Source organism: Mesocricetus auratus, unplaced genomic scaffold (genome assembly GCF_017639785.1).
Source record: "Mesocricetus auratus isolate SY011 unplaced genomic scaffold, BCM_Maur_2.0 Super-Scaffold_100007, whole genome shotgun sequence".
NCBI classification, from domain to species: domain Eukaryota; kingdom Metazoa; phylum Chordata; class Mammalia; order Rodentia; family Cricetidae; genus Mesocricetus; species Mesocricetus auratus.
This window is the reverse complement of record NW_024429191.1, coordinates 63,057,290-63,180,946: the sequence shown is the minus strand read 5'-3', so window position 1 is coordinate 63,180,946 and position 123,657 is coordinate 63,057,290. Positions and strand designations below refer to the sequence as shown.

At 46.5% G+C, this 123,657-nt stretch overlaps 3 protein-coding genes across 9 annotated transcripts; all 3 read left to right on the top strand.

Annotated features, from left to right (window-relative positions):
* The first annotated feature begins 2,585 nt into the window (after positions 1 to 2,585).
* On the top strand, positions 2,586 to 41,207 carry Ggnbp2 (gametogenetin binding protein 2). 6 transcript variants are annotated; one of them, XM_021231091.2, is made up of 15 exons: positions 2,586 to 2,766; positions 3,296 to 3,485; positions 13,377 to 13,457; positions 15,082 to 15,335; positions 17,834 to 17,932; positions 22,171 to 22,296; positions 22,384 to 22,497; positions 28,920 to 29,129; positions 30,334 to 30,508; positions 33,942 to 34,136; positions 35,902 to 36,049; positions 37,496 to 37,621; positions 37,707 to 37,855; positions 38,917 to 39,165; positions 40,365 to 41,207. In XM_021231091.2, exons 2-15 carry the CDS (start codon positions 3,393 to 3,395, stop codon positions 40,566 to 40,568), a joined length of 2,223 nt encoding a protein of 740 aa, XP_021086750.1. In that variant the 5' UTR covers positions 2,586 to 2,766; positions 3,296 to 3,392; the 3' UTR covers positions 40,569 to 41,207. The 6 variants fall into 6 exon arrangements, with proteins under 6 accessions (XP_021086750.1, XP_021086751.1, XP_040605315.1 ...); XM_021231092.2 differs by having other exon boundaries at positions 2,587 to 2,736; XM_040749381.1 differs by lacking the exon at positions 2,586 to 2,766 and having other exon boundaries at positions 3,170 to 3,485.
* Positions 41,208 to 44,867: 3,660 nt separating this feature from the next.
* Dhrs11 (dehydrogenase/reductase 11) lies at positions 44,868 to 53,395 on the top strand. Of its 2 annotated transcripts, none has more exons than XM_040749373.1 (7): positions 44,868 to 45,281; positions 48,825 to 49,034; positions 50,982 to 51,076; positions 51,696 to 51,777; positions 52,362 to 52,454; positions 52,636 to 52,701; positions 52,813 to 53,395. In XM_040749373.1, the coding sequence occupies exons 1-7, from the start codon at positions 44,925 to 44,927 to the stop codon at positions 52,852 to 52,854; spliced, it is 945 nt and encodes a 314-aa protein (XP_040605307.1). In that variant the 5' UTR covers positions 44,868 to 44,924; the 3' UTR covers positions 52,855 to 53,395. The 2 variants fall into 2 exon arrangements, with proteins under 2 accessions (XP_040605307.1, XP_005076977.2); XM_005076920.4 differs by having other exon boundaries at positions 44,869 to 45,281; positions 51,648 to 51,777.
* A 1,088-nt stretch (positions 53,396 to 54,483) lies between these two features.
* Mrm1 (mitochondrial rRNA methyltransferase 1) lies at positions 54,484 to 58,280 on the top strand. Its single transcript, XM_005077062.4, has 5 exons — positions 54,484 to 55,182; positions 55,331 to 55,424; positions 57,411 to 57,543; positions 57,642 to 57,761; positions 57,894 to 58,280. Exons 1-5 carry the CDS (start codon positions 54,659 to 54,661, stop codon positions 57,974 to 57,976), a joined length of 954 nt encoding a protein of 317 aa, XP_005077119.2. The 5' UTR covers positions 54,484 to 54,658; the 3' UTR covers positions 57,977 to 58,280.
* The last annotated feature ends 65,377 nt before the right edge of the window (positions 58,281 to 123,657 follow it).

Genomic DNA, 123,657 nt, shown 5'->3' with positions numbered 1-123,657 from the left:
GATTGTAGACTCTAATTTTTGTGTTGCTGGGGATTGAACCAGAACTTCAAATTCACTAGGTGAGCATTGTACTGAGCCACACACCTAACTCTGAGAATGTATTTTTTAATGTAAATTTACTAATTGTTGTTTTATTTCAACTTCTTGATGGCTAATTTTGTGTTAAGATGACTTTGTATTTGATGACTGCAATCACATCACATTATATTTTCAATTAAAAAGTAAGACTTTTGAAATTTAACCAATAAGATTATACTATGTAAATTAAGCCTGACTAGCAAAGTTGATTTTTCTGCTGTGTCACAGTACCAGTACCCCACAGTTTATCTGTTAGAGCAGCCAGAAGAAGGCAGAGTAGCTCAATTACTACATTCATTTAGAGAAAGTAGCTATCCTACTACCTAATGAACAAGTTGTCTCATTTGGTCTGTTGCTTTTTGTTAATATCTTTTTTTCTTCTTCTTAAGATGGGGATCACAGCCAGGTGGTGGTGGTGCACTCCTTTAATCCCAGCAGAGGATTCTGGGGTGGACCACCACACCTGGCACTTTATTTTGTTCTTTTATTTTTATGGTCTTTATTTACTTATTTTTGTGGTACTGGAGACCAAACCTTGGGCTTTGAGCCTTCCAAGTGTTCTACCACTATACCCTCAGTCCTTCATACTTTTCTAGTCTATGTTTGTATCTTTGACAGTTACAGGTATTAACTAAAAAGGTCAAATAAATAGTTTTTCCATCTTCTAATTTCCAAGGTCCTAAAGGAAGGCTAATGAATTCATGAAGTCAGAATTAGTTGGCAAAACTCCCTGTGATTTGATCTTTTTCAGAATAGAAAGATCACTTAACAATGGTTTACTGAGCTCCAAGGTGTCAGGTAGAGATGCTAGGAATACAAAGTCCCTGACTTTAAGGAGCTTATATTTATTTTTTAAAAATCTAATATATTTGTTTACTTTATTATTATTTTGAGTTAGGCTCTGTGCAATCTGAGCCTGCCTTGAATTTATGATGGGTAAACTCCCTGCCTTGTCTTCTCAAGGGCTGGAATTGTAGATTTGTGCTATTTTTAATTGCTAAACAGAATTTCCTACTGTCAGATTATGAAAAGGAAAATCCAACTTACAGATTCTCAGACATACTAATTTAAATAAATTCTGCCACTGATTTTACTGCTGTATCAAACAATATAATGAAATTATAATTATAGTGAAAACAGAAGGTATTCTACTGCCATTTCTTCATAGCTTGGTTCTTTGCTAGTACCTGGTGTGTATTTAGTAGTGAAAATTAAAGTTAAAAGCTATATATGTATTGCCTCAATATGTTACCAAGCATAACCTAAAATTAAAGTGATCTAAAGCAGGTACATGGATTATAGTAGTTGTAGACATGAAACACAAGGTTCTCTAAAAGTGTCAGTATTTTTACAGTGTACCTTAACCTGTCAGGTGCATGCAAACCACGTATGCTGACTGGATTTAAGCTAAGGATCACACTGTTCTGCTTTTAGTATGGCCCAAAGACATATTTACTAGATAATCACACCTTTGGGAACACACAGTGGTTCTTCCAGTTTGTTATGTCACCTACCCTAACAGTGACCACATAATGTCGTAAGTCAACATGGCTAAAGATATACTATGGGTTATTTTTTTGTTGTGACTTTCAAAGACTTCATGTGATGATCAAAACACTTTTTAAAGGTCAGTAACAACAGCTTTAGCCTATTTTACCACAAAATATTTGATCTTTCCTTAAGATCAGGCAGTTGTACCAGCAGCGAATGGATTTATCGTTAAAACAGTCTTCGGGCTTTACGACGGACCTCCTCAGATTAGGACCTAAGAACGTGGCAGCGGGCAGAGTGCAGAGGAATTGTCTTTACAGCAGCTCTGGTTCTCGGAAGATGGTCAGGCGGAAGGGCCTTTGGCCACTACCAGTACTTTGCCCAAGGGAGTCCCTAAGTTAATATTAACTCAAGAAGTTCCTCTTGTCGGAACGTACACAGACTACTGTTCAATTTTTTCTCAAATAACAAATTCTGCACGTATCCATCTGGGAGATCTTGATGCAGTCCCCGTAAGGCGATCGGCTCCGGGTCAATCAGGGTAGCAGCAGAGCTTGTTCTCCAATCTTCCAGTGGTGGAAGTCCTACTGCCAAATCCTGGAAACCATGGCCAGATGTCTTTCCACTGTCCGTTCTCATTGACCTCGACAGCCTCAGCTCCTCACCACTGACCCAAGTCCTACCTGGGCCTGGACTCATGCTGTCCACCCAGACGAGGCGCTTTTCACCCCTCCGCCCTCGGGAGAGCAGATCCTAGTTCGGCACGGACAGAGACCCAGGCTACCCCTGCTCAGCCCCCCTACTGGCTCTATTTCACGCTTATTTCGGTAAATCCGGGGCTCCGGGTGGGTGAGCCCACGGGATTGCACAGGGAGCTGCCCCCGCACCACACGCAGATTTCGAAAGTCGGGACCCGAGAGAGGCGGCCGCGGTCTCGCGAGAAGAGGCAGGCCCCGCCCGGAGTTCGCGGCCCCTCCCGGCCCCACCCTCCCCACGTCCCCCGCCCTCCCTCCCACACTCCCCGTGGCGCGAGCGGCTGACTGAGCCTGGAGAGGAAACGGCATCCGCAGCCGCGCTCCCGCCCAGGCCGGCCCTGACGCGGGCCTCGTCAGCCGGTAACGGGGAGCAGAGGTGGGGGTCAGGGAGGCGTCCACGAAGTCAGTGAAGGTCAGAACCAAGAGCCCTCCTCCGACCTGGGTGAGGACCGGGTCTGAGCTTGCCCGTACCCCCGAACTCTGCAGAGCCGAGGCGGGGTCGACCCCTCCCAGGGGCGGGGTGGCGCCGGGCAACTGCAGCCCAGGGTCCCGCCTGGGCGGGGCGCTCGGAGCGGGGAGAAGGGGGTCAGCGGCGGGGTGCGGGCATGGGCTGTGGAGCCGAGGCGGAGATGAGCTCCTGGAGCCCCGACTCCCAAGCTGGGCGGGGATGTCCCGGGGCCAGCAGGTCCTTTCCGCCTCTCCTTTGGACCCTGACTGGAGGCCAGCGGGCGGGCGGGCGGGCGGGCGGGAGGGCGGACGGGGGGTGGGTGGGTGGGTGGGGGAGGGCAGGCGGCGCGAGGGGGCGGGTCCCGGTGCTGCGGGGCACTGATTGGCTGAGCGCGTGTGGAATCGGGTGATGGGAAACGCAGCGCGGCTCTCCCGTCCTCTTGCTCCGCGCCCCCCCTTTCCCCCCGTGGCGAATGTGCTGAGAGGTGGCGGGTGCTTACGCTCGCGGGGTTTGGCTGTTGCAGGCAGGAGCTGGGAGGAGGCGGCAGCGGCAGGAGCGGCGGCAGCGGCAGCGGCAGCTGGGAGGAGGTGGTGACGGTGGCAACGGCAGCGTCGGGGACGATGGCGCGACTGGTGGCAGTGTGCAGGGACGGGGAGGAGGAGTTCCCCTTCGAGAGGAGGCAGATTCCCCTCTACATAGACGACACCCTCACGGTGAGCGGGCCGGGCCGGGTTGGGCCCGCTGCTCTCCTGGCAGCTGTTTCCCCTCCTCCCCCTCCCCCAGGCCGAGCGCTGCGCACTGGAGAAAGAGTGTGTTGCAACTCCTAGGCGAGGCCGCCTTCTTGCCGACAGGCCCCACCAACCTGCCTTTGCAGCGAGCCCCTCGGTTCTCTTGGCGGACCCCAAGCCCAGCGCCCCGAACGCACTTTGAGGTTCTTCCTTCCCCCCCCATAACCCTGGGCCTTTACCCCTTCCTTTGAGACGCTGCTTTGCGTAAGCACGCGCCTGAGAAAGGAAGGGTTGAGGGAGCTGGGGCGTTTCAGGGCCTACCCCCTACAGAAACCACTTACCCTCCGGGAGGCTTAATTATCTGGAAATGTCGCAGCTGCATTGCTACCTGTGTATTTTGTATTTTAACACTATAGCTGTCACTACATAAACGTAATTACTGAGGGCAGAGTGACATGCTCTTGCACGGTGAAGATTCCACTAAAATGATTTGACTTCCTTATACGTCTCGCATTGCCTAGTATATTATAATTCTGGAAATGATTGTGTTAAGCCATGACTCTTCAAAATGGGCCTTCTTGGCAATGTTTAGTTTACAAGTAGCCGTTTTTAGGAGACCAAATTACTGAGTGTGTAAAAGTAGTGTGAAAAGCCGACTGCTCATTGTGAGGGTAAAGGCACAACGTGGGAGAGTCGTCGTTTTAGGATTTGGGGTTGGTATACCATTGCGGACCCTCTGCCCTGTGTTGCAGTGCTGTTCCCTTTAGAAGGAAATGGCAGAAATTTGAGTTGAGTTTTGAGCAGGAAATGAGTGCAATTGCTTGCCAGGCTTTAAGAAATGAAATGAACCCTTTCCGAACAAGTTTTGAAACCTGAATTTTATGTTAACGCTCTTGGATTATACACTCACCGGTTGTGATCTGATGTATATGTCTCTTCATCTTCTAACCTTTTGGCTTTTTTGCCATTCGATGGCAGATCCCTTATCTCCCTGAAAAAAAATTTTTTTGCTGGTATCTAGGAGGTTTTAACATTTTATATAAAATGCAAGTCATTGTAGAGATGCCAGTCTGTGTCTTTCTTCTTGCCAGTCTCAATTAAGAGCTGCAGTACTTTTAAAGGGTTAGCTGAGCTATTGACCGATTCACTTCCGTAGAACTTTGCAAGTGAAAGCATGTTTTTCTTTCTTTTTTTTAAATGAGACATGGTAGAATTTGATTTGACTAGAATTTATGTTGATTTAGAAATTACCTGTATGTATTGGTTGTGGTTTCTTATTTTCTTGCATTTATAATTGACTTGTATTTAAAATAGTTTTTAAAAATGCCCAAACTAGAGCACTGACCAATTAAATGATTTCTTTCTAAATGTGACAACGTTTGATCGTAGTTCATTTATTATTATCTTCTGTTCCCCTTCAGCGAACAACCTTCCAAAACACAGTTTGATATCAACCTTTTGTGTTCAAGTGCATTGTTTTCTTAATCCTGAGGTTTGGATATTACTTTTGAATACATAGCATGAAAATAGGGAACACCAATGTAAATTTTGTGTATTACAAATTTTAAGACAACTTAATGTTGGCCTAAGTACCTTTAATATAAATGCAGCACATTAGTCAATACATACTTTGTAAAGCATTTTAAAGTGAACAGTATGTGTTACATTCTTAACAATGATGTGAATTTCCAAGTTCACAGATAAACTTACATGGTGGTTTAGTGTCACCTGCATTTGCCTTGTACTGGGTGTCTGAATTTTGCGTTTATTGTATTATAGACTTGTTGCAAAAACAAAATTTAAGCTATTTAAATAACTCAAAATAATAGGATATAACTTTTCCTTGCTTAGGAATGGAGTTTTACCATTAAGAATTGCATTTGATTAGTTTGTCTTGGAAACTTGGGCACATCATTGACTGCTGTTAATGAATGAATTGTTAGTGAAAATTCACTTAAAGCTATGCCATATTTAGGGACTCAAGCTTTTTTCCAAGATCATTCTTCTCAATCCCGGTTAAAGAGAGAATGCAGAACAAAACACCTGTTGGGAGGGAATGGGAAGAAGAGGCAGAGGTGTGTGTTGTGTATTGGTCCGTTGATATTGGATGGCAGTGTGTGCCTGAAGTTAGCTTGGTTTGATCTTTGTTCTTAGGCACCCAAAAGGGGAACCTTGTGATCTTTGAGTAAATGGTTTTAGAAATTTTGTTTGCAGATAGATGTTAGTCTAGTTACAATGTTTACAGTTTACACAGCTTTATCGTTTCAGCAGAGATAGTAAAATTTTTAGACTTAGTTAAAACTGGTGATTTTTACTTAGGTTAATAAAGTGAAATTAAGATATTTGTATGTGAAGAAGCCTTTTTGTTTTTTCTTTTTCAAGACAGGGTTTCTTGACAGCCCTCGCTGTCCTGGAACTTGTTCTATAGACCAGAAAAACTCTGCCTGCCTCTGCCTCCTGAGTGCTGGTATTAAAGTCATGCTTCACCACAGCCCATCTTAGAAGCTTCTTGTTACATGTTGTATTCACATTTACAGGGTCCTTATGGTAATTTCAGTGGTTTTGAACACTCGAATACATTACTATACAGGTATAGTTTAGATAAGTCCTAAGTAAATAAGTAAGTTTATCAGTTGCTATACTGTTGAGGAAAATGTCAGGTTGTATAGCCATAGTACTATAGAAGTATAAAATAACAAAATGCAGATTTTAATTTTAGATATATCTTTGAGGAATTAGTTTCTTTCAGCAAGATTAAAAATTGTGTGTGTTGGTGGCTCACAACCATCTACAATTCAATCCGGTGTCCTCTTCTGGCATATAGGCAGAACACTGTATATGTAATAAATAAATAACTCTTTAAAAAAATTGTGTGTGTGTGTGTGTGTGTGTGTGGGAGAGAGAGAGATAGAGAGAGAGAGACAGAGAGAGGAAGAGGAGAGAGAGCGCGTGCGTGCCTGAGCCTGACTGTTTTTATGTGCACCATGTGTGGGCAGGACCCTGAGGAGGTCAGAAGAGGCATTGAATCTCCCAGGAACTATAGTCCTCACTGCTGAGCCATCTCTCCTTCCTTACTCACAAGATTAAAGAAAAAAAAAAGAATAAATAGAATTACAATATGTAGTTCTCCCTCATCAAATCTTAATACTCACAAAACAAAACAAATTACTCTAACTTTATGCCTTAGAGAGAAGCAGAGTTCATTTTAGTTATCACTACACAAAATTGAGCTACATTGTCTGAAACATTTTATACTCTGCTTTAAAAAAATATACATGTATACATTTATTCATTGTGTGTAGGTATATAGGTCATAGTACATATGTGGAAGTCAGAGGACAGTGTATGGGAGTCAGTTCTTTTTCCACTATGGGAAGACAGGTTGTCAGACTTGACAGCAAGCACCGTTACCCACTAAGCCATTTTGATGACCCTCTCATCTTTTTTAAGATGGGGTCTTGATGATCTCAAATTCCTGGGCTTGAATGATCCTATCTCAGCCTCTCAAATGCTAGGACTGAAGATGTGTACCACTGCTTTTGTCATTTTAAAATGTTTTTAATGGTTGTATAAGTTGTATGATACTCTGTAATATCCTCTCATGAAGTTTGGCTTCTAATTTTTGTTATGAATAATACTGTAGAAATATGGACAATGCATTGAACCATTCATTTTCCTCCATTGGGCTTTTGGAAATGTACTTACTGAAGGATTAGAAAATTTTACAAGTTTCTTGATTCATGTTGTTGAACTTTTATTGCAACATTTCTAGAAGACAGCCCTTTTAATTCAAATTGATCCAAATGGACTATAAACTGGGGTGACAAAAATGGCTTAGTGGCCAGGTGTTAGTGGCACACGCCTTTAATCCCAGCACTTGGGAGGCAGAGGCAGGTGGATCTCTGTGAGTACGAGGCCAGCCTGATCTACAGAGGGAGTGCCAGGACAGCCTCCAAAGCAATACAGAGAAACCCTGTCTTGTAAAACCAAAAAAAAAAAAAAAAAAAAGGCTTAGTGGGTAAAGGTTGTTGCTGCCAAGTGTGATGTGGATTCTGTCCTTGGGACACACATGATAGAAGGGAATAACTGACTCCTGTAAATTGCCCTCTGACCTCTAAGCAGGCATCTCTGGCATGCATATGACCCCCCCCACACACACAAAATAATAAATGGACTAGAAATTGATAGCAGGTTTTAACTGTCTGACCCTAAAAGGAATAAAATGATGATGCTGGGGAATTAGGAGTTTAGCATATGCTATAAGTTAGTATTTCGTGTTTTCTTTTAGCTCTTTAATATTTAACTTTCCTAGAAGTGATGCATGTTAAAATTAGTTTTGTGAATAATGACACAGAAGAGTAAAATCAAGGTGATGCTAATTTTGATAAATACAAACTTAATTTTGTTGGTTAGAGCTCATGAGAATGGTCTGAAACTAATTTTTTTTTTGTGGTCAGGTAAAACTGGGACAGATGCTTAAGAGTGAAAGTCAGTAATGGATGCAATAAACTTTACAAAGCAGTAATTGCTGTGCAATGACTTGTTCTATTTTTGGATGGCTCTGGATAGGCATTCTCATCATGCAGCTGAACACTAATGATTCCTCTGTGAAACCACACCTCAAGTACTTTACAGGGCTGTCTTCCTTTAGGTAACCTAGAATCTAAGATTAAGTCAAGGAAGTGGTTTGAAATAATGGAGACAATAGTGCTAGTGGCCTCTTTGCTTTCCCCTTTTCTTACTGTTCTCTTAAAACAATGACATATACTAGTTGACTAAAAAACAATACAATAAAAAGCCGTTATCTTAAATGTTTGAAAGGCAAGGATGAGGTAGTTATTTGGGGCAGAGTCTGTGGTTAAAACGGACATTCAACTGGACAGTAGCGGTGTACACCTTTAGTCCTAGCACTTGGGAGGCAGAGGCAGGCATAGATCTGTGAGTTCAAGACCAGCTTGGTCTACAGAGTGAGTTCCAGGACAGGCTCCAAAGCTATCCTGTCTTGAACCACCCCCCCAAACAAACAAACAAACCCAAAAAACAGATGTTCAAGAGAAAACAGAAAGCATCCAGTTCAGGAAGAACTCTGTAATGGATTTGATTTTGACACTCATGCTGTTTGGTGAGAATGTATTTGTTCTTTTTGTTTCCCTTTGTATGGGTAGCATATGTGTGTATGTTTTACTGGTGTTTGAACCTAGTGTCTCCCATATGCTATGCAAATGTTCTACTACTGGAGTGAGCATCCCCATCCCTTTAAAAAAGTTTTTATTTTTATGAGTGTGGTTGTTTGCCTACATGTATGTCTGTGTACCATGTGTATGGCCAGTGCTCTTGTCAGCCAGAAGAGGGTGTCTGATCCTTTAGAACTGGAGTTACAGATATTTGTGAGCCACTGTATGGATGTTGGGAATCAAACTGGGTTCTCTGGAAAGAGTAGCTCCTAACTACTGAGCCATCTTTCAATTGCCATCCCCCCACACCTGTAAATTTTAAGATGTGGTTTCAATAAGATGGCCAGGCTGTCCCTAAATCTTTTTTTAAAGAAACTGTGTGTATTTATTTGTATGTGTGTCTATGTGTACGAGCATGTGTATCCCACCCCATTCCCATATGTGTGGAGGTCAGAGGACAACTTGGAGTTGTTCTAGGATTGAACTTGGGTCTTCAGGCTTGGCAGCAAGTGCTTTATTTAACCTGTTGTGCCATCTTGGTCTTGCTGGCCTTGGCTGAACTTCTGATCCTTTTTCTTTAGCCTCTTAAGCCTCTGAATAATTGTGATTTTTAAAAGATCTGCTATCTGTGAGTTCGAGGCCAGCCTGGTCTACAAAGTGAGTTCCAGGACAGCCTCCAAAGCTACAGAGAAACCCTGTCTCGAAAAAAACAAAAAAACAAAAAAACAAAAAAAGCCAAACAAACAAAAAAAAGAATTAAAAGATCTGCTAATGGGTCTTAATGTTAAGTTCTCTGACTTCCACCTAGTTTTATTTTCTTAGTTGTGCTCTGGAGCCTAAACCCAGAACTGTTCATATTAGACAAGTGCTGCACTGCAGACTGTAAGTCTAGCTTGATAGTTAAGTTCTTTAGTCTTTAAATCCTGTAAGGTGATTCTGAAAAACATGAGTTAATTGAACTGTTTTCAGTGTTGAGGGTCAATCCTCGGGCTTTGTTCATGGTAGGCAAGAGCCATCCCTAGCCTATTAACTGGTTTTAGTTTTAGTTTTCAGGACCAGGGTTTCTTAGTGACGATGGTCATGAAGTAGGGGCATAATGTAGGTTTTTCTATGTAGCCCAGGCTGATTTTCTTGCCTCAGCCTTGTGTGTGATGAGATTTATAAGCATGTGCCATCATGTCTATTTTGGATCAAGGTTTCGTTTGTTTTCTGACCTCAAACTCACAGAGATCCACCTGCTTCTGCCTTCCAAGTGCTGGGATTAAAGATGTGCATCACCACCACCTTCTTGGACCAAGGTTTCTGATACCAGAATTATTTCTTCTTTAAAATTTGAAAAAGTTTGGCTACAGTAAATACAGTGGATAACATTATTAGATATCTTGCTCATTAAATAACGTGATTCTAAACAGATTATTTAGGGATATAGCATTCAGTTGTACTTAGTAGTGTTAGTAAAGGTGATATCCGTGCTTATCACACCTAGTAAGTGTTGAAGCTGCAGTAAGTATTGTTACCAACATGAATTGGGGATAGTAAAGAGACAACTAAAAAGATAAAATAGAAATAAGATATTGCGATGGAGAAGCCTGAAAATTGGGTAAGTGAGCCTTGAAACAGTGAGATTTGGGCATTTTATATATGTTTATGGAAGAAGAAACTTTGCAAACAATAAAACCTGTTGAAATGGAAGAATGGAAGCATGTCTTGCGAGGTGATACAATTGTAAATTTGGAAGCAGGAACACTGACTTCCCCTTGATAATAAGTAATATATGTGCATTATAATATACTTGGAAAAGAAAATCACATAGTGGCTAATGACTGTAATCTCAGCTCTTGTGAGGTAGAGGAAGAAGGAACAGGAGTTCAAGGCCAGTTTTGGTTGCATGAGACCCTATGTTAACTGAAACAAATACATAAAAAATATAAATTTGGAAAAGATATCAACATGTAGGGAAATGTCATTTGTTATACAGCAACTTTTTTTTCTGGAAGATAAGCCATATATATGCAAAATTGTCTATGCAGTTTTAAATCTGTGAAACCGAAATCCTTTAGATGGTCAGTCTATAATATCCATTTCTCTTGTTTCACATAACAGTATTCTTTTATCATATTCAGAAAAAATAAAACTTGTGTTTTCTTATGTCTATTGAGACCTCCATGTATTGTTAGAGCAAGCATGTTTTCAATTGTTCTTAATGTGAAGAGAAGAAAATAATAGTCCCTTCTGTTAAGAAGCAGATCCTCATGGCATTTGTTGGAAGAGAGGATTTTTTTAGACAGTGTCTTAAGTAGTCTGTCTCCATTAATCTGAAGATGGCCTTGAACTTCTGATTTTCCTGCCCTGAATTCTAGGATTATAGGCATGTGCCTATATCCTCATGGGGATGTATGCCATTCTGGGGATTCAACCCAGGGCTCTGTACATGTTAGGCAAGCACAAATCTACACCCCCAGACTGGGAAGGATCTTTTTAAGGCAACATTCAAGGACGTGGAATTTGCTATTTTTGTTTTTGCCTCAAATGGGTTCTCTGTCTTGACTTGACAATATCTTGACTACACTTTTTGGGTATATAGGAATCCGAGGCCCTTGTTATCTGGAAATAGTTTGTCCTTGTATATTATGTTTGATAAATTTTTTTTTACATTGTTTCAGTAAAGACAGGCATGGAGCCGACAGTGGTGGCGCACGCCTTTAATCCTAGCACTGGGGAGGCAGAGGCAGTCAGATCTCTGTGAGTTTGAGACCAGCCTAGTCTACAAGAGCTAGTTCCAGGACAACCTCCAAAGCCACAGACAAACCCTGTCTGGAAAAAAAAAAACAGGAAAAAAAAAAGCCACAAAAAAACAGGCTCGCCGGGCGTTGGTGGCGCACGCCTTTAATCCCAGCACTTGGGAGGCAGAGGCAGGCGGATCTCTGAGTTCGAGGCCAGCCTGGTCTACAAAGTGAGTTCCAGGACAGCCTCCAAAGCCACAGAGAAACCCTGTCTCGAAAAACCAAAAAAAAAAAAAAAAAAAAAAAAAAAACAGGCTCATATGTATCTGTACACCACGTGTGCTGGGTGCCCTCAGAGGTTAGAAGACGATGTTGGATTGCCTGGAATTGGAGTTATAAACAGTTGTGAACCATCATGTAGGTGCTGAAATGGAATTCAAGTCCTTTGTGAGAACAGGTTCCCTTAACTGCCTAGCCATCTCTCTAGTCCTGTGCATGTATTACTGTTTTTCAAGGCATACATTTTCAAATCTGTGAAATTGTGATACTTCCTACATCTTTCAGCTAAGCTCTTTCCTTGGTCATATATAACTTCATGAATTAAGAAAATTATGTGTACATATGTGTGTGTACGCACGTGCGTGTGCTTGTGTGTACACATGAGTGTGGTGCCAGTGGAATAAGGCATTGGATCACCTTGAAGCAGTAGTTTTAGGCATTTGAGTTGCTTGATGTTGGTGCTGGGAATGTAAAGGTCTCCTGGAAGAGCAGTTTGTGCTCCTAACCACTGAGCCATTTCTCTAGCCCTCTCTCTACTTAATGGATTTTTGATTGTTTTGTTTTGTTTTGATTTTTGAAACAGGGTTTCTCTGTGGCTTTGGAGGCTGTCCTGGAACTAGCCCTTGTAGACCAGGCTGGTCTCGAACTCGCAGAGATCCCGCCTGCCTCTGCCTCCTGAATGCAGGGATTAAAGGCGTGCGCCACCAATGCCAGGCCTTAATGATTTAAAAATGGTGTAATATCATAGATCAGTGAATTTACTAATTCCCATCATCACACACTGAAGCCTCCTAAATTCTTCTGGTAGTGGGTTTTTATGACTGAATAAATTCCTCAGTGCATCCTTTTTCATTGTATGTAGCACGCACCTTAACTAAATGCTCGATACTGTGTTCTAAGTTACATAATAAATTTTGTTTTTGTGGAGTCGAATCCAGAGCCTTTAGTAGGTTCTATTAGTACTAGCTAGGTTAGCACTCTACTACTGAGCTATATCCCAGCTCAAAATAAGTATTTGGTATTTTTCCCCAAAATTTTTCCATTTATTTATGAGGGTGGGAGATGGGGCATATATGCCACAGTGAACATAATAGAGGTTCAAGGACAATCTGTAGATTATTCTTTCTTTTCCTTTCACCCTTTCTCTTCCAGGGCTCAAACTCAGGTGTGGTGACAAGCACCTTTACCCACCAGAGCCAGGTGTTAGTAAATATTAGAAGTTATTACTTACTCTTATTTTACAATTAAGGAAATAGACAGGTTAAGTAACTTGTTCAGAGTCTTGACATAGATACTAAGTGACAAAGCCTGGATTCCACCTGTGTGTTTGACTTTAGTGCCTTTGTTCCTAATGGTTAAATTGTGTTTAGCTTTAGAAATTTGTATACTTCAGGCCAGGAAGGTAGCTCAGTGGGTATAGGTATTGCCCACCAAGATTGGAAAATTGAATTTGATCCCCAAGGTCCATTTGGTAGAATTAAAGAGCTGACTCCTGCTTACCTATGGGGGGGAAGGGGGGAGAGAGTGTGTGTTCATACACTAAACTCAAAAATATGAAAATTTATACATTGATTATTAGATTTCCTTTTTCAGTAGACAGTCTAGTTTTATAGATGTTTCTGTCTAATAGTTTACAAAGTATGCCATAGACTGTGTCTAAAGGATGGAATGAGTGATTTCTGTTCTGTTTGCCTTTTAAGATGGTGATGGAATTTCCTGACAATGTTTTAAATCTCGATGGACATCAGAATAATGGTGCACAACTAAAGCAGTTTATTCAGGTAAAGTTTTTTTTTGTTGTTTTTTTTGTTTTGTTTTGTTTTGTTTCGAGACAGGGTTTCTCTGTGGCTTTGGAGACTGTCCTGGAACTTGCTCGGTAGACCAGGCTGGTCTCGAACTCACAGTGATCCGCCTGCCTCTGCCTCCCAAGTGCTGGGATTAAAGGCGTGCGCCACCAATGCCCAGGTAAAGTTTTAAAATCACAGTTTTTAGTCATGTATGTTTTAAACCATTTAACTGTTTAGCTATAACTTCTGGCTTATTATTTTTGTGCGTATGTTTTTGAGACCAGATCTCATTGTTTAGTGGAGCTTTCTATGTAGAATAGACTGGACTTGAATTCACAGATACCTGCTTGCTTCTGCCCCATGAGTGCTGGGACTAAAGGCTTGTCCCACCACACAGTAACTTCTCCCTAGGTATTAATAGTGCACTGAAGTTGATTTCATTTTTTACTTTTGTAAATACAGTTATCTGATTTTTAGATTAATCATGTGAAAGAATTGGGTTTCATTCACATTTTATAGGTTCAAAAAGTCTTTGATTTTAACAGGTCATCTTTCCTTTTTTTTTTTTTTTTGGTTTCTCAAGACAGGGTTTCTCTGTATTGTTTTGGAGGCTGTCCGGGAACTCAATCTGTACACCAGGCTGGCCTCGAACTCACAGAGATCCACCTGCCTCTGCCTCTGAGTGCTGGGATTAAAGGCGTGTGCCACCAATGCCTGGCTTCTGGTTTTCATTATTAAGAACTTGTTGGGACCAGGGATGTCTCTTGATGCCAGAATGTTTACCCAACATGTATAAAGGCTCTGGGTTTGATCCTTAGTACCACCCACACACATTTTTTTAAAGTTAATCCTATAATACGAATTTTCTGATTTTTATTTGTTTCTTTAGAAATAAGATACTTTTCAAATACTCAATAATATATAACTAACATGAGCAGTGGTAGTGTGTGCCTTTAATCCCAGCACATGGGAGGCAGAGACAGGCAGATCTCCAAGTTAGCTGCCAGTCTGATCTACAAATCAAATTCTAGGACAGCTAGAGCTGTTACACAGAGAAACCTTGTCTCAGCAATATATATATATATATATATATATGTGTGTGTGTGTGTGTGTGTGTGTGTGTGTGTGTGTGTACATATATATATAATTAAAATAATAGGAATTAGGTTTTTAGATTACTGAAGAACTCATGTTTTTTGTTGTTTTGTTTGTTTTTTGAGGCAGGGTTTCTTTGTAGTTTTGGAGCCAAGAACTCTATTTTTAAAGTACACTTTGAATGAAAGAAAGATTAATAGTGAAAATGAATAAATATTTGAATATTATATTCTTTTCTTATCTGCTTTTCTGGGAGTGTTAATTGTAACATAACTGATAACTCCTTTAAGTAGAAATTACTTATCAGTGTTTTGCCCATTTCTCTACTGCTGTGGTTCACATTCATTTTTCTTCCTTGTCATAACTAGCAGATTACATTCATGTACACTAAGCATAGTTACTCATTTTAGGCTCCTACATAGGTAAGGTAGGCCTCATTTTTTTTCCAGTGATAGAAGACAAACAGTAATGAAAAAGTAATTTTATATTTCAAGGAGTAGTCATTTTTCTTTTTCCCTTTCAGCGACATAGTATGCTTAAGCAACAAGATCTAAGTATTGCCATGGTGGTAACATCACGTGAAGTCTTGAGTGCACTTTCTCAGCTTGTCCCATGCGTTGGTTGTCGTCGCAGTGTGGAACGCCTTTTTTCTCAGCTTGTCGAGTCTGGAAATCCTGCCCTTGAACCCCTGACAGTAGGGCCCAAGGGAGTACTATCTCTGACTCGAAGTTGCATGACTGATGCAAAGAAGCTTTATACATTATTTTATGTACATGGGTAAGTATAGTTAATTAAGAAACAGCTTGTTAATAAAATAGTTAATTTTAAACAACTTGATAACAATGGGGCTTCCCCCCTAAATTTGGCTAGGGCAAAGATTGAATTCAACAGTTTTATTGAGCAGCTTCTAGTTTCTCATGTGGAGGTAAACAGCAAGTAGTTGGTTGAGTATAAGTTACAAAGAAAACAGTAAGATGGGCAACACTAAGAGAGTGTGAGTGGATTAAATTAATATGAAGAGTATGATCTGGGATGGTGAGTAAAGTAAGCAGAGGAGTCCTATATCTGTCTGGATAAAGGTATAAAAGGAGCAGCAAGCATAAAGGGTCAGAGGTTAGAATTGTCTTTATGTCTCAGGAACACCAAGGAGACCATGTTGGCTGGAGCCAGATGAGTAAAGAGAACAGTAATAAAAGGTGAGATCAGAAGAGTAATAAAGGTTCAGTCATGATAGTGCCTTATAGGTCTCGCTGAGGTGGTTACTCCACATAGACGGGAAGCTTTGCAGAGTTTTAAGCAGATGAGCAACACAGTCTGACTTGAAATTTGACCTACAGTGACCTTCGTATTGAAAATAAAGTGAAGAGAGTACAAGGTAGGTATAAAAATGGAGAAAGAGGTGACTTGGATTGTGGTAAAGACACAAAGAAATGATAGGATCCTGAAATATTTTGAGGACTGAGTCAACAGGATTTTTGTATAGATTGATAGGGGAAGGATGACTTCAGTAATAACTCTTAGATTTATGGTATAAAGTATAGGCAGACCAAGATACTTCTTGTTAAGACTAATGGCTTAGTGGGATCCCTAGGACCCACATGATATAAGGAGAGAACCAACTCCCAAAAGCTGCCCTCTGACTTCCACATGTGACTGAATTCACCTCCGTGTGTGCATGCGTACATACATATATAAATGTAATTAAAACAGTTTTTAAAATTTTTTTTAAGTATAACATGATTTCCTTTTACTGACATGGGCAAGACTAGGCAGCAGTTTTTTTTTTTTTTAAAGATTTATTTATTATGAACACAACGCCCTGCCCCCATGTACGTCTACACACCAGCAGAGGGCACCAGATCTCATTACAGATGGTTGTGAGCCACCATGTGGTTGCTGGGAATTGAACTCATGACCTCTGGAAGAGCAGTCAGTGCTCTTAACCTCTGAGCCATCTCTCCAGCCCTAGGCAGCAGTTTTTTAGAGTTCATTTGTTATGTGTTAGAGATTTCAATTGGATATCCACATTATTTACTTGTGTCCTTTACTGGGTTTCAGTGGAAAGGGGATTGGAAAACCATATCCAGAGGGTCTTCTATTTGGAGGTGGTGGAAGAGACTCTTGATTTATTTTTGAAGTTTAGCAGCTTGATCCCAGGATCTCATGCTCATTACTCAAGTGCTCTACCTCTGAACTGTAGCTCTAGCAGGACTTTGGATTTTAAGTGCTTGAAAAAAAGCTTTAGAGGGTTTTTGAACAGAGAAATAACATAATCTGATAATACGATTTAAAAGGGTTACCCTTGGTGCTAAGAGAAGTCTAGAATGTAAAAGGCAACGGTGGCAGTATGGAACCATTTGGGAGATTGTAGTTGAGTAACTAGAGATTGGTGGGTTTGACAAGGGAGATGAGTGATAGAGTTGTAGATATATGTATATATAAAAGTTACAGTAGGGGGCTGGAGAGATGGCTCAGAGGGTAAGAGCACTGACTGTTCTTCCAGAGGTCCTGAGTTCAATTCCCAGCAACCACATGATGGCTCACAACCACCTTGAATGAGATCTGGTGCCCTCTGCTGGCATGCAAGCAGAAGATTGTATACATAATAAATAAATAAAATTAAAAAAAAAGTTACAGTAGTTGTTGACAGGCTTTGCTAATTGGTTGGATGTAGTATGTGTGCAGTAATATTATACATTACATATACATATTCTGTATATACACATTCACTGTGTTTGTTTTATTTATTTGTGTGTGCTCACATGCAAAACTCATGTGTGGAGGTTAGTGGACAGCTTCAGGGAGTCAGTTCTCCTACCATGTTTAGTCCCAAATCATCAGGCTTGGCAGCAGGTTCCTTTACCAATGAGCCACTGTGCCAGCCCAACATTGTATATTCATACAAAATTTCTGTGGTTGACCTCTCAAAGGTGTAATATGTATTTATATAACATTTGAGCAAAGGAGAATGGGTGAAAGTCATGTAAGCAGTCTGTGAAATGTCAGAGTGTCAGACACATGGTAGGTACCAGGGTAAGAGTTGTAGTCTAGGGAAAGGGCACTGAGTAAAGTAGGTTTCTTCCAGCTGGACTGGCTAGAAATGGAGAGGGGGAAAATTAGTAGAGACTGCTTTGCATAGGAGTTTACTGAAGGCATGTTCAGGATAGGTGATACCTCTGTAATACTGTTAAATATACTTCTCACAAAAAGGCAACTAACAGATTTTAAATTTAGAAAGAGAAATGACCAACCTTTAATGGTTTATTTTTTACTAGGTCCAAACTAAATGATATGATAGATGCTATTCCAAAAAGTAAGAAGAACAAGAGATGTCAGTTGCACTCCTTAGATACACACAAACCTAAACCTTTGGGGTAAGTACAAGTGAATACCAAAATGCTTCACTGATGTTGAGTATATAAATGTTGGTCATATCTAGCAAAAAGGATAACACATTGCCACTTGGGTTAATTGAGTTACATTCTGACACGTCAAAATAAAAATGTTTTTGGTTTCTAGTGCTCTTTCTGCATTGAAACTGTAAGGTCACTGACTTGTTTAAGGTTTTTCCTTTTAAATTATGTTTCACAAGATAAAATTTTTGAGAAATTTATGCCACTAATGTTAAAGTTTTCAAAGTTGTAATATTGTTTGATCTGTAACCATCATGTTTATTTTTGTCTTATAGGTTTCTCTAATTTATTAAAGATTTTTAAAAAGCCTCAATCAGTTATGATGGTGTATATTTGTGTAATAATTTTCAGTTTTCTTGGTTGGATGTACAATGCTAGTTTGCCCCTATTTCCTGGCACAGTGCCACAGTTGTTTGTTGGTTTGCCCCTAATAATTACTTGGGGAGAATAGAGTCAGCATTATTTTAAAGGGAGATATAAAGAAATTTTTGCTTGGTGGAGAATAAAGTGATATAAAACTTTTGTTAACTGTTAAGTATCTCAAAGTCATTGGAATCATTTTATAGACGATTTCCTTTCTAACATAAAGACTCAGATACACCCAGGTCTTCCTATGCCTGAGTGGTTCTGGTGTAGCCTTTAGTCCTACCATTTGAGAGGCAGAGGCTGGTGGATCTCTGTGAATTTGAGGCTAGCCTGGTCTACGTGGCAAGGTCTAGCCTAGCTATGGCTTCATAATAAAAGCCTATCTCTCAGATAAACAAACAAAAAAATTTTGAAAGCTGTTAAATACAGAGAAGTAGAAAGACCACTAAGTAGAGACTTATTATTTGAGATAGCATCTCATTATGTTGTCTAAGCTAGTCAGGTTCAAGTGATGCACCATCCTCAGCCTCCTTAGCACAAATGGAGACTTCAGGGACTCCTTCCATCCTGTGTACCTTACTCAGATTTAGTACTTAGCAAACTTTGAAACATGTGTTTCATTCATCTATCTGCCTTTTTCTTTGCCAAAATATTTTAAAGTTCAAGGCATCCTGGTATTCTTCATTCACATGCATCTCTGAAACAGATGAACATTTTCATGCCCACGATGGGCATTAACTATATTAACAGAGTTAACTATGATAATCTCATACCAGTTGGTATTCAGATTTCCTTGTTGTACATAAAAATATCTTTTTGCATTGATTTTTAGGTAGGATCTAAACAAGAGCAATATATTCCATAGTATCTAAATACAGGGTACTATGAAATTGACAAAGGTCTGTATAGCCAATAGTAGTTCCTGAGTAAGTTATTTTGCATACTTGTGGGATTTTGTTGTTGTTTGGAGACAGGGTCTACCCTGGCTGGCCTTAAACTTTCTGTATAGTTTGTATAGTGGAAGATTACCTTGCACTTCTGATCCTCTTAGTACCTTCCTAGTATTGAGATAGCAGGCATGTACTGACTACTGCACTTCACATAAATACTTGTTTTTATCTGTATTGTTTGAGTACTCCTCTCTAAATGCTTGTTTCAGTCTTAACTTTCCCATCAGAAAATGAGCTAAGCTGAGTGGTAGTGGTGTATGCCTTTAATCCCAGCACTCGGGAGGCAGAGGCAGATGGATCTCGGAATTTGAGGCCAGCCTGGTCTACAGAGTGAGTTCTATGACAGTCAGGCCTGTTGACAGAGAAGCCCTGTCTCAAAAAACCGAAAAAGAAAAAGAGCTGAACAATATGACATAGTAAAAAGGTCTGCCTTCTAGTTTTGTTTTCTTGTCTTCCTCTTTGGTTTTGTTGTTGTTTCTTCTTTTTTGTGGTTCTGAGGATTGAACTTAGGGACTCACATGTGCTAGTCAGATATTCTACCGTTGAGTTACACTTTAGCCTCTTTATGCACGTACTTTATTGAGGACTAATAAAAAACAGATAGCCTAGCATCTTACACACCTATTCTCAGTGCTGTTTTCCTGTGAAGACCAGTTCTTCCTGTTTGGCTGCAACTTCTGTTCTTGTTCTGCAGTGACTGGCTTTGTCAGATGTCTACTTTTTTTTTTTTTTTTTTTTTGGTTTTTCAAGACAGGGTTTCTCTGTATTGTTTTAGAGCCTGTCCTAGAACTTGCTTGGTAGACCAAGCTGGTCTTGAATTCACAGAGATCCGCTTGCTTCTGCCTCCCGAGTGCTGGGATTAAAGGCGTGCGCCACCAACACCCAGCAGGTGTCTACTTCTAATGGACAAGTAGTACATCTTGTAGCTTACAAATAAAAAAATAAATCTCCACAATTTTCATGTTCCCTTTCAGGTACAGTTTCTCTACATGGAAAGTCAGATTTTTTTGAAGATTGTTTATTGAATGTGAAATTAATATAAATGGAGCTAGTTGATCTTAAATTGGGTGATTTAACTAAGGTACTTTGGTTATTCCCTGATGTATATAGATGGTAGTCAGTAATTATAGTCTGTTTAGTCAGGATGCCTGGAGTAGGTAGAGTACCTTGAAAGAGTACCTTGTTTGGAAGCCCTCATTTTCTGTTCTTTTCTGTTTCCTAGCCTTAGGTTGTTGTTTTTAACCAACCTTTTTTCCAAGGAAAGAATACTCATGGATTTCAGCTTAATAAAGAGCAGTGATTTGGTCATCTTTACTGAGAGTGTTCTTTTAACTATCCAAGTAAATCCTAGTTGTTTTCTGTCTGTAAGTTTGGTATCTGAAAGTAAGATCCAGCCCAAATTTGTAGGCCAGTAGAGTGAATAAGGGTAATATGAGAACATGGTATGTAGAATCATGTAGAGAGAAAGTAGAGCAAGAGCAGAGAATGCTAGGAGATTCTGGTTAATGATGCAAAAGAAGCCATCAATCAGAAAATTGAGTGGGTATGGCCTGGTATGGCCAGAGGGGTAAGAGGAAACTGAGGAAGGGTGTTTCAAGTTGGTTTGGTTAGCTATATTGAATGTTCCTGAGTCACTGTGGACCCCATTGTGGACACTGGTTTTACAGCACTGATGATGAGCAGGACTGGTGGTTGAGTGGAAGCAGTGTCTTGGTTGGAGTGATAGAAAATGAATACAAGTTAGTAGTGGGTTAAGCCACACGGGGAGTACATGAGTAGAAGAAGGAAGTAACTTTGAAAGATTGTTCTTCAGAAAGCATGTCTTGAATAACCTGAGGCATAAGACCTGGATCTGATTTCAGTGGTAGGTCACTTAAACTATCAAAGAGGAATATGAGGATTTAGAGAGAGGATTTAACATATAAGATAGATCAGGAGTTGACATTTTGTTGTCAGAGAGATAGACCTTGGTTTGGCTCTTCCCCCTTAGTAGAGTTAAAGTCCTGAATTGTATAATGACACGATGTTAAGCTGGGAGTTGAGAAATACTTATTTAGCTCTGAAAAGACTTGGGTTTTTCCATCTTAAGCAAGTATGATGTTGAATTTCTAGAACTGTAATGAGACCTGCAGAAGATCAGGCAGGATCCAGTTGTTCAGAATTAGCAAAAAAATCTAGAAGACTGTCCTTACTGTTATATAGACAGACTTTTCTGTAGGAATGTACATCTGCCACACAGCAAAATGCACGACCCACACCACACTGAAACTAGTTGGGGAAGAGGGTCTGGGAAGTTCTCAGTAAGTTTAAAGAAATATGTGTATAGTACTTCCTACTAAGGCTGTATAGAGTGTGCATCTTAGCATGCTATTTTCATTAAGTGTAAACTTACGTATTTTTGTTAGACTAATATATGACTTTCATAGATACTTGGAAATGTGAAGGTAGATAAGTTTTGTTGCCATCAGCTAGCTGTAAATAAGAGTGCCTTAATAATCATTTAATGATCACATTAGAGAATTTTCAATTGGTTGAAGATTGATCCATGTTTAGTAGGTGAAACTTTTAAAATGCCATGTGGCTTTAGAACACTTCAAGTATATATGCTTGTAAAGTACTCAATATACCAGTTTCTGTTTCTATAACTGTAAATAATGTTAAATTGTATCAAGTAAACTTGATAGTCAAGTGTTTGATATAAACATGTGAAACATTAAATAACAATGTATTAAGATTAAATATATAGTCTATTATTTAAATTTGAAGCTTTATCTTACTAATATTTTAATATGTTAAAGAATTCATGATTTTAACATAGACCTTAGAAATTATTTCTTCAGGTTATCTCAGTGTCACTAAGCTTTGTACCATACTGTACTGCAGTGAAGGGAGCAGTAGCAGTGTCAGTTCAGAGAAGTTAAGTACAGATAAGAGAAGTAGTGAAGACCACAGGAAGGACAGCAAGTGTAGGATCATTTTCCATTATGGACCTTTCCAGGGAACAGCCAGGTAAAACCAAGCAATCCTTTATTCTGCCTTTTTAAACCTTTTACCTCATGTATGCCTCCTTTACACTAATACTTACTCTTTTTACAGAGGATGTTGGATGGATGTATGGGAACTAATGTCCCAGGAATGCAGGGATGAAGTAGTTTTAATTGACTCCAGTTGTCTTTTAGAAACACTAGAAACATATCTGCGAAAGCACAGGTAAGTGCAAAGGTCATTATGATGTAGTGGGGAGGGTATCTTAGGTGCCAGTCATTCAAAGTAGCCTATCACTGGCTTCCTTTAATAGTATTGCAATATTCTTCCTGTTAACATCTGGTACTAAGAGTCAGGGTAGGCAATTTCGCTTTGAATGTTAGCCTTCTTGGCTGTTTCCTTTTTTTTTTTTAGATTTGTTTAATATATATACAGTGTTCTGTTTGCATGTATGCCTGCATGCTAGAAGAGGACACCAGATTTCATTACAGATGGTTGTGACCACCATGTGGTTGCTGGGAATTGAACTCAGGTACTCTGGAAGAGCAGTCAATGCTCTTAACCTTTGAGCCATCTCTCCAGCTTGGCTGTTAATTCTTTATAAAGGTTTATTTATGTTTAAAGGTTTATTATAATACAGTCTTTCTGTGTAGCTCTGGCTGTCCTAGAGTGCTGGGATTACAGTCATGCACTGCCATACCCAGTGTTTGCTTTTAAGTGTACATATGTGTGAAGTGTTTAGGGCCGTTGTGGGCTGCTGCCTGACCTAGTTGTAAGAGTAATGCTTGTTCTTAACCATCAAAACCACTTCCTGCTTCTCTTGTCTTTTTTTTTTAATGTAATTATTATTGCTTGTTCTAGATCAGTCTTTTATGAATTACAGTTGATTGAATCTCTTGAGGGTATAGTTAATCACTTTAGAAAGGATAATATTCAGCTGGGCGGTGGTGGCGCATACCTTTAATCTCAGCACTTAGGAGGCAGAGGCAGGTGGATCTCTGAGTTCGAGGCCAGTCTGGTCTACAGAGCGAGTTCCTGGACAGCCTCCAAAGCTACAGAGAAACCCAGTCTCGAAAAACCAAAAAAAAAAAAAAAAAATCCTCAGTTTTATGTTAAAATCATTTAAAAATTAAATTAGCAGCTTTTGGACTTCGAGTTGTGACTCAGTTGGTAAAGTACTTGCCCAGCATGTGTGAGCTCTGGGTTTGATTTCCCAGCCCAGCATAAACTAGGCATGGTTGAACAAGAGTATAATCCCAGTGCTTGGGAGGTAGAGGCAAGATGGTCATGAATTCATGGCAGCCTGAGATACAAGAGATCCTGCTTCCGCCTAAACTTTTTATTTCCTGATTTGAAATACTTCTTTTATAATCATTTGTCAGAAATTTTAGATAGTGTTAGAATGTATTTTTTCATGTAACCTAAAGTTATTCTTTTTAGAGTACTATTACAAAAGAATTTTCTAAGTGCCATTAGCATTTGCAATCTCTTAGGAAAGGAGAGAAACTGGTAAAGGAACCATCTAGTGATGTCATTGTTACTAGGGTGGGTTCTGTTGAAACACATTTGCTACGTTTTTCTTTAGAACAGGTAATCACTTTGGGTTCACTTTATAAAACAAAATTATAAAAAACATGTTAACAAAATTGGTGTTTAAATGGCAACAAACTAATGAACTGCATACTCAGTTCCTTTCTTTTTGGTAAACTTTGTCTTTTTTTTTTTTTTGGTTATAAAAGACAGTATATCAATTACTTAGATTTGGGAGAGGGAACTAAATAGGTACAAAATGTCTCTTCTATCTCTTTAAGTATGAATCTGTTTACCCAGAAGGTATATAATAAACTAATGTTCTGAAGTTTCTTGTTTTGTTTTATTTTAATAAGAAGATAGTCTATTTTAGAAATATCCTAAGAGTGAGAAGGAAAACTGATTAGAAGAACAATTTTATGTGTAAAAAAAGAGATAGTTGAGGTTGCATAGAACTTGTTCTATTCATTAAAAATCTATGATAATTTTTCTGCTTTGCGTGTATATACTAATACTTGTGCATGGATGCACATGCCACAGCTCCTGTGTGGTGGTCAGAAGACATCTTGCACTTACTTTTTTCCATCTACCTTTATATGGGTTCTGGGGTTTGAACTCAGGTTACTAGGACTGCAGGGCAAGCAGGTTTTTTATTTTATGTGTGTTTGTATGTTCTTGAATGTATGTTTGTGCACCACATGTGTTGGTGCTTGTGGAAGCCAGAAGAGGGCATTGGATTCCCTGGAATTCCCTGGAGTTACAGACAGCCTATAGTCACCTGATATGGGTGCTGAGAACCAAACCAGGGTCCCCTGTAAGAGCAACAAGTGTTCTTAACTCCTGAGCCACCTTTCCAAATATAATTATAGGATTAATACAGGGTTTATGATGGGATTAGATGAAATTGTGAGGACTGACAGCATAGTAAAATTTACCTAGGATGATATTTGACAGTGTAATAATTGTCAGAGTGTTTGCAGAGCCTTAAAACTGCTCGGCTCTTAAGTTTTCCTTTCAGTTTTTGAGGTGTGTGTAATCTGTTTTGGTTGATTTCTAAATGGCATTATTATATACTGTCTCCCCTCCTTCTTTCCTGTTTCTCCCTCCTGTTTCTGTCTCTTGTCTGTTCTTACCAGCAAGCCTGACAACCCAGAACCTTCACAGGAAGGAGAGACCTGACTCCCAAGATTTTTTTTTTCTGACCTCTGTGTATGTGCTGTGACACTCGCCCAGCCATCTTGCAGCCCCCGCCCCCCTCGTGTTGCTCAGGCTGGTATCAAACTCCTGGGCCCAAGTGTTCCTCCTGTTTCAGTCTCTCAACTAGTGAGGGCTGTAATCACGTACCACCATATACCTAGAGTTGAATAATGTCCAGATATATGTAGAACACACTTTTCCTTTATTCATCCATTGATAAACATATAGATTATTTCCATATCTTGCAGTCGTGGGCCTGCAAAACATGCATAATTTATTCCTAGAGGTGGGATTTCTCAGTCATATGGTGGTTTTATTTTTTTAATTTTTATGTGTACTGGTGTAGTGTAGGCAGGCACATACCACAGAGTGTATGCAGAGGTCAGAGGATAACTTCTAGAAGTGAGTTCTCTTCTACTATGTAGGTCCCAAAAGTTAAACTCAGGTCTCCAGGCTTGGCAGCAAGCACATTAATCCACTGAGCCATCTCAGCTGCCTCTGTAGTTTTTATTTTGATGATTCTCCATACTGGCTTTCATAGTGTTCTGTCTTTTTGGTTTTTCGAGACAGGGTTTCTCTGTGGCTTTGGAGGCTGTCCTGGAACTCACTTGGTAGTCCAGGCTGGTCTCGAACTCACAGGGATCCGCCTGCCTCTGCCTCCCGAGTGCTGGGATTAAAGGCGTGCGCCACCAACGCCCGGCTCGTGTTCTGTCTTTTTTAAATGGCTTTTTGTTTGTTTTGAAACAGGCTCTCACTGTGTATCTTTAACTGACCTGGAACTCACTGTCACAAAGATCCACCTACCTCTGCCTCCTGAGTGTTTAGGATTAAAGGCATGCACCACCATAGTTTTGTTTTTTTTTTTCTTGTTTTTTTTTTTTTATGTTCCTACCCACAGCATGCAGCAGTAATTTCTTTACATTCCTACTACAACTGGTTTTTCATCTAGGTGTTTGCTTCACTTTTGGTTTATTAATAGTGACTATCTTAGTAAGAATGAGGGCACTAGTTGTGGTTTTGACTTTGCATTGGTGATGCTGAGGATCTCCTCACATGCTTACTGGTCATGTGTATATCATCTCTGAAGAAATGTAACCCAGGGGCCATTTGAGCTTCCACAGACCTCATTTTTTTTTAAAGATGTATTTATTTATTATGCAGTGTTCTGCCTGCATGTATCCCTGCAGGCCAGAAGAGGGCGCCAGATCTCATTACAGATGGTTGTGAGCCACCATGTGGTTGCTCAGGACCTTCGGAGGAACAGGCAGTGCTCTTACTGAGTCATCTCTCCATCCCCCAGACCTCATATTTTAAATTGAGTTTCTTTTGGGTCTGGCATGGTGCTAGCTCATGTCTATAATCCTAGCCTCTGGGATACAGAAGCAGGTAGATCTCTGTTCTGCATTTTTGACCCTATCTTGCTCTCTAAACAGTGAGTCCCAGGCTAGTCAGGGCTACATAGTGATATCCCTTCTTAATGTTGGGGAGCAGGGGTAATTCTGTTTTGTTTGTTTGGTTTTCAAGATCTGTTCTCACTATGTAGCTCTGGTTGTTCTAGAATTCACAGAGATCCTCCTGCCTTTCCTCCCCAAGTGCTGGGACTAAAGGTGTGTGCCACTATGTCTGGCTAAGAGGTGGGATTCTTTTGAGAATTCTTTTAGAACATTGTATCCTGTTTGGCCTAACTTGAGTTGTAGACTAGACTGGCCTTGGACTTGGAGTAATCCTGCTTCTGACTCCTGAGTGCTAGGATTATAGGCATGCACCACTATGCCTGGTTTAAAAAACATATTTGTCTATATATGTATCTGTCTTTAGCTATATATATGTGTGTGTGTGTGTGTGTGTGTGTGTGTGTGTGTGTGTGTATTATCAATACAACATCTCTGTGTAGGTTATGCTTGGCTTCTTGTGTGTTGTGATTGAAGGTGTAAATCACCATGTTTAGCTAATAGGAATTCTTTATAGTCTGGATATTAATCTTTATTCACATATTTTCCCTGATTCTGTGGTTGCTTGCCCACTGTTTATTCTTTTTCTTTCTTTGATTTTTAGAGACAGGTTTTCTCTGTGTAGCTCTGGCTGACCTGGTACTCATTCTGTACACCTGCTTCTGTCTTGACAGTGCTGGGGACAAAGATGTGTGCCACAACTTCCTGGCTTTCTCTTTTTTTCTTAGTATTTATTTTAGTAGTGTGTGTGTGCATTATGTTTATGCAGGAACCTCATGGAGGTTAGAAGAGGCATCAGATAGATCCCTTGGAATTGATGTCAGAGACAGTTGTGAGCTACTGTGTGGGTACTGGGAACTGAATCCCAGTCCTCTGTAGGAGCAGCAAGTACTTTTCAATTGCTGAGCCATCTCTCCAGCTTTCCTTTGCTACTTTGAAGTCTTTTTATGATTTATTTTAATTTTATGTACATATCCTTAGAGAAACACAATTTTCTTCTATTGGGCCAGAAAGACCTGAAGCAGTAAAAATAATACATGATAGTTGCAAGAATAAATAAATAGTAAGAAGTGTAAGATAGAAATAGGAGACAGGCAGGTTGGTGTGTGCCTATAGTCACTGTTATTTCCACCTTCTGGAGAGGCAGAGGCAGGAAGATTTTACAAGCCCAGTAATTCAAGAATAACCTAAGCCATGTAATGAGCCTTTTCCATGCCCTTCAGCTCTGGAGTTACACATGCATGCTGCCACACCCATCATTTTATGTGGGTACTGCAGATCCAGACTTGAGTCCTCATAGTTAACAAAGCAAGCACTTTACTCACTGATTAATTTCCTAGATCCTCGTTGCTCTCTTTTTAAGATTTATTTTGTTTTTAGTTATGTGTATGTGTTTGGGTATATGCACATGAATGCAGGTGCTCACAGAGGCCAGGAGAGAACATTAGGTCTCCTAGAGCTAGAGCTATAGGCATTTGTAAGCTACCCAAGATGGGTGCTGGATCGGAATTCAGGTCCTCTGAAAGATTAGGAAGCACTCTGAACCCTAGAACCATCTTTTATGTTGTTAAAATGTTTCCACTCTATTCTATGCTATAATTGAAACAATAATAATAATGATAATAATTCAGGCAATTTAAACCAGGGGAGAGGTCACTGAAATGAAAGTATCTACAAAAGACAGTGAAGGTGAGCTATAATAGTTGGCTCCATATTTAATAGAGGGAACCAGGAAGAAGTTGGAATTAACTGAGGTTGAGCCTAGGTGACTCAGAATGATGATGTCCTTAACTGAGATCAGAGAGGACATAGGAAGAGAATAGCATTTCCTTGGAACACAGTTTAGGGAATTGTCTACTAGGAGTCTCTAATGTCTCACTACTTTACATTATGGATGTAGCCCTCAGGCAAGAAGAATAGAATCTTGAACAAAGATCTTGGTCATGAATCATCTTTATAAACTGTTGACTGAAGCCATGGATGTGTGCACATGGGTACAGGTGATTACAGAATTCATTTGATAAGTGAATTTAATTAAGTCAGAGAGTCAAAATTTTCTTGTTCCATCACAGTGGCTCTCTTTTGAGAGAGCCTGTCCTGTTTCTTTCTTGCTTTGGGATTCAAAACTAGAGAAACCAGATTCTGTGGATCATAGTGGTGTATACATGTTCTTTGAACACTCAGAAGTCTTGAAGTTGGAGGATCACATGTATTTATGAAATAAGCATATTTCTTACTCATAGCCCATGTCTTTCTCTAAATTTAAAACCATTCCTAGTTGGCAAAGCTGCATTCCATTTAATCCTTAAATTTGCATTTAACATGTATGTTTTTATTTTGTTTTCTTTTTATTGTTTTTGAGACTTTATAGCTCTGGCTGGCCTTGAACACAAAAGATCCACCTGCCTCTGCCTCTGGAGTCATACCCCATTCTTCATTTTGAAGTTTGTTTTCTTTTTTTTTAAATAGGTTTTGTACTGATTGCAAAAATAAAGTTCTCCGAGCATACAATATCCTCATTGGTGAACTTGACTGCAGCAAAGAGAAGGGCTACTGTGCTGCACTTTATGAAGGCTTGCGGTGCTGTCCACATGAGCGACACATACATGTTTGCTGTGAAACAGACTTCATTGCACATCTCTTGGGTCGTGCTGAGCCAGAGTTCGCAGGAGGGTATGAGTATGTAGTTTGCTAGAATGGGCTATCTAGCGCTTTGCTTCATTTTATTACTCAAAGTTTATTTCTGTCACCTCTGCCTCACTATGTAAGATATATATACACACACACACAAATTAAGTATACTGTAAAGATTATGTATGCTTTCTTAATTGGATGAAACTTTGTGAAAAGTATTGTGGTGTTTGGTTTAATCCTCTGATCCTTATTTCTGGAGAAGAGATAGGCTTTCATTATAGGTTACCATTTTTACTTGAAATTGATTGAAATGCATATTTTTTGGGGTTTTTTTTTTTTTTTTTTTTTTTTGAGGCAGGGTTTCTCTATGGCTTTGGAGACTGTCCTGGAACTAGCTTTTATAGACCAGGCTAGTCTCGAACTTATAGAGATCTGCCTGCCTCTGCCTCCTGAGTGCTGGGATAAAAGGCGAGTGCCACCAACGCCTGGCAAAATGCATTTTTTTTTAATGCATCCTGCTTTATCGTGTTTAGATTTTATTCATAATGATGGTTTTTGCATAGAAGTTAGGTTTTGCAGCAGGGGGCTAAGAAATGCTTTATTGAATGTAATTCATGGACTGTGTATATTATGCGATTATTATCAATGATAGAAGAGCCTAAATTAATATCTCTGGTTTTATAAGGAGAATGAAATTAGAATTAAGTTATTCATAGACTATACCAAACCCATTTTCCCTTTGGGTTTTATGTCAACTCTCTTTGTATGCTAGTTTCAGAAACTCAATATAGTGCTGTGAATCCTTCTGGTAGACTGGCACTAGAAGGCCTTACCTATGAATGAATCACTTTAAATTGCATTTTTCCCCCATTCTGTAACTGGAGTTGAAAGGAGCATACCATGTCTCCTATGCATGTCTCCTATGAAGTACACACTTCTGTAACTTCTTTAGGCCCAAGACCCATTTCCTTAGAGCCTGTTCCTGAAATATCTTACTTTTACCAATATTAGAATTCAGTTGTATGTATACTTTTCATTGGTTAAAATCCTGTGTGTGTGTGTGTGTGAAAGAGAGAGAGAGAGAGAGAGAGAGAGAGAGAGAGAGAGAGAGAGAGAGAGAGAGAGAGAGGGTGAATGAATGATGAATGGTATAATTGTCAGATAGACTGGCTGTGTTTAAAATCTGAATTTTCAGGTTTTACTGTTTGAGTTAAGGTATTAGGAATTAATGTTGGATTGTCCTGAATAGGCGAAGAGAAAGGCATGCTAAGACAATAGATATTGCTCAAGAAGAAGTTCTGACCTGCTTGGGGATTCATCTTTATGAACGATTGCATCGGATCTGGCAAAAACTGCGGGCAGAAGAGCAGACATGGCAGATGCTCTTCTATCTTGGTGTTGATGCTTTACGTAAGAGCTTTGAGGTAAGAGCAGTTATGAGTCATGGACTTAATCTTTTTTTTTTTTTCCCATGTGTTGAATAGTCTGATCACAGAATATGCTGCATTTCAGCTATTAAAACATCCTCACCATTTCCAAATCACTTGTTTCTATTTGCTATTAACTGATTATAGATTCACAGGAAGATACACAAGTAATGCTGAGGGACTCTGCAGCTTCACTGTGTTTCCTCCCATAGAGGTGTCATGGACTTTAAGGGTTTTTGTTGTTGTTGTGTTTTGTTTTTTGAGTCAGGGTTTCTCTGTGTAGACCTAGCTGCCCTGGAACTAGCTCTGTAGACCAGGCTGGTCTTGAACTCGGAGATCCACTTGTCTCCACCTCCCAAGTACTAGGATTAAAGGTAGGTGCCATCACTACCTTTTTTTTTTTTTTTTTTTTAAAGAGGGTCTTTTCTGTGTGGTATTGCCCTGACCTCAAACCTGCAGTGATGCTCCTGCCTCTGCTCTTTGAGTGCTACAATTCTAGGCGTGAAATGCCATGCCTGGTTAAAAGGTTGGACTAGAACCACGGTGTCTCAGAAAGCTGCAGTTCACTTATACATATGGCTTTGTCTGAGGGGAGGGGGATTTAGAAGTTAGTGGGGTTTTCTTCCCTTTTTAGTCTGTTATTCCTGGCAGTGTTGGTTTTCAGTGGAAAACCAAGGTTAAAAAGATGTTGCTAAGGAGCAGGGGAACTGGCTCAGAAGGTAAAGACAATTTCTGGCAAGATTGACAACAACCTGAGTTTGATATCTGGGGCTTATATGATAAAAGGAGGGTATCACTTTCCATAAATTGAGAATTATAAATTCAAGGCTGGTCTCAGTTCCATAGTGAGACTCTGCCTAGGGGAAAACTAAAAATGCTGCTGCTCTAAAGTAGAAAACTTGCACAAGTCTCAGTTTGTCTGATGATGAATAAATATCAAGCAAATATAACATACATAACATGACAATAAAAAACTACTTTTTAGGGCAGTGGTTCTCAACCTTCCTAATGTTGTAACCCTTTAATACAGTTCCTTATGTTGTATGTGACCCCTAACCATACAATTCTTTTAGTTGCTACTTCATAACTGTAGTTTTGCTGTTAGGAATTGTAATGCAAATACCTGTTTTTTTGGTTTTTTCGAGACAGGGTTTCTCTGTGGCTTTGGAGGCTGTCCTGGAACTCCCTTGGTAGTCCAGGCTGGCCTCGAACTCACAGAGATCCGCCTGCCTCTGCCTCCCGAGTGCTGGGATTAAAGGCGTGCGCCACCAACGCCTGGCTGCAAATACCTGTTTTTGAATGATCTTGGGTGGCTCCCGTGAAAGGGTTGTTTGAACCCCAGGTTGAGAACTGCTGTCTTAAGGGCGCATGGCATGACTCAATGCTAGAATGTTTGCCTAGTGTTCAGGAGCACCTGGGTTCAATACCCATCACAAAACAAAAGGGGGGTACCTTAAAAGAACATTGGAGGCTTGTATTTGTAATGCTGTTACATGTACTGCCTGTGATTTGGTCATCTTTTTTCAGTTATATTCATAGAATGTATGTATTTGGTTAATTACTATTTTGTTTTATTAGATATATAAAGCCATGGTTGTAACCCTTTAACTGAAAATAGGATGAAACTGTTTATAGAAGTTCATCCATAAACTCTTAAATATTCTCAAGAGTCTAAGAAAATTTATACTGACTTGGTAAACAGATGCTTTTAATGTTTGTATCATTGAGATCAGATACTCTCGTTAGGTTATATAGTCTTTTAATTAAGAATAAATAGGAATGCCGGGCGTTGGTGGCGCACACCTTTAATCCCAGCACTCGGGAGGCAGAGGCAGGCGGATCTCTGTGAGTTTGAGGCCAGCCTGGTCTACAGAGTGAGTTCCAGGACAGCCTTCAAAACAATACAGAGAAACCCTGTCTCAAAAAAAAACCAAAAAAAAAAAAAAAAAGAATAAATAGGAAAGTTGGGTATGATGGTGCACACCTTGAATCTCAGCACTGTAAGTTTGAGAATAGCCTGGTCTGCATAGCAAGTTCCTTGATTTCAAGGATTATATGGACTGTTTCCAAATAATGATAATAAAAAAATAAATAGGTATATAATAAATGGGGGTGTTAAGAGCACTTGCTGCTCTTCCAAAGGACCTGATTCAATTCTTGGTATCTACATGGATACTAGGCTCACAAATGAAGGCTCACAACCTTCTGTAACTCCAGTGCCCCAGGGGATCTGATTATGGGACCAGGCATGCATGATACATAGACATACATGCAGACAAAATACCCATATTCATATGGTTTAAAAGAAAATGAATGAATGGGGCTAGAGAGATGGTAAGGCGGTTAAAAGAGCTTATTATTTCAGAGAACCCAGGTTCAGTTTTAGTACCCATGTGATGACTCACAGTTATCTGTAACTTCAATTCCAGAAGATATGATTCTTCTGGCCTCTGGGGGTTATGTGAGCCCCAGATAATACACTTAAAAGATGAGGGATGTGTCTTAGTGTTCTTGGGTTCAATCCTCAGTAATAAAGGCAATAAGTGTGTGTGTGCAGTATGAGTAAGTAAAACTAGAATATTGGGCCGGGCGTTGGTGGTGCACGCCTTTAATCCCAGCACTCGGGAGGCAGAGGCAGGCGGATCTCTGTGAGTTCGAGGCCAGCCTGGTCTACAAAGCGAGTCCCAGGACAACCTCCAAAACAATACAGAGAAACCCTGTCTCGAAAAAAACAAACAGACAAAAAAACCAAACAAACAAACAAACAAAAAACTAGAATATTGCTGAATTGAATAACAATGTGGTTTTTTTCTTATAGGTACTAGTTATGCACTATTAACTTCTTGAGTCTATTTTTAAGACATTATCATTTAAAATACTGAAAAATGTGGAAGTTTCTCAGTTCTTTTTTTTTTTTAAGATGTATTTATTATGTATACAGTGTTCTGTCTGCATGTATCCCTGCAGGCCAGAAAAGGGCACCAGATCTCATTACAGATGGTTGTGAACCACCATGTGGTTGCTGGGAATTGAACTCAGGACTTCTGGAAGAGCAGCCATTGCTCTTAACCTCTGAGCCATCTCTCCAGCCCTGGAAGTCCCTCAGTTTGATCTTCAGCACTGCAACAACAACAAAAAAAATTGATATTGAAATTTGTTTTTGCTGGACATGTGGTTCATGTGTAAAATTCCAGCACTTAAAGACTGTTGCAAAAGTGCTGCATGTTTGAGGCCAACTTGAGCTGTAGAGTGAGAATGCCTCAGAAAACAAACAAAACTTTATAAGATATTTATGGAGACTGTCTGATGAAATTACTGCATAAAATATTAGTTGTGTGTGTGATATTTAAATTTTTAAAGTGAGAATTCCCTTGGAAAAATAAAAGAAATTATGACCAATGTTCACATTCAACTTTGTTTTTTACAATAGATGACTGTGGAAAAAGTACAGGGTATTAGCCGCTTGGAACAACTTTGTGAGGAATTTTCAGAGGAAGAACGAGTTAGAGAACTCAAGCAAGAAAAGAAACGCCAAAAACGGAAGAACAGACGAAAAAATAAGTGTGTGTGTGATATTCCTACTTCCTTACACACAACAGATGAAAAGACAGTAAGCCAAGAGAAGGTGTGTGTGCTGCTTTGGGTAGAAAGAAGACTGTAGATTTGGGAGTTTTACTCTGCTTTTCTAGATATTAGTGCCTGTAATGTGTGTATTGCCTTTCCACCCATAATTACGTATAAGTGACAATATTTAATGTATGCGTTTATTTTATAAAGGCAGTGTTGGATGGTTATCTTTCTATAGTAAAGTGAAAATACGGAATATTATCTTTGCAAATGATCTACACCAGTTCTCAACTTTAGAATCCCCTATTGTTTAAAGTACATGGACTTTTTGTGGGTTATACCTAATCTGTATTTACTGTAACAAATACTAAACTGGAGAAATCATAGACCATTCAAATCATAAGCCTACTCTATACTAATTAGATAAGATTTTTAAAATATCATGTCAACATAAGTGAGACCTCATCTCAGAAACAAGTAAGTTTTCAACATTCTGGCTATTGTTTTAAAATATAAGGGATTCTTTTCCTTTCAATTATGGATGAAGAATAGTTTCTTTCATTTATTTATTTATTTATTTATTGGTTTTACGAGATAAGGTTTCTCTGTATTGTTTTAGAGGCTGTCGGTCCAGCCTGGCCTCGAACTCACAGAGCTCCGCCTGCCTCTGCCTCCCTAGTGCTGGCATTAAAGGCATACGCCACCACCGCCTGGCCTTTTTCTCTTTTTAACAGTCAAATTGACTGCTCAATTTTGAGGAAGTGCCTGCTAAATACTCAAGTTTGAATATACATAGTTTGTCTCAACCATTCTTTGAAGTGAAATTAGTTCTTAATTCAACTTGCAGCTCAAATAGTTGCCAAAGGTAGATTTCCTTGAAAGAGTTCTTGCGCCTTGGGTATGTGACAGAAGATTTCTGCTTAATGTTTAACAAGTGAAGGACAATACATTTCAGTTGTGCTGCTCTTGACTTCTAAGGCACTTTGCTGTTAAATTAGTATTGTCTTTCACTAGCAGTGAAGAGGAGCATAGCATTGTAGTGTCTCCTTTGGGGTAAGCAGACACAGAGCATTGATAACCCAATTTGCGTGATACTATTAACTTTTTTTTTTTCTTGGATTTATTTATTTGCTTTGTTGTCTCCCCCCTTTGATACTCTTGTTTTTTGATGGTTTATAGTGAAATAGCTTAGTACTTCTTTTCCTTTCCTTTTTTTTTTTTATTTCTGAGACAGGGTTTCTTTGTATAGCCCTAGCTGTCCTGGAACTCGATGTTATGCCTGAAGGTGTGTGTCACCACTGCCTAACTTTTTATTTTAATAATATATTTATTTTGAGATAGGATCTCACTCAGCTTTAATCCCAGCACTTGAGAGGCAGAGGCAGAAGGAACTCTCAGGCCATCCTCATCTATACAGCGAGTTCTAGAGCAGCTAGGGCTACAAAGAGAAACTTTCTCAAAAACTTGGAGCAGTCCTCCTGTCTCAAATGCTGGGATTATAGACATAATAAGCCTCTGGTTATTCACAGTGATTTCTTCTTCTTCTTTTTTTTTTTTTGGTTTTTTTTTTGAGACAGGGTTTCTCTGTATTGTTTTGGAGGCTGTCCTGGAACTCACTCTGTAGACCAGGCTGGCCTCGAACTCACAGAAATCTGCCTGCCTCTGCCTCCCAAGTGCTGGGATTAAAGGCGTACGCCACCAACGCCCGCCTAGTCTTCATTTTTTAACCTCATAACTGCTATTTAATTAATTAGAAGTTAAAAGTGTGGCCATTATGGAAATAAATCTTTTTAATGTCTTTAATTTAATGTCCATCCTCAAAGGAAACAGACTTCATTGAAAATAGCTGCAAAGCCTGTGGCAGCACTGAAGATGGTAATAGTTGTGTAGAAGTAATTGTTACCAACGAAAACACATCGTGTACCTGTCCTAGCGGTGGCAATCTTTTGGGGTCCCCTAAAATAAAGAAAGGTGAGTAATTCTTTTTTTAAAAATAGCTCTTGCTAGACCCTGTATGGATCTGAGCTGGGTCTTCACATATACATACATTATGTTTGTGTAGTTTTGTAGCTTGGTGTTCTTGTGAGACCCCTAACAGTAGGAGTGAAGAGTGTCTCTGACTCTTATGCCTTTGCTTGGGCCACTTTTCCATCTACTGGGTAGCCTCGACCAGCCTTGAAAGGAGGGTGTGTTCCTAGTCTTACTGTAATTTGTTATGTCATATTCTCTTGATATTCCTGGAAGCCTGCCTTTTTGGGGGAAGGGAGGAAGCAGAGGAGGAGTGGATCCTAGGGGTGGTAGGGTGGGGCTGGGAGTGGAGGTAGGGGAAACTGCTGTCAGGATGTAATGTATGTAAATAGTAAAAAATTTAAAATAATTCAAAAGGAAAAAATAAATAAAAGCATGGTGGCACATGCTTTTAATCCCAGCACTCAGGAGGCCATGCCTCAAGAACTTTTTTTTTAGTGATTTATTTTTATTTTATAAGTACATTGATGTTTTGCTGCGTATATGTCTGTGTGAGGGTATTAGATCCTCTGGAACTGGAGTTACAGATTGTTGTAAACTGCTGCGTGGATCCTGGGAATAGAACCTAGGTCGCCCTCTGGAAGGGCAGCCATTGCTCCTAACCACTGGGCCATCTTTACAGCACTTTCCAGCTGTCTATTTCTTTTGAGTATAAGTGCTTTTAGGAGAACTTTGGAATTAGAATTTGGTTTTGTTTTGTTTTTGGAGACAGGGTTTCATAGTAGTCCTCATTGTCCTAGAACTCACTATATAACTCACTATATAGACCATGCTAGCCTTGGAAGTCAGAGATCCACCTGTCTTTGCCTCCCAAGTGCTGGGATTAAATGTATGCACTGCCATCACTTTGGTGGAATTAGAATTTTAAATTTGCTTTATCACCTCAAAAAATTACATAATTTAGTCAGATACTTAATATTTTTTTCTTACAAGAAACAAAATGTGGGGGCTGGAGAGATGGCTTAGTGGTTTAAGAGCACTGGCTGTTCTTCCAGAGGTCCTGAGTTCAATGCCCAGCAACCACATGGTGGTTCACAACCATCTATAATTTGATCTGTTGCCCTCTTCTGGCATGTAGGCAGAATACTGTATACATAGTGAATATATCTTTAAAAACAAAACAAAGTGTGTAAAATATTAATCATATTTTCTATAAGCAATAAAATTTGATATTTTTCTCTGGACCCTGAATTAATTTTTTTTTTCTTTTTGGTTTTTCAAGACAGGGTTTCTCTGTATTGTTTTGGAGGCTGTTCTGGGACCCTCTGTAGACCAGGCTAGTCTCGAACTCACAGAGATCCGCCTGCCTCTGCTTCCCGAGTGCTGGGATTAAAGGCATGGGACACCAACACCTGGCTTAATATTTATTTCCATCTGCTATATTTTCAGGCGTATCTCCACACTGTAATGGTAGTGATTGTGGATATTCATCTAGTATGGAAGGAAGTGAAACAGGTTCTCGAGAAGGTTCAGATGTTGCCTGCACCGAGGGAATTTGTAACCATGATGAACATGGTATGTTCCAGTTAAGCTTCCTAGTTAGTATCTACTATATGGCTGATATATCACTATAAATAGGAAGGGTTATTAATTTTTGCAGGTGAAGATTCCTGTGTTCATCACTGTGAAGATAAAGAAGATGATGGTGATAGTTGTGTTGAATGTTGGGCAAATTCTGAAGAAAATAATACAAAAGGCAAAAATAAAAAGAAGAAAAAGAAAAGCAAGATGCTGAAATGCGATGAACATGTAAGTGTGGTGATTTGCAATCAATTATTTTTATAGTTGAACACAGCCTATCTTCCTTGAATTGGTGCTGGTGGTGATGGCTCAGGCCTTATTTAATCCCAGTACTTGGAAGACAGAGGCAGGCAGATGTCTGAGTTCCAGGACAGCCTGGGCTACCCAGAGAAACCCTGTCTCCAAAAACAAAGTATTTCATATAATTTCATTGTTCATTCATTTTGTTGGTGTGGATAGGGGGGAGAAGTGTTTATTTGTTCAGAAGTCCAAGTGAGTCATAAATCCAATGCTTTTTACTTTGTAATTTAAAACATTTACTTTTGATTTATCTACTTTACATGTATGATTGTTTTAGCTTCATGTATGTCTGTGCACCACATGCCTGCAGAGGATCAAAGAGGATGAAGGGTTCCTTGGGAATTGGAGTTAGGATAACTGTGTGTCACCATGTGGGTGCTGGGAATCAAACTTGGATCCTCTGTAGGTACTCTAAGCTGCTGAGCCATCTCTCTAGAATCTATCATTTTGATTAGTTGTACATTTTTTTGTTTTTTTTTTTTTTTTTTTTTTTTTTGAGATAGGGTTTCTCTGTATTGTTTTGGAGGCTGTCCTGGAACTCTCTATAGATCAGGCTGGCCTTGAACTCACAGAGATCCTCCTGCCTCTGCCTCCCGAGTGCTGGGATTAAAGGTGTGCACCACTAACACCCCGCTTGATTAGTTATACAATCTTAAAAAACTAAATTTATTAGTTTTTCCGTTTGCAAAAATGAGGATAATAGCCTGTTTTAGGTTTTATGAAGATGAAGTAAGATTATACAACAGGTTAGCATATCATCTGGAATGGGATAAGTGTCTTATAGATCAGCTGTTAGTATTACTTCTCAAGACTTAAAACTTACTGAAGATTCTTTTGTTTTGTTTTGTTGTTGACTGTCTTTTCTGAATAGCGTAGGCTATCCTGGAACTAAGTCACTAGCCACCTGGAAATTTTGTTTTTCTTTGAATAATTGGTATTGTTTTTGCCCTACTTTTTTTCCCTTGGGAAATCTCTTGCCCTGGTTTCAGATCCAAAAGCTTGGAAGCTGTATTACAGATCCAGGTAATCGAGAGACCTCAGGAAGCACCATGCACACAGTGTTTCACCGTGACAAGACCAAAGATGCACATCCTGAGAGTTGTTGCAGTACCGAGAAGGGTGGGCAGCCATTGCCTTGGTTTGAGCATAGGAAAAATGTACCACAGTTCACAGAACCTACAGAAATGCCATTTGGTCCTGACTCTGGAAAAGGTGCCAAGAGCTTAGTTGAACTTCTTGTAAGTAGTTCACAATATCTTACAGTGAATTTGGGGAGATATTTGAAGGTTTCAGGTAGGGACCAGAGAGAGGTTAAGAAATGAAAGGTATTCATTCCATTATTCTTTGGTGACTTCATTTCTGTTCTTCCACTCATGGCTTTTGTAACTGTTCTGGAGCACATTGTCTTGTTCCTGTTTGTCTCAAAGTAAGACCAGTTGGGAGAGTAAGAAGTGGCATCATGTCTAGGAATCAACCTCTTTGAGTTACTGTAAGCAAATTTTGCCCAAGTAGCAGTATAGTACCCACCATTCTAAGAATATTGAATGAGTATAATCTCAGTACCCCAGAGAAAGAGACAGAAGGATCAGGAGTTTGACTCATGGTCAGCCACATAGAGAGGTTGAAAGCTATCTAGGATGAGATCCTGTTTTAAGTCCTCCATTATCCTCTGCACCCCCCCCCCAAAAAAACCCTCTTAGAATAATGAAAAAGAACCTGAACTAAAACTTGCATTCCAAGTTAATTCCTCAGGGGCATATAGGAAAAAAGTATGATTGACCTTGGGGGAGCTGTAAAATTGATATCACCTCCTAAGACTTCAGTTGAACTATACTGGATGTCAGCGTTCCAGTGTGTATAGTGTCTGTTGGTGCATGGAAAGAAAAGAAAGAGAAGATTGCTATCCCTTCCATTATTTAAGTCCTGGTGGAACTGTCATTTGGAATATTAAGGATTTTATTGTTGCTTGCATATGTTGTAAAATTTAGTGGTGATTCTATATAACATACTTTTTAAGTAAAATAAGTTATCTTTTACTTAATCTGCAGAGATTCTTATCTCTACAGATTTCTTGAGATAAAAGTTTCAACATAGGACCAGATCTAGAGATGTCTGGTTATTTAGATATGGTTAAATTAGTTGCATCCATCTCTGTCTGGTTGTTTTTAAACCAGAAGATATCGTGATAGTCAGGTAGGCTCATAGGTGTATAGAGGGTAATTGTAGATAGAGTGTTTCAAATCAAGCTGAGTTAGATTTTTATCCTCAGTAGTTTCTAAGATGGGATGCCATGGTGCTTATTCTGTAAGCATTCCAAGTAGAGATCATGTGACTGGGTTTGAAACTAAAATCTAGCCTGCTTTAATTTGTAGTTGCCCTACCAAGCACAGCATTTTGCATTCTTTGTCATGATCTTAACTGCTGCTTTAATTTGCAGGATGAGTCTGAATGTACTTCAGATGAGGAAATCTTTATCTCACAAGATGAAATACAGTCATTTATGGCTAATAACCAGTCTTTCTACAGCAATAGAGAACAATACCGACAGCATCTGAAGGAGAAATTTAATAAATACTGCCGCTTAAATGACCACAAGAGGCCCATTTGTAGTGGCTGGTTGACAACGGCTGGAGCAAATTAAATAAATAAAATAGCTCTGTCTTTCAATGAAACACTCAAGATGACTACTGCGCCTTCTCTTTTTAAAACTCTTAATTTAGTGACTTCTGGCAAAGTTTTATCTTAAATCAATGTGATTCCTTGTTTGGGGAGATGGTGGAGGTAACCTCATTCATTTGTTCTTTCTTCAGGCTTGTGTCTTTAGTTGCGTGGCTGCACAGGCCTGCTTATGATTTAAGCCATCTCTTCACTAAACGTTTCTCTTCCTGTGAGACTTACTAAAGCAACTTAGTGGCAAAAGTAATGTTGTACTTACACCTCTGTACAGAAATGACAGTGAGCTGGATATATGGTTTACAGTAGACATCCACTTGCAAAGTGTCTGGACGCAATGTTAAAGGCAACGTGCAAAATTTAAAATAAAGAGTATTTATTAATACGCATAGTAGAATGTGGTGTACATGTTTCTACTCAGTGTTGTGGCACTTCAGTGATTGCCACTCGTGAACTTTGTACTTGGCCATCATTGATGGAGAGAGCATGAAGAGCAAATGAAGATAGAGATGCAGACTGTTGAAGACAATTCTTCTTTTGATGAGACTTGACAACTGCATGAAGCAGTTTCTAGTCTTGTTCTTAAAGAATAAATGACTTTAAATAATGACTAGCATCTTCCTTTCTCATGAGACTTGAATTGCTATACTAGACATTCCCAAAGAGGTAACAAACACCTTAAATTCAGAGGTTCATATTGACCAAAAAGAATGAAAACAATATGTTGGTAATTACTCAGCCTGTAAGGCTGGGACCATGGGGGCTGGAGAGATGGCTCAGTGGTTAAGAGCACTGACTGCTCTTCCCAGAGGACCTGGTTCAATTCCTAGTACTCATGGCAGCTGTGTGTAATTCCAGTTCCAGGGGACTTGACACCCATGAAAAAACACCAGTGCACATAAAATAAAAATAAATTTAGTGATAATTAAAAAAGAAAGACTGGGACCAGGGAAGGATGCATGTGGTTTGTGTAAGTGCGTACTCAGCTTTGTCTTCCACCATGAACTCAGTATGGCTCTTCAGTTTACTACCATCATAAGCTGAGTACTGAGGGAAAAAGATTCCCAAGAATAGTGTTTTGCTGCCATTTGTTAGGTCAAATTAGTGATGGGAAGATAACAGTAAGAACGTAAGTTCCAGTGGGGAGGTGGTGGTGCACACTTTAAATCCCAGCGTTTGGGGGGAAGAGGTAGGCAAATCTCTAAGTCCAAGGCCAGCCTCATCTACAGAGCCAAGTTCCCAGATAGGCAGGGTTACACTGAGAAACCCGGTATTGAAAAATGGGGGAAAAGAAAAACCCATAGAAACCTGAGTTCTCTCCAGAACATGCACACAGAGGAGAGGCTGGGTAAGGGATGAGACTGGGTAATGGGTAAAAAGAAATGGACTAAGTTCATTATATACTGTTGATGAAACTGTCAAAGAATAAAAAGTAAACGGGGAGGGGGGTGTGGGTGTAAATTGGATTGAAAAAAAAAAAAGGTGAAAAAGCCCAGTGCTGGGCATCAGAGACAGATCCCTGAGACTTAATGGCTTGCTGACCTACTGGGCTTGTGCTCCAGGCCAAAGAGAGACACTGTCTCAAAGAAGGTGCTTGCCACCAGGCCTCACAACTTGAGTCTGATTCCTGGGACCCACGTGGAGAGAACTGACCACAAGTTGTCCCCTCTGTTCACATGTGGTATGCATGTCCCCCACCAGTGACTATGTAACTGTACTATTGGTTTTGAGACTTTTAACATGTAGACCAGGTGGGTCTTGAACTCCGAGATCTGCCTGCCTCTGTCTCCCAGGTTCTGGGATTAAAAGCATGTGCCACCACACCTATCATAAATATACTTTTTTTTTTTTTTTTTGGTTTTTTGAAACAGGGTTTCTCTGTGACTTTGGAGGCTGTCCTGGAACTAGCTCTTGTAGACCAGGCTAGTCTTGAACTCACAGAGATCCGCTTGCCTCCCGAGTGCTGGGATTAAAGGCATGCACCATCTCCACCCGGCCATAAATGTACTTCTTAAAAAGAAAGGTGGACAGTGTTAACTGAGGAACCATATCAATTTTGTCTGGCCTATACATATGCATGCCTTGCATTTGCATACGAATGCAGTTGGCACATAACAAACATGGGGGGGGGTCTTAAACATTAGGTTGAATAGCACCACAAATGCATAGTTAGAGCTTTGTTGATAATACTTTGTGACCCCTACAGAAAAGTGGTAGGACATCATGTCTTGAGTAGTGGGGCTAGACTGAATTGTTAGAGCTTCCTACCATTTAATTAGAGTTCAAGTGTAACAGTGATGCTTAGGTCCAGTTTTCAACATTGGCATCCTTTGTTTGGGCCTCCCTATGCAGCTCAGACTGGCCTTGAACTGGAGACAAATTACCTCAGCCTCCTCCATGGTGTATCCCAAGGAATTGATGGTGTTTCTTTGGTCAACCTGAGTTGTCTTTTAAACTGGTTGTATGTCACTGAACAACATAACCAAACAACTCTGGGAAAATACTGTTAGCTAGGCAGTTTTTCTTAACTAGATATTCACTCTGCCAACTGACTACACCCTGGCTACATGAAATTCCCAAAAGCAATAGTTTTGTTTTAGTTATTGCCCCTGTGGCCATCTAAAGGATAGCCAAGTGGGTGCTTGTTGAATGAAATTTTAAAGATTTTGTTCTTGTTTTTTGAGACAGGGAGGGTTTCTCTGTGTAACAGCTTTGGCTGCCCTGGAACTTGCTCTGTAGACCAGGCTGTCCTTGAACTCACAGAGATCTGCCTGGCTCTGACTCCCGAGTGTTCATTTTAAAGACATAGGCCACCACCACTCAGCAATTTTTTTAATTTTTTAAAATCTTTTATGTGCATTGGTATTTTCTCTTCCAAGTATGTTTGTGTGAAGATGTCCCTGGGAGCTGGAGTTACAGTATGAGCTGCCATGTGAATTCTGAGAGTTGAACCAGTGCTTTTCTGAGCTTTCCAGCCCCTATTGATTTTTTTTTCAATCAGGTTCTCACTAACCCAGAATGTGATTTACAAACATGCCTTAGCCTCCTGGTGCTGGAATCAAAGGAGTGCAAAGGCATGGCATGAGCGATTGGTAGGCAGGAGCTCTACTTCTGAACTATATGTCCAACTCCAGCAACCATATGTATGAAGAAGGTAGCCACCAGTTTTTTCCTGTGTTTTTCAAGATAGGGTTTCTCTATGTGTAGCCCTGGCTGTCCTGGAACTTCCTCTGTAGATAGGGCTGGTCTTTAACTCAAGAGGTCTACCTGCCTCTGCCTCCTGGTGCAGGGATTAAAGTCAGAAAGGTGAGCACCACCATCACAACAGACAGTTTTAAACCCGGAATGGCCAGAGAATAAAGTGAACCCTACTCTGAACAAAAGTGACAACCCAATAATGGAGAATGAAGTAAAGATGGCAGGGCACATTCCTGTCCTTGGATTAGGCTCCAAGTCACACCATCACACCTCTTTATGTGCCAGTATAATTGTTTTACTTTTTGTGAAAAGGTCTGTTCCAGCTGGCCTTGAACTGATTCATCTGCCCCTACCTCGCACAGTGCTATTACTGGCTTGTGCCACCAGGCCTTGTGGTGGAGCTGGTGCTCAACGTGTGTGAGGCTGTGTTGAGTAGCCTGCACGAGAAAAAAACCAAAACAACCCCCCATTCCTGTTTTATAAGGTATATTGTGCACGTTGTTTAAGACGTGCAAATATGCCTGCTACATAGTGTTCAAATTGTCAGCTCTTGCCAGCGATCACTAAAATACATCGTATAACATTTGCGCCCATATGGGACTGAGGGGGTTGCTGTCAAGGGCAGTTGGAGACTATGGGGCCATTTAGGAGTAGAACCCAACAATACTTGGGTATTTTAACCATTTACTTCTTGGCTAGCAAGGCCAAAGGATCGGGTATTGTGCATAAGATCCCTTCTTCCTCAGGTCACCTGGTCTTACTGGCGGAGAACTTGAGCTTTTCTGGACTGAATCCTTGTTATCAGTCACCTGTGGTTTGGGAGGGCACAGGAGTAACCTTTAGGTCCCTCTTCCTGGCCTCAGGCCTCTGGAGGTGAGGCTGACTGAGCAAAGGAGGCCTTGAGTGCGTGCATCCTCTTCCTCTTCCACCACAAAAGGAGGTGCTCACCAAGAAAGCAAGACCACAGGCTGCCGGGCCCCATCTCGCGCCGGTGGGCCCCCACCCGCAACGCTGCGGTTTCCGTCGGCCACGGGAGGGACGGGCTCGCGCGGGGGCGTGGCCGGAAGGGGCGGCCCCGCGGCCGCTCGGGGACAGGGCGGCCAGGCCGCGGCGGTCCTCGGGCTCTATGTGGCCCAGTGCCGAGGTCCCGAGGGCGGAGCCCCGGCCGGAGGCCGGCCCGCTTGGGGGTGGGTCTAGACGCAGCTCCGAGGTTTGCAGGTTGTGTACACCCGCCCCGTCAGTGACCAGAGAACGGCCGAACCTCGGTGACCCCGGACGAAGCTCCCAGATCTCAGTGCCTGGCTCGCCGAACGAGGTGGGCGGACGGCTCGGGACCATGGCCAGAGCCGGCATGGAGCGGTGGCGCGACCGGCTGGCACTGGTGACCGGAGCCTCGGGGGGCATAGGCGCGGCCGTGGCCCGGGCATTAGTCCAGCAGGGACTGAAGGTGGTGGGTTGTGCCCGCACCGTTGGCAACATCGAGGTAAGGCCCGGCTGAGCAGCGGGGACGCTCTGGGGGACGTCGTTTCCACGGGGTAGGGCTCCGAGGTGGGGGAGGGGGGAGTAGCCAGAGCCAGGCTGTGACCCTGTTCTCACCAGACTGCTACCCCAGGGCCATTTGCAACGGCCTCGAGGGCAGGGGTGATTGGTGTCTAGTAGCGGGAGGACCTACTTTGTCCCTTAGTCCTGTTTTTATAAAGAGCCGTTCGCTCCTGGTAGCCAGTGCTGCAGTGTACCAAATCCCTGACCTCTGGCATTCGCTTCCCTTACCTCTGCGGTCATCTGCCCCTACACCGGCAGGTGGAAAGGGGAAGCCAGAGAGAGGTCAGGGCCTAGCTAGGCAGCCAGGGAGAAGGAAAGAAAGTTGGCTAGCCTTAGTGGCTAGGTTAGTTTCCTCTTGTCCCCAGACCTCACCCAGCCACACCAGGTAAAGTGCTAGCCAACCAATGAGCAAGAGGCTAGAGGTCTTGAGTGTTTGACCTGGGGGGGGGGGATTGGGGAGGAGCTCTCCTTTCAGTCACATCTGAAGCTCCACTCATATGCTATGAGCCTAAGTGGTGACTGGAATATTTACTTACAAATTCTTTTTTTTTTTTTTTCGGATTCACTTTCCTAGGTGGAACTAAATAGGTCAAATAGGGCATTGGATATGTAAATCTTAATGGATCTAGAACTCCTGGTTTTTCTCTTAACATGCTTCTGGGTGTTCCCAGACTTATGAGTAGCATCGACTCTGAAAAGATGAGGAGATAGCCATTTGGGGGAAGACGAGAGAAAGTCCCATTATTTGCCCTGGCAGGACCACCATCAAGTGTGTGGGCTAGCCCTTCCCTGCTGGGCTCTGCCCTCACCTTGGCTCAAAGTCCGCTGGTAGAAAAGGGGTAAGGAGGCTTTGGGTGGAGGCGAAGGGAGAAGGTGTGCAGGAAGGACTGTCCGCTCCCCAGCTACTGGCTAAAGGTACACTTTATAGCCTCCCAGATAATCCCAAGGTCACCTGGCTCCACCAGCGCCCCACTTTGCCACTCCCTTTCCCTGGAAACATATAGGGCCCAACCCCGACTTTGAAGCCTAGGAGATTATGGCCAGGGATTGGACAACTGGATTCCCCTAGGCTTTTTTTTTTTTTTTTTTTTTTTTTTTTTTTGGTTTTTACCAGACAGGGTTTCTCTGTACTGTTTCGGAGGCTATCAGTCCAGCCCGGCCTCAAACTCACAGAGATCCACCTGCCTCTGCCTCCCGAGTGCTGGGATTAAAGGCGTGCGCCACCACCGCCCGGCTCTCCCCTAGGCTTTTTAAAAAATGTATGTGCATTGGTGTTTTGTCTATGTGAGGGTGTCAGACCCCCCGGAACTGGAGTTACAGTGAGCTGCCATGTGGGTGCTGGGAATTGAACCCTGGTCCTCTGGAAGAGCAGCCAGGGCTTTTAGCTGCTGAGCCATCTCTCCACACCTCTGTTTTTAGCTTTGATCCCCTAATTCTGAAACACTCTTGCCTCCTCTCCCACTTCTCTACCCTAAGCTATCCAGGAAAGGGAGGCCCAGAGTCCCAAGGGAATTTCCAGGCAGATTATTTAACCTGGGGATGGCTCCATGTCATTAAAGGAGACCATCTTTGCTGTGTGGGACTGTCCTGATGTCCTCATTTCAGGTCATTTTGGAGAGTAGATGGAGATGGCAGAGGTGAAGCGGGGAGAGGCAGTGACTTGGAGAACATTTTACACACACACACACACCACAAAGACACATACATACACACACATACATATACACACACATACACACACATACATACACACACATACACACATACACATACCACATACACACACATACATATACACACACACATACACATACATACACACACATACACATACATACACACATACACACATATACATACATACACACACATACACACACACACCACACACACATACACACACCACACACACATACACACACACACATACACACATACACATACCACATACACCACACATACATACACACACACACCATACACATACATACACACACACACCATACACATACATACACACACATACACACACATACATATACACACATACATACACACACCACACACACACACATACACACACACATACACACATACACATACCACATACACCACACATACATACACACACACACCACACACATACATACACACACCACACACACACACATACCACATACACACACCACACATACATACACACACACAGCTTTTCTGTTGGGGACTTTGAATCTAGAGGGGGGATGCCTGGGTTTCTTGCTCACTATCTGTTTTATTGATTAACTTGATATTAAAACTAAGTTTGGGTTCTGGCATTCTGCTGGGAGAAATCCTGTTCCCTGAGGTGGTTATGAATAGTAAAATCAGGTGGAAGGGGGCTAAGAGTCCCAGAGGGATACAACTTTTGAACTCACAGAAAGTTAAAGCAGGAAGAACCTGACAGAGCACCTGGGAGGCAGAGGCAGGGGGATCTCTGTGATTTCGAGGCCAGCCTGGTCTACAGAGCGAGTTCCAGGACAGCCAGGGCTACACAGAGAACCCCTGTCTCAAACTAACAAAACCAAACAAGCAAAAAGGAAGGAAAGAATTTATTTGGTCACCTGATCAAGCCTTTTATTCCTAGCTTCACTTGGAAGGAGGAAGGGGCTCCAGGCCAGGGCAGTTGGCCAAATTGGCCTTCCTCTAGGGCAGCCTGCACACCCCTCCTCCCCCTTACACAGCCACAAGGCTCAAGTGCCCAGTCACTCACTGGCCTCCTACAGCCTGCTTTCTTCCAACTTCTAAATGTCAGCTCCTGCCACACTCAGCAGCTCTGCTTTTCCGAGGCTCTGCAGTGTGCTGACAGACTTGGATATGCACAGGAAGTATCTAGTGGCAGGTGACCGACTAAGTAGGAAAACTTGGTTAGGGGAGCCAGGGTTAGAGAGCTTGATCACTTGTAGGAAGAGGGACTTGATTGAGTTCCCCCAAAGGCGTGTATAGGACTCGCCTTTAAGTTCTGTGTGCCTTTGTGAGGGGAAGGTGGCAGTTCAGACTGAGCCCTTCTGGGAGGGACTGGCTGACACTGAAGACAGCACAAATGGTGCTCTGGGGCGACCAGCTCAGGGCCTCTTGGCCCTAATGGAAGATATATATAGAGATCTATTTCCAGGCGTTGGGGAGAGCAGAAGACACACCTCCCTCCATTCCCAGGACCCGTCCCCTTCTCTCTCCTTAGCAATGAAGACTTTAGTGTATGTGTGACATTCCTCCTTGATCTGTTCTGCTGTTCCTCTCCTTCTCTCAGGGAGTGTCCCCAACCCCTTAGACTTTGACCAAACAGATCAAGCTTTGGGGATGGGCAGACCCAGCCTCTCTCCTACGGTCAAAAGGCAGCGGCCATTATAGAGTTCTGAGTAGTGACACGGGAGGGAAGGCTGAGCCTGGGTGACGAGGCGTGGGAGTGAGCAGCTCACCCCAGTTAGACCCCTGTTGGGTTTCATAGGAGCTGGCTGCTGAATGTAAGAGTGCAGGCTACCCCGGGACTTTGATCCCCTACAGATGCGACCTGTCAAATGAGGAGGACATCCTCTCCATGTTCTCGGCTGTCCGCTCTCAGCACAGTGGCGTGGATATCTGCATCAACAATGCGGGCATGGCCCGGCCCGACACCCTGCTCTCAGGCAGCACCAGCGGTTGGAAGGACATGTTCAATGTAAGGGTTCCAGAACTGGGCAGGGGGCTGGGTGATAAGAGTGGGCACCAGGGCCTATTAAGGCAGAGGGCTCCTGGGGACAGGACTCCAATAAGAAGCATCAGTTTCCCACTGGGGCATTTTGATTTTCCACCCACTGCTTGTAGCACAAGGATAGTGAGTGGATAAACACCTTTTTAGCCCCTGATAAGTCTTAAACTCTAGACTGGTTGTCATGGGAAAAAGATTGTGGGGGAGAGAACTGTAGTTTGTTGAATGTTCCTGCCTGTTCTGGGTACCTGGGATCATGGTCTTAGGGGAAGAAAGGTGACAGAGTAAGAGGTCATGTTTACACCTGGCCCTGTGTGACTCAGGCAAGTTGATGACAGCCTCGGAGCTACCATCAGTATCACAACCTCCACTGTCCCTAAGTATGGTCTACAGAGCCGGGGAGAACACATGGCCTTGTAAAGGGGTGGCCCTTGCTCAAATCCACTGCAGGATGGGGACTCTGCATTACACTTTAGAGAATGTACAGGCCAGGGACTGGTGAGATGGCTCAGTGAGGGAAGATGCTTACCATTAAGATGCAGGATCCGTATGGTGAGAGAAGAGAGTCAACTCCTATAAATTGTCCTCTGACCTCCACGTTAGCACTGTGGCACACACACACACACACACACACACACACACACACACACACACACACACACACACTAGGTAAATAAATAATGTAATAAGAGAACGTACAGGCTAAACACAGCTGAGGACCTGTGTTTCCAACTTCTGAGCAGCATGGTGGGGTGACATTAGGGTATGAAAGTATTTGAGAGACTGAAAGCAATGCCACATCCCTGCCTACATCTGGTATCAGTAGCTTAGTACTAATAGGTACTTGGAAGTGAAACAGTGAACAATGAGATTGAAGGCTTGTCCTTAGTTTTCTGCATCAGGATCATAGCCCTCCTGTGCAGAGGCACATGTCTGAACCTGGACCTCAGCTTGCCCATCTGTAAAATGAGGGACTCCTAAGTCCCCAAGGCCCCCTTGTCTTGAATATTACCTAAATTTATTAGGCCCATCCTAGGCCCTCCCTAGACCTGGGAAGCTTCTACCATGCTTCTAAGGGATTCATTTGTCCTCCATATCCCCCAAATCCCACCCTGTTAAGAGGACCAGAAACAGGCCGAGTCCTTTCTGCATCCTAATACCCAAGTGTTGCTGCTGCCACAAGTACTGAGGCAGGGTTCCACTGAGGGCACTCTGTCCCGATGCCGGGTGACACTTGATAAAGCAAATCAGCTAATTTGCCAGCTGTCCCTCTCTGGATAAGAGAGGCAGGAGGGCCTGATGACAGCTTTATCGCTGCTGGCTTCTCTGGCAAGGCTAATGGGTGGAGTGGACAGCAGACAGATGCCCCATAGCAGATAGCTCCTCAGGTCTGTGGAGGGTGGGGACTTCATAGAGGTCACCTCTGCCGGGAGTGGCAAGTGACCCCACCCACTGAAGATTCCCCACTCCTGGGCTTGGTGCTAGGGTACAGGTTAAAGGCCTGTGAGTCTCCTCCACACGTGATTGGTGGGGATTACCAGGGAGCAAGCAGGGTGACCGAGGAGGGCAGGGAGAGAGGGAATGGGTTCTGTGTGTGAGGAAAGATTGAGGCCATTTCAGGAAGGTTTTCGATCTGTTTAGGAGGGAACAGGTTCAGACACTGTCCCTGAAGAGGGTGGCTGGTTTCCTGAGGCAGAGATGGCTGGCAGAGTGTCCTGGGTTTGGGTGGGAAGTTCATTCCTCCAGGGACTCAGCCAGGAAGAGCAGCCTCTGCTGTCGTGTGGGGGTGGCAGCTGTGAGGAGTGGGATCCCTCCACAGGGAAGGCAGGCGCTCCCTCCCCCTGGTGGTCTGCAGCTCCATCACCTGTGCAGTTGGGGCCAAGCTGGAGACACTCCATTGCCTTCCCTGGCCCACAGGTGAATGTCCTGGCCCTCAGCATCTGCACTCGGGAAGCTTATCAGTCCATGAAGGAGCGGAATGTGGACGACGGCCATATCATTAACATCAACAGGTGAGGCCAGGTGGCCAGGCTGCTGCAGCCCACTTATCCACTAGACGGCAGCTCTCTGTAGCGAGATAGGTATTTATATCCTGACAAAGGGAAGAGCCTGCTTCTGGTCATCTAGAGTGGACAGCTTAGCCCTGGCCCTCCTTAGCCAATGCCTGGAACTCTCCAGGGACTGAGTGCCATTGTGCCTCTTCCTCAGACCCAGGGATAAATCCTTGTGGTCCAAAGAGACCGCACAGGCTCTAGCATAGGCGAGCCCATTGTCTGCTGGGGGCATGGTCTAGACAACCTCAGAAGTCTCCCAGTAGACCCCCATCAGTGGGCACACAAACAACACCGTGAGGTTCCTGTCAGCCTGTCTGACTGCAGTCGGCAGAGGGACAGCTTCAAGGCAAAACAGGTTTCAGGAGCTGTGTAGACAGAAGACTGCAGGGATAGCCGTCAGAGGTGCCCCCACCCCTGCAAGGCTTCCCCGTCAGCCTCTGGGTAACGAGGCCGGCCAGCATGATAGGAGCACTGCCAGTGTCTGTGGAACTTTACTCTCTCATCTCTCCCCTTCCCTTCTTCCACCCAGCATGTGTGGCCACCGAGTCCCACCCCAGTCTGTCATCCATTTCTATAGTGCGACCAAGTATGCCGTCACTGCATTGACAGAGGGACTAAGGCAAGAGCTTCTGGAGGCCCAGACCCATATCCGGGCCACGGTGAGGCTGTGGTCTAGCCCTGGTGGGAATGGCGTGGGCCCAGCCCTCCCGCCTGCACAGGCCCAGGAAGGCCTGCTGAGAGCCCCAGGGTTCAACTGAGGGCTCCTGGGCGCTGCTCCTTACAAGGACAGTCACCTCACTTCACTCACTCCAGAGCCAGTGAGTGGGAGGGGACCGACCTGAAGGGAACATGGAGTGAGACAAAAGGAAATCACACACAATGACTGGAGACCAGCACTCTGGCTCTTTGCTGGAAGACCATGTGACTTGGGGTAAATCACTGAGCATCCCTAGACCTCAGTCTTCACATCTGGGAAATGGCATGATGCTTACCTGGTGTGCAGCTTTAAGCAGCACTGCCTTGTGAAGCATTAACCAAACATGTAGGAACGGCTCCATATGCAGTACAAGCGTTGTGAGGGGTGCTAGTTGCAGCTGTCAGTGGTGACTTTGGAAGGAGGACAGTTGAGGACATGAGGCAGATGTCATTGTGAATAGAGAGCCCTGTGACTTCTATCCTTTCTCCTCAACCTCCTCAAGGCCTGGTAAAGCTCAGGCTGAGCAGGCCCTCTCTGTTGGCCCAGTGTATCTCTCCAGGCTTGGTGGAGACACGGTTTGCCTTCAAACTCCATGACAAGGACCCCGAGAAAGCCGCAGCCACCTATGAGGACATAAGGGTGAGGCCTTCTCCTGGACCTGTAAAGCCACTCAGTCCTTAAGTCCCCAGACTGTCCCTCTGCCTGGCTTGTCACTCCTGGAGGGCTGGGGTGGGAATGTAGATGTTACAGAGTCCCTCTGAGGGGAAGGAACATGGGTCACTCCTGCCCTCGTCTCAACCCTTTGCTCTGGTGCTCTCAGTGTCTCAAACCCGAGGATGTGGCTGAGGCTGTCATCTATGTGCTCAGCACACCCCCACATGTTCAGGTGAGTCTGGGCTTAGATGTTCACCGGCTGGGAGAAACATAGGGGTGCCCACAAGTGGGCAGCTGGGAGTCGTTAAGTGGGTGGCCGCCTCAAACCTTCTGCCTTCCACAGGTTGGAGACATCCAGATGAGGCCCACAGAGCAGGTGACCTAGTGTTCTGTGGGGAGCTCCTACCTTCCCCACCCTTCATGGCTGGCCTCCTGCCTCGGGATTTTAGGTGTTGATTTTTGGACCCTGGATCTATTACTTTCCTTATCCACTCCACTAGGAATAGAAAATTTGTCAAATTATTTCCATTATACATATGAAAAAAATGGGCTGGGGAGAGAAGGCATGGTCATGACTGTTTTATCTGCTGACTGATTCTGAGTCCCCCTCTTGGGGCTCCTTAGCCTTTCCTCTCCTCAAACTCTTCCTTTTGATCTACGCAAGGGGAAATGGTCAAAAGGGGCACTGTTTATCTTCTTGCACCTACCCCCTGCCCCTCGGGGTTGGGGTAGTAGACACAGAACCTCGTCTTTTACCTGTATAATTACCCAGGGCTCCAGGCTCCCTTCCAGTCCCCCACCTTTCCAGCCCAATTTTGGCTCTTCTCCTGGGGTCACCGCTGCACTCGGACATGGCTACAGAATACCAGGGCCTGTCTCCCAGCTTACATTTCACTGTAACAATTAAAGAGAAAGATTGCAACCTACTCTGGCTTCCAAAGTGTCTTCCTTTTTTTTCTCCTTCTTGGTGATCAGTGTGGTTGTGTCTCAGAATTTCTTCCAGGTAAGTGGGAAGGTGGTATATTTGGAACATCACTTCTGGATTGGGAGCAGGAGATGGTTGGTGCCAGGGCCAGCCAAGGATACACATGTCTCAAAACAAAACAAAAACAAACCCATAAGTTAATAGATAAGTAACTAAGTAAACAAGAGGGCTGGGAGATGATTTAGCATCTTCTGGAGGACCTGAGTTTGATTCCCAGAACCCATCTGGTGACTCCTGTCCCAGGGAATCTGCATTCTCTTCTGGTCTCCTGGGGCACCAGGCACACGTGTGGTGCACAGCCGTACACACAGACAGTACACCTACACGCATAAACACTGAAAGAATTTTGAAAAGTAAAATGGATCCACACATAGTGGTGCATACCTTTAATACCAACACTTGAGAAGCTGAAGCAGGGGGATCACCAAGAGTTTGTAGCCAGCCTGATCTACATAACAAGTTTTAGGTCATGCATGGGGACTACTTAGTGATTCGTTGCCTTTTAAAAAAAAGTAAAAAAAAAAAAAAAAAAAAAGCAAAAAGACAGGCGGAAAAGAATTAGTAGGGGCAGTGAGCAAAGGAATCTCAGCGTTACCATAGGCCAAGAGCATCAGTTTCTTGTCAACAGAGACCCCATAGGCCTTTGCTGCAGTGGTCCAGAGATGGGAAATATCATTGGGGTTCTGCTGGCTGGTGCTACAGGTCTGACAGGATAAGCTTCTGGGGAAAATTCCCGGATATGATGATGTGCCTGAATGTGGGGAGGAAGGCACCAAGACTGACTTGATTGAACAGGATGGCCAAACCGTAGTCTTCAATTGGTTTTTGCAGAGTAAGTGAACGCAGCTAGCCCAGCCTCCTGACACCTCCCCTCACCAGAAGCAAACCGAGGTAGGGTCTTCTCAGCATCAGCATAGCCTCTAAGCTCGCCCGCCATTCCTGTAGGGGGTGCTGTGGAGACATAGCTGTGGCCAAGCACGCCTGTGCGTCATCGGACAGGGGGCCGGGCCTCCGGAATCCGGAAGCTGGGGACTCACGTGGGAGTCTGGGAGGCGACTGTCTTGGCTTGGGTGTCAAGTTGTGGACAATCTTTGAGTGGGGAACTCGGGACTGTTTGTCCTATGTGAGGGGACGAGGTGTGGGAGGGAGGTCAACGAATCCTCTGTATCCGTCTGTTAGTGGAGTCCCGGGCGCAGTTGGAGCTATGCGACTGCTCTGGACCGTCGGGTGCTTCGGTCGCCTGACTGCCCGTCATTTCTCCCCGGTGGCGCGGCCTGGCGGGGAGGAACTGAGCCGCCTGCTGCTGGATGATCTGCCGCCGACCCAGCGGCTGGAACGTCTGTTCGGCCTGTTCCCGTGCCTCTTGGCCTTGCGGGCCTCCCGCCGGCGCGTGGCCCGGCTCCTGCTCCAGGCCGGTAAGGCTGGACTGCAGGGGGAGCGGGCCGAGCTGCTCCGGGTGGCCGAGGCGCGGGGCATCCCTGTCCTGAGGCCCAGGCGGCAGAAACTAGACGCCTTGTGCGGCCACCATGTGCACCAGGGCGTCTGCATGGATGTGAGCCCGCTGCGGCCCCGGCTCTGTGATGAGGCGGCAGAGGCGAACCCAGGCGACGACCCTCAGCAGCTGTGGCTCGTCCTTGAGGGGCTCCAGGATCCCCGGAATCTTGGGGCTGTGCTGCGCTCCGCTCACTTCCTCGGAGTAGACAGAGTCATCATCAGCCGGAGAAACAGGCACGGATGTTTCTTAGTTGCGTTTGCGCCCAACCTGGAGGCGGAGCCAAGTTCCTAAGCACCTTGGGGCGGGGGGAGCCCGAGGGTGTGGAGGGCGCGGGGCTTGAGATTGCCGGTGTTTAACGCAGATCGTGGGGAACCTTTGCAGCTGCCCGCTTACTCCAGTAGTCAGCAAGGCCAGCGCTGGGGCTGTGGAGGTGATGGACGTGTTCGCCACTTCTGACCTGGCCGGTTTTTTGAAGGTAATGCGGGAAGAGAGGGGAAGGAGAGGTGATGAGTCTAATTCAGGCTCTTAAAGCCACTTCCAGCTAGAAGTGAATGGGCGGAGGGCGGCGGAGGGGGAGGTCCGTGGTGGCCTCCTACCCTGCGGTCTCCTAAATCCTACTGGAAAGGACCCCGGGGTCTTTAAAATCACAAATGGAGCATCGTCTGAAGTTAGGGATTTTCTCGCCTCATTTCCTTTACTGCACGCCTTGGCCATCTATATCACCAAGTCACTGTCTGACACCTTTGGGTCTTCAGCGATGCTCTGCGGAGCTGGTGGACAGGAGCGGTGGGTACTTGGACTAGAAGCTCAACTTGAGGGCAATTTTGAACAAGGCTCTGCTAGGGGCAAGCTCTAGCGTTCTGCTGTGTTTTCCTGGATAAACACCAGGGGGCAGCATTATCTCTCATTTGGCAGTCCCTCTGACTTCCATCCGTCCTGGCCCCGCCCACCCTGCGGTAAGACTATAACCTTGGTAAAAGGGGGAAGAAAGCTGCCTAATAAACTTATATTCAAGTCATGTGTCTAACTTTAGATTTTTCTAGTAACCACCCTGAAAAGTAAAAAAGAGCCAGGTGTCTGTAATTTGAGCTCTTGGAGGTGGAGACAGGAAGGCCATCCTGGGCTACATGAAACTCAATCTCAAAAAACAAAACAGTAACAACATCAAAAAACCAGAACAGAAAAAAGAAACATAATTTTACTCAATTTACCCAAAATGTCGTTAAAACATACACTTTAAATATTATTAATGAAAAAAAATTGAGACAGGGTCTTGTGTAGCCCAGGCTGGCCTCACATCCACAGAAATCCTCCTGCCTCAGCCTCCTTACAGGTGTATGCCAACATGTCCAGATTTAAGCCCATTATAAAATGTATACATAATACATCTCAATTTGGATTAGCCGTATTTCAGTCCTTAATAGTCACATGTACAAGGGCTTAACTGTCCAAAGCACTGCTAATGTGACTTAACAGCTAAGAGCACAGGCTGCACTCCTAGAGGACCCAGGACCCAGGTTTGGTACCGTCTGTTCTCCTAGGGTCTACCCACTCACTAGCTGCCTAGAGTTGGTCTGGGACCAGCCCACTCTCCTTGTGCTGGGTAGGTAGGCTATACCTGCTTTTATGTTCAACCCAGAGATCACCTTTGACTTCTTGTCCTCACAGCTACGTCCCCCATGTCCCCAAATCTTTTTGCCTTTTTCTTAACATTATTGTTACACCATCCCAATTTCTCATCCTTTCTAATGCTGCCCTAATCTGAGTTCTCATCTCCCCAGTACGTGGTCTCAGTGTGGCATGCACAGTGATTCTGCTGACACACGCATCATACAGGGTCACTTCTTTGTCCACAGCCCCAGGTCCAGTGGCACCTACTTGTAGCCTCAGTGCTTGAGAGACTTAGACTGGAAGATCACCATGGGTTCAAGGCCAGCCTGTGGTTCTTAGTGAGCTCATGTCTGAAAAGCCAAAACAAAATAAAATCTTTCAAAGCTTTGATGTCAGAATAAAAGCCCTGTGCTTCCAGTGGCCCTTGATGCCGTACTCTGCGGCCATTGTTTTCGCCTCTTTGACGACTTTCTCTCTGGCCAGCTTAGCATTCCTCAGCTATGACAGGTAGGCCAGCAGGGCCTATGTGTCTCCATACTTGCAAGTCTCCCTGCCCACAACCTTCCCTGACTGCCTGTGAGATACTCATTAGTTATCTTCAGATCTGCTCTCTGCCATTACTAGAGGACAACTCCACAGTCACCCTGCTGCATAGCTGCGATTTTGGTCTGTTGTGTTCTTGGCTCCATCCTCAGCGCCCAGAGCAGATGGTGGCCAGCTAAAGGACCTGACTGACCCTAAGTGGAAGGCACCTCTCAGGGAATGTGTGTGTGTGCAAGGCTGGGCTCATTGGCCGTGGCTTGGTGATGGTTTGGTAAACCAGGACATGGTGTTTTCTTCCTTCTTTCAGACCAAGGCCCAGCAGGGCTGGCTCGTGGTGGGCACAGTGGGCTGCCCAGGTCCCGAAATCTCCCATTCCTCCAAGGTCCCCATCACTAGCTGCCTAGAGTTCGTCTGGGACCGGCCTACTCTCCTTGTGCTGGGTAGGTAGGCTATGCCTGCTTTTATGCTCTCATATATGTGCTTTCTAAGCATGTGGACATCAAGTTGGGGCCCCCTAACCCTGTCCCATGTCCTGCAGGCAATGAGGGCTCTGGTCTGTCCCAGGAGGGTCTTGCCTCCTGCCAGCTGCTGCTTACTGTTCTGCCCAGGCGTCACTTGCCTCCCGGTCTTGAGTCCTTGAATGTGTCTGTGGCCACAGGTGAGTCTACACCTCCCCTCAGTGGGGTGGCTTCTGTTTCCTCGTTCCCTCTGTGCCCCACTTGCTGAATGTCCAAAACAAGAGTGTGCCCTGTGTGCATCCTGATCCTCTCCGTTTCCCCCTTGCCTTTAGGGATTCTTCTACACTCCATTTGCAGCCAGAAGAAGAGTTTCCCTGTGCAGACAGAGAAAGGACAACTTCTCCAAGACACTTGAGAACCCTTAGCTACGCCTGAAGGACTCAGAAAGGCCCAGTACCCAGGACTGCCATGGTGGTTGGAAAAACAGGCCAAATGTGGGCCGGCACAGACTGAGATGCACGTGTGTGGGAATCGGAAGGAGCTGCAGATTGATCCTCAGGCTTGAATGTTGCTGGGCTCTCTGCCTGTGTGAGCCTGTTTGCTGGCTACAGTCAGGAGATGCTTGCCGTGGAGACTGGGAGGCAGAGTCATTTCCATTTGGAAAAGGATAGTTTGCTAATTTCCAGGATGGGTTAATACAGACGGTTATCTGTTCTGGATCCTGCCTAGGAGTCAGTGGGCTGTCTTGGCATGAGAAAGAACCAGGCTGTCCAGTGCAGAGTGTGTGGAATGAAAGTGAGGATGTAGAGGGAAGATGAGTGGCAGGCCCACATCTGCACCCCTCTGGGTGATGAGGGTCTCATCCAGCGAGCGCCCTACAGCTGAGCTGTCCTGCCCTGTCTATCCGTTAGGTGGCAGTCTTGCTCTTTGCACCATAGTTTTGCAGCTGCTTGCAGGGAGACCCCCTCTCTGCAGCCCAATTAGACATAGCCCCAGCACACACACCCTGGTCAGTCCAGCCCAGTGGAAGGAACCTGTGACCCAGAGCCCTTGCCTTTGAGTCTGAGAGGTTGTGAGGTCTGATAGGCTTGGTCCCCTCCTCCAGGGTCCCACACTGGAACAGAAGTGATATTACCAAACAGTGGCCTCACTCTGGGTAGCACATTGGAACACCTAACAAACATTAAAGAAGCAAGCCCAAGACAGCCACCTCTGTGTGGTACTGAGAGGGGTTGCTCAGTACCCTGGGCAGTGGGATTTTTTTTTCCCCTTTTTGAGTCAGAGTTTTATGTAATATGTACCTAGAGTGTCCTAAAACTTGTCATTTAGCTGAAGATTACCTTGAACTTTTGATCCTCCTGCTCCCACGTCCCAAGGGCAAGAATTCAAGACATCGCCCACTATGCCCGATTTATATGTTGCTGGGGCTAGATCCAGGGCTTTGTGCAAGCTAGGCAAGCACTTTACCTCCTGAGCTCCATCTGAACCCTAGGCTGGATAACCCTTTGCTGCAGGAACTGTCCTGAGCGTGATGAGATGTGCCCACCAGATGCCAGGAGGTCTGTATGCCATCTCCACCCAAACTGTCCCCACACATGGCCCGATCATGGCTGCCTGACAACTCTGAGTGTGGGTGGGGGACGAGAGCTCCTGAACTGTTATCCTGGTTGCTGTGAGACTTGTGAAAAGTTACCTCCACACTTTCTTTCTTTTTTTTTTTTTTTTTTTTTTTTTGCGAGACAGGGTTTCCCTGTGGCTTTGGAGGCTGTCCTGGAACTCGCTCTGTAGACCAGGCTGGTCTCGAACTCACAGTGATCCGCCTGCCTCTGCCTCCCGAGTGCTGGGATTAAAGGCGTGCACCACCAACGCCCGGCCTCTTTGTTTTTTGTTTTCGAGACAGGGTTTCTCTGTATTGTTTTGGAGGCTGTCCTGGAACTAGCTCTGTAGACCAGGCTGGCCTTGAACTCACTGAGATCCGACTGCCTCTGCCTCCCGAGTGCTGGGATTAAAGGCGTGCACCACCAACGCCCGGCCAAATATAGATTTTTTTTTTTTTTGGTTTTTCAAGACAGGGTTTCTCTGTATTGTTTTGGAGGCTGTCCTGGAACTCACTCTGTAGCCCAGGCTGGCCTCGAACTCACAGAGATCCGCCTGCCTCTGCCTCCCGAGTGCTGGGATTAAAGGCGTGCGCCACCAACGCCCGGCTCAAATATAGATTTTTAACATTGCCTGTGCCTTGGAGCAGTGGGGTAGGGAAGGGGGTGTCTGTTAATGATGAGAAACACCAGGTCAGTTAAATAACAGTCTCCGGGAGGGAACCAGATGTTCCTCTTGCCTTCTTTGCTTCTTCCTTTCCCTTGCATGCGTGTGTGTGTGTGTGTGTGTGTGTGTGTGTGTGTGTGTGTGTGTGTGTACATGTGCACGACAGCACACATGTGGAGAACAGAGGATAACTTGCTGGATGGAGTCAGTTCGTTCCTTCTACCACATGGACAAGTGCCCTTACCCACTGAGCCACCCGACCTGCCCCACTTCTTTTCTCTTCTGGGGATTGACGCCAGGACCTTGCTCTTACTAGGCGAACACTGCCCCTGAGCTATATTAGCAACCCTCTTTAGTTTTTACTTTTGAAATAGGTTCCTGGCTGGCCTTGAATTCATCCTCTAGTCCAGGTAGGCCTTGAACTTGTAATCCCCCTTTCTTAGGCTCCTGAGCATCTAGGATTACTAGCTTAAGTTGCCAGGCCCAATTCATTCCTGTCTTGCTTGCTTTCTTTGAAGATTATTATTATTATTATTATTATTTTTTTTGGTTTTTCGAGACAGGGTTTCTCTGTGGCTTTGGAGGCTGTCCTGGAACTCGATTGGTAGTCCAGGCTGGTCTCGAACTCACAGAGATCCGCCTGCCTCTGCCTCCCGAGTGCTGGGATTAAAGGCGTGCGCCACCAACGCCCGGCTTGAAGATTATTTTTTAGCTGTGTATTTTGTTTATTGGCTCGTGTGTGTGTGTGTGTGTGTGTGTGTGTGTGTGTGTGTGTGTGCGCTGTGTACAATGGGTCAGTATTTCTTAAAGGTCCCCAGTTCGTGTCATGCCACTGGTTCAAGAATTCCTGGCTTGCTAGGCATGGTGGTGCATACCTGTAATTGCAACATTCAGGAGGCGGAGGCAGCAGAGAGTTAATGAGCTTGAGACTAGCCTTTTTTGCGTAGCAGATATCAAATTAGCCAGGGCTATGTAGCAATACCCTGTAAAAATAAATTAAATAAATAAACAAACAAAAGCATTTATCCCCTCGTCCTTGATGGTGCTTAGTGGCTCTCAGGCTGGTCCAATGTTTGACATACCATTATAGGCTTACCTTCAGTCCAACCGCTAAGGAAATTAAGCTGTCCTGCACCCCTGGCACTAGGCCTGTCTACACTAAAAAGGTTGGGAAAGCACCAAGATCCCTAGGTTCTGTGCGCCCAGGCAGACTTCAAGGCATTCCTGCTGTGAGAACTAATGTCCTTAAGAGATTGTCTATAACTGCTGGTTCCTTTTTTTTTTTTTTTTTTTTTTTTTTTTGTCAGCTTGACACTAGCTAGAGTGATCTTGGAAGAAAGACATCAATTGAGAAAATGCCTCCATCACATCGGCCTGTAGGCAAGTCAGTGGGCATTTGCCTGACGAATAATTGATGTGGGAGGGCCCAGCCCATTTGTAGGTGGTGCCACCCCTGGGCAGGTGGGTGGTCCTAGGGTGTATAAGAAAGCAAACTGGGCTGGAGAAATAGTTCATCAGCTAAGCACACTGGCAGCTCACAACCATCTGTAACTCCAGTCTTAGGGGAGCTGGCACCAGGCACCCACATGGAGCATAGACACACATGTAGGCAAAAACACTTGCACAAAGAAGAATAAAAGTAAATCTTGAAAACTTCCAGGCCTCAGTTTTTATGGTCTATAGGATGCAGATGCGAGAGTACGCAAGGAAAGGCCGCCACCCACACCTGGAGGTCACTTGCTGTTTGTCCCCTAGTGCACCCAAGATCGGCCTGGAGGTCAGGGCACTAGGATGTGCTTCTCTTATTCTGGCCTCAGTTTCCCCAGAGGTTCTAGACCCCCCATTCAACTGCAACAAAATGATTTTCCTTAGGATACTGGGAGGAGTTGCGGGAAGGTTAGGGTTGGAAGAACATTTTTAGAATTCCCTTTTGGCCAGACCCCTCCCGGTTCTCCCTCCATCCTGGCTAAGATGTGAATGTCTCAGGAGGGTTGGGAACTAATTTGGAATTTTCCCAATAGCTGAACCCCAAACATATATTCCAGTCTGGATGGCCAGTGAGGTGTGTAGAGAGAGTGGAATCTCTCTCTCTATCTATCTATCTATCTATCTATCTATCTATCTATCTATCTATCTATCTATAGAGGGGCTACATTGTCAAGCTTTCCCCAAGCCTGGGTCCCTAAACTAGATCTCTCTACTTGCTCCTGCAGGGCCAAGCGCCAGGGATCCCCACGGTTTGTAAATGTAATCAACCTTGAGGTCTCTCACTTCCACAGGTGCAATTAGCATGCCCATCTGCTAATCCCTGATTAATGATATTTACAAACAGGGACTCTGACCAGAGCATCTCAGCCCCTCCTTCCTCCAGCTGGGAGGTGTGGGGAGCGTCGTCTCAGCAGCCCCCTCCCTTCTGCAGACCTCCCTATCCTCTCCCTCCTCCAGGCAGTGGGCAGAGCTGTACCCTAACACCCATGCTCACTACACACCTGGGTCAGACAGGAAGCCTTAATGGTGGGGCAGGAATCCTGACCACCCTTTATTCATCCCCCTCTGGAATTTCAAGGACACATGGTGGCCATGCTGCCTTTATCTCCCACCCCAGCTCTGCCTCCCTGTGTGGCGTCTTTGGTGGGTACATGTCAGGAGCACTGTACCAAAAGCACAGAGAACAAATGCTTTTGCACTGGGATTTCATTCATTTTATTTAGCCAAGGTCTCATGCAGCCTCAAACTCACTATGTAGTAGTCAAGGCTGGCTTTGAACTCCTGGATTCTTCAGCCTCCATCTCTGAAGTACTTAGATCATAGGTTATCTGATGCTGGATAGTGCATCTTAGGCTACCATCAAAGCTATATCTTCAGCACTGGCCTCAAACTCACGGACTCCCCTGCCAAAGCCTCCTGAGTGCTGGTATTATAGGCATGTACCACCACACACCACCCTGTGAATACAGATTCCAGACAGTTCCATGTTGTTGGTCCTGATGTTGGCTTTGCTTTTGCTAAGTTGCTTCTTCTATAAAATAGAGGCAAGATGGTGCTTATTATATAGGTTTTAGCTATATAGGTTAGAGGGGAGGATTCATGGATATATGAAAGCGACTTAGCACAGTGTACAGAAAATAGTAGATGCCCAATATGCGTGAGCTTTGCACTGCAATGAAAATATCAATGATGATGATGATGATGAAAGGGGCCTTCTGAACCTAGAAGATGCCCGAGGACCCCTCCTTCTCTCCTCACCCCCTCTCTGGGGAGAAGGGCAGGTCCCAGCTCATTACATGTGGGGGCTGGGGTGGAGGTGTCAGATTGGAATCATTCCTGGGTGTGTTCGCAGCTTCCCTGTTTCATTAACACCTCCCCGGTGGTCTTAGGCTCATCCTGCTGGGGGAAGCACTCCAGAAAGTTCTGACCACCTCCCACCCAGCCTGAGCTCGGTGGTCCTCACTTAAAGGCTATGCCCCAAATGCACACAGAGGGTCTTACGCAGGGGAGGCTGGCCACTGACTAGGGAGTTATCGTTGTCCCCCTCTCCCGAGTGTCCTGGAGGTCTGGTCAGGAGGCACAGCACCCGGGGAAGTCCATTCTTTACCCTCTCTTCCCAGCCTCTCATCCAAAGGTTGGTGTTAATCCACCCCTAACCCCATCCTCCCCTGCCCAGGACTACATCCTGGTCCCTTCCTTCTGAATCCTCAGTGTAAATTTGGCTTGACCCTTACGTCCAATTCCTACTTGCCTTTCTGACATGGGCAAGCCTCTGAAAACTGCTTATCATTTGCTTTTTCTGTAAAACCAGGGAGTCATACCTTGCAGGGGGCTGCATGGTGTTCTATAAATTGTGAACTCTAATTGCTAAGGGCGGTTATTATTCTGCTGTGGGCAAAACTGCTCTGAGCATTACCTTTTTGCAGGCAGAGCCTTATTTAGAGGACTAGGGTGGGTGGAGGGGAAGGCCAGGGGCCCAGAGCCTCCAGTTCTCCCCCGGGTGCTTTTTCCAGCATCTTCCAAGATTGGAAAGTGCGGAATCACCATTGGGTTGAGACCAGACTGCTTCTAACAAAGTCCCCTTCTATTGCAGCCCCAGAGGGATTTCATGGACACTGGTCCTCTCCGTCACCCTGTTCCATTTCAATGGATACCCTTACTGGCTGAAGGGAAGGAAAGGGGCTAGCCCTGCTTTCTCTTTTGCTGGATTCGTGTTCCTCAGGCTCTCTGCTTTTCCCTGTGGTCTGTGGGTGTCAGAAAGGAGACCCCTTGAAAAGCAGTTGATTTTGTGGCTTATTAGCAACCTCAGACACTTTCCACAAATCAGGCAGCTTCCCTTAGAAGAAATTGGAACAGTAGTTCTAGTCCCTTCTTGCAAGTGCTTCTAGGTCCTTCTCTCAGCCTCTACAGGCAGGCAGGAATTATAGTGCTTCTTGTTGTGTTATATTATTATTGTGTGTAGGTGCGTGTGAGTGCCACAGCATGAATGTGTGTGAGCATCACAGCATGTGTGTGTGAGAGAGCCACTGCATGAATGTGTGAGTGCCACAGCATGTGTATGTGTGAGTATCACAGAATATGTGTGTGTGTGAGCATCACAGCATGTGTGTGTGAGAGAGCCACTGCATGAATGTGTGTGAGTGCCACAGCATGTGTATGAGTATCACAGAATATGTGTGTGTGTGAGTATCACAGCATGTGTGTATGAGTATCACAGCATGTGTGTGTGAGTATCACAGCATGTGTGTGTGAGTACCACAGCATGTGTGTGTGAGTACCACAGCATGTGTGTGTGTGAGTATCACAGCATGTGTGTATGAGTATCACAGCATGTGTGTGTGAGTATCACAGCATGTGTGTGTGAGTACCACAGCATTTATGTGTGTGTATCACAGCATGTGTGTGAGTACCACAGCATGTGTGTGTGAGTACCACAGCATGTGTGTGTGTGAGTATCACAGCATGTGTGTGTGTGTGAGTATCACAGCATATGTGTGTGTGAGTATCACAGCATGTGTGTGTGAGTGCCACAGCATGTGTGTGAGTGCCACAGCATGTATGTGTGTGTGAGTGCCACAGCATGTGTGTGTGTGAGTATCACAGCATGTGTGTGTGTGAGTATCACAGCATGTGTGTGTGTGTGTGTGAGTATCACATCATGTGTGTGTGTGAGTGCCACAGCATGTGTGTGTGTGAGTGCCACAGCATGTATGAAGAGGTCAGGGAAAAATTTTGTGGTCATTTCTCTCCCACTTTTACAGGGGTTTCAGGTCTGTCAGGCTTTTGCCACCTTCACACACAGGGTCTCATGTAGCTCAGGCTAGCCTCAAGCTTACTATGTAGCTGAGGATGACCTTAGACTCCTGAGGCTCCTGCCTCCATCTTGCTGGGTTCCAGAGGCAAACCACCATGCCCAGCTTACACAGTGCTGTGATTCCAGAGGCAAACCACCACGCCCGGCTTACACAGTGCTGGGGGCTGTGCGTATGCGCCTAACAGTCCAGTCACTGTGTATCTCAGACCCCAGCCTGGGGACAGCACATCCTAGTGTTTAAATGGGTAAACACACGAGGGAATCCCGAGGCTGGAAGCTGACTGCCCTCTGCCTTCTCTCCATAGCAGGTTGGAGGCACCATATGTTTCCAGCTGATCTGGACCTCCACTCAGAGGCAGCAGGTCCGTTATTTCCAGCTGCAGCTGCTTTTGGTTCTGTGGGGAAAATGGGTTAGTGGAGGACCAAGAAAGCCCCTTAGACATCTAGACTTCTGGGCTCTCTGAGGCCATTTGCATCAGGACCTGGCATAAACAAGCCCTCCCAGAGACAAGGTGCCAACAGGGTTGGCCATCATGCAAAGGGCTGGATCTTGTCTAGTCTGAACCCCGAGTCCCACTCGTATCCATGGCACTCACACCTTGGTGGGTTTGGGATCAAAAGCAGGAGCAAATGGTGATGGGTGATGGCGATGATGACGGTTATGAGGGATGCACCCTTTCTAAGGCTCTCCAGTACTTAGAAGATGGCTGATTTGATCTCACTGAATTCTTAGGGTACCTTGGACGAAGGGTTGGCACTCCCTTTGGCATGTAGAAGGGAAACTGCACTTGCCCATGGTCATTCTATGCAATCAGAAGATTTGGGAGGGACAACAGGTTGGGTGAGAACAGGACAGGGACAGGGAAAGAACCCTCCAGCCTAGTACCCCTTAGGAGGCCTGCTGCTGAGAGTTAGCCAAGTCTACAATGATACCCGCTGCTGGTACCTCAGTGCAGGGTGGGGAAGCCCCACCCCCAGCTTCTCACTGGGTGGTGCATGGGCTTGCACCAGACCAGATGACATGCAGTGGGATGCACAAAGAGTCCCGATCCCCTGGAGAACCCAGACTTGTGTTCAAACCCTGGTTTCGCCCCCAGAGCTCCTACGCCGAGTCTGCTTTCTCCTTGTGAAGTAGAGCTTTCTCTCAGGGCCAGACTGTCATTCCTTCCTCTCCTTTCTTTCTTTCTTTTTCTTCTTGTTTTGTCAGAGTCTCCTTCATAGCTGCCACTTGACCCTCTATTCACGGTCTAGCATTTTACCCTGCCTCTGGGGTGATGTCCATTCTGTCTCTGGCCAGTTACTAGGGCTCCCTGGGGCTGCCCTCTCTCTGGGCCCATGTCTGCATTCCCTGCCTGTCCCTTTTCTCTTTCATTTTCCCCCCTGGCTCTCATTATCCCAGGGGCTGATCAATGGCAGCCGCTGGTTATTGATCTGGGGGTGGGTATCCAAGTGTGACTGCCTCAGGCCAGTATTGATGGAGAAGATTGGAACCAAGGATGGGGAAGAGTGGCTGGGAGCTGGGGGTCCAGGGAAAGGAAGTGGGACTCTCTCGCCCCTGCTGGGACTTGACTGTGCAACTCTGTTGTCTTTGTCATTGTTGTTTTACAAGATACTGTTTCTCTGTGTAGCAGCCCTGGCTGTTCTGGAACTTGCTTTATAGACCAGGTTAACCTGACACTCGCAGAGATCTGCCTGCCTCTGCCTTCTGAGTGCTGAGATTAAAGGTGTGCACCACCACCACACCTGGCTGGCAGTTGGACTTCTTAAAAGTGTAGCTCTACCAGGTGAAGGGAGTGGGGGTCGACAAAGTGCTTCTGAGGACAGAAGGTCAAGGCTTAGCTCATACTAGTAAGTACTTATTGAGCACCTACTGTGTACTAGGAGGGGACTTCAGCAGTGAGTGAGTCAGCAAAACAAAACAAAATGTAAAATCATGTGATATGCTGTACAAAATTACAGTAGCGAGTGGAACAGAATTGTGTAATGTTTTTTCTTAAAGATTTATTTATTTATTTTGTATGAGTGCTCTATCTGCATACATGCCCTTATGTCAGGATAGGGCAGCAGATCCCACTAGAGGGTGTTGTGAGCCACCATGTTGTTGCTGGGAATTGAACTCAGGATCTCTGAGTCATCTCTCCAGCTCCCCGAGTTATGTGACTTTAAAGCAGGCAGGCTGAGGCAGGAGAATTAAACATCACAGGCCAGCCTGGACTACATAGCAATTTCCAGGTCAGTCAGATTACACAAGCAAAAGCCTGTCACAATCAAGTTCCCATCCTGCCCAGAAAACAAAAACAAAACCACAAAAACAAAGCAAAGCAAAACAAAACAAAATTGGCACTCCAGGGTGTGGACTGTCTTGGTATCATCCTGGGGCTCAAAAATCCAGTTCAGTCCATAGTGAGCTTCTAACCCTAGCTGGTGTGGAAGAAGACCTTGAGGCAAGTGACAGTCAATGGCCAGGCCACAGCCACCCTACAAAGAGACAATAATTTCCCATTATTACTGACCTTAATGTTGGCCATGACCTAGGCAGGCCCTGTGCCAGACCCCTCACTGCCAAGACTTCTTAGGTACCATTTTCTGTAGTCTAACAGACAAGTCTAGACCAGCAAAGGTATAAACCCCTTCCTGGGGCTTTGCACTGCTGGGTGGGGGCAGGGAAGGTATTTATACCCTCTCCATGTCAGCCTACAAAATTCTATATAAAATACCCCAATACATTCTATAGTGTGTCCCATTTCTAAGATGCTACACAGAGGCAGGTATGGGTGGAAGAAGGTGGGGGGGGGAGCCTCACCCAGCCGGTGGTCCTGAGAGAGAACTACAGATTGGGTCCATCCCAGGTCCACTTTCTTCTCCAGGCTGGATAACTCAGGACCACAGAGCATCAGCATTTACTGCAGACTAAGCCGTCCTCCATCTCTACAGATGGTCACAGATGCTCAGAGGCATGCAAACAGGCATGACACAGGCAGACAGGTACAGACTTCTGCCTAAGCCCTGAAGGTAGACAGGGACCTCCAGATGGGATGCTCTCTCCCCATATATCCACGACATATCCAGGGTCTTACCGCCCTAAAGGACCAAGATATTTTACCCTCACCCTTGCATCACCTGCCCATCCTGGTATCCCACCCCCCTTAGCAGCTGTGCTGGTAGCTGAAGGACTGAAGGTAAAGGGATCTCTGAGTAGATTCGAAGCAGATTTGGAAGAAAATCAGTGGCCTTTAATGAGACTGGAGTTTTCTCCAGGATGGGTTGGGCTATCTCTGAGTACGACAGCAGAGCTGGAAGGGCCTAGGAATTAGGAGTCAGCCACATAGCAGAGAGGCAGAGGACCATCAGACAACAGGGGTGGAGTAGGATGGTGTCAGCCTGCCATCCAGCCTGCCTACCAGGTCCAGATAGAGACCTGAGCTGGCTTGAGTGTCGCAGTGGCCCAAACGGGTTCAGAATGCAGGTGTCTGAACTCCCAGTGTTCAGAAGAAGATGAGGGGGTGCAGGGAGCAGTCACAGGGTATGAGGATGTGCAGCCACTAGGGTGATTGGCTTCCGGGTGAAAGGTGATTTTCATGGGGTTAACTCTGGTCACCACAGTTTGCTGAGTACCTGATAGGCCCAGGAACCCATTACCACCATTCTGCAGAAAGCCTTGAAAGGGTCAGCCTGTTTCAAGCTTCAGTGGTTGAGCCTCGAGAGCATTAGAATGTTCTTTAAATAATGGAAATAGATAGCCCCCTTGTTCAAGTGAAGAAAATGAGGTTCTGAGACGTTACGGAAGGTGCTCCAAGCCACACTGCTGGTGGGTGGTGGGGGCAGCATTTAAAGCCCACTGGGTTCTAACACCCAAACTTCCTCCATTCTCCCACAAGCAGCCCTAGTAGGTCGTGAAAGTGCCACACCCTCACCTCTCCCAGCCCAGGTCACTTAGATCCAAAGGCAGCTGCTCCGGGATTCGGGTTCAGGCTTCCCAATGACAAGAACCCAGGGGACCTCCTGCATGGCTAGACCCAAAGCACAGATATCCTCCAGTTCAGAACACTGGCTCAGTCATGATCCTGCTCACCCCACTGGCTGAACCCTCCAAGCTCTTTTCCTTATAGAATGGTAGAAGGGACCAGAGATGACCAGCGCAGCCGGAAGCCCTGGTGCAGTATCGTACTCAAGTGGTCAACTGAGTCCTTAGACTCCTCCAGTGACAGGAAGCTCACTACCTGTAAGTTACCCATCTCACCTCCAGCATCCTGTTAGACAGAGCAGCTACCTGCTCCTCTACAGGCGTTTGTAAGCAGGCTCCACAGTCGCAACTTGATAGGGATGTGTCTGCAGGGGTGTGCTCCAAATGAAGCCTGCTCCACTTCCTGTCCCAGCCCTGAGCAGGCATGTCATGTGAATTCATGGATGAGCATATATATGTTCTCCCTACAACCTCTGCCCAGGAGGCGGCTCTCTGGGTACCAGAGACAGACCAGATTTATGGTACTGGGAGAAATATTTAGGCCTGAGACAGTTTGGTTGTGTTAATTATGGAAATCTAAAGATAATCTATATTTAATGCTGAATTTTGTCAAATTTGCTAAAGAATTAGGGGAGCGTGTGCAAATAGTGACACTTCAATGAAGAACAAGGTGCAATTAAACTCTGAAATTTACAGTGGAATAATTGGAGAACATGACAAATATAGTTATCAGCAGCAACTAATTAGGGGTCTGCTCAAGGTTTCTGGGCTTGATTAATCTTGCCTGGATGTTAATAAGTTATATGGGGCGGATGATACTGGTTTGCAGTCTCCTTTTCATTCTCGATCCAGACCACTTGGTATGAGAATGTGATCCCTACTAAAGTTTATCCCTTGGGCTAGCCTGGCCTAAGGGGAGAAATGAGGATGCCTCTGTTTCTATGAGACCCACCTCTTCAGGTAAGGAGAGCACAGACATCTTGAGCTATCCCCTACTCCTGCCTCAACTGATTGACAAGTTCCTTTCTTTTTCTTTCCTCCTGTGCTGCTCCCTTCTCTTCTTCCTCTTTCTCTTCTTTTTGTCTTTCTCATATAGTTCAAAACTCCTAGGTATCTGAGGCTGGCCTCAAACTCCCGCTCCTCCTGCTTTTGCCTGCCATGTGCTAGGATTACAGGCTTGCATCACCATGCCTGGTTTGGTTGGCAAATCCTCAGTGTCCTACTTGAAGTCTGTTGGAACTGAAGGAGAGACAGTGTAGAGGCAAGTCTTCTGGTCTCACGGAGCCCAGAGAGGTCCTGTCTGCCATCCTGGTGCTTGATCTCCCCATCTCGTGTGCAAGAAGGGACGCCAAGAGACGCCCAGCCTGGTCCTCTACAGATTCCACGCACAGCTTCTTTGGTTCAATACCTCTCTCCTAACCCTTGCAGGACAAGGCTGTCTGGAGCCTGGTCCATGAGCCGTTGATTAAAGTTTAGGCTGGCGCTGAGCTTCCTGCCCAGTAGGCCGCCAACTGAGGAGCTGCTGGTGAGCCCCGCTGTGAGGCCAGAGCCACCTCTCCCTTGCTGTTTCTTCCGCCTCAGAATCTTCCCAGGCCTATAAGCCCCCTCCGCCCTGATGCTTTTGTCTCCTGTCGAGAGTATCTCCACCTTTCAGGGGCCCCCGTGTGAACCCTCTCTTCCACCACCTACCCTTCCCTCGGGTGTTCTCTTGACTGCCAGAGCCCCCCAGGCATCCTCTGAGGAAAAGGGATGTATCTGCCAGCTCCGTGCAAGGGTCCCCTCCCAGCACTTCTCCCTCCTGACTGTGTGATGTCGTCTGTCGCAGCCAAGGACAGGCTGGTAGCCACGGCTGAGACTGATGAGCGTCTTAGTGTCTTCCCTATGCAGGGTGTCTCCAGATGGAGCTGTGTGAACATGTCCCAGGAGGATGGGACCCTGCTGTACCTGGTGGAGAGGACCTCCAGGAGAGGGTGTTTGTTGGAAGATGACAGGGACCTTCAAAAGTCAGCCTCCCGAGAGGAGGAGGGTAGCTTCTTGGCAGCCTTGGCTTCTTTTCTTGCTTTGGGTTTGAAGAACTTTGGGGCCAGGGGCTATTATTTTTAAATGTTTTTGCTTTTTGAGACAGGGTTTCGCTGTTCTCAGTTCTGGCTGTCCTAGAACTCGCTTTGTAGACCAGGCTGGCTTTAAACTCACAGCCCTAGAGCTGCATTTTTTTTTATGAGACAGGGTTTCTCTGTATTGTTTTGGAGGCTGTCGGACCAGCCCGGCCTTGAACTCACAGAGATCCTCCTGCCTCTGCCTCCCAAGTGCTGGGATTAAAGGCATACGCCACCAACTCCCGGCTTTTGTTTTGTTTTAAGAGACAGGGTTTTTCTATGTAGCTTTGGAGCCTGTCCTGGCACTCGCTCTGTAGACCAGGCTGGCCTAGAACTCACAGAGATCCTCCTGCCTCTGCCTCCCTGGTGCTGGGATTAAAGGCATGGACCACCAATGCCCCGCAGGTTATAGACTTTTATTAGAGATGTCTCCACATTTAAAATACCTTTCTCTCCCATTCCTATCCCCACACCCACATCTGAAGTTTTGCTACACTTGGCACTTCCCAACCTTTTCCAGAGTTTCCTGGTCACCTGCCCATGTGAATTCCCTGTGGTGTCTGACTTTCCAGTGGTTTTGCACCTGTCTCCTGTGATGGCAGACTTTGCCACTAGAGGGCAGTAGACTCCATAGACACAAGCAAAGTTGGAGCCCAGATGAGCAGCAACCATCCATAGCCTGCCTCAGACCTCCAGCCTGAGGCCTTCACTACTGGATTTCAAGGCTAGAGGATTTGGGGACAAGACATATTTCATCAGGGTAGATCTTTTTTTTAATTTTTTTCTTTTATCATTTTTTATTTTAATTTTAAATAGCTTGTTTTACATGTCAATCCCAGTTCCCTCTCCCTCCCCTCCTCCCGCACTCCCCTTCCCCCCCCCCCAGCCTCCCACCGTATTGCCAAATCCTTCCACATAGGGGATATCTAGAGTCTGTCATTTTACTCTGAGTAGGGTCCAGGCACTCCCCCTAAGAGTCCAGGCTGAGAGAGCATCCATCAGGGTAGATCTTATTTGAGATCTGTGTGGAAATGACAGAAGGAGCTTTTCATGGTGGCGTCACATGGAGAGGTCCCCAGGGCAGGATAGATTTGGCCCACACTCCAGATGGGGAAATGTCTCATTCACAACCGCCTCTCACAGAGGCTTGGGTGTCAGGTGTGCCGCGGGGATTGGCTCAAGGCAGGCGCAGAGCAGGTGCGGAAGGTGGCAAGGCCTGAAGGCAGAGAGCTGGAATCTGAATCCAGATCTTTTTGACTTCCATGATTCTGTCCCCTCACCCTCCATAACAGCCTTTCCAGTCATTCAAGACCCTGCTCTACTCCTTCCTTGTCGTTGTCACGTTGAAGGCAACTGAAGATGCTGTCTGGGGCCTCATCCAAACCTCCCTGTGTTGCGCATCTGGGGCCAGGTCCCGGGCCCCTCCGAGCAGGGAGCAGCGGCTTTTGTAAACAGGTCAGGTGACCATGGTTAGCCCCTCCCTTCTCAGGGCTATGTGGGATGGAATGAGACGATGCTGAGACCCTCTCCTCTAGAATCCCTGTGATTTGGGGCTATGCCATTTCCCTTGGGCTCTTGTTCTACATCTTGAGGGCCCTGGAGAGGGGGGTTGTTCTAAACTCCCAATGTCTCCTCTAGCCCTTTCTTGGAGAGGAAGAATGATCTGGGGTCTCCTTCCTCAGAAGCTTCAGGCCTTCACAGCCACTGGAAGTGATCTGGCTCCGTTACCATGGTAACAGGGACCAGCCGCCTGCAGGGCCGGTCCTGTGCCAGCCGCATTGACCTCACTTAGGATGATTACTTTTCGGCAAATAAAATAATTGTGTTAATAAAGAGGCTGTTCGCCCCTCACCCCCTACCTTGCTTGGCCTGCTTCCCATCCCCATCTGGGGAAAAAGCAGCCTCTCCTACCCTCTTAACCTTCAGCGGGGAGGGAAGGGGCATCCTCTGGTGGGATGTGGACTGGGATCCTTCTTGAGTTTTAATTCGCAGTAGCACCAAGCATCACCCTGTCTTGACCTTGCCTCCCAGCCAACATCTGTGTGGAGTCACCCGGGTGGGATGCTACCACCCATGCTGTCTGCCTTTGGATGTGTTGTTGAACACCAGCCAGGCCTCAAAAGCTGTCATTATAAGAAATCCTATTTATTGAGGGCCAACTATGTGTTCCTTACAAACACCTTTGCAATTGGCCTCTCTCTGTTCCTTGTGCTAACTGTGTGAGTTGGTGCTTCAATACTACTTCACAAGTGAGAGAACTAAGGCTCCAACAGAGAAAGTGCAGGGACTTACATTTTTTACATGTTTATTATTTGTGGGATGTGTGTGTCCGCGCATGCGTGTGTACATGTGGTGTGTGTGTGTGTGTGTGTGTGCTGTACACATGCCATCTTGCTATGTTGTGCATGTGGGGGTCAGGACAACTTTCTGGAGTCAGTTCTCTCTTCCACCATGTGGGTCCTAGAGATGGAACTCTTGTCGCCAGGCTTAGTGGTAAACTTTGTCACCTGCTCAATGATCTCACCAGCTCCCTTCTTGCTTTGAGAGAGGGTTTCATGTAGCCCAGGCTGGCCTCAGACTTGTATGGCTAAGAATGGGTGCTAAGTAAATGCTCTATCCACCTCACTCCATCCCCAGCTCCAAAGAATGAATGAAATGTGTTAAGTGGGTTAAATTAGAATATGTGAATGATATGCTCGTAAAGTTTTTCCCCCTTGAAGTAGGGTCTCATATAGCTTAGGCTGGCTTTGAACATGTTACATAGCAGAGGATGACCTTGAACTTCTGGTCTTCCTACCTCTGTCTCTAGAGTGCTGATGAACAGGACTGTACCGCTATGGCCAGTGAAGATGTTAGCGCTGGCAGCCTGGTGGCCCACTGCACAGAACAGCTGTTTTATGTAGCCCTGGGATAGACCCCAGCACAATATGTGGACTAGGCTAGCCTCCTACAGACTGAGTTATGCTCCCAGCCACGGCTTCTTTCTTTAGAGACGGGGTCTTGCTGTGTAGCTGGGGATGGCCTCAAACCTGATATTCTCCTTCCTTGGCTTCCCAAGTCCTGGGATTACAGGCATACACCACTCCAAGCTGAGTGAAAACGTGCCTTGACAGGGCTTGGAATCCAAGCCCACTGTAGAGTGGGCTGTCCTAAGAGAAACATATCTTGTCATGGGCTCAGTGCTGGCCAGGGCTTCCAGAGGGGGCAGTGGGGAGAGACAGAAGCCAGAGGTGTGGTGAGGTAGAGGGAAATAAATACCCTCAGAAAATAGAGATGGAGAATGCAGTGTCCCTGGGATGTCCCAGTGATGGCCACCATTGTAAGGCGACGTGGGTGTCACTAGACAAAGAGGCCCTGAGGGTAAAGGAGGATCAGATGGCAGTTACTGGTGTTCTGGTCAGTGGTTGACACGCTCTAGCTGAGTGGCAGAGTACACCACATCTGTTATCTCCCGTGATGCTCATTACAGATCCATTTTACAGAGGGCAACAGTGAGTCTCACAGGCACTGAGTAGGTTTGTCAAGGTCACACACCTGGCATGGAGTCAGAATGCAAATCCAGATTTGACTGACCTAATTGTCCGGTCTTGGTGCTCGTTAGACATCCTCAGAATGACGGAGAGAGAACACCAGTGTTTGTTATTACAGTCCCTTGATAAGATACAGACTTGCCAAAAGGGGCTGCCAAAATTTTGGGCCACTTGGAAATTTATTTTTCTCCAATAAACAAAATGCATTGTGATCAGAGATTAAAGCCATCCATCTTTTTTAATAATTTATTTTTTTGTATTTTATGTACATTGGTGTTTTGCCTGCCTATGTCTGTGTGAAGATTTCAGATCCCCTGCTGAGCAGTTTTACCCACTACAAATCTTTTCAACTGAAATGGTTGCTCACTGGATCTTGTGGGCTCCATGACTGAAGGAGTAGTGTCATTTCCATGTCATACCAGAAGTCTACAATTGGGGTCCTCCGAAAAGATGTGTTCCAGGCTAGAAGACCTTCCTTTTCCGCCCTCCCCTCTTGAGTACCGGAGACACCTGCAGGCAGGATTCTGAGCGGGAGTTGCCTGCCATGTGCACTAGGTGGCGCTCCGACACTGGCCAATGCTCAGATGGCGCAGTGGTCAGTGGGCAGGGTGGGCACAGCTTGGGAGGAAGGCTGGTCTCACTGGGTCTAAAACCCAAGGCTAGAGTGTGCCAAAGGCACCTGGACACAGATGCCAAGTTGGGGATCAGAGGCCGACATCACTCATCCGTGGCTCCCGGTCACTCACGGGGCACCAGAGTTTAGTTCTAAAACAGCAGTAGTGAGGACATGGAAGAGGGGGTGGCGAGAGGGAAGGATAGGGGAGGAGGAAGTGGGGGGAAGGGCTACACTGTGCAGTCTGGCTAAGCAGCTCATCTGGGCGAGGGTGTGGGGAAGCTATCCTCTCACCGATGACCCTGAACCCGGAGTGTCTTACTTGTCCTTTGAGGCTTGGGCTTGTGAAAAGTGTGTGTTTGAGGGAGCCTGAGGGATTGTCGGGAGAGGCCAGTCTTTCTCCAGGGGGAAGACACAGACACAGGTCCCAGGATCTCGGAGGTTTTGTCCTAGTTAGCTGTTCTAGGCACGTGACCTTGGACGAATCCTTGAGACTTTGGTCTTTGGGGATGGTAACAGCAGGTTTCAGAGTTGGAGGAGACGAATAGGATTATGTGCACAAAGCCACCCTCAGTAGACTGTGACCCTGTTCTGGCGGTGGTGCCTTGTGTCTCTTCCTTTCTGTAGGTCCCTGGAAACATTGTTGTTAACTGAGTAACTCGGTGGGGGTTGGCGGTTGGGGTGGGGATGGAAGCTTCTGGGGCTGGCCGGAATCTCCAAAGCTTCCTCGCACCGTAGGGTTCAATCTTCTAGAACACCCTGCCTCATATTTTATCATTGTCCTGTTTAGAAATCATGCTGGTTAGCCGGGCGTTGGTGGCACATGCCTTTAATCCTAGCACTCAGGAGGCAGAGGCAGGCGGATCTCTGTAAGTTCGAGACCAGCCTGGACTACCAAGCGAGTTCCAGGACAGCCTCCAAATCCACAGAGAAACCCTGTCTCGAAAAACCAAAAAAAAGAAAAAAGAAAAAAAGAAAAAAAGAAATCATGATGGTTAATATCATGCTGGTTAATTTTTGTCAACTTGACACAAACTATAGTCACCTGGGAAGAGGGAGCGTCAGATGAAGAGTTGCCGCCATCAGATTGGCCTGTGGGGGATTTGTTGTTGCTAACGATTGATGTGCCCAGCACATCACGGTGTGTGGTGTCATCCCTGGGCAGATGAAAGCGAGATGAGAAGCCATGGGGAGCGATTCAGTGAGCTGTATCATCCACACCTCTGCCTCAGTTCCTGCCCCCAGGTTCCTGTCCTGAGTTCTTGCCTTGGCCTGTGAGCCAAATAAACCGAATATTTCATCCCAGGAGCAAGTGAGGACAGAAACGAAGGACCTGCAGGCTTGTCTGAGCACACAGTGCCTGCTCTGCACCCTTGTCTCTCTGTGACTGTCGGGACTCAGTGGACACAGAGAGAAAGAAAACCCCAGAAATGTCTTGGGAGAGGGTGTAGAGGGTAGACTTTCTAAGGGCCCCTTTTCAGAAGTCTACCTCATGTCTGGAAAGAAACTGAGGCCTGGGAGACCTTAAATGTCCTGTAGAGGCCCACGTGGTAGGGGCTTGGTCCCCAGGATGTGCTATCAGGAAGGAGTGGCACCTTTGGGAGGCAGGCCGAGGGAAGGCCCCGGAAGGGACACCGACCCCTCATCTTCCTCTTCTCTGACCTCGAGGTGAACAGTTCCTCTCTGTTGTATGCTCCCTGCCCTTGCCACCTCCACCAATGGCCTAAAAGCAACGGCTTCGTGCACTGGAACCTCTGGATCCCTGAGCCATAGCCAACCTTTTCTTTGTATCTGTTTTCTCCCCTGGGTACTGGTTATAGTAACAAAGGCCACCTGCATGGGGACAAACCACAAACCCCCGAAGGCTGGGAGAATGGAGTAGCTGGTTGACTTCTGGGCCTCTTGAATGGTTCAGGGGCGTTACCCTGACCTCCCGGAGAAGATGCACGACCAGGCTGACTGGAGAGGTGCCGGCAGTTAGGAGAGAGAGACTAGCAGGGAAAGTCTAGAGGGGTTGCAGGAGGACTCGGGGGAGGCAGACTCATTCAGTTAAGAAACATCCCACACTCTGAGCATATGTGGTTAGGTCCCAGCCTGGGTGCTGGGCATGAGGGAGACAGATAGACAAGGTCTCCACACCAGCTGTGGAAGGTTCCTGGAGTCAGGCTGTGTGAGGAAGTGACTCCCCAAACCTCTACCATCTTTAAGTGCATCTGTAAAATGGGGATAATATTGTCTCTGGGGTAGAAATGTCATGAATGATAGATTCCCAGAAGGCACTGGGCTCAGGGCCAGGCATTCAGTCAACAGAGACTGCTGGGGACCTGGTCAGCATTATTGTGGCCACTAACTCTGGAGGGTGTGACCTGGAACAGATCCTTCACCTTTCGGGAACCCAGTGTTTCTCATCTTGACATTTGGGTTCAGAACCTCTGTCCTGCCCACTCTACCAGGTCCCACCGAGGCCTTTGCAAACTGCGCAGAGGGGAAGAGCCACTTTAGATTGAGGTGTGTGGGCACCAAAGCCCCACATTTGTGCTCCGTCTTTTTTCCTAAATTACACTTTATTTACAGGATGTGCACATGGAGGTCAGAGGACACCTTAACAGGAATCGGTTCTCTGCTTCCACCATGTGCATCCCTGGGTCGATCTTGGGTCATCAGGCTTGGTGGCAATTCCTCTACCCACTGAACCATCTCCTAGACTTGTGTTGCATATCTCCTGCAAGCCCTCTGGGCTCCGGCGAGGTGACTGATGCATGTGTGGCATCCTGGCCTTGGGAGTGAGGTGCTGGTAGAGGTATGGAGACAGAATGCTGGGTTCGGCTGAGACTTATCACTGCTCCCCTAAGGCACTAGGGAAGCCAAGAAATAAATCACCAGATGAAGACGGAACCCACCCTTTCCCTCCAGCTACTCAACTTAGTGCTAGGTCTGGGGGGGCTGTCAACAGGCACAGGGGCTCCCTCCCCTTTGGGGTACATACTCCCCTCCCCAGCTCACCCTCTCCTCCTTGAAATCATAGGACCTGCTGTTGAGCTATGGAGCAAGCTAGGGAACAGCTGTGCAGCTGGGTACTGTCCCATGAGGCAGAAACATCATCTAACCTTCAGGCTGGATATTAGTAGAGACAAGAAAGCAGCTGTGTGTGTATGTGGGGGGCTGAGCAGCTCCATCCGTGCATAGCCCCCCCCCAACCAGTTAGTAGGGAGGCAAGAGCTCTAGAAACCATCTTCCTAATGGTACAATTTTAGCTGGTCATGGTGGTGTCCAGGAGAGAGATCTCAAGTTTGAGGACAGACTGGAAATTCTCTCTCTCTCTCAGACACAGACACACACACACACACACACACACACACACACACACACACACACACACACACAGAGAGAGAGAGATTGCTGCCTGTATCTCTCATGTTTATATTAGATTTCTAGTTGTGTTTCTTTCCCAGGAGAGCAGAAGAGAAAAGGGTTTCCCATCTGGGAGGGGTGGAGAGAGCTGCAGGAGAGGAGACTCACAAGCCAGGCTTCCAGGGTTCCCTGGAGCAGAGGTGAGGAGGAACGAAATTTATATTCTCTCTCTCTCTCTCTCTCTCTCTCTCTCTCTCTCTCTCTCTCTCTCTCTCTCTCTCTCTCTCTCCTCCCCTCCCACCAGGGTCTCATGTCTCTCAAACTCACTGTGTAGTAGAGGGTGATTTTGAACTCTGATTGTCCTGCCTTCGTCTCCCAAGGGCTAGAAGGTGGGCGCCACTGTGCCCCATTTATGTAGTACTGTGGATCAAATCAAGGATTTTGCTCATACTAAGCAACCGAGTTACATCTCCAGTCCTTTTTGTTTGTTTGTTTGTTCTTTTGAGACAGGGTTTCTCTGTGTAAGGGGCTCTGACTGGTCTGGCACTCACTATGTAGACCAGGCTGGCCTCAAACTCATAGAGATCTGCCTGTCTCTGTCTCCCGAGTGCTGGGATTAAAGGCATGCACATCACCACCACCGGGCTCCAGTCCTTTTATCTTAAAAAAAACTTTATTATAAAGATTCACACATAAGTAATTTAAAAAGAAGCTGGGTGTGGTGGCACATGCCAGGGCTGCATAGTGAGGTATTGTCTCAACAAAGGATAGACATGATTCACTGAATTCCCAGAATTCCTCCTCTGATCCCTATGTGGACTCCCCATGAGTCCACTTCCTGGATCGGATGCCCCCCCAACAATTTCTTGTAGTTTCATACTCATCTCCTAACATCTGGGCCACACATTACTTCAGATTCCATGGCTTACACAGCGGGCCTCTCTCTGCCTGGGTGGATCTCTCTAGGTTACAGTGAAAGTGTTGGCAGGCTGACTCCATCTGGAGGACTGAGGGAAGACTCAGTCCCTCTCTTGTGTGTGGGTGTTTTACCTGTCTGTGTCCCACATGTCTGGTGTCTGCAGAGGCCAGAAGAGGGTGTCAGATCCCCTAGGGCTGGGGTTATAGATGGTTCTGAGCCACCATGTGGGTGTTTGGAACTGAACCTAGGTTCTCTGCAGGAGCAGCAAAATCCTAACCGCTGAGACATCTCTCCAGCCTCATGACCCTGAGCTTCTGATCTTCCTGCCTACATTTCCCTAGTGCTGGAATGTGTGTGTGTGGGGGGAGTTCCTGCACTTGTTCATTTCTGTTTGAGACAAAGTCTCACTGTCCTGGCTGTCCTAGAACTTAATATTATAGACCAGGCTGCCCTTGGATCTGAAGGCCACTCTCCTGCCTTTGCTCTCAAATGGCTTGAACGCAGGCACGCAGCACCGACTCTATCTGGTCCCTTGCTTTTTCGATGGTATCTGTGGTCTTGAGCCTCTGTCTGGGCTCTTTCCTCTGTCTTCAAAGCCAGTCACAGCAATGGAGAGTCTGTCTCCCATCACTGCATGCTGCTCTGACTCTCTCCCTGCCTCTTTATCTTTCAGGGAACGTCCTGACTGCATTGGACATACCCACCCGGCCCAGTGTCATCCCCTATTTTGCAGTCAGTTGGGGAGCAGCCTTCTATCCGTAGGCTTTACTTTCCTTTACTGTGTAACCAACCCAGTGCCGTCACAGACTGGACACTGAACATGGAATATGGGGCATTGCCTGCTGCCAGCGGGTCCTTCTACATCAGCAAAACAAGTCTCTCTCCCCCTCTCAAAAACACACATTGTGACGCTTCCTCCCCCTCCCTCCCTCTCTCTCTCTTTTAAATACTTCTGAGATGGGGGGGGTCTTACTAAGTAGACCAGGCTGGCCTGGAACTCACAGAGATCCACTGCCTAAGCTTCCTGAGTGCTGGGATAAAAGAGTGCGTCCCATCCTCTGTCTGTTTAAAATGGTGGTGTTCATAGCATAAGCTTGCCTTTTACTCATAAGGACTCATTCCAAAAGAGAGCCAAAGAAATTGATTTCTACACACTCACATTTTGATCAGTTCTAGTAATGGGGTTGCCTTTTACAAATGGGGCAGCCAAGGCTGGTTTATGTCTTAGATTAGAACCCTGTCTTCCCTGAACTGTACTCCTCAGCTTGTGCCTCCTGCCTTTGTCTGCCTTGAAGCTGACTGAGGCTCATGCAGACGTCCTCAGGTGGCAGAGCCTGCTCTCTTGTCATTTTAACGGCCACATGGCATTCCATTATGTTGATGGACCAGCGTTTGTTCAGTCACTCCTTTGTTGCCAGGGACATGAAACATATCTAATTTCTTGCTAGAATACATGCAAGGACCCTGTGTGTTTTCTTCAAGTATCTTTTCTGATTTTACTCTAGTGTGTCCCATGAGAAGGTCCAGGGATGAGAATGAGGCTCTGCCTCTCAGGTGGGCGGGGCCATGGTCAGTACCTGTTAACTTGGCCTAAAGCACAGATGGATGGCTACCACCTTTGGTGACAGGTTTGGACTCTCCTGAAGCCAGAAAAGGTTACATCATCCCCTTTAGCTGGCATGCGGATGCCCTGTAAATTTGGTGTGTACATATGTGACAATGTGATCTTGCTTGCCCAACACATCTCTCCCTTCAACATTTTGTAGAGCTACAACCACCATAAAATTGAGGGGCAAAGTGAGCCACAGTACATACCTGCACCAAACACCATCAACCAGGGAATTCCACACAGCCAAACAGCCAGCGTTATCTTTCATTGACGTAACATGGAACTGTTGGTGCACCCCATACCCTGAAATAACGTGTTCTGAGACTTAGGGTGGATGAATGGCGTAGCCATGATGTTCTGGTGTCTGAGCATAGTGGTTGGTTTGAGGAAAGGGATCATTGTAGGAAGAAGCCTTTGTTTCCATTCCAGTGAAGGGAGGTTTGTGATTCAGGCGGTGAATGGAGTTGGGAACTTAGATGGCCCTCCAGGTGTGTGAGGCCCCTATGGGCAAGCAGAGTAGGGCAATTGTGGCCCGTGGGCCACTGTGGAAGAGCTGGGAAGGGCAGATTTTTCTGATCTAGGAGAGGTGAAAGCACCAAACAGAAAATAACGCGCCTGGGGTTGGGATTGGATTCCCGTGGAGCTTGGAGCATCTGAGCCAAACTGCTGCCTGCTTTTGCAAAGCATGGATATTAATAAGGGTGATTAGTAATCATGACGTGTGAATAATAAGGGGATGGTTAATTGTCCTGGTTATGATGAACAGCAGTCACTGCAAGAGGGTGGGGGAGGTGAAGCTCAAATATACTCGTGCGTGAGTGTGTGCGTGCATACACACACACACACACAGACACACACAGACCACATGCATGAACGCACGTGCACTCCCCCACATGCACACATACACACTCACAAATGAATTGCTCTTGGCTGTTGTTTATGAGATTACAAAGAGAGCAAACCACGATAATATTTTCTTTATATAGCCTGCAACTTGCTATATAAACCAGGTTGACCTCAAACTTGTGATAATACTCCCTCATCTGCTTCTTGAGTGTCGAGATTACAGGCATGTCTGGCTGGAGTATGGGTATTTTAAAAATTAACATCTAATAAAACAGAATTTCTTTCTTTCTTCCCACCTCTTTTTAACAGGGCAGAATTTCTTAAAAAGTCAATGTCTATTTATATTTATACATATACATATAAAAGCAACAAGCATATATATATATGGAGAGGTGGGGTGAGCCTATGCTCTCCACCTCTCCCCTTCCTTTTCTCTCCCTTCCCCCTCTTATTTGGCTCCTTCATTCCCACAGACATTTTCACTTGTACTTTCATTTTTTATTTACGTCATTATTTTATGCAACTATGTAAAAAATCCAAGAAACACAAATGAAAACAACACATATTTCTCTTTCTGAGACTGACTTAATTCATGACATGATCATCTCCAGTTGAACCCATTTGCCTGCAAAGACATAACTTCATTCCTCTCTATGCTTGAAAAGTTCCATTGTGTGTGTGAGAGACAGTCTCTTTTCCCATCCTTTGTTTATGGACATCTGGGTTGGTTCTGTAACTTACTGTGAGCAGTGAACATTGATGTGCAGGTGTTATGTGCCACCACCCAGCTTGAAACCAGTGCTCTTAACTGCTGAGCCATCTCTCCTGCTCCCTTGTGGTTTTTTGTTTGCTTGTTTGTTTTGTGACTGGCATTATGACTTGGGTAAAATGGGGTCTCTATGAAGCTTTGATTGGCATTTCTCTTATGGTTAGTGAAATTGGTTGTTTTATGATATATTTTGATCATTTGTATTTCATCTTTTTAAGAACAAATATTTGGAAGTTATTCATTTACTTTTATTGATCTGGACTCTGTGTGTGTGTGTGTGTGTGTGTGTGTGTGTGTGTGTGTGTGTGTGTGTGTCCCATTTTGCATGTAAAGGTCAACGGACAGCTCCTTCCATCAATGTGGGTCCTAGGGATTGAATTCAGGTCTTCATGGTTGGTGACAAACACCTTTACCTGCTGAGTCATTTCACTTCTTATGTTTCTTCTTTTCTAAACTGTTCCTTTTATTAACCCATTTATCGACTGGGTTTAATTTCTTGTTATTTATTTATTTTTAGTTCTTTGTATATTATAAATACCAATCCACCTGTCAAATGTATAGCTGGAAGCTGGGTATTGGTGGTACATTTCTTTAATTCCAGTGCCCAGAGGCAGAGGCAGGTGGATTTCTGTGAGTTTGAAGCCAGCCTGGTTTACAGAGTGGGTTCCAGGACAGCCAGAGCTGTTACACAGAGAAACCCTGTGTTGAAAACCAAAACCAAACAAAAAACATGTATAGCTAGAAATATTTTCTTCCATTCCAAAGGTGGTTTCTTACCTCAGTTAACTATTTCCTTTGTTGCTGAAACATCTTTTAATTTAATAGTTGTTGACCCTATTTCCCGAACCACCTGAATCCTATTCAGATCTCCCCTGCCTATGCAGATATCTTTAAGTATTTAAGTTTTTTCCCTCTAATAGTTTCAGGCCAATAAGGCAGCATCTAAAAATCTGTGTATCATTTCTTACATCCTTATAGAAGGATGTTATGATCATATTGAACAATTTTGGAAAATATATTAAGAAGGAAGAAATAGAAGCCACTGTAAACATTTGGTGTCTTCTGAACATTCCTAAATAGAGCCAGGAACTGGAATTAAAACAAACACAACCAGTGCTGAGAGCTTCCTTTTGGAAAATCTTACAAGTACTTCATGCACATTTCTCTGAGAACGGTACTGTCTAATGAAGGGACATTATTGTGGGCATTTGGGAGGCTGTCAGCCAACAAGTCCACCCTTTCTTGGGTTTTGTTGAAGAGGCTGGGGAGGGGTCTTAAGGGGGTGACCCTGGGTGGGGCGGGTGGGTCAGTTACATTGAGAAGTAGGGTGGGGGGAGGGGGTGGGTGGGGCACAGAGCCCACACTTGATGGAGGAACACATCTTGGAAATAGGCAGGTTTTTTTTTTTTTTTTCCCCCAATTGAGAGATGATAGACAGACAGCAGCCAGATCTTTCCCTGGACACAGCCCAGGCCCAGTGCCAGTGTCAGGATGCAGCCCTGGAAGATCTCTGACCTGGTCTAAGAAGTTGTGTGAAAACATCTCAGTACCCATCCTTGCGGACTTCACGAGGTTAACACCAAAGCTGAGCTATGTCCGTCCACTCAGGAAGTGGGAAAGCGCTGCCTATGGTTCTGCCATGGAGTGCCAGGGAGATGACCAGCCTCAGCATTGTGGGCAGAGGCTTTCCTGAAGACCCCTGTGTGTGTGTCGAGGGACATTTGTCCTCTGCTCCTCACCGTCTGAGTCAACAGTTGAATTGCACTCGGTGTCCCAGTAGTGCCTTCAAAAGCTTCCACATCTGATCCCTGACAGGCCCAAACGGGTTGTGCCCCCTCTCCTGAGACAGTCTGGATTGGTGAAGCGTGGGATATTGGTCCTTTTAAAACCAAAAGCAGGCCGGGCAGTGGTGGCCCACACCTTTAATCCCAGCACTGTCTGGGGAGACAGAACTAGGCGGATCTCTGAATTCAAGTCCAGCCTGGTCTACAGAGTGAGTTACAGAATAGCCAGGGCTACACAGAGAAACTCTGTCTCTAAAAACAAACACACGCACACACACACACACACACACACACACACACTAGCAACCAGATCAAAAGTAGAGTCACGTATAGGTATCAGGGACCTGACTGACGTGAGGATTTCCACCAGCACCAAGAGGCTGCAGACTGTCTTGGGCTAGGTCACTACCCTTCCCTGGCTCCCCCAGCATTTCTGGGGCATTCATTGGCTCTTGCACACCTGCCAATATGTGTATTTTTGAGATTGGACCTAGGGCCTCTCTTTTATGCCAGACATGCAGTCTACCACTGAGCTATATTCCTACCTAGCCCTTGTCATTTTAGTAGTTTTTTATTTACTTATTTATTTATTTTTGAGGCATTCTCAGTGTATAGCCCAGATATTCTCAAAATCAAATTCCTCCTGCTTCAGCTTCCTCAGGGCTGGATTATAGGCATTTACCTCCATGTCTAGCTTACTTTCTTAGAATTTGTATTTAAGTTTTACCCACTCATTCATCCACTCACTAAATAAGAATTATCCTCTGTCAAAGCTGGGCATAATGGTGCACACCTGTAATGCCAGCGCACAGGAGGGTCAAATGCTTCACCCTGGGGGCCAGAGAGAAGGCTTGGCAGTTATAGGACTCAAGTTCAGTTCCTAGCACCTACATGGTGGCTCTGTCACTCCAGATCCTAGGGCATCTGATGTTTCTGGGCTCCTCAGACACCTGCGCTCCCATGCATATAACCACACAGAGACACACAATTTAAAAAATAATAAATCGTTTTTTAAGTTTAAGATCACTCTCTACTACACAGTGAACTGCATGCCAGCGTGGACAACAAGATTCCTCATCTCAAAATGAAGCCAAACCAAACCAAAACATCCGAACCAAACAGGAAGTCTCCGTTGTCTACTTCCTGATTAGCAGTCCCAGCCACCAGCACTCAAATGACAGCTGACATCCTCTGTCCTCAAGATCCTCCTTGCTCACTGGGGCAGTGGTGTCTGCTTCCTATGGACCTGAGGGACAAAAATGAGAGGAGCTGCAGAGTGCTGGGATTCCTGGAGCACAGTAAGCGCTCGGGAACCATTACCACTGCCATCTGAGTCATGAGCCAGGCGCTGTGGATAAAGGGACAACCACGGTGCAGTTCCTGCTCTGAGCATCCCATCAGACCCAGTCAACCCTCAGCGCGGGCTCCTGGGACGGGGGCACGGAGAATGAGATGCCCCCTCCCCCAGAGCCCTGATGAGCAGCATTTTGGCAGACACACTCGCTACCCAATGCCCGCTCCCAGTGATGTCTCTCCCAAGACCAGACCCAGTGTGTAGGTTTCTTCTGGTCCTTAAAAAGTCAGACCGTGCCCTCCTCCAGTCCCTCCCTCCACCATCAGAGCATGCAGGCTGCCTGGAGAGGTGACAAAAAAATTAAAATTAAAGCTAAATTAAAAAGAAGATTCCCATTTCCTCTCCTCATCACACTCTCCACCTTAATTTTATCGCATCTTCCTTCTCGTTTTATTGACTTTTAGAAGCACTGCCACAAGATTTAGTGTGGAGCAGGAGGGAGGCAATAAATGTGTTTCTCTTGCCTCCAATTAATTCTGCCAGGGTGGGGACGGGCAGAGAAGTGGGACGTTATGGGGTGAACCCCAGGAGAAGGGTCATTCCAAGACCCCAAGACCACAGTGGTATGAACAGAGGTGGGGGTGATGGTGGTTTCATTGTTTTTAGTATCTCCCTGGACCAGTTTCTTGGAAAAGAAAGGGAAGCAGTTTCAATGGTCCTTCAGCTTAGAGAAGGAACTAAAGCGACCATCTACATGCTCTAGAATTAAAACCAGCTCTCTGGGGCTGGCAAGATGGCTTAGTTGGCAAAGGTGCTTGCCACCAAGCTTGACAACCTGAGTTCAATACCCAGAGCCTACACAGAGGAAGGAGAGAACCAATTTCCACATATTGTTCTCTGGCCTCCACACACAAGGATAGTGTGTACTCCCACACCCACAGAAATAAATATAATAAATATTAAGAAAGAAAAAGCCTACAGAACCCACCCTCCCCCACCTCTACCCCGTTTCCTGGATCCGAGGTTGCCCACCCATCCATTAGATCTTTATTTAATTTTACTGTGTTTCATGCTCTGCTGGTAGGAGGCATTTCCCTCCTTCCCATGCCCCTCCTCTCCTCCTCTATTTGCTTTTTGCTGCTCCCCCCATCTCTAATATCATTTCACCCACCCACAGCGACACTGCATGTTGGTAATTTTCCTCTGACCCTAATGGCTATGGTTCCCCCTCAGTATTTAAGTGGAGCAAGACAGAGGTTAGTGGTAAATAAACAGCATTTCCTATTTACGCTGCCAATTTCAGTCGATGGTGGAGAGACTGCTGGGAAATTAACTATGCTGCTCTCTGAAGCTGAGGAACACTCCAGACTAGAGGGTGAGTGGTTCCTGCCCTCCGTACATAGGCTGTCCACCTGGGTCTCCCTGGAGGAATGGGGGAGCATGGACACAGAGAGCTGGTACAGGCCTCTCATTCCTTCATGGTTTTAGCCTTCCAGCTTGTAGATCAGTGGTTCTCGGCCTTCCTAATGCTGTGACCCTTTAATACAGTTCCTCATGTTGTGGTGACCCCTGCCCCTCCAGCCATAAAGTTATTTTTGTTGCTACTTCACGAGTGTAATTTTGCTACTGTTATGAATCATAATATAAAGATCTGATATGCAGGATATCTGATATGCAACCCCTTTGAAAGTCTCAGTCAACCCCTAAAGGGGTCTCAACCCGCAGGTTGAGAAACACTGTTGTAGATAGTTACAGCGGCAGAACAAGGGACTTATTAGGAAATTTAGATTCCCAGTTGGGCAGTGGTAGCGCACACCTTTAATCCCAGCACTTGGGAGGCAGAGGCAGTTAAATCTCTGTGAGTTCTAGACCAGCCTGGTCTACAAGAGCTAGTTCCAGGACAGCTTCCAAAGCCACAGAGAAACCCTGTCTTGAAACACCCCCGCCTCCAAAAAAAAAAAAAAAAAACAAGCAAGGAATTTTAGATTCTCTAGCCACCTACTAAATCAGAAGATCTGGGGATAAGACACACCCATCTGTTTTGTTTGTTGAGCCCAGGCTAACCCAGATCTCATGACTGTCCTTCCTCAGAAGTGATGGAATTACACATATGTAGTACATTCCTGGCAAACCATAACCATTTTATGGGTTGGGGCTATAGCTTAGTTGGTAGAGTGCTTGTCTAGCATGCTCAAAGCCCTCAGTTCTAACCCCAGTACTGCATAAGGCAGGTGTGGCAGTGCACACCTATAGTCCTGGCACCCGGAGGTGCAGGCCAGAGGACCAAAGTTATTCTTGGCTACGCAGCAAGTTGGAGGCCAGTCTGCGTTATATGAGACAAGCAAACAAGCATGCCTTTTGAGATATAGTTCTCACACATGTACAATTCACTTGATGAAATTATGGTAGTCATGGCTTTTAGTGAATGTGCTGAGGAGAACAACTATCATTATGACCTAGTTACCAGACATTTCTCTGGTCTCAGTGTGTTCCCTGGTGCCTCTTTGTAGCTACTCCCTCTCCACCCCCGAGCCATAGGCGACCATTCACTAATCAACTATGTCTATATAGGTTTGTTTTTCCTGGATAGTCCTTTGGATCAAATCCTTTATTTAGCATGCTGTTCGTTTAATTTTGCTACCTGCTTTATTGAGATAGAATTTACACACATTCAACTCATCCATGTGAGATGCACAATTCAGTGGTTTTTTCGTACATTCACAAGTGTGCGACCACCATCAGCATCAATTATAGAACGTGTCATGGCCTCTTCCAAAAGCTCTGTATCCTTGTCATCTCTAAATTCCCCTACCTCTTTAGTCCTAGTCTCTAATGTACTTTCCATCTCTAAAGACCTGCGTATGCCGGGCATCACATAAACATTCATTCAGATCTTATGTATCCTTTTGAGACTGGCTTCTGCACTCAGCTACTTCCAAGATTCATTCATGCGGCTCCATGGCTGCTGGGCCCCTTTGTATTGCTGAATAGCATCTCATTGCAGGGATCTGCCATGATTTAAAGTATTTATAACATTATTGTGTGTGTGTGCGAGCGCCTGCGTGTGAACACACACCTCTGGAGCTTAGGGAACAACTTTTGGGAGTCAGTTCTCTCCTTGTATTATGTGGTGTGGGGGAACTGAGCTCAGGTCACCATGCTTAGCGGCAGAGCAGAGGCCTTTCTCTGCTGAGCGGTGTCACCAACCAACCAGTTTGTTTAAAGAGTCGCCATCGATGGACAGTTCACACTTTGTGGCTCTCTAACATAAACACACAGAATCCCTGCTTTGATCTAATGGTGCAAGCTTGAGAACCATGGCTTCTGGCCTTTACCTCTCTCCTGCATTGCCCCTTCTCTCTCCTGTCTCCCCACATCAAATCCTCCCCACCAGGTCCTTTCTTTCTTTCCTTCCCCTGAACAGACATCACCGGAGGGCACACCGTGTGCCGGGTCAAACCATGGAGGTATGGACTCCTCACACCGTCTCCAGGAAGAGCCAAGGCTCTTATGCCCTACTGACATCTAGAGACCACTTGGGCTCAATGGGGATCTAGCCCTCTAACAGCCCCCCAGATAGGGCCCGCAGGTCTGAAGCTGAGGGGCTTTGGTCTCACACCGGGTTCTAATCCACTTGCGGGAGTGTGATAACTTCGACCTTTTAATCTCTAGAAGCCTTTTGGTAAGTTGGTAGAAAGCCCCCCCCCCTCCCAGCATGGCTCCCTGAATTCCTCTGCCTCCAGCTCTGCTTCTGCCCTCTCCTATGGCCAAACTTGCCTTCCTAGCTTGGAGCCCACTGCTACCTACAGCTCTGCCCCTGGCACCCAGAATCCAGCCTCCTGCCAGCATCCCAGAGTGCTTCTGGGAGGGAGCCAGGCTCAGAGCCATAGTCCATGAGCAGATATCTCAGAAAGCCCATAAAGTCTTTTGAGTCACCAGGTGGATCGCAGTTTGGGATGGGGCTGGGCTGCTTGGTGCCACCGGGGGTGGGGAACTCTTTACGCCCATTTCGAGCTGTTCTCTCGGGGGCTTCTGACTCCCTCGTAAAAAGAGAATGTCTGCTAGGTGTGAGAGGTTCCCACGGGCTTGGGATCTCTGTTGGTGTCCTCAGCCTGAGGTCACTCTCTCCAGGTCCTTCCCTCTGAGCCTGGCACTTACACAGGGCTCTCCGCAGCTTCCCAGTGAAAGCTGCTCATTAGCGTGTTTGTTTTTATTGGACGCACAAATAACGGTGATGGGCGCCCACCACCCCAGCACTCTCTAATTACGGCGATGAATATTCATAGCGCTGGGTGGGGGTGGGGGACCAGCGCTTGACTCGCCAGGGCCCAGCCAGGAGGGTGGTCGGCACCCAGCCAAATGCTGCTACAAACTCCCCTCCGGGGCTGGCCTTTCATTTTTTTTTCTTCTTCATTTTTGTTCTGTGTGACTGGGGATCTGGTGAACCCACTGCGCAGGGGTGCAGAGCTCTTGCTGCCGTCTGTCTGTCTGTCTGTCTGTCTGTCTGTCTGTCTGTCTGTCTTTGTGTGATCTTTGTTCCTTTTTTCTTTGTCTCCTTACCCGTGGGTGTCTGTCGCCGCCGGCAAGTTCATGTTAAACAAACTCCTGGTGGGGACACCGGGATTGGGCGCCGGTAAAGGGCAGCGTGTGCCTTGTGAATGAAGAGATTTAGTCACTTGTGGAATGACTTTATTTTATAGCGACTTCCTCCCCGACTGAGTGATGTTGTACGCATTGGTGTATTTATAACTTAATAGCTTTTCTCAATTTTATTATACTTTTTATGATACTTGTGGCTTTATGAGACTTCGTAATTTTTCTCAGATTCATTAGATTCAGCTGAGGGTGGAGCCAATGACGAGAACAGGTAGTGAGCAGGTGGGGGCTACTTCACCCCCTACCCCCAGCATTTCGTCCCTCACTGGCTGCCGCTGGTCCCTGGGTGATGGTGGCTTATCTTTCTCCTCAGACATGGAATTTCCAGGCCACCCTGCTGGTGATGCTCCTGTCTGTTCCCAGGCTGAGGCTGGCCCAGCATCATCCATGCTCTGATAGATTTTCATCCAGGTTTATTTATCCTGGGCCCCATTCTGCCTTGTCCTCCTATTCTTTCCAATACCGATTCCTAGGATTAGAAACACCTCCAGATTTCCCAATCAAAACCCCTCACTTTGCAGATGGGGAAACTGAGGCTCAGGGAGACATCACTGCTGAACTCTGAGCAGGTGGACTCACTGCTCTTTGCTTCTGGCCCAGGTATTTTTGGGGGACACTTCCTACTGACTCCCAGCAGTTGCAGACATTCTCCACTCCTTAGTTTTACTCAGTCTCCCCAATACTATGTCCTGAGCCTCACAGGAAAAAAAGGCATTTACAGGACACACTTAGTATATGTTTTAATCTTCACCACAGTCTTCCTATCGGAGCTGCTAGCAACCAGGCCCGTTCTCCAGGCGAGGCAAATCAATACAAAGACATGAGCCCCCGGGAATGGTTAGAGCGTTCAAACTTCTGCACTCTGCAGGGAAGGCAGGCAGCATCTATGCAGTGGATCATTTGCACGTGTTGCTGGTAATCTTCCCCCAGGATCATACCCATTGGAAGTAGGTGGGGATTACAACAGGTCCAGAGTTAAGCCAATTGGGGCAGAGCCCTGACTCCCAGAGCTGGGATCTTGGTTGAGAGAAGGGTGTGAAGTTGCTCTCAGCTGGGTCAGGTAGAGAAGATTATGGGTGCTGACATCCTTTCTCCAGAGTCTCCCATCCCAGGACCTTCTGGTAGCAGCATGGTGGCAGCTCCTGCCCTGCCCAGAGCCTTCCAGGGAAGTATGGCCTCTTATCTCTGACGCTTCAATAGTCATAAATAAAAAGAAGAGGGTTCAGTGAACAGAGGTGCTTGCTACCAAGTCTGATGACCTGAGTTTGGCCTCTGGGACCCACGAGTGAAAGGAAGAAGCCGATTCCGGCAAGCTGCTCTCTGAGTGCTCGCTGCACAAGCCCCAGCGTGTACCCTCACCCCAATAAATGAATAAATGTAATGTAGAACGTGTTTGTTAAAAGAAAGGATTGTGATAAGTGCTTTTAATCCTCAGCTACCCCGGAGACTGAGTCAGGAGGATTGCTTGAGCCCAGGAGTTCAAGGCCAGCCTGGGCAACAGAGTAAGATGAAAACAGACAAAATAAAAAAACAGAACAGAGAAGGAGGAGGAGGTGGAAGTAACTACGCTAAACAGGGCTGTGACAGAGTCCCTGATTGATATTCCACAACTGAACACTTTGAACTCACAGAAGACAATGCGTGTAATTATGTGCTGACAAAATCACCTCTAGGCTGGGGGGGGGGTGACAATGTTGACTGCACCACACGCTCCTGGAGAGCAATCCTGCTGGTCCTCTGTGCTTCCTGCTGCATCTCTGTACCTGGATCGCTGCTTGGTCAGCGTGCAGTAGGGGTTCCTCACACCTTGCTGTTCCTCTAAAGAGGATGGGACTCTCCAGGCAGTGGGGCCCACGAGGGTTCAGCTCAGACCTAAAGGAGGAACACCCCTCAACAAGCCCCACTTGGAGACCACGATGCACTAAGTGGAGCCTTTGGAGGATGTGAGGCCGAAACAGTGACTGGTTTGTTTTGGTCTTTCCCAGGCTCTGTTAGGCTTTGGTGACACCAGGCTGCCTCCCTTCCAGCCCTCCTCAGGGTCTGCCTCTTTAGGGGATTATCCTGGGTTAACCTCGCCCAGGCTCTCTGTTGGAAACCCTTGGTATGTGGACATTGGTAGGGGAAAGGGCTCTGGACCTCCCCAAGAGAGTGGATCTTCTGAGTCTCAGGTATGTTTAAATACATTTGGAGACCTATAGAGACCTTGTCTTCTCCCTCCCCCTCTTTTGAGAGAGGCTCTTGACATGTAGCCTTAGCTAGTCTGGAACTCACTATGTAGACCAGGCTGCCTCTGCCTCCCCAGTGCTGAGATTTAAGGCATGTGCCACTATGCCGGGTGAGACTGTCTTATGTTTGCGTTCTGTGGTTGCCCCCTTCCGCAGTACTATGGTGATGAGAGTAAATTAAAAAAGTCTTTTTAAAAGATTTATTTCTTTTTTATTTATTATGTGTGCAGTGTTCTGCCTATATGCCAGAAGATGGCACCAGGTCTCATTACAGATGGTTGTGAGCCACCATGTGGTTGCTGGGAATTGAACTCAGGTCCTCTGGAAGAGCAGCCAGTGCTCTTAACCTCTGAGCCATCTCTCCTGCCCATAAATTAAAATTTTGCTAAAAGGATTTTTGACTGTGGTAGCTTTGGGGCCATTAAGTATTTCCCCAGTCTACAGATTAGAACTACAGCCAGAAACGCAGATGTGGCTGGCAGCCTGGTGAGTAACTTTTAGAAGAAGAAGAAAAAGAAGTCTTTCTAATGTGGGAAGTTGGATGTTTCTGTGCAGAGAATGCCACCCTGACTGGTCTGGGACCTGGGGCACCCACTCTTCAGACAGGGATGACAGGGATGGATCCTGACTTCCTTGCTCAGATAGCCTGGCAGCATTAAGTTCCTGATGGCTCTATTACTTACTGTTTTAGTCTGACAGAAACAACGTACAAGAGGAAGAGCTCATTTTGGCTCATGGTTCCTGAGGGTTTCGTCCACAGCGGGGAAGGTGTGATGGAGCAAGCAGATGCTTACATCACAGGAGACCAGGAAGCAGAGAAGGTAGGAGCCAGGGCAGATTATAACCTGCAAGGAAGGGCCTGCCCCTCATGCCTAACCTCCAGCAGCCTACCTCTAACTCCTCAAGGTTTCACCATCTTTCAAAAAAGCTCCAGCAGCCGGAGAGCAAGGAGTCAAACCCATATTCAAACCATAACAGTTGTGGAAAGGGGTCCTGGGTTCAAATCCTCCTCTACCTGTTAGCTCCATCTCAAGTGGAGTCCCTGCCCCTTTTAAGCCTCACCTCTGAACTGAGTGAAAGAAAGCCCTCCACTCACCCCCAGAAAAGACCTTGTAATTTACAATGTGCAAAATCACTTTTCTGGGTGGTAAACCATCACCCGGTAGGACCTCTGTTGAGTGAAGCTGTAGGCCCAGCAAATAGCTTCACAGTAACAGGCTTCCAGCCTCTATGTGGAGGGGCTCCCTGGTCTGTGTGAGGGCGGCACCCCAGGATAGTTCTGCACAGAGCCTCCATTACAGACCTGGAGTACAGGACCTCCAGATGCATTTGTAATTTTTATTGTTATATCTTTTAATTTTATTTGGCTCTCCCCGCTGTCTCAAGCAGGGGAGATAGGGAGCTGGTATTTATGGCTGCTCCTGCGACCTACCTCTTGGAATGTATGTATCAGTTAATTTAATCTCCCCTGGTTTTATTTAAACTGTTTTTCCTGATTCAGTCTCTTCTACATCCGCTACTCTCCCTCCCCCATCTCCCTCCACCCATGCCCCCTCCTCTCTTGTCCCCACCTCCTCTGTGTCCCTGCCTCTTCCTCCTCTGTCCCTTCCCTCCCTCCTCCCTTCTTTCTCTGGATGCTCCTGCCCAGGGTCTGGCCTGGGCCTTTTGATTCCTTGGTTCTGGGAGGACTAAGTCAAAGCCGCCTGTTGTTGCTACAGTCTTTTTCTGGCTTCTCTCCCTCTCTCCCCCACCCCCTCTCTCTGCCCTGTTGCCTGATTGACATTTACAAATTACCCAGCTGAAAGTGTTCAATCCCTGACCCGCCTGTTTCTGTTCAGCAATGAGTGAGATTTGCAAGCATTTTGTCATATAATTACTGCAAATCCCTTGAAAATTTCCACAACAAGGCCAGATGAATGGTAATTTGGGGGCCTCTAGCCCCTAGTCGACTTGCCAGAAGAAATCTGAGGCCAGAAATGCAAACCAGTCCCCAAAGTCCTTCATCTTTATATTTGTTTATTTATATTTATTTATTTATTTATTTGGGGGCAGACTCATTGGTCAGCTTGTCTATTTCCTCTCAAGATTTCTGGGAACACTTGACTGGTGCGGACAGTCTACTCCGCCCCCTCCTGTGTGTGCTGTCACACATTCGGATTGGGAGATTTGTTTGCTTTACACGAGTGTATTTGTGCTGATTTTATTGTATTGACTGGGTGCATTTTTTCCCTGCGTTCTACTACAGTTTTATTGTGTGCCAGTTGTGGGCATACATCACCCACATTGTTTTCTGCAAAAATTACGCCCCGCTTCACTGTGTCTTGATGGGACTCACTACATTAGTAGCTAAGTGTGGAGACAGGCTGCGGCTGAGCTGGGGCTGCAGCTGGGGTTGCTGTAGCTGCCCCCTGGCTGGTCTACCGCATCTGGATAGCCCAGGTTCTGTGGGCTGCAGGCAAGGGCACCTGGCTTTCTGTGGTTACTTCTGTGACTCCTATTGTCTGGTAGATATAGCTCCTGGCTTATAGAGTGGATGCAGAAGGCGACTGTGCGGCTGGGGGGTAATCAGTCAGTAATGTGATTGCCTTGTAAGCACGAGGACCTGAGTTCAATCCCCAGAAGCCATGTAAAAACAATTGGTGTTGGGCGGGGTGTGTGTGTGTGTGTGTGTGTGTGTGTGTGTGTGTGTGTGTGGCCTGTTCTTGTGACCCCAGTTTTGGAGCAGTGGTGGGAAGGTAGGTTCTTGGGGTTTTCTGGTTGGGTAGACCGTGCTGCCACAGGCCAGTGAGAGACCCCATCAAAAGAGAGACAAAGATGGACCACACCTGAGGAACAGCATGTGAGGTTTCTTTTTGGTCTCTGCACGCACATATACACGTTTACACACAAGCATACACACAAAGAACAAAGAAAGTCATTGGCCTTTACCAGGATAAAGGACACTGGTCATGGGGGTGAGGCTGCAAATATTCAGGAAAGAACACTTGGTCACGAAAGGGATGGGCCCCCACCCAAGACAGGGTCCCCTTTAATGTGTGTTTCCTGCCAGAATTTGCAGTCCATACTTGCCATTCTTCCAAGAGGAGCACACAGACCTTTCAGGGTCTCTCTCTGAGGACAATTTACCATGAGTATGTGTTTGGTTGATGTCTTCAGACCCGATTGCTCTACTCCGTGTTAAGATGGGAAAGTCACGGCACAGAGGTACTTACTTACTCCATTGTGCTCTCTGGATCTCAGAGTTAGTGAGCACTTAGGTGGGGTTGGAGCCGAGGCCTGTCTGACTTGGACTCCCAGAAAGACAGGAGAGAGGAGAGATATGCTGGGCTAATGAGTTAAAGCTGGAAAAGGTCTTAGAAATCATTTGCTGTGTTGTCCTGAAAGACCAGGAAGCTGAGACTTTGGTTGGGGGTTGGGGGGATAGGAAGGTGGAGGGTAGGAGGGTGGAGGGTGGGAGGGTGTGGGGGGTTGTTAGCAACTTGTCCAAAGCTAAGCAGCCTGTAAGAAGGTTGGAGTCAGGCTTTTCTGGGTGTCCATGTGGCCTGTCTGGCCACTCTGTGGTGTGTGTAAGTTTCTGTGTATGAGTGGTGTGTGAATGAGTCTATGTACTTGTCAAGCAGGGGATTGTGGGAACATGTCATTGTCTACTTTCTCTCTGGATAGAGGTGAGTATGGCCTTTGGTCTCCCAGGACTTACCTGGGAACTCGTGAAGTCACGTCGGCTGTGATTATGGCTGGGGACACTAAGACAGATTCAAGTCTGACCTGTTTGTAGAACTTCCTGCCACCAGCTCACTTGTACCCACAAGTCTGAGGTGACCCAGACTGGCCTTGAACTCTTGGCAATCCTCCTGCCTCAGCCTCCTTGATGGATTGGTTTAAACACTCAGAGCTGATGAGGCGGCTCAGTAGATAAAGGTGCTTCTTGACACAGCTGACAACCTGAGTTCAATTCCTAGGACTCACATGTAGAAGGAGAGAACTAACTTGAAGTTGTCTTTTGACTGCCACACTCTCTGCCCCAATCTACAAACAAATAGAGGAACAGAAAATAAAACATTCAGTCTTGCCGGGAGGAGGTGGTGCACACCTTTAATCCCAGCACTCAGGAGGCAGAGGCAGGTGGATCTCTGTGAATTCGAGGCCAGCCTGGTCTACAGAGTGAGTTCCAGGACAGCTGGAGTTACATAGAGAAACCCTGTCTCAGGGGGAACAAAATCTGCCTCCCTTCTCTCCATACTACTCTAAAAGGGAAGAGGAGGAGGAGGACGAGGACGAGGAGGAGAAGAAGAGGTTCAAAGCTTATATAACTACACTTAAAGGAAAACTATCTTATAATAAACTGTATTTCCTAGTGCTACAGTCCCAGTTTGGAGGCGAGACTGGCAGATTGTATTTAGACATGCTTTCTTCTGGGTGTTAGTGTCTCTCTGCTCGTTGTTCCCACTGTCCTATGGGGAGCTTAAGGGAGAATGGAAAGTGATGGAAGTCTACCCCTGCCTCTGCAGCAGGGCCTCCAGCAGTGTCCTCAGGGAGGGAGCTGGACCGGACACAGGCTGTGTGTGTGTGTGTGTGTGTGTGTGTGTGTGTGTGTGTGTGTGTGTGTGTGTGTGTGTGAGGTTGCTGGCTCAGCTGTCTCCTGAGGACAGCCCTAGGAGAGGTTCAATTCTCCCTGGCTTCTGATCCCTAACACCTAGACAGGAGGGCTCCTGCCTGGCCCTTCTGAACACTCGTGCTACCAATGTGACTCAACCCATATGCAGTCACACAGACACATCACATGGGGGCTGCATGCTAATTTTATTTGCCTATATGGTCCTCTCCACCCATTGAAATCTATCCTGCAACCTTCTCCTCCGGGCTATGACTGGAAACTGAGGCAGTTCTTGCTCCTCCCAGGGTCCATCTCCCTTGACAGAAGATCCTTCTGGCACTTTCTGGTCTTTCTCTCACAGTTTCCCACGAGGCAGTGTCTTCTCTGTCTCTAGTGTTTCAGGGCCCCTTCTTCCTCTGACCACTCTGGGTCATGGTACGAGAGCAGGAAAGGCTGGAGAGGAACTGGATGATGAAGAAGGATGAGGACTGAGGCCAAGAGAAGGCACGTTTTGCAGGGAGTGTTGGAATTCCCAACTTGGAGATGCTCTGTACTCATCCAGGGGAGGCTTGTGACTCAATTTCCCTAACAAGATGTAAACAGAAAGGGATGATTAACTCTGAGCACATGCTTGCATTGGTGCCCTAAATATTGTATGAAGCCTCCTGCTGCTCATTTCTCCTGGATGAACACCTTCAATGGGAGGGGGGCATGCGATGGTAACCAGGGGCAACCTTCCCTCCCCATCTCATTCCTGAGTTAATGCTACTGAAGAGCTCTACAGGGCCAGCATATCACCCACACACAATTATCCCTGGAGGTAATGGGTTTGGAGAGCAGGGTTGCAGCCTGGTGGTGCTGGGAGCTGAGGCTTGGGGATCTCAATGCCTAACCAGGTTCACTGAAGCTGGGGGAGGAGGGGGCTCTCCTTTTTCCATGGGATGCAAGGAGGGGCAGGTGAGGGTCTCAGATACTACCCCCTTTACCCCATTCTTGTCTGTTTTTCCTAAAGTGACAATGACTCAGGGGTACCTTGCTATGGCAGTTTGTCCTTTTTTTTGTTGTTGTTGTTTTGAGACAGGGTTTCTCTGTGGCTTTGGAGGCTATCCTGGAACTAACTCTTGTAGACCAGGCTGGTCTCGAACTCACAGAGATCTGCCTGCCTCTGCCTCCCATGTGCTGGGCAGTTTGTCCTTAACCCAAGTCTCATTTCTTTCCTGATTTGAAGGCCATGTTTGTATCCTAATGATCTATTTTGAAATCTTTCCCCTATCCCCACTGATGTTTCTAATTTGGGGACTTGCTACCACCGGGTCCTGCGTTTCCTTTCCAGGTTTCAGTTCTTTCCTTGGAGCAAGGGATGATGGGAAGGGGGTGGCCTAGGATCAGGGAATCCATTCTTCCAGCTCCAGGCAGAAGCCAACATCTAGGCTCATGACCTTCAACCTATGCCCAACACTTCTTTTTAAAAATGTTTTTACTTTTTTTTGTTTCTTTTTTAGTTTTTCTTTTAGATGTGTTTACTTTTTCTTTGAGAATTTTATACCATATATTTTGTTCACATTTTCCTCCAGTTCCTCCCAGGTCTTCTTTTCATCTCTCTACCCATCAAACTCAGGTTCTTTCTCTCTATTAAAAACAGACAAGCCCCCCCCAAAAAGAACCCACCAGAAACACACAGTCTGATGTATATTTTGTGTTGTGTGCCCAACCTTTCTACAGAAAGGTCAGAGTATGAATTAGTGTGTGCATGCCGATGGACGAGACAGACCCACAGACGGACAGATTGACAGACATAGAAAGCAGCTGAGGAGGGAGGGGCTCCATGGAGGGGATTTCCCAGGCTGGTGACCAGTAACTGAGGATGGAGCTACAGCTCTAGGTCCAGGACCCAGCTCTCCCGGCGAGACTGGGGAGCAGGATGCAATGTCTGGTGTGCAAACTCGGTGCCTGGATACCTCTCTGCCTCCTGCCAACCCGCAGCAGCTCACGCTCAAATTTGCATTTAAATAGAGATTTTTTTTTTAATGAGAAGGACCCAAGGGAGCCCCCAGACTATTAAGTTTTCTTCTGGGGGCTGTGTGAGCCTTCTTCATTCTCCCCTCCACCCCAGCCTCCCACCCCTCCTCCCGCAGCTGTCATATTATTCTGTGGCCATATATTCTGAGGGCCAGATGAGGCCCTGGCTCTGACAATCTGAGGGCACTTGTGGGGACAATGGGACCAGAGCTCCTGGGAGGATAGAGACCGCCAAGTCCTCGACCCCAATACTCCTGTCTCTTTGTCTGCTTGTGGCCTGAGTGCCTCACCCTAGACTCCTTCCATCTCTTCTGCTGGGCCTGGACTGGCAGGCCTGTTGCTGGCTCCTGGCTGCAAGCCAGAGTATAGAATCCATATTCCCATCCAAGTGGCCGAAGTGCACGGAAGGAGGAGCCAGGAGACACAGTTTGACCTTAGTCCTGCCTTTCCTGGGCTGCGTGGCTTGGACAAGTTGCTCAACCTCTGTCTCAATTTCCCCATCTGTGGACATCAAATTGTCCCCAGGGGTGGGTGTGAGGATGAGGGAGCGAATACAGCCCCTTTAGCATGCTATGGGAGCAGGAAGACACAGAGCCACAGACAGACCGACCGACAGACAGACCCTCAGAGCAGAGATGGAGAGGGTTGGCTGGGGTGAGATTTCAAGGGAGGGCTGGTTACAGTGGAAAGCATAGGGTGTGAAGGTGAGGCTGGGTGGGACTGCCTTTCTCGTGTCTTCATGGTAAGCGGAAGGCGTCCCAGCTACACCTTGACATTTTCCTCAGCTGATGGTGACTCAGAGTTAAAACTCACCTTAGTGGAGCTTGGGCAGCTGGGATGGTAAGTTCAAGGCCAGCTTGGACTAATCATTGAGAGCCTTTCCCAAGACAAAACAACTCACCTCAAAGGATTCTGGTGGGCACTGAATGACAGGGCTTAGGGTTTGGGGGATACAGTCAGGGAAGGAGGTGCAGGGGCTGAGGAGGATCACCCCGGAGGTTTCCTTTTGAGCAGGCAGACAGGTTGGAAAGGTGTTCTGGGACCTGGAGGATGTGTGGGGAGGACAGGAGTCGAGGGGAGTCCTCAAGAGTCAGGAGCTCCAGGGGAGGTGTGGCAGGTCTCAGGGCCTCACCTGGGGGAACTGGGGATCCGGCAACCCTAGACAGAAAATGACGCAGCTGTACTCTGCTTCCTCTTCCATGATGGGCAGGACATGGTGTTGTGTTAGAGGGTCACGGTGATGCAGGTGTGACTGCACCACAGCGGATGGCTGAAGGAGCCTGCGAGGGAAACTGAGGGAGAAAAGTCAGCTCAGGCAGTTCCCTAGCTTCCCCTGCCCCAGCCTCCATCACTGGTGCTAGGAGGAAGAAATGACAGACATTGGGTCCTTGGTCACCTGGGATAGGGTGGGAAATGGGACAGGAGAAGACACATCAGTGGAACGTGCAAATGAAGGGCACACACGCACACACATGCACACGCACACACGCACGCACACACACACACACACGTGCGTGCACACGTGGCCACATGCAAACACACAGAGCTCCCATTTCCAGGCTGGCAGCCAGGTTAGTCTTGGCATTACAACTGTCAGAGCAACGGTCCAAGAATGGAGTCGTGTGTGATTTCTAAGTGCTTGTGTGAAAACTCCAAAAAACCAAGACAAGAATCTCGTGACCTCATTTTCTTCAAAAACCCGGAATGCTCTCAGAATGCTTTTGTGCCCCTCCCAGGTGCTGCAGATAGGAGTGAGTTTGCTGTAGATTGTTGATTACAGCTGGCTATTGTTATCTGTTCATACGCCTGTATGGAAAAGTGTTTTTGCGGCATGAAGCTTGCCCACCGCGTGTGGCTTATCCTCCTGATTGGACACTTTCCTCATGTGACTCTTAGCCCTCAGAGTATAAGTTATCAGATTCGTGAATAAAGTTGGCTGTTGCATGAAACATTAGTCTGCTTCATTTTTAGGCTCCTCTCTCCCGGGTTCACACTGCCAGCTAGAGTGGTGACTCTGCATTCTTGACCCCAATTCTTTCCTTCCTCTTCCTTTCCCCATTTCCCTCCTCTGCTTGCTCTCTCTCTCCCTTCCTTCCTTTTTTTTTTTTTTTTGGCAGCGGCTGAACTTGAACTTCTGACCTATCTGCTTCCATTTGCCAAGTGCTGGGATTACTATTATGCCCTACCACACCTGGCACTTCTGTCTTAATTCTAAGGAAATAATGTTTTCAATTAAATTTTTATCTTATTTATTTGTATGTATGTAAGTGTGTGCTGGGGGGGGTGTGGACATCAGAGGACAATTTATGGGAGTAGGATCTTTCTATAACGCAGGTCCTGGGGCTTGACTCTGGTGGTCTGGCTTGGCAGCAAGCATTTGTAGCCACTGTGCCATCTTGCTGGCCCTCTAAGGAAATAATGTCCTACAGACACAGTTCAAGTGTCCTGCTATTTGTTCTGCTTCATTCAAAAGGAACCAGGGAGAAAGGAATTCTCAGAAAAGACCCAGCCCTGTGGGATGCTGCCCTCTATGAACAACAAAAGGCATTGGTCACCTGTGGGTACAACCTCTTACTAGGGCAGAGCTTGGTCACACAACAGAGACTGGATACCGGCCTCCTCTTACCCTTTGTGCAGTGAATAAATAAAATGCCCGTCCACACGGAGACCCCGCCCCCTGCGTCCCCACACAGGTGCTGCTTGGCTCTTCTCATGCACCTTCCCTGGCTCCCTCTCTAACTCTCTCCCTTGTTCTCCCCTTCTTCGGAGCACTCACTGTTGTGAGTCTGTGCATACCTGCAGGGCTGCTGTCATGTGTGTGCTTGACACACACGTGTGGGGTGTGTGCGTCTAGAGGGTGCACTTTCCTGCCTTTCTCTTAGGTCTTGGTCTGCTATAGGATCCAGATTGTGTGATGGGCTGTTTGAGGATGTGCCAGGAACCTCAGTGTTTTAGCTCCCTGGGGCCCTAAGCTCACCTGTGTGGGAAAGGAAGGGGGCTAGAATGGATCCTGGGAGGTTGGTAGCCTGGCCTCTCCTGTGGCGGGAAAGCCTCCCTCTGAGAGCCAGCCTTCCTTAGTACTCATGAGAGGGGCAAACGGGGGGGGGTGGGAGGGGGTGGGGCTGCCTCACCCAGTCTGCCCACTTGATCCCAGTCATTTTCTCTGCTTTCTCCTTAGGCCTCCTTAGGCCTCTAGGACTAGAACTGACAGGCCCTGAAGGGGGAAGGGTGGCTGAGAGGAGGCACAGGAGCCTGAAGAAGCTGGCAGGGGCTGGTGGCCCCTGGGACCCCTTCCCACAAGGGCAGAGGCGGCACCAGCTGCGCCACAGAAGAAATATTCCCCAAAGTCAGAGTGGCCGTCTCGTATTTTAAGTGGCCCTTATTTATCACCGTCCTCCTGGGCTCCCTTTCTCAGCAAATGATGATAAAAGACAGTAGTGAGGGGGTGGGGTATGGGGGCGGTTTGTGGCTCGCCCTGCAGCTAGAGGTGGTGGCAGCACCAGGATGCATAGACTTGCAGGGACATGCAGCATAGTGATCTGCATATATGGAGCTGTACCCAGACTTAGTCAGTCACACACAATAAGACACACACACACACACACACACACACACACACACACACACACGCACGCATGCACGCACGCACTCGCGCGCGCGCACACACACACACACACACTGTTCACAGACTCAGCCATGAAGGCTAACCACAAGCAAAGACACCTGAAGACACCCACACTGTGAACACATAGCCTGACACATGCCCAGGGATGTGTCCCCACTCAGACACAGGTCAACACGCATGCACAGTGCACACACACTGGCATACACGCATGTAATATGCATACATACACAGATGCCCACTCCTGCCAGCAGGTGACACTCACCCCTAATGCCTACCTTGCTACTGTTCCCCTTCAGCATGACTCTCTGGATTCCTGCCTTTAAGACTGCAACTGTGTGCCAATGTTAGGTCCCTCCGTATGACAGCCAGCACATGCGTGTGCGTGTGCTTTACTCCACACAGGTGCCACGCAAATGGCTGGTCTAAGTGAAACAATGTCAAGCCTACCACATACGCAGAAATTAATGAAAGATGGATCTTAGACCATAAACTAAAATCACAGAACTTCGGAAGGAAACCTAGGAGAAGGCCTCTGGGGTGAGAGGCAGGCAAAGTTGGTGTGGACAGAAGACAGGCACAGTGACAGTTTTACACAGAGCGGCAGGCACAGACTTTGAATGAAGACCCGCTAGCCTACCCCACCCTTAAATACAACTAGCCAGGTTACCCTGGGCAAGTCCCTTGCTTTCCTCTGAGCTCACGTGCCTTATCATGCAGTGGTCGTGTAGTTTAAGGCTCAGGTCAGGACACTGAGGCATGTGCAATACCCTTGGCAAGCTGTGCACTGCAAAAAGGCTAGCTATGTAGGGGATCTTGTAGGTGTAGTTGCTGCCCACAGCCCTAGGCACGACGCTCAGAGGCAGTCTATACCCAACACCGTTCTGCTTCTCACTGGGGAGGTGACTGGAGCATTTCAGTCTTCTCTTCTGCCCCCACCCTAACCCACACCCTGTTCCCATCAGCGTCCCAGTTGCCAATCAACCCCCCCAGCCCATTAATGCAGCTCCCTGGGGGAATCTATTTCTTAAAGGTTATTAGCAGATTATTGGTTCTTTATCAACCTCAGGCCTCAATCTCCAATCTCCCAATGAAGCCATTGTGTCCTAATAAGATGCACTTGATAATCTTGGTGTGATGCTGGTGGAGGACTTGATGGGGGTGGGGCATCAGGAAGGAGGGAAGGGTTAACCGCATGGCCCCAGCCCCCACCCCATCGGTCCTCAAATAGCTGAACTACTGTATGTTGTAGTTTTCAACTGCAAATCATCTTTAATAGCAGACATCACGGGATGGCTCATTACATTAAGCTATTTTTCATGCTATCTCCTGTAATATCCTCTAATCCAATGCGTTTCAAATCACCTCGGGCTAAAATAAGAGACATAGCGATGTAATAGCCTAGTGTATTAGTGGGTTAATTGCCCTGTTGTACTCTTTCTAGTAGCTATCTCTGGAATGACTTCTATATTAATTGTAAATTGCTTAATACATTTAACTCCTTGCCACCGCCCCATCCCCTAACGAAGGAGGCCACTACCCGGTTACTTGATGGGAATGGGAGGGGGTATTTGTGGGCGCTCAGTTTCCAACTCAGGTTCCCCTCTGTCTCCTTGGCCCAAGCTGGAAGAGGAGGCTCAGAAGATAGTTCTGTTTCACCAGGGGGGAAAATCAGCGTTTATTGAGCACTTACTATATCCCACTATTATAACCCAGGCCCGTGGCTAGGCCTTCTTTTCAAATGTCATCTCAGAGGAGCCTCACAAGACCTTGAGTGGTACACCTAGGGGTCATGTGGCTTGTTCAAAGAGCTATGAGTCCTAGAGCTGTACCCAGACGGGAGTGCCTACAGAGCCACAGTGGCTGGGGATGAGTGGGTAGGGTCTGGACCTGGGAACAAGAGCATGGGTGTGGTCAGCAGGTCCCTGGGGGACTCCTAGTCTGGAGACTTGAGGGAGTTCCCAACTTGACAAGAGAAATAAGCACTGGGGGAATCCTGGCCTGAAAATGCAGCTCCTCAACTCCAGGCTGAAAGGAGGGGTACAGCTTCTGTTTCAAGGGGTCTCCTGCCAGAGGAGGGAAGAACAGATTCTATGGGGGAGGCAATACGGAGGGCACATGAGTGACACTGGAGGCGTGGCCGCTGATAGGCTCTGTGCGTGGGGAGGGTGCACAGAGTTTGAGCCCTGCTGCCCACCTCAGGAGGCCTCCCCTCCTCACTTCCACTTGGAGACTCTTTCTGCAGGCAGATGTCAACACCTTAGGGTGGGGACAGTACTGGGCCACCTCCTAGCCACAGTTCTTGGTCTTAGTGCCAAGAGCTCGCATGTGCTAGCCGCTTTCCAGGCAGACCCGGGTGGATGCGGAAGCAGGGCTAGGACTGCTCCCCTCCTTCCTTGTCTCCTTTTCTCTATTCTGGATGGAAATGACAAGTGGGGGTCCCCGAGGGAGAAGCCAGAAAGAGCAGGCGGGAAAGGGAGATGAGAGGGGAAACAGGCCACGGAAGAACCACGGAAACCGGGTGTCAGGGACCAGTCAGTGTTTACCTTCTGCAAATTAGCACTTTGAACGCACACAGCCGTGCATTGTGTGCCGGAGTCCCATGGGAGTCACTCGGTTAGAAACACCGTGCTTGCACTACAATGTTCCCATAGCTTGGCATAGGCCCCAAGTCTGAAATGGCCTAGGAGATGCCTCTCTCAGCGGAAACCCAGAACCTCTTTCTGAGCTCCTGGGCCTCCTGTTCCCTGAGATGAGGCCTTGGGGCAAAAGAAGGAAACCAGGAGGGAGGGAAGGGAGAGGGCCAGGTATGCACCGTGGGGCTGGCTGGGTCCCCTAACCCCTCGGGGCAGTGGTGGCTGCTTTGTCGCCTGCTGGCTGGAGAGCAACCTTGAGCACGGGCGTGCAGACAGTGATTTAGGTGCCTGCACTGGAGCGTGAAGGTAAATGACCACATTTCACCGTCAGGAGGTTAGCCTCCGGCGCCTGCCCGCGCCCTTCCCCCAAGGCCTGGGGCTGGCGAGGACAGAGCTCCTGCTATCCTGGCTTTATCTCCTGCCCCGAGGGCAGAGACCCCCCATCCCCACCCAGTCCAGTCTGGGCTTGCTGTTCCCTTCACCTCCCTATCACCTCAAACCTTTCCAAAGCAGCTCCGAGAAGCCCTGTGAGGCTAAAATTCAAGCCATGTGTCCTTGGGAGGGTCTTGATGACAAAGGGTGGCCAAAGGTACCTCCTAGTCAAATTGGGAGAGCTCATACCTCATTTTCACAGTGCAGACGTAGAAACTGAGACTCAAGAGGTTCAGTGATCTGCGTTAAGGCCACTCAGGCTGTGGGGGTGGTGGTGTTGAGGAGGCTGAGAACCCTGGTGATTAAGCCCCCAAGAGCTTGGATCTGGGTGGGGTGGAGTGGGAAATGCCCAGCAGACAGCAAACCTTGCTTTGTACCCAAAGTCCTGGGTTTAAAAGTTGATGTTTGTTCTTCGTGTTTAAAAACTACAGAACTGGGTAGCTGGGGCGATGGCTCAGCAGGTGAAGGCGCTCCGGCCTCCAAGCTTGACAACCTGAGTCCCATCTCCCAACCCACGTGACTGGGAGATGGGGAAACTGACTCAAGACGATCCCCTGGCCTCCGTACCCACACTGTGATGTGTGCACACATACACAGATAAATAAACTTTAAAAGATCCGTGAGCCTGATATGATGCTCCTTCCTCCTTTATGTCAGTTTCCTTCCCAGAGAGCCCTGTTGGTTGCTGAACCCTGGAAATCAACCCCACCTCCAAGTTCCAATGGGAGGGGAGCACCCAGATGAGCAATTCCTTTTTGGCTGAGAAAGCTAGGGAAAAATGGGGAGCCGGGGTGCGTTAATAGCAGGATGGCTCCCAGCCCATTCTTTTAAACTCTGCAAGGAAGCTACACATAGAGCAAGGCAGGCTGTGGGGAATTTAGGGAAGATGGGCCCAAGGCTCCGGCCAGGGGAGCTTTTAGTTCATGCCAGGGTTTATCTTTGGTTATTTTATTTTTGTTATTGTTTTATTCTTGTTAAACAGTGTATCATCTGTCCAGTCTGGTCTCTAACTCCTTGGCTCACGTGGTCTTCCTGTCTCAGCCTCCCAAGTGATGGTATTGCAGGGGAGAGCCATCTTGCCTGTCTTCATTATTGATTATACTATTATTAACTCTTCCACTGATCATTATTCATCACTATTATTCACAATGGATGCTTTTGTTGGATAGTCTCTATGTGTGAGGTGTGGCTCTGATCATGCCCACAACCCTGTGAGATAGGGATTGTTTGCTCCATTTTATGGATAAGAACCTCCAGGCTAGGGCTTTGACTTTGGGCCCTGTGGCTGAGTGGTGATGCAGTTGGCACTGGATTCATGTTCTGCTGGCCCTGGGGAGTCTTCTTCCTGTGGTGCACACTGCCTCTCTAGGTCACTGTGTGGAGGGAACACAGGGGTCTGTCTGATGAGGCGTGGGGTGCCCACCCAGTGCTCGGTGGTAAAAGAGACCAGCATTTCCTCTCTGCTGTAGATTTCCTGGGATGGGCCTTCTAACTCCAGGCCAGAGCGTGGGGAATAGAGGAGATAGGAAGGGTCTAAGTTCCCAGCTGGCCTCATGGCACAGGGGCTCTGTGGGCTCATGGCTGAGGACTGCCTTCAGCTGGGCAGATAATAAGTGAGGGCAGAGGGAGGAAGACCATGTTCCACGGCAGGAGGCACACTTGGAGGTGCCAGAGAACCCAGCAGAGACCTTTAGAGGGCTGGGAGACAGGTGTAGACATCCTTGGAATTTGGCCCACCCTAGAAAGGGCCTGAATGGAGCCAAACCAACCATAAGACCTTGACGCACAGCAGGCTGAAGTAGCAGGGGCCTTTTCCAATCAGCCCAAAACCTTATTCTTTAGACCCCCAGTTACCACGACAACTTCAATAGCTGATATTTATTGAATGACTACTATATGCCCCAGACTGTGTCAAACCTTTTAAAAATACCCCAACAGCCTTCATACAGGCTAGGGAACTGCCCATGTGACAGATGGCTGCTATATCAGAAGCATAGGCTCCCTTCAGCAGAAGGGCACGGGATCCAGAGAAGTGATCTGCCCCTGTGATCCCTGGGAGGGCATGACACCTGCAGGCCTTCAGTGGACACAGTTTGGATTGTCACCTTTTGTGTCCAGTGGGTGGAAGTGTCTGGCTGAGGCCACTTGGATTTTCTTCCCATTGTCTTTGTGCTTGGCTCCAGAATCCCTTCCTGGCTCTCAGGCACATCTCCTGCCACTGTCTTCTGACTCTGGCCTGGTCCCCATCTAGTTCGGTGTACATGGATGCATGTAAGAGACAAGATGAAGGAGGAGCTGATGGCTCTGGTGTGTCTCATCACTGTGATGGAGAAAGCCAGATCAGGGAGGGTCTCCTAGCCCTGTCCAGGAAAGGATAAACCTGAGGTTTGGGGAGAGACTGAGGACCCCACCCCACGCCCTGACATTACTCCCTGCCTAGGCCAACTTCTCCTTTATCTGTCTTCCCAGTGTTGATACAATCAGGGGACAGTCCTCTTTGCGGGCCCCTGCCCTTTGCTGCCGTCTCTGCAGTTTAGAATCTTTGATTCATACAGTGCCACACTTGGTGAGGCATTCGTTGCAGCCAGACCCAACTCCCTCATTTACCAAATAAGGAAAGCGAAGTATGGAGAAGGGGAGTGACTTGCACAAGGTCACACAGCAAGTTAGTAGCAGGCCTGTCATAGCTGAGGATGCTGGGAAGGTGGGCTGATGACAATCTCGTAGGGGCCCCATGGGATTGGAGGGGTTCTGAGAAGGGAGGGGGTGTCCTCCCCCTTATCTTTCCTGAGGTGTTGTCAGCTGGATCCCTGGCCAACTAGCCTCCCCGTCTCCCTGCCCCACCACCATCCTCATGTACCGGGTGGAATTGTCTTAACGCAGTAAATTGTTCATACACATGTAAGCAAATATCTTCTCAAATTATCTCTTATCACCAAACAGGCTGCGATGCTCACCGGCTGGAGGGCCGAGGTTGTCTTTCAATCCACTGATGGTGGGGAGGGGGTGGGGAGGGGGCAGGGAGGGGGGGCAGCTGACACCAAAAATAAACCAGTGGAGTGGGGATGGTTGTCGCAAGGGGCAGAGCGAAGTTGTCAGGCGGCGAGAGCGTGTGAGGCGGCAGGACGATAATGTGGCATGACACTTCTGAAATGAGCGGCCCGTTGCCATGGTGAGCAGCCAGGAGGGACCGGCTCTCCCGAGGCTGAAATAAAACACGCTTTAAATGATGTTTGATTAGAATTTAGATCATGTAACCGAATACCTCAGCCCTCCTCTCCTCTCTGCTTTTCTTCTTCAGCCTCGTTTCTTTCTTCCATCCATGCCTCTCTTCACCCCGGGAAGACACAGATACACACACTCACACATGCGCACATATGCAATGTAATCACAGGCACACATGCCTATACATCCATGCACACATACAAAATAGGTGTACACACATGCAAGCCTGCACAAATGTGTGTGACTATGTACACACGAGTAAATGCAGACACAGACATGCCAAGTACACACAGACACAAACTTGCATGCTTGTAAGCACACACATCTATACACATACCCTTCTCTTCTCTCCTTCCCAGTTGTTCTGTTCAATCTTGGGCCAGAAAATCCAGCTCAGGGCAGATGCTGGGGACCCCTTGTGAGATCACAGTATTCACTGGGAAATGAAGAGCTTGAATCTTAGCAACAACATGACAATTCAGTTGGCTCATGCACCCTGATTGGGTAGCTCCTTATGCTTCATAAAGCTCCAAATTCAAGTTCATGCTTTTTTTTCCTCACTGAAAGCCTTTTCCTAATCATGATCATACCTATTTTCTAGATGAGACACAGAGGCCCAAAGAGTGCAAATGTCTTGTTCGAGATCAAGCATACATAGGGCTGGAGAGATGGCTCAGTGGTTAAGAGCACTTGCTGCTCTTGCAGAGGACCTGAGTTTTGGTCCCAGGACCCATGCTGGGTGGCTCTGGACTGCCTGTAACTTCAGCTGTAGGTGATCTGGCTTCCCTCAGGCACTTGCATACATTGGCATATGCTCACACAGATGCATGCACATAAATAAAAAGGTAAACATTTTGTTTTAAAAGGATCAAGCACCCGTCAGAAGTATATCTGGGACTTCCAAGGCTGCCATTTAGGCTCTTGGGAGGAGCTGCTTAGGAGAGAGCACAGCCGGTTTTGCTCTCCAGCATGCTTTGGAAGTTGTTGGCTTTGGCCTGCACGAGCTGTCCAGAGGGGGACAGGGCAGCCCTGGCCTGCTTTGAGAGGCTTTTGCATGGACTGATCTTCTGCCCTCTTTTTTTATTTTGGTAACAGACTTGTGTTATATTTGTGGTATTTTTCCAGGGCATGCTGCCCGGGTTGGGAAGACAGCCAGTCCTGGGTTGATAGTGTAGAGTGGGTGAAGGCAGGCAGGCACAATGGACAGGGCCAGCCAGGGACGTCTGGAATCTCACTGCTCTTACTGCCCTGGATTTTCTTTTGGAAGCCCTGGAGAGGGGATCACTATCCTGTTCTGGGTCAGAGAGACACATCTGGATCCAGTGTCTGTCTTCCTGATAGGCCAGGGCCCTCAGATAGCTTATTAGCCAATCTATCCATTTATTCCATCATGTAGTCGTCATAGACATAGCTACTATTTTCTGTGTGCTGGGACTCAGACAGAGAGGCAGACAGATCCACACAGGCCATAGACACACACCCACACACACCCACACACACTTGGCGGGGGCTTAGGCCCCTTTTGTATCATGTGTTCTGGTGCAGGTGGAGCAGGTATGGAGTGTGTGTGAAGGGGAGACACCCTGTGTCTAGCAGGGCTATGGAAGTTCTCTCTGAGGATGCGATGCTTGAATAAAAAGTGGTTCTCAGGGAGACACAGGCAGAGCAGCCAAGGCCAGACCTTCATTGCAAACGTCTACTTGTACCCACTATGCTAGGTGCTCCCTAGGTGGCAGTGCCTCTCCCATGAGACACTGACTGTTTGTTTTGTTTTAGGTTAGAAATTGAGCCACGGACCTTGTACATGCCAAGTCAGCACTTTATCACTAAGCCACACCCTCATCTTACATAAGTTTTTGAAACTGAGACTGAGCCCTGGCTGCCATGCCTCCCTAGATTAGGGGTTCGCCAAGAGGGTTGATATCTTCCCCCTCCTTTTTTTTTGTCCTTTTTCCAAGTAGAAAGGCATTTATCCCCTTGCTTCTCTAGTTATTTTTGTGAAAGCAGGGACCCCCACCTTGTACCTCTGTGTCTCCCTGTGCCCGACACAGGGCTTCCTGTAGAAAAAAATGAGCCAACATTAGGTGGAGGTGTGACCCAGCAGCAGAGCATTCGCCTGGGTTTCAGGAAGCCTTGGGTTGGGTCCCCAGCACGAAAAGAAAGAAAAGAGTCAACATTTACTGAGTACTTGCTGTATGCCTGGCATCGAGATAGCTGTTTGTATGGCTCTAGAGCAGTGGTTCTCAACCTGTGGATTGCAACCCCTTCCAGCTCGAACGTCCCTTTCACAATTCATAACAGTAGCAAAATGGCAGTTGTGAAGTACAATGACAATAGTTTTATGGTTGGGGGGTCACCACAACATGAGGGCTGTATTAAAGGGTCACAGTGTTAGGAAGGTTGAGAACCACTGCCCTAGAGGAAGGTACCACCATGGTCCCTGTTTCACAGCAGAGGAAACTGCAGAGCTGGGAGGTTAATTAGCATACCTCCTACAAAGTAACTCACACAAAGTAACAGGTGACAGAGTCAGGACCCAGGTGTAGGTGGTCTGACTCTGAAGTCCCTGACCTCTGTCTGAGTCCTGACTTCCAACTCCTGACCTTTTGAAATGAACTTCATTTGCTCGTGACACATTCTCCTTGTGGACCAGAGGTGCCCCGCCCCCAACCCAGTCGTCATGTTTCAGAAGTCTGTGACTTTGGAGACTCTCCGGTGCTTTTTAAGGCAGGAAAGAGAAAGGAAGGGTTGGGCAAGGAAGCAGCCAGATGGAGGCCCAGGGCTCCAAAGGAATTGTTGAGGGTGAGGACAGCCACATTCGGCCTGTCAAGGTTGGGAAAGGATGGATCAAGTGTCACTGAGGGTGACAAGGGGTGGTTAGGGATCAAGGAATCCAAACCAGAACCAGGCCTATCCTTCCTGTCCACTCCTAGCCCTGTGTCACGGCATGGCATAGTTTTTGTTTATTTTGACACAGGGTTTCATGTATTCCAGACTGACCCCAAACTCCATATATTCCAAAGGATGAGGATGATCCCTCCACCTCCCAAGTGCTGAGAATATAGGCATATACCACATATTTGGTTTATATAGTGGGAGGGATTGAACCTAGGGCTTTGTGCATGCTATGCAAGTGTCCTACCAACTAAGCTATGTCCTCAGTCCATAGTGCCTGTGTGTGTGGTGTGGTGTGGTGTATGCAAGTACACATGTATGGGGTGTTCTTGCCTGTAGGGGTGCATGAGGAGATCAGGATATCTCCCTCAATTGCTTCCCCATCTTAGTTTTTGAGACAAGATCTCTCGCTGAATCTGGAGCTCCCTAATTCAACTAGACTAGATGGCCAGTGTGCCTCCAAGATGTACCTGTTTTTACCCACCAGGACCGGGGTTACACATGCACACTGCCATGCCTGCCTTTCTCCATGGGTGTTGTGGATTTGAACTCAGGTCCTCACGCTTGCAGAGCAAGTCTTCAACCAGTGAGCTATCTCCTCAGCCCCCATCCCACCAGGTTTTAATGCAGCCTTCTTGTCCTAGCTCCACAGGTCCTGCTCTTACTTGAACCCCTGTAGTTTGTTTCCATGGAATGGCTGCTCTCTCCTTCCAACCTCTCCCTCCTCACTTTCCTCTACTGGCCACTGGTTAGTGTCGTACAACAGACTCGATTGTACTGTCTTCATGCTTCAAAATCCTCATGCCTCCTCAGGCTCCAGGGTGCAGCTTAGATTCACCCTATGTGCTCTTAAGCCCCGAGGCTCTCTGGTGCTAACCCTGCCTTTCTGGCCTGGTGCCTCTTGCCTTTTCCTGCTCCACGTGGGTCAGTTCTCAGTGTTCTTGCTTGTCTGCATCTATGCAGCTCTGAGAGTCCACCACAGATGATCTCTCTCTCTCACACACAGACACAGACACACACACACACACACACAGACACACACACACACACACACACACACACCACCCCTCCAGTCTAGCCTGCTGACTAGGCCATTTCAACAACTCTGACAGCCCCAGAATTTCCCTCCCTGCAGTGTCTTCCCTGACCACCCCTTCCAGGAGGCACAGCTGTGACGTGGCCCTTCAGAATCAGTCTATTGGTTTGTTTCGCTATTTCCCCAAGTCAACTGCAGGCTTCCGGAAGAGCAGCCTATGGTGCAATCATTGCATCACTCTACCTTCTAATCATGACTGTCTGTTACAGCACCAAACGTGCCCTACCCAGGGTGGCCAGCCTCTTCAGGAACACATCTGTCTTCTCGTCTTTTGACCCCAGCTGCTCCAGCAGGGGCGGTGGGTAGGAAGGAAAAACTGGAGGCTACCCACAACTTTCTGATTAACTTTCTTCTTCACAGGCAGTGTGCTCCAGGGAGGAGAGGTGAGAACTCTGAGTGGCGCAGAAATGAGGAGAGCCAGGGGCCTGCAGGGGCCCAGTGGGGGCCTGGTGTGGAGACGGAATAGAGGACTGGATGATTGACAGGGATGTCAGTGCTGAGGAGAGGCCTTAGAGAACTCTAGAACTGCCTCCTAATGATTTGAAAGAAAATGACCCCCATAGGCTCATAGGGGGTGGCACTATTAGGAGGCGTGGCCTTGTTGGAGGAAGTGTGCCTCTCAGGGTGGGCTTTTTTGTTTTGTTTTGTTTTTGTTCCTCAATATATGTTTTTATTTAAATTAGAAACATGAATGCTTCACATGTCAATCCCAGTTCCCTCTCCCAACACTCCTCCCTTGTCCCTCCACCAGCCCTCCACCCAATCCCCACATCATTCCCCAGGGAGGGTGAGGCCCTCCTTGGGGGGAATCTCCAAAGTCTATCATTTCATCCAAGGAAGGACCTAGGCCCTTCCCCATGTGTCCAGGATGAGAGAGCATCCCTCTATTTGGAATGGGCTCCCAAAGCTCATTCATAAACCATGGTAAACACTGATCTACTACCCAAGGCCCCAGTGATTTCTGTGGCTTCCTCACTGGCACTACATTCATGGAGTTTGGGATTCAAGAGCTCCTCCTTATCCGGTCAGCTGTCTTTGTGGGTTTCACCATCATGGTCTTGACCCCTTTGCTCATCACTCCTCCATCTCTGTCACTAGGTTTTAGGAGTTCAGTTCAGTGTTTAGCTGTGGGTATCTGTCTCTGCTTCTATCAATCCCTGGATGAAGGTTCTTGGATGGCATATAAGGTAGTCATCAACCCTATCATCAAGTAGGGGCTATTAATATGGTCTCTCCACTATTGCTTAGTTTGCCAGTTGGTGTTATCCTTGTAGATCTCTGGAGATCTCACTAGTGTCAGCTCTCTCCTCAAGCTTATAATGACTCCATCTATTATAGTATCTCTCATCCTGCTCTCCTCTATTCTTACCTAGACTCAACCTTCCTGTTCCCCCATGCCTTCTTCTGAAACTGAGAAGCTTCTGTAAGGCAAAGGACACAGTCAGCAAGACAAAGCAGCCCACAGAATGGGAAAAGATATTCACTAACCCCACATCTGACAGAGGACTGATCTCCAAAGTTTACAAAGAACTCAAAAAGCAAGTCTCCAAAACACCAAATAATCCAATTAAGAAGTAGGGGACTGAACTAAATAAAGAATTCTCAATAGAAGAGTATAAAATGCTGAGAGACACTTGAGAAAGTGCTCAACATCATTAGCCATTAGGGAAATGCAAATCAAAGCAACTCTGAGATATAATCTTACTCCCGTCAGAATAGCTAAAATCAAAAACACCAATGACAGTTTGTGCTGGAGAGGATGTGGAGAAAGGGGAACACTCCTCCACTGCTGGTGGGAGTGCCAATTCGTACAGCCACTATGGAAATCAGTATGGAGATTCCTCAGGAAAATGGGGCTCAGTCTACCATAAGACCCAGCAATTCCACTCTTAGGCATAAACCCAAAAGATGCCCATTCACACAACAAGGATGTCTGTTCCACTATGTTCATAGCAACATTATATGTAATAGCTAGATCCTGGAAGCAACCTAGACGCCCCACAACTGAAGAGTGGATAAAGAAAATGTGGTACATTTACACAATGGAGTACTACTCAGTGAAGAAAAACAATGGAATCTTGAAATTTTCAGGCAAATGGATGGCACTAGAGGAAACCATCCTGAGTGAGGTAACCCAGACACAAAAAGACAAACATGGCATGTACTCACTCATATATGGATTTTAGACATGGATAAGGGGAGTGTCAGCCTACAATCCCAGTGACAGTGAGTCTGGGAAACAAGGAGGTTCCCAAGAGAGATGCATGATACCCCAGAGAAGTGGAATGAGGCAAGATCTCCTAAGGAGAGGAAGATAAGAGGAGGGGAAAAGAAGGCATCGGGTGGGCTTTGAAGTCTCAGATATTCAAGCCAGGTCTAGTGTGGCATTCTCTTCCTACTGCCTGCTGAGCTGGTTGTAGAACTATCAGCTCCTTCTGCAGACAACCTCATGCGAAGATAACCACAGGGCAGCCCAAGTCACAGGATTATCTCTCACTTGAGAATGCCAGTCCTAGCCAGGAGCTAGTTCTTTTTTTATTTTTTAGGTTTTTCGAGACAGGGTTTCTCTGTATTGTTTTGGAGGCTGTCCTGGAACTCGCTCTGTAGACCAGGCTGGCCTCTAACTCACAGAAATCTGCCTGCCTCTGCCTCCCCAGTGCTGGGATTAAAGGCATGCACCACCAACGCCCCGCTTGCTAGTTCTTTTTTTTTCTTCTTTAAATCCTATTTGTAATGCTGGGACTTGAATCCAGGGCCTTGTATATACTAGGCAAGCATGCTGCCACTGAGCTGCATGCCTCCCTGGCCAGGGCTAATTTTACAGACACTCTTCTAAACACAACAACACAGCAAGGGCCATGTTATGGAGAGCTGCATGACCAGTGAGAATACAGGAACATGGGCTAGGGAGTGTGGGTTTATGATGTAGCTCCTGGTTCAGTTCCCAGCACCACATAACAATGGGTGTCTCCCACATCTGTAATTCAAGGTCACCCTTGGCTATATAGTGAGTTCTTGACCAACCAGGTTCCAGGTGCTGGAAGATGGTTTAGAGAGAGAGAGAGAGAGAGAGAGAGAGAGAGAGAGAGAGAGAGAGAGAGAGAGCTATCTCTGAATGGGTTCCTGTGGCCACTGAGTTCCATGTTTTGGAGATGGGGGAGACTCCTAAGACTAGATAGTGATGAGTATGCTAGCTCATCTCTGTCCCTGAAGTCAGAAACAGAGGGCAATTTGGTTTTTAGCTAAAGATCTCCCCCATTTCCTGCTAAAACCTAAAATGGGAGGATTTGGGGTGATGCTGGAGACATGAGGGGGTGGCCAGGGCACTTGAATTATTGATCACGAAGCCTGTGATCAAGGACACTGCTCACCTTTGTCTTGCTCTCTGAGTTTTATGCAACACTGCGGGTGGCCTGTTGCTAAGGGACGAGGTTGCAACAAAGAATAACTTTATTTTGGTGCTCAAAGGTCAGGCTTGGCTTGGCACAACCCAGAAGAAACAGGCTGTTGTGGAAGCCAGGAAACCAGGTAGTTGGCAAGCTCCTTATTTACTGTGTGTCTCAAGCTCTCTGTGATAAAGTGTAGATGCAGGAGCCCATTTGACTCTCACTAGGTGCCATGAGACTGATCTGAGGGGTTAAACCCACTGTTTAAATGTGGGTGGGGGTGAGGATGGGGTCAGCAACCGTTGGTGAGATGAAGCTGGAGAGGGTGGTCTGTCACAGGCTTATCCTCTGCCTGGAATGTGAAGCTCAGGCAGAGCTGAGATCGTAGGAAGGACAGAGTGGGGAGAGGGGCTTTCGGCTGGCAGAGCTCTCAAACTTGCTTCTAGGGAACCTTTGAAAGGAGAAAAAGGCCTTTGACCCTCATTTCCCATCAATTGTCTTGGTGCCCAGCAAAGAGCCTAGTAATCAAATCAACAACTCAGGCTGGGAAATGTGGCCCGGTTGATAAAGTGCTTGCCTAACACGTCCGAAGCTCTGACTTTGACAAGGCAAGGCTACATCAAACTGGTTTTGGGTTTTGGTGGCACAGGCCCTGTAATCCCGGCACACAGGAGGTGGAGACAGGAAGATCAGAAGTTTAAGGTCATCTTCTGCCATAGTAGTGGGTTTAAGGCTAGCCAAGACTACATGAGAACCTGTCTCAAAACCAAACCCAAAATGTTGGCTCCTCTTTCTTGAGGCTTTACTCCATACCAGCCTCTAGCTCAGCACTTAGCCTGCACTGATTGCTTGCCCTACAGCTGTGTGTACAGGGCACCGCACTGTTTACATGTACACGTTACAGGCGTGCAAACCAGAGCAGTTAAATGACTTTCCTGCTGCCACAGAGCTCAAAAGGGAATCACACGCCCCAGGCCGGTGGTTCAGGGATTTAGCTGTGCCATATCTGAAACTCCAGCTGGGGACATCTTCTTGTGGATATTGTGTTGATTAGGTTGACTTTTTTTTTTGTCAGTTTGACACAAGTTAGAGTCACCTGGGAAAAGGGACCCTTAACTGAGGGAAAGCCTCCATCAGATTGCCTGTAGACAAGTCTGTGGTGCGTTGTCTTGATTAATGATTGATAGGGGAGGGCCTGGATCACTATTGGGCAGGGGGACCTGGACGGTATAAGAAAGCAGGCTGAGAAAGCCAAAGGAAGCAAGATGGTAAACAATGTTTTGCCATGGTCTCTGCCCTGTGCTCTCTTAATTATGGACTGTAAACTGCAAGATGGAATAAACCCTTTCCTCCCGTTTGGTCATAGTGTCTTCATCTTGCCATTTTCCTGCTAGCAACAGTGAAGAAAGTAGCAACAACTCTAACCCTGTACATGGAATCAGCACTACCATGAGTTTTGCCCCAATGGAGATTCTGTTTCTGCTCATGTCATTATGGAGCACCAGAGTTTGTATCTAGAATGTCTCAGTGTATTAAAACTAGGTCCCCATGGAAATATCCCAGAACTATGAAGAAAGGGGTAGCATGTTACCACATTCCCTATTTAAAAGGCAGCCTATTGACTTATAGTTTTTGTACCATAAAAGCTACTGCTCATGATCTTTTGAAAACTGTATATCCTATTTTTTTTACCTAAATAACAAAAATGAATGCATAAAACGTGTTAATATTTCAGCCTGGTGGTGGTGGGTGTGGTGGTGCATGTATTTAATCCCAGCACTTGAGAGACAGAGGCAGGTGGATCTCTGTGAGTTCCAGGCCAGCCTGGACTACAGAGTGAGTTCCAGGATGGCCAAGGCTATACAGAGAAACCCTGTCTAAAAAAAAAAAAGTCATGAAATTTCCCGAAGTGAAATTATCATGTTCATTAGTTGCCTGTGTGAGACAGGGCTTTTCCAGCCCCTGGAAAGCCTCCTGTGAGTCCCTTCATTCCCTTCAGGCTTAAACATTGCCCCCTACTAACTAACACAGTAACTTCTGCACCCCCATTTCCTTTTTCTCTTTCATTCTTCCTTTCTTCCTTCCCCTCCTCCCTCCTTTCTCTGCCCCCTTCTCTCTCCTTCCTTTCCTGTTTCAAGAGTGAACATTAATGTCTTTAAAACTGTGTTCTGCAAGGTAACAGGAGACAGGGTCCTCCCAGCTGCCTGGGGCTTCTCGATACCTCTCTGTGCCTCAGTTTCTTTATCTGAGAAATGCAAACAACACAGGGCTGACTTCCAGCGGGGCTGGTGGGGCTGCAGAGATGTAGCTCAGCAGTTAAGATGCTGCTCCTACAGAGGACCCGAGTTTGGTTGCTAGCACCCATGTCTGACGGCTCATAACCACCTGTAACTCTATTGGGTGCCTGATGCCCCCTTGTGGCCTCTGAGGGCAACACACACACACACACACACACACACACACACACACACACACACACACACACAGAGAGAGAGACAGGGACATAAATAAAAATAAAACAAGCATCTAAAAGAAAGGGTGCTCCTGCCTCAACCTAAAAACATCTTATTAACCCCACATAGGGACCCTGGGTGATACCCCACATCCCACTTCTGGGACTCTCTCCTGCTGTACAAGAGCTCTGCTTGCTCTTCATTTCCCACCTTTGAATCATAAGCTCCTAATGCTGAATTAATAATAAATTATTTTCTAAAAATTCAAAATAAAAAAGAAAGAAAGAAAGGATGTTACAAGAAGCCTCAAGAGTCTGTGAAGGGTCTCCAAAATTTATTTAGGTATAGGACCGGGACAAACACTCACTGGTACAGAACCAATTAGATGATGTAGCTGATCCAGCTGCTGTTGTCCAGTTGTTCTGCCCAGGGGTGAAGAGTACAAACAGCAAGGCACCTGCTCTGCTCTGACCATTCAAGAGAGCTGGCAAGATGGAGAGAAGAGACCCCTTCCCTTAGTGTTTAAGTGGGCAGACAAGCCACGCCCTAGGGCTTGCTGCCCCCCAAAGTCATTGTCTAAATGGATAGAAATCCACAACACTTAGCAGATCAGAATCCCAAGAGGGGGCTAGGAAGATTGCATCAGGCTTAAAAAGTCAGGGTCTCATATAGTTCCAGTTGACCTGGAACTCACAGAGATCCACCTGCCTCTGCCTCCCTAGTGCTAGGATTAAAGGTGTGCACCACTACTGCCTGAAATTTTTTTTTTAAAGACAGGGACGGTCACACGTAGTTCTGGCTGGTCCTGCACTTCTGGTCTCACCGGTCTCCATCTCCCCCGTGCTGAGAGTGCAAGCATCAGCATCACACTCAGTCTAATAGCCTCTTCTCTGTTGCAGGTATAACATGACCAAAGTTTGTTTGCTCTCGCAGTTCCGGAAGGATGGGAGTCCACCACGGTGGCGAGGCATGGCCACAGTCAGTAAGCTTGGTGGCAGGAAAGGGAGGCTGAGAGATCACATCTCAACCGGAAGCAGGCAGTAGGGAGAGCGAACCGGAAGTAGCTTTGAGGCTATATACTCTCAAAGCTCACCCCCAGTGATGTATTTCCTCTAGCAACTCCCAGGCTAAACCTCCCGAACCAGTGTCCCCAAGTGGTGAACAAGTGTTGAAATGCATAAGCCTGTGGGAGACACATCTCATTCAATCCACCACCCCAGGGCTTCCCGAACGCTCCCCCGGCACTTAACCATCTGAGCTACGTGCCAGCCCTGTATCAGGCATTTTTACCGCATGTCTGCGGCATGTTTCCCCACATCTGCCTGTGGAAGTGCCTGCTGAAGACATGCGACCTTCACTCTTCCCTTAGAGGGGACATGGACAAGGGACGAGAATCACGCCCTTTCTCAGGCAGGAGATGTCCCTGCTCCTGCGACCAAAGGGCTTGCATCTTCATGTCACAGAGTGGGAGGGGCCTGAGGTCCAGCATGGGAGTCATGAAGACAGATCGGGGAGTGTCAGAGATGGAGCTGAGGAGTTTGGTTCTCCCAGGCTTCCTCAGGTCTGCCGGAGCTGTGACAAGCCATTGGTGTGATGGTGATCGCTCTTCGTCACAGACAGGACTGGGGTGGAGGGGTTTGTCTGTGCTCCTGACAAGTGCTCAGTAAGTTTCCAGTCACAGAATGAGAATTCCAGGGGTGTGGTCTGTGGAGAAAGCCAGGGGCACCCTACATCCTGTGCCTCGGCCAACAACTCACTTCCTGGTGGTCTCGAGTAACAGTATAACTATCACCTGCCCTGTCTGTGGCCTCAACTGCCCCTGCCCTCACTTCCGGGTTCCCTGGGGCCAACCAGGACATCTGTATCCATCTTGCCCCAAACTCTGGAGATTCTGACAAATTTCCTTTCGTTGCTCCCAGCTATGTTATTTAAAGTAATTAACCTTAATTTATAAATTTTTATACCAAACTGCCTTTTAACTTTTAGAACTGGCAGGATCAGCCTTATCCCTAGGCTCCTAATAGTTCTCCATTTAATCAAAATTCATCCATCAGGTTCCAGTGTTAAATCATCTTTTAATTGGGAGTTACATTCTGGTTAATAGTTTTATAATTCGCCTCCTCTAATAGTTTTTACCACAGGGATCTTGACTCCATTTTTCCTCACTCTATTATTGCCAAGTGTGGTTCTGCGGGGAAGGCTTAACACAGGCCTGCCTCTCTGGCCCCTGCTGGTCGTCTCTTTTGTTCTTGGTGGTCTCATTAATTCCTCACAAGAGTCCTCCTTCCTCCTCATTACAGGGCAGACCATTCTCCTTGTGAGGTACAGGTGTGGCCTTGTCATTGCCACAGCCTTCCCAACTGTGGCCTGGGCCCTATGCTCTCAGCACGGAAGCGGAGGATGGAGACAGAAACATGGAGAGTTACTGAGTGTGGAGAGAGGAGAAAGCAGGGCCACGCTAGCTGGGAGGAGCAGCTGGGAAGTTTGGAAATGGCCTAGGCAGATGACACAGGAAAGAAGTGTCCCTGTCTGATACTCGAGTGGTCTGGGGGATCTGACTGGGCTAGATATGAGGCCTGGACATGGCTGGAGGTCAGATGGCAGGGAGCCCTGCTCCTTCCTTCCGGCAGCTTCTATGCTTGGTACTCCATCCAGATGCTCATAGAGGAGTCTGGTGGAGTCCATGGGTCCAGAGGATGAGAGATCAGAGAAAGACGGGAAGAGTCAAGGGCCAGAAAAGGGAAGGGTTGGGGTGATTGGGCTGGCCAGTGAGTGGGGACATGCATGTACTTACATGTGGGTGTACATGAGGACTCATGGAAACCTATGCCTGAGAACGGGCCAGAAACCCTGCCTGGGAGCAGCTAGTTGGGGGCACTGGGAAGGAAGCCAGTAGCCACACTGGGATGAAGCCATTCAGGTGGTCTTCTCTGGGGAAGGGATCCTGGGGGCTATGTTGCCCTGAAGTCATGATCCCTGAACCTCTTTCTAGGTCTCAGCCCTGGCCACACACAGGAGTCCTTAGCAGTCTACCTCACAAGGCTCTAAAATATATTTATAAATGCCTTGACCTTGCTCACCCCTCTTCTGTAGATGGAGTCTAATTCTTGACTCCTAGAACAGAGGCTCCTTCTAACAGTGTGGGATGGTGAGGCCAGGTCCCAGAAGACACCGGAGTCTGCTTTGCTTTGTCCTGATTCCTGTTCTCAGAGAGGAGCCAGCTGCCATGTCACCAGGATGCTTTGGCTGCAATACAGTGAGGAGCTGAAGCCTTTTGCGGATGCTCTAGGAGGGGCTATCCCAGAAGCAGACTCTCCTCTTCTAGGCAGCCACCCCCCACCAACCTGTGCTTGGAGCGGTAAACCCTCAGAGTCCAGACCAGATAAAAGCTGTTTGCCATTTTTAAGGATTGATTGATTATGTAACCAAGCTTTCCATCAGCGTCCTGAGGGTGGGGCAGAACACTGGCGTGTTTAAAACTCCTTGGGTGGCACACACCTTTAATCCTAGCATTTGTGAGGCAGAGGCGGGTGGTGGATCGCTGTGCGTTTGAGGCTAGCCTGATCTACAGAGTGAGTTCCAGGTTAGCTAGGACTACATAGTGAGGCCCAGTCTCAATAACAACAAAATTAAAAAAAAAACTCCCTGGATGACTCCACTGAGCATCTAGGGTTGAGAACTGCTAGGCTAAGCCTATGCACATTTGTGAGTGCACACTTACGCACGTGTGCCCTGCTCAGAGTGAGCCCAGGTACCAGGGTCTTGTGTCAGGGCCTGGTGTCTTCGTTGCTTTTCCTGTTGCTATGATAAAATACTCTGATAAAAGCAACTTAAAGAAGACAGGGCTTATCCTGGTCCCCGGGGTTGAAGAGCACAGTGCATTATGATGGTGAAATCGTGGCAGCAGGAGCTGGAAGCAGCCAGTCTGACTGAATGGATGGATATTGCTGTGCAGTTCCCTTTCTCCACTTACAGAGTGCAGCAGGATGCCAGTCAGTTAACGGTGCCACCCACAGTGGGCGTGTCTTTCCATTCAAGTAACATAATATCACACACACACACACACACACACACACACACACACACGCACACACGCACGCACGCACGCACGCACGCGCGCCCATGTGGCTCCCAGATGATTGTGGATTCTGTTACATTGACAGCCAACACTACCCATCATACCCAGCTTCAGAAAGTCTGGGTACAGAAGGAGCCTTGAGCCTTGCAGATATTTGCTACCTCCTGTTTGTTGGTCCTTTCTGAGTCTTAGTCTCCTCACTTGTGACATTTGGGATGTCAGGTCCCCAGAATTGCTGAAAGCAGCCTTGGAGCTGCCGTGTACTTGTTTTGGCAACAACTGGGCAGGCACCTAAGGAATGTGTGGTCCCTGCCCTGAAGGAGGGCTAATTTTCACCTTAGCTACATTAGGGTTTGGCCTTTCATTGCCAATTGCCTAGGAATGGCAGAACTTGGAGTCCTCCTGGGCTGAGGGTGACCATGACTCTCTGAGGTTGGAAG

Coding starts and splice junctions, on each gene's coding strand:
- Ggnbp2 (XM_021231091.2), top strand. CDS start 3,393: ATGGCGCGACTGGTGGCAGTGTGCAGGGACGGGGAGGAGGAGTTCCCC. Junction 13,458..15,081: donor AACTAAAGCAGTTTATTCAG/GTAAAGTTTTTT, acceptor TTTCCCTTTCAG/CGACATAGTATGCTTAAGCA. Junction 22,498..28,919: donor ACATATCTGCGAAAGCACAG/GTAAGTGCAAAG, acceptor TTTTTTAAATAG/GTTTTGTACTGATTGCAAAA.
- Dhrs11 (XM_005076920.4), top strand. CDS start 44,925: ATGTGGCCCAGTGCCGAGGTCCCGAGGGCGGAGCCCCGGCCGGAGGCC. Junction 51,778..52,361: donor AGACCCATATCCGGGCCACG/GTGAGGCTGTGG, acceptor CTGTTGGCCCAG/TGTATCTCTCCAGGCTTGGT. Junction 52,455..52,635: donor CCACCTATGAGGACATAAGG/GTGAGGCCTTCT, acceptor TGGTGCTCTCAG/TGTCTCAAACCCGAGGATGT.
- Mrm1 (XM_005077062.4), top strand. CDS start 54,659: ATGCGACTGCTCTGGACCGTCGGGTGCTTCGGTCGCCTGACTGCCCGT. Junction 57,544..57,641: donor GCCTACTCTCCTTGTGCTGG/GTAGGTAGGCTA, acceptor CATGTCCTGCAG/GCAATGAGGGCTCTGGTCTG. Junction 57,762..57,893: donor GAATGTGTCTGTGGCCACAG/GTGAGTCTACAC, acceptor CCTTGCCTTTAG/GGATTCTTCTACACTCCATT.